Source organism: Ictalurus punctatus, chromosome 9, assembly GCF_001660625.3.
Source record: "Ictalurus punctatus breed USDA103 chromosome 9, Coco_2.0, whole genome shotgun sequence".
NCBI classification, from domain to species: Eukaryota; Metazoa; Chordata; class Actinopteri; order Siluriformes; family Ictaluridae; genus Ictalurus; species Ictalurus punctatus.
This window is the reverse complement of record NC_030424.2, coordinates 21076494-21198389: the sequence shown is the minus strand read 5'-3', so window position 1 is coordinate 21198389 and position 121896 is coordinate 21076494. Positions and strand designations below refer to the sequence as shown.

At 38.5% G+C, this 121896-nt stretch overlaps 10 protein-coding genes and 1 long non-coding RNA gene across 17 annotated transcripts; 5 read left to right on the top strand and 6 right to left on the bottom strand.

Moving 5' to 3' along the window:
- The first annotated feature begins 200 nt into the window (after window positions 1-200).
- On the top strand, window positions 201-2403 carry LOC108270467 (protein FAM181A). Its single transcript, XM_017477203.3, has 2 exons — window positions 201-572; window positions 967-2403. Exon 2 carries the CDS (start codon window positions 975-977, stop codon window positions 1848-1850), a length of 876 nt encoding a protein of 291 aa, XP_017332692.1. The 5' UTR covers window positions 201-572; window positions 967-974; the 3' UTR covers window positions 1851-2403.
- Window positions 2365-10925, bottom strand: asb2b (ankyrin repeat and SOCS box containing 2b). Of its 2 annotated transcripts, XM_017477199.3 has the most exons (9): window positions 10850-10925; window positions 8679-8759; window positions 8251-8414; window positions 7478-7633; window positions 6510-6755; window positions 5347-5518; window positions 4222-4822; window positions 3379-3526; window positions 2365-3210 (listed from the first exon to the last, which is right to left on the bottom strand). In XM_017477199.3, exons 1-9 carry the CDS (start codon window positions 10867-10869, stop codon window positions 3032-3034), a joined length of 1767 nt encoding a protein of 588 aa, XP_017332688.1. In that variant the 5' UTR covers window positions 10870-10925; the 3' UTR covers window positions 2365-3031. The 2 variants fall into 2 exon arrangements, with proteins under 2 accessions (XP_017332688.1, XP_017332686.1); XM_017477197.2 differs by lacking the exon at window positions 10850-10925 and having other exon boundaries at window positions 8679-8812.
- On the top strand, window positions 8777-15322 carry si:ch1073-416d2.4 (coiled-coil domain-containing protein 42 homolog). 3 transcript variants are annotated; one of them, XM_017477202.3, is made up of 9 exons: window positions 8777-8900; window positions 12417-12474; window positions 13009-13185; window positions 13423-13580; window positions 13686-13768; window positions 13899-14071; window positions 14174-14284; window positions 14450-14566; window positions 14719-15322. In XM_017477202.3, the coding sequence occupies exons 1-9, from the start codon at window positions 8875-8877 to the stop codon at window positions 14914-14916; spliced, it is 1101 nt and encodes a 366-aa protein (XP_017332691.2). In that variant the 5' UTR covers window positions 8777-8874; the 3' UTR covers window positions 14917-15322. The 3 variants fall into 3 exon arrangements, with proteins under 3 accessions (XP_017332691.2, XP_017332690.2, XP_017332689.2); XM_017477200.3 differs by lacking the exon at window positions 8777-8900 and adding an exon at window positions 11997-12251 and having other exon boundaries at window positions 14719-15321; XM_017477201.3 differs by lacking the exon at window positions 12417-12474 and having other exon boundaries at window positions 8805-8900.
- A 493-nt stretch (window positions 15323-15815) lies between these two features.
- Window positions 15816-17600, top strand: LOC108270004 (ubiquitin thioesterase OTUB2). Its single transcript, XM_017476232.3, has 6 exons — window positions 15816-16041; window positions 16214-16294; window positions 16399-16517; window positions 16605-16689; window positions 16829-17020; window positions 17098-17600. Exons 2-6 carry the CDS (start codon window positions 16214-16216, stop codon window positions 17308-17310), a joined length of 690 nt encoding a protein of 229 aa, XP_017331721.1. The 5' UTR covers window positions 15816-16041; the 3' UTR covers window positions 17311-17600.
- ddx24 (DEAD (Asp-Glu-Ala-Asp) box helicase 24) lies at window positions 17396-22548 on the bottom strand. The gene is made up of 9 exons (XM_017476228.3): window positions 22399-22548; window positions 21159-21961; window positions 20257-20832; window positions 20021-20174; window positions 19282-19794; window positions 18962-19037; window positions 18271-18459; window positions 17932-18061; window positions 17396-17825 (listed from the first exon to the last, which is right to left on the bottom strand). The coding sequence occupies exons 2-9, from the start codon at window positions 21949-21951 to the stop codon at window positions 17584-17586; spliced, it is 2673 nt and encodes an 890-aa protein (XP_017331717.1). The 5' UTR covers window positions 21952-21961; window positions 22399-22548; the 3' UTR covers window positions 17396-17583.
- Window positions 22549-23454: 906 nt separating this feature from the next.
- Window positions 23455-27382, bottom strand: serpina10b (serpin peptidase inhibitor, clade A (alpha-1 antiproteinase, antitrypsin), member 10b). 2 transcript variants are annotated; one of them, XM_017476229.3, is made up of 5 exons: window positions 27226-27382; window positions 26256-26869; window positions 25885-26158; window positions 25591-25738; window positions 23455-24455 (listed from the first exon to the last, which is right to left on the bottom strand). In XM_017476229.3, the coding sequence occupies exons 2-5, from the start codon at window positions 26845-26847 to the stop codon at window positions 24264-24266; spliced, it is 1206 nt and encodes a 401-aa protein (XP_017331718.1). In that variant the 5' UTR covers window positions 26848-26869; window positions 27226-27382; the 3' UTR covers window positions 23455-24263. The 2 variants fall into 2 exon arrangements, with proteins under 2 accessions (XP_017331718.1, XP_047013734.1); XM_047157778.2 differs by having other exon boundaries at window positions 27230-27322.
- A 165-nt stretch (window positions 27383-27547) lies between these two features.
- atxn3 (ataxin 3) lies at window positions 27548-36937 on the bottom strand. Its single transcript, XM_017476230.3, has 11 exons — window positions 36830-36937; window positions 36091-36255; window positions 34501-34545; window positions 33184-33269; window positions 33015-33081; window positions 32678-32765; window positions 32449-32581; window positions 31977-32140; window positions 30925-31069; window positions 30765-30823; window positions 27548-29562 (listed from the first exon to the last, which is right to left on the bottom strand). Exons 1-11 carry the CDS (start codon window positions 36851-36853, stop codon window positions 29525-29527), a joined length of 1014 nt encoding a protein of 337 aa, XP_017331719.1. The 5' UTR covers window positions 36854-36937; the 3' UTR covers window positions 27548-29524.
- Window positions 36938-38484: 1547 nt separating this feature from the next.
- LOC128633607 (uncharacterized) lies at window positions 38485-42296 on the top strand. Its single transcript, XR_008397047.1, has 3 exons — window positions 38485-38622; window positions 38748-38903; window positions 42059-42296. It is a non-coding gene; the product is annotated as an uncharacterized LOC128633607 (long non-coding RNA).
- A 225-nt stretch (window positions 42297-42521) lies between these two features.
- LOC108270165 (gamma-aminobutyric acid receptor subunit rho-1) lies at window positions 42522-52608 on the top strand. The gene is made up of 8 exons (XM_047157777.2): window positions 42522-42628; window positions 44945-45012; window positions 46189-46412; window positions 47312-47394; window positions 49226-49366; window positions 49452-49604; window positions 50149-50345; window positions 50723-52608. The coding sequence occupies exons 1-8, from the start codon at window positions 42610-42612 to the stop codon at window positions 51017-51019; spliced, it is 1182 nt and encodes a 393-aa protein (XP_047013733.2). The 5' UTR covers window positions 42522-42609; the 3' UTR covers window positions 51020-52608.
- A 1089-nt stretch (window positions 52609-53697) lies between these two features.
- Window positions 53698-60318, bottom strand: fam98b (family with sequence similarity 98 member B). Of its 3 annotated transcripts, XM_053682832.1 has the most exons (9): window positions 60140-60317; window positions 59495-59658; window positions 59200-59313; window positions 58931-59109; window positions 58626-58706; window positions 57468-57584; window positions 55365-55532; window positions 54624-54762; window positions 53698-54581 (listed from the first exon to the last, which is right to left on the bottom strand). In XM_053682832.1, the coding sequence occupies exons 1-9, from the start codon at window positions 60175-60177 to the stop codon at window positions 54421-54423; spliced, it is 1161 nt and encodes a 386-aa protein (XP_053538807.1). In that variant the 5' UTR covers window positions 60178-60317; the 3' UTR covers window positions 53698-54420. The 3 variants fall into 3 exon arrangements, with proteins under 3 accessions (XP_053538807.1, XP_017332063.1, XP_017332064.1); XM_017476574.3 differs by having other exon boundaries at window positions 53698-54762; window positions 60140-60318; XM_017476575.3 differs by having other exon boundaries at window positions 53698-54762; window positions 59495-59637; window positions 60140-60316.
- A 1777-nt stretch (window positions 60319-62095) lies between these two features.
- spred1 (sprouty related EVH1 domain containing 1) lies at window positions 62096-90661 on the bottom strand. Its single transcript, XM_017476572.3, has 6 exons — window positions 89964-90661; window positions 75602-75782; window positions 73581-73749; window positions 71760-71806; window positions 66653-66808; window positions 62096-66562 (listed from the first exon to the last, which is right to left on the bottom strand). Exons 1-6 carry the CDS (start codon window positions 89993-89995, stop codon window positions 65909-65911), a joined length of 1239 nt encoding a protein of 412 aa, XP_017332061.1. The 5' UTR covers window positions 89996-90661; the 3' UTR covers window positions 62096-65908.
- Between the last annotated feature and the right edge of the window lie 31235 nt (window positions 90662-121896).

The following is a 121896-nucleotide window of genomic DNA, read 5'->3' as shown; positions in this document are numbered from 1 at the left end:
CAAACAGAAAGACAAGATTCTTGAGCGCTCAAGCCCCCTTTCCATGGTTATGCCCACCTTTTTTAGGGACCCCCCCCCCCAAAACTGCTTCTGACATCACCCTTAGGTGGAGAGGAGAGAGTGTTAGATCGGAACAGTTAAAAGTGACCCCGAAATCCTAAAAAGCGCGCTTTGTGCTTTTGCCCTGAAGCATGCCAGCACGGGCACCAAACGTTTGATGGTTGTAAGCTACCCATAAGACGTTGCGCACCGGGCGCAACTTTTTATTTTTTTATAAAACACTTTACATACCGTGTCTCGAAAGTATCCACCTAGAACACAACAAAGAAATATCGCAACTATTAGTCGCTTGATCTCCGGGGATCACCATGGCAACAGTATGCGCGGGGAAAGAATTCGCTGGCGGGGAGCGCGCGAGCTCATTGGGGGGTATTGAAGGGGGATTGAGGTCGCTGATTGGCTCAAAGGAAGCACCATAACTACACGAAGTTTATATTCATTCAGCTTGTTCAAGTGGTTAAACTACTGCAGTGAGAGGGCAGCCAAGCTGGACAGCGTTTCTGCACAAAACAGTGAGTTCTGCTGGAGATAGTTTGAGATTTTTGGTAAAGTTTATATCAATAAGTTGACATCTTTAAGAGCAAACATTTTCAATGAATACTGGGCGACGTTTGCTTAATTTTTGATGATTTCCTAAGGGACCAACCATATGCTGCAATCTGAGCATCATCGGCCCCAAATTAATTTTACCTGGACCTTAATAGGTTCCACTCGGATCTGTTATTACTAATATATTTACTTAGATCAATTTTCTTTTCAGGAACCATTTATGTTTCAGTTTCTTTGCGGAAGGGTTCCTCAAGACACTTAATGTGATGCAGCCCAAAGAACTCATGAAACATGGTTCAGGAACGTTTAGTTTTTAGATGGAGCGAAATTCATTTGTATTCCTTTTTTTCCATACAGAGTGACATATGTGGACGCGGAATGGCTTAAAAGACAAGCGCTGGTTAAAAATGGCAAGCTCTGATAGCGAAGTGAAAACCTTACTTAACTTCGTGAATTTGGCTTCAAGCGACATCAAGGCGGCCCTGGACAAATCAGCCCCCTGTAGACGCTCTGTGGACCACAGGAAGTACCTTCAGAAGCAGCTAAAGCGTTTCTCACAGAAGTGCCCGAGGACGCCTCGGTGCCACACACACAGAATCAGCGAGTCCAGTGCTGCTAAACTGACCGAGGACAAGCGTGTTATGTTTACGCACGAACGTGCTAAAAACGTGCTTTTGAACGAAACGCAAGCTACGCATACACGTGGAGAAGGGAACGTGGATGGAAATCCAAACAGTGAGAACCGGAGCGCACCGGGTCACATTCCCATGCGCAAACGCCAGCTTCCGGCTTCCTTCTGGGAAGAACCGCGCTCCTCTCACATCAGCTTTGAATACGCGTGGAAAAGCCACTCAGGCGGGACTGTAAGGTACGGATCTTCGGAGGCTGATGGAGAGAAAAGGACCACGATTGAAGATGAACTGAAAGCAAACTCGTGGCTGCGCGTTCGACGGGGATCTTCGGACCTGGAGCCTCTCAGGGTGGATCTGACTTCTACCAACGTGGCCGTGTGCGCGTACTGTCCTCTTCAGTGCCACGGACACCGACTCCTCCACAGCCACCTTATAACGCCTCATAGTGCATTTACCGGACCGGGGCTCAGGGCTAAAACACCCGCGACTGAACTGGACATGCAAAAAATCAAAGATGAACTGAAATACAGTTCAACGCACGTCGTGGTCAAGCCAATTCCAACCAAACCGGTTTCTTCCTCCATTTTCAGCGTGTTCGGTTTTATATAGGCGTCTGCGGATATGCCTGAACATTACTATCTTTAGTACAAATGACAAAGACTACGAACTGTAAATACTTGGTCATTCAGAGAGTTACGTCTGTATTCATTGTCTTGATATGTAAATATTGACGGCAGTTAGAAGCCCTTAGGCCTGCCAATGTCTTAATTAAGCACTTAAAGGGCCAATAAACATGTAGCATGCTCAGAAAAAAATAAGCTATAATCTCATGTTACTGAGGCTGGGTTTAGTCTAGTGTTTACCAAGACTGTTCTAGAAACTTTAACACTTAATAGGCTATTAACCTTTTGGAATAGTAAGTTGGAATATTATACTAGGCTTAAAGTATATATCATTATGGATTGCTAATGTTGTGTCTTCTGTACAGAGAATGGGACATTTCATAACAAAGGATAATTCTTTACAGAGTTTGGATAAAATTGGATAATACACGTAAACACTGATATAGTCATTATGATTAGAATGTGCTACCAGCTACCTCAAATATTACAGAGTCAACAAATCAACTTAAAAATATAACTTTAATACCAATATGCGTTCTTTTTCACAGTCCATTGTTTGGCTTCATGTATGTCCTTTTCACACATCTTATATTATATTCACCTTATGCCTGTGAATGCATAAATCATCCCAGATAACCTAAAACCCATCTACAAAAATATATCAAGTGAGCTTCTGAACAAGGATATTCTCATTAACATTTCAGTGCAAACCGGTTTCTTCATGTTTCACCTGTATAATTGATGCACTTCACTAAGAATGCACATTTTGACTTGATGTAGGGCCCATGATATGGTAAGGACTACCAACCCAAAAACACACACATCACATGATTAAAAATGTTCTCATTTTTCAGTGAGGAGACTTTACATTATATGTAAATGTTGTTTCCAGTCACAACACATGTGAAGCTTGTTCAGTCTCTGTGTTCCAGTGTAATAGTTACAATTACCAGTATGTAGATAATCATCATTTTGGCTATGTTGTGGATAATGGTTAATTGTAATTGTATACCGATTATAAGTATTCATCATAAATTTGAAGTACCTCAAATGTGATCTCTCATCTCTTCTTATAAATAGATAAAATTGTGTGCACAACCACAAAAAGCACAACTAACACAAACTGTCCAAACAAAGTTAGAATAGAAATCTCAAATAATTTGCAATTTATGTGTGAGTTGACGTGAGCTTTAGGACTGCATATTCTGTAGTGTTGTCCTGTGAACAACACAGATAGTGGAGCAGTCTGCCCGGTATTGGAAGAGTATTTAGAGATGTCAGTCTCTGGGCGCCAACTTGCTCTCGAACCTTCAGCCTGCACAGATGCATCAGTGGACGAGGTGATGCTGTGAAGAAGTTTTACACAGGTCAAAGCACAATAATGCATGTAATGCAGTGGTATAATATGCACTCCACTGCAGTCTATTCGGTCCTTGGAATTGATTATAAATGAAAGAGAATTACATATATATATTAAACTATTTTTTTTTTAAAAATCAGAAACCTCTACTTACATGCTTTTTCCTTAATGGCAGCCCATTCTTTTTTGCTTTTGAATAGTTCAATGACTCTGCAACACAGTTGGACATTTCCAACATAATCCAGTAGCAAGGTGATCAGAGGTGCGGCCATATGACTCACGGAGGAAATCCACTCACAAAACTGGAGATGGAGATTGGGCACAATAAAGAAGTCTAAGTATTTAGAGCTGTATCAGAAGCATGAAATATGTAGACTACTATGCAGTACTAATTTAAATGACATTTAGGAATATTAGTAAATTGTAATTTTCAAATAGGCATGCTTGCTTAATTTAAAATCACAGGTTTACATGGACATTAACTTGCATTTGAAACATACTTTCCTCTGTTCATTTCAGTATTATAAAAATGTTCCTTTGGAAATATAACAGTAATATAATATTAAGAATACTTCCTAAGAAATTTAAGGCATCTGCGAAGGTAAGATATAATGTTTTCAACAAAATCAAAGCTTGGTTTATTGGGTGCTAACCTTCTTTACAATGAATATACTAGTGGAATTAAAAAATCCATGGTAAAATATATTAAACATCTTATACAAAACTTTTTTTTAAAAGCTTTGAATTCATTACATAGAAAATTTAAGGAAACATTTTTAAATGGAATAGTTTCATTTAAAAATGAAAGTATGAAGAATTGCTTCCAACCTGGCAAATAGATATCTAATAAATTATCAGGAATAATACACTTCCAGTTCAAGTTGCACTGCCTCTTCTGTAGTTGAATTATGAATGTAGGGGAAATAATAAAAGTATATATAGCTATATTATAGAATAAAAAATAATAACTTTGAAGGCTAAGATACAGTTTTTGTACCTGTAGATTTCTGGTTGTTGATTCAGTACAGATTGTTTGTGATGGAAATGCATTTCCTGTCACTGAGTGCGTCGTCTGGTCTGTGTCCTCCATTCTGCTTTGGCTAGCAAGTTGCCTGCTGTCTGTATGGTCACACCTGAAACATTCCTGTGCCTCACATCCATTGTCCAACAGATACTGTAAAATTCCCATGCTATGCGTATATAACAGCACTCCTGGAAAATCAGTGGGATGAGCTGGTACATGAGCATTAACATCTGCTCCATGTTTCACTAGTGTAGTTATAGTCCTAAAACAGCCCTGGCGTAGTGCGACTAGCAGTGGGCTGAGGGGGTCCAGATTGGGGTTTGCACCAGCCTTGAGCAACAAGTCCACAACCTCTCTATTACCAGCTGTGACAGCGCAGTACAGAGCTGTGCTGCGATGGTCATGGAACATTGATGAGCGTTCGTGGGACAGACTTGCATTAACATCACAGCCTGACTTGATCAAGAAGCTGACAACTTTTTCTTGGTTGAACTCAGCTGCCAGATGAAGAGGAGTGATGCCACTTTGTCGTATTTTTGCACGACTAGTGACAGGCAGCAGTAATGATACAATCCTAGGAAAATAAAACAACAAAACAAATAGTTAGCATACACTGAATAGTTAGCATACACTGAACAGAAAACTAATAGTTAGCATACACCGAATCACTAGTTATTTATCCTATGTGTTGATATATAGACCTTGGCTTGATTTTAAAGATCATTTTAACAATTTGTACTCTGTAAACTTTAGCACACTTGAGCTGTAGGGTCATTCTTGACAGCTGCAACTGAAGGTCAATGTTTTGTTTGCATCACCTGTCAAGGCAGGCACTCTCGATATAATGCACTTTGTCACACCACCTGCTCTCCCACCCCACCCCCATCACCGAAATGACTTGCTCCTACTAAAAGGGAGCCATCACATGGAGTCACTGTTGGGTTACATCATCCCGGTGACATACACCTGTCATTGACAACAGCTTCTACTACAGCTGTCTAGAAGCTGCTATTTTAAAATCCATGGAATGGCACATTATTAGCAAACAACTTATGGATAATAGAAAGATATCTGTATTTGGCAGATGATTGCACTTACTCTTCATGGCCATGCTTGGCAGCAATGTGCAAAGGCAGAAGTCCAGTTTTGGAGCCTTTGTTGGCATCTGCATGATGTCTGAGCAAAAAGTCCACTGTGTCTCTATGACCATGTTTACAGGCTTCACTCAGAGCAGTAGTCCCTTCACATGACTGTAGGTTCACCCCAGCACCTTTGAAGATATAAAACAGCTGAGCTGTCATGAACTTTAATGTTCCAATCAACTTTATTTAGAAGAACAAATGCAAAACAAGGTAAAAAAAACAACAACAACCACACTTTAGAATACAGGAAAATGTTTTTTGTACAGCAAACGTAAATGACATGTCCACTTGGCTCTTTGAGTTATATTGATCTGCAATGTCAGTTCATGCTGCTATGACCCCTCTGTCTTTAGTTATCAAACTGAAACAGATATTACACCCACTATACTGTATTACATATCCTTACACTCAGCCAAAGAGTAGCCATGGCAATCAGAAAAACCTAATCCTTCTTAAGTAGTGACTGCTTATATATGTATGTGACTAATAAAATATTATGCTTATAATATAGTGAGTAACTGTGTAATATATATTTTAAACAAGTTGTCCCACAATTAATAAGGTAGTGAAAGACTTCAGAGGTAAGCAGAAAACTAGAACAGTGGTTTCACTTAAGGTAGGGCACTTAGTGCTCAATAAGGGGTGCTGTCACCTTACATGTGATAATTTTGCAAACACTGTTATGCAATGCAATTTACAATCCGGTAGCTGAAGGTTAAAAGTCTTGCTCAAGGGCACAGGAGTGTCTATCTGGCAAGTCTTTTGAGCACAACTTAAGAACCTTAACTTCAGAGTTATAACCATCCACTACTAGTCACCCGATATGAAATGTACTAATTAAATGTAATTAGGAACTCTTCAGTTAATGTGCTCTATCCATGTCTATTTCTGATTAGCTGATGCATGTTGTATTTATAGAGAAGGCTAGGAATCTTGCAGTGCCATGTTCACCCACCTCAGCTAATTAAATATTGTAAATAAGAATTGCCAAATTGATGGCATATTACACCTACACTACAAAGTTACTGAAATATCAGTTTGTCATCTCAGCCACTTGACTTCCTGTCAGCCTTCCAGTGATGATGAAATGGTATAGGTCCAGGGTTTATGCTGGCCTACCTTTACTAATGAGGTAGTTCACCATCTTTGTCCTGCCATGCCGAGCTGCCTCTATGAGTGGAGTGATACCGTAAGAGTTGGTGGCTTCAATGGCAGCTCCGGCCTGCAGGAGAGCCTCACAGAGCTGTGTGTTCCCCCGTCTCACTGCTTCATGGAGAGCTGTCCAGCCACTATGGCAGCGCTGGTTTACTGAACCTCCAAATGCTAGGATCAGCCTCACAATGTCAATGCTCTCTTTTTCACAAGCTGAAGGTACAGACAGGAAACAAGTTTTTAAAAATTGCTATGCTTTGGGAGACTTTTTACTGGTATGGTTTGGGTCCTCTTTTCTCCTTAGATGTAAGGGTCCCTGCATATCAATAAATATATTCTCACTGATCAAATGTATCTCATGATAAAAACTTTCTACATGTACATTATTTAGGAGACACCCTTATCCAAAGTGACTAACAAGTGCTTTGTAGTCTCTATCAAAATCACATCCTTATGCTAGTTTACTAGTCAGGGGCTAAAAATACCATCGGTCTAAAAACACTGTACAATATGAAAAGAAAACACAAGATGAATGTTTATTTTAAGTTTCTATCCAGCTGGGATTGGTCTTTCCACCGGGCTTTCTAAATGGTTTAATGAGTATAAAATTGATGTAAATTATATACTATGGCCTTCCTATTATTGATTTTGGACTGAAGCACCACCATCATCAAAACACCAACTGATGAAATATCATTGGGAAGACTTGTGTTCATACCTCCAGTACAGTTCCAGATACTGGTAAAATACACTAAGACACTTCTCCTTCTCACCCATTTGTATATAGTACATGTGTAGTGTAAAACAACCTTTTGTGCTGTGCAATAACTTTCCTCATATCATTCAACAATGCTCACACATCAAGCGCACACACATAAACGTGTAGTATAAACACACAAAAACACAATATGTTGATACTATAAAGCAGCATGTACCTTTATAAAGTGGTGTCTCTTTGTTTTTATTGCTGATATCTGGGTCTGCACCTGCCTCCAGAAGAAACTTTACACACTCCAGGTGCTTCCCATCAGTTGCAATTAGAAGAGCAGTCTGCTCCTGGAGAGTGCGCTTATCTACTGAAGTGGGTTTAACTGTGTTAAATGTGCACACACACACACACACACACACACACACACACACACACACACACACACACACACACATTTGTCAGACTGTGAGTACTGTGTCATAATACATAGCACTGTGTCATGCAGGTATGCAATGCTATGCTACACCTATGACTAACCCTAACCTTAACCTCAGTAAACAAAAGGAAACCTTTTGGCTTTTTATTTTTTTTATTTATTTTTTTTATTATTTATTATTTTTTTTAATGAAAGCTGCAGTTTTCCTCATGGGGACCAGTCAAATATCCCCACCAGGTCAAAATTTCCACATATTCTTATCAGTGTGAGGACATGCATAAAAACCTGACCCCCAACCCCCAGAACACTATTCTTAGCTTAAACTTATCTATTTTGTGTAGCAGATGATAAAGCCAAAAGCACAACAGTCGTTCAACTTGCTGAGCAAGTTTATTTTTCCATGTAAAATTCATCAGAAACAATTACAGCAATAAACTCTGTTCCGCTGCAATCTCAGTCTGCCTTTACTTCCTTGAGCTTTGTCCCAGAGGCAAAGAAAGACAAACTTTTCAGAGATTTCTGTACATTCTGTACAATCCTAAACATCCAACACACGGGTTTACCTTTAAGTAGAGCTTTTACACAGGCAGCCTGCCCATAATAAGCCGCTTCATGCAGGGCTGTCCAGTCTTCCACTGCATTATGGGTTTGGATGCATGATATTGATGTTGCTAGTTCAGTCACGGTCTGGACATCACCTCTCCTAACTGCCAGCATTATGGGCTCCCTGGAAATTTTTTGTCATTTGACTTTTGATGACATAATTACATTACAAGTGCAAATTACACAGGAAATCATTGCTTATTGCATTAAAGTCTTAAAAATATCCTGAATTAAGAAATCTAACTGGGAGCCACTGGAATGATCAGAAGTAAATTGCTGTATTTTAACCCAACTGTCATCACACGACTATATTGCACGTTATTTTTGTAAATAAGGCCAACTGGATGAACCATCTGTATTAGACAATAACGAGCAACAAAGGACTCACTGTGATGTGGCTGCGGTGACGTCACTGGGGTCCTCGCACCGCGCTCCGCTGTCAAAACCCTGCTGGTGACTCTTCACTCCACTGGAACGGAACAACGAGAGATATTCTGCATAACTAAACCGCGTCATGTTTAAAGCAAGCGACAGGGACAGAGAGTGCGGGAGAGAAGGAAGAGACAGAGACGGAGAGAAAGAGAATGCTGGAGCTCAGCTGTTGCCGGAGGTAATTTTAGGCATTGACATGGGGGGGGGGTTGGCCGCTGAGGTTTACCATGTATGAGCAGCTCACACTATCAAAATGACATCATGAAGTGGGCGTGCTATGTACTTCTGTTTTGATTTTCCTGTTGTGCCCGGCGCAGGCTTGCGGGTCGTGTGATCACCACGGTGCGGGTGATAAACCTTACTGGTAGTATTACACGATAAATACCCAGTGTGTTCCTTCTCCAGCTTGACTTCCTTTACCTCTGCAGTGATTCAACAGTGTAGTGAATGAATGGCATTAATGGCACGCATCTCACACCCAGGCTTCCAACGAATTCACTACAATAGTCGAAGTTAAATATGATCACCCAAAGCACTTGTTTTCCTACCAAAGAAATGAAAATAAGACAAAGACATTAAATAAGACATTTCTTTCTTTCTTTCTTCTTTATTTTTACACAATACACAATAGTAAAAATAAAGGTTCCAATTGGAAGCAAAAAAGGTTTTTCAGACTGATGCCATAGGACAACCCTTTTAAGTTGCACAAAGAACCTTCTGCTCTCAAGTTCTTTAGAGAACCATCTATTTACTGATGCTTTAAAGAACCCAGAAATGGTTCTTTGCAGCAGTGCCACAAGGAACCATGTTATCATAAGTTCTTTAAAAACCCTTAGTCAATGCTTTAAGGAACCAAAGTAAGGTTCTTAAGAGTGATGCCAGAAGAACCTTTTCCAGTCCCACTAAGAAGCTTATAAGGGTTCACTTTAACCTGTTAAAGGATGATACATTGAAGAACCAATACACTACTCTGAAGAATCTATAATGAACCATAAAGAACTCCTTTAATCTCCAAAGAACCATATACAAGTAGCTCTTCTCAAGAACCCTATACAATGTAAAATAGTTCTCGACAAGAAGAAGGTTCTTTGCAGAACCTAAGGTGCTGTACAGAACCATATTTTAATGAGTGAATGACAAGATTACATTTACACAACGAAAGGTAAAAAATTGTCTAGTTAGGTTATCTTAAATGCAGCAGGTTTGCTGTCAAGATGTTGATTTTTCCAAATTCTTTAATAAATTAAAAAGCTTGTATTTTTGTTCATTTTTCTATTATGACAAATAGTAGCCTGGTTAAGATGAGTGAATTGCTCTTAGCACTAGCACAAAGCTACACATGCAAAACAAACATGTTTTAGCCACTTGATTACATTTGAAGAAAGTAGAAAATCTGTGTAATTGGGCATTTCCCCAGTCTACTCCTTTAAGCAAGTTGAATGTCCTTTTAGGAAGTAGGCCAGCAGGCTGCGATAGGACTGATAACAGAATGGTCTTCCCATAATTAGACTCCTGAAGATAGAACGTAAATGTCAAGAGACAAAGTTCTGGCAATTTTCCATATACAGTGTAGCTGGTGTGCATTCAGAAATGCCGCCATAAAGCATAATACAGAATATGTTTTGTGTGCAGTAAAAGTGATATAACTGTGATATTGACAGAGCTTGGATCTTCTTGTAGAATAAAAAGCAATATCATTTTAAAAACCTTTCCATGCCATTAATAGTACCTCCAAGTTGATCTGATGGGGAAGCAGAGCTATTTAGAAATGCCACACACCTTCTTACGAACACTTTTAATGGATGTTCGTGTAGATAAATGAATGCAACCACTAATCTTGATCAGGAAATCCTGTAGGCTAATGCAGCATTGTATTGTATTATCTCTCATAAATCATTTGTAGTATTTGTGGTTTGGTTTAGTCAATCACTTATTTTGCACTGCATGCATACAAGACAGTATGTAGCCGACTCTTTAGCTGATAAATATGAGAAATAATAGCAAACCAATGCACACAGAATTGTGTGTGTTAAAGCAGGAAACAAGTAGCAGCACTTATAGCACTTAAAGCCTGAAGCACAATACTTTAGCATAAGAAAGATAACTTTTAGGAATCACTGTACTCACATTGGCCTCATCCAGTGCATCTGTCTGAGTCTGCATCTGAGAAACCAGTTTCACTCCCTATTTGAGCTAAAAGGCCAAGCTGCCCTGCCTGAGCTACAAATACCTTTTAAGGACATGCTCAATGTTGCTTAGGCTCATTTGCCTCTGCACTACCATCCATGCACTTAACTGTGTAAAACTAAATAGAGAGGCAAAGCTAAACAATGTGGTTACTATTAGGTGAAGAGAAAAAGGCATGGCTCCTGGTGGGCCATTTGTTTGAAGAAGCATGTGACCTATCAAGAATCAAGCTAAAACATGCCAGTAGTCATAGTGGTTATGTTGAACTACTTCTAAGCATGAATGAGTGTGAAAATATACTGACTTCCTATACAGGTTGTATTCCATCCTTGCATCCTTGCATCTAAGGCTCTGGGTAAAGCAGTTACTGAAGATGACTGAATGTACGTCAGTGCTACTGTTGTATTGAGAAGTGGTTAAGATATTGGACTACTGATCAGAAGATCATGAGCCAACTGCTGGGCCCTTGAGCAAGGGCTTAACCCTCAACTGCTCAGCTGTAGAAGAAGAAGAAGAAGCCTTTTTTGTCACATATACATTACAGCACAGTGAAATCCTTTTCTTCGCATATCCCTGCTTTTTAAAAAGTTGGGGTCAGAGTGCAGGGTCAGCCAAGATACAGCACCCCTGGAGCAGATAGGGTTAAGGACCTTGCTCAAGTGCCCAACAGCAGAAATGCTTGGTGGTGCTGGGGCTTGAACCCCGACTTTCTGATCAGTAACCCAGTAACAGCTGAGCCTGCTCTTTTCTTCTTCCTTTTTAAAAAATTAGATGAATGTATGAGTTGCTCTGGATAAGGGCATCTGCCAAATGCCGTAAATGTATGAGAATAGTCCACAATCCAAACAATAGCCAGTGGTGGACCACTTGAGAGCATGAGATAAATGGTAGGTGAGTGACACATTACGAAAAGTTGAACTACAATGGGTAACAAACTGACTTACATGCTACATGTACTTGGGAAAATAGATGAGTGTATTTTGCATTTAAAAGTCACATTATAAAGACTTAAGTGTAGATGCCTGATGCAGGATTCCGCTATAGAGAAAAGGCCCCCGGGGCAGTTGCTGTGACAACAGGAAGAACGCTCCTCGTCTTTCCTATACCGCGGTCTCCTGGCAACAGCGCAACACAAGTTCAGACGGACACAGAACCCGGAAGGAACCGCTTTAAATTTAAATATCTGGAACTAGTATTTTTTCCCTGTTAAAAGCAGGCTAGTTAACTCACCCAAAATGGATGCACGCTCTCTCCCTTTGCTGAATAAGAACGACCAGCGTTTTCACCTGAAAGTGGAAAACAGGCTGAAAAATATTTTTGTAACGCAGTTAGAAGACCACGGGTATGATTTTATATGCATACATTCTTTAAACTAAAGGTATAATGAATCAAAGGAAACTACGGAATTGTTATTAAGTGATTTGTAACCACTGTGCTGCAGGAAATACGTCTAACAGCCACAGGCATGCATGTAGCTAATTTGCATAATAGTTTATTTCTTTCGCAGTCATTCTCATAGCAGAGAAGAGGGACAGAATGTCAAACACATCCCTGTCATAACAGAGGTATGCATGTTTACACCGCTTCTTCAGTAGAGGGTGAACTCCGGTAATGCGGGCCATTTAAGCACTTTGTTGTGTTTATGTGATATTGTAATACTATTGCTTACAGGCCTGCTATTATTTGTTATTCTATTACTATTACTAAGCCTTAGAAGTAACACCATGTGATCAATATTTCATGAGCTTATGGATATGATGTGGATTTATTTTTTTACATTACCAGATGTGGGCAAAAATATTTTGGCACAATGAACACTAATAGTTCATCATGCCTCCTTTGAGTATGCATCTCTTTCACTACTGATATGATTAGAGGGCATCTTTGAGATTTCAGAAATCCCTAATACATTCTTAGTATTCAGTTAATGACAAAATATTTAAGAAGTCAAAACGGCAAATATGGTCCCAGATCTTCTTGACCTCTTACCAGTTTCTGCATGGCAATTTCAAGTTAACACCAACATTTGCAGCACTCTCATGACAGTAGATGTTGATAACATACTTCTACACACGCTAACCTTGTGTGCTAATGTGCAGTCATCTGACAGAATCCTGAAAACGGGTATCAACACTCTTCAAAAGACGCTTGTGCTGAAGACGCAGGTGCAACTGGACGATGTAAATAGGCAGTTACTGCAGAAACGGCTCGAGTTCAAAGATCGCATGCAAGCTCTGGAACAGAGAAGGGCAGCACTTCTGGAAAAACAGGAGGAAGTAAGTTAGATTGAAGTAATGTACCAAGGAAATTCAGGCTTTTTCATACTTCGATGCACCTAATTGTTTGGTTCATCTGATCACATTTCTGATGTCACATGAGGTTAATGAGTGCAAATCAGTAAATTATATGGTACTTGAGTCTTTAAAATATCAGTAGTCAAACACATCTTAAAACCTACATCAGCTGAACCTTGGAAAGCAATAATTAGATCAGGAATTGTGTCTGTTCTACAGACGAAAGAGAGGGCAACGAAGTTTGAAAAGTTTGTGGAAGAAAATGAGGTAAAGCGACGCCGTGCTCTGAAGAAATACCAACTAGAGAAAAAAGAGAATGAACTGAGGGAGGAGGAGAAATCCAAACTATATGAAGAACTTGAGCAGCTTCAGCTCAGGTAAAGAATTTTTGAAAAGACAAATCATCTCGGGCCACTATAAGTACATTTCAGTACTTATTTATACAACATATTATTAAATGTGTTTTTACTTTTTGTCCACAGGCATCAGCAACTAAAAGAACGAGTTGATAAATATAAGATTTATGAAGAGTATATGATGAAGATTCTAGATTTACTACCAGAGGGTAAAATATATATATATGCTATAATACATAACCAACAGATTTATATTTTTATCCAAATGTGACTTGAACATTGAATCTGATGAAGCCATTCTTGCTCATGAGGATTTGCATTGCATGTCCTTATGTGCAGCTTATTTAGAATATGGCTCAGATTCTTTGGTGATGCCCATCATCAGACGCCATGAGACCTTGTCCATCACTCAGCAGGACTTGTTGCAACGTCTCACCAGTCTGGCAGAGGAACTAGACCAGGGCCGATGCAACCTGGACTCACTTAAACTGGAGCACAGCACAAGCAGACTTGTATGTGCTTATCAAAGTATCACAACTGTAATGTGTGATTATGTTGACTTTCTTTAGTGTGGTATACCACAGAGTTTGAATATATTTTATTTTTGGAGATAGATGTCCAATAAGGAGTTGTCAGAACTGCGGACCCAGTGGGATCAAATCAGAGAGAAGAATAAACAACTGGAGATGACCCTGTATATTCAACATGACCAGTCCGTAGACCAGGTCTGATATCTGATGTATAATGTCATAATTTCTGCAGTGCTGTATTAAAGCTTGTTAATGGATTGTAACACAGTCTTATAAAAATACAGATCAAGATTTTTACATTTTCCCTCAAATAACATCTTATCTAGCTAGTTTAAAGCTTTGTTTCTTGTGTGTGGATAGATTGAGGAGATTGGGTGTCTTTTGCTAGCGGTCAAAAATCTTGCACAGCAATGCCACCTGCAACACTATGGACCTTTACAAAAAATGGACTCGCTGACCATGATGGACATGATAAAGGTATCAAAAATGTCACAAATAGTCAGATTATTTGCGTCACTTAGAACACAATGAACACGCGAGTCTTAGTCCGTTATCCACCTGGACAATTAAATGTCTGTTTTATTGTGGGGAAACCCAAAAATTAAGTCTGCTCATATCTATTTCTTCAGGAGTTCATTCTGGAGACTGTGGATACAGAAAGGAGAGCACTGCAGATAACAGACTCCAGTTCAGAACCGATGAAGAGGAGCAGACACAGAGGAAGTAAAGGACCAGCCCTGACTGTAAACAGCTCCAGTAAAGTTAACCTAAAGAGCAGTAGCAAAACAAGCGAAAGTGAACTTCTGAGCTCCTCTAAGATGATGTAATAAAACACATTTCTGACTGATAATAAGAGTCTTAAATAAAATAATCAGTTTTTCTTAGCCCACCGTTGAGGGGGAAAAAAAGAGCAATATTTGCCATTTCCTACCTTGAGTGCACTATACACAAAACTTATTGCAAGATGGTACACAAATGCAGCACCTCTGTGTGTGTGTGTGTGTGTGTGTGTGTGTGTGTGTGTGTGTGTGTGTGTGTGTGTGTGTGTGTTCAAAGAATACATTTGGCATTTTTCTAGCAAACGTGATAACTATGCTAGCATGCATGTCTTCCTTGGAAGAGACAGGACTAGAGCAAAGGTAAAAAATATTGGCTTTATGTTGGCCTTAACCCAAAACATTGCCAACCCTGGATTTAAATACTAAATTGTAAACTGTAAATTGTGTTTGTTGCTAGTTTAAATAAAAGGAAAAAAATAATAATTAACTGGTAGGAAATAGAACTGTGTTCTACACAGTTTTGATTTTCATCATTTGGAGAGGCAGTTTGATTTATATATATATATATATATATATATATATATATATATATATATATATATATATATATATATATATATATATATATAAACATATTTCCTAATCAGTGTCTTTTTTCTCCTTCAGTGGTAATATTCTTCAAATATAAATTAAAAATTTATATGAATCGAGATGTTCGGTGGCTATATTTGCACTGTGTCCAAGCACCGGACTGGGTTATGGCGCCTCCTGTCGTTAGATAGAGTAACATCAACATAACAAGATAAAAAAAAGAAAAAGAAAGAAAACACTGTATTCCCTTTAAACGTACTGTGTACGTCCTTTTCCGACAGTTGACTCGTAAAACAATCATCTCTGTCGTAATCATGTTGAATCACTTTCTCTTTTAAAATCGTTCTGTCCCTTTAAGAAATACACGCGCTCGTGCATCCGGTATTGGCAAAACATTGCAAAATACTGTCTTTTAAAACGTCGCTCGTGTCCAGTTGAGAGAAGCGCTGGGCAGAGCGTGTGTAAGTGTCTGCGTCATCATGGAAGCTACCGTTTGTTCTCTGTTGAGATTTAGATAGAGACTTCCGTCCTGTGGTATTGGGAACTAGTCGTCATCACACCTGGGACTGAAAACTGTATAATGTAAGTGTTTAGACGCGAGTGTGTGGTAGATTACACGGAAATTAAATCAAGGAACGAATTGCGTTCCTTGGACAAATCCGACGTGCGAATCAACAATAGTCAGAATCTCTGTAAATATCTCGCGCCCATGTATGACGTAAATTAACAGCTCGTGCAACCCCTGCTGTTTCAGATGGACGAGTCCACATTAGTCTCCATCAAGGAGGCAACGTCTGCTCAGACACTGGAAGAGACAAAAGCGGAAAAATACCAGGTATAATCTGTCCTTAATGATCTTAAAATGATGATTCTATATAACGCCTGGCTCTACACGAAACACCCAACCACTCGTGTCACACTTTTTCTTGTTTTGTGTAGGACATCTGCCACCAGTTTGGGTTCATCCGCAGAGTAAAGGGAGACGGGAATTGTTTTTACAGGGCTCTCTGCTTTACACTTGTAGAAAGCTTGCTACACAATGAAAGCGCTATACAACGGTACATTCACTTAATTACTACAGTTAATTTTCTGGAACTAGGCTTAACCCAATACCTCACAAAGGGTCTGTCAATTGTGTTCCTCAGATTTAGGGACATGCTGGTAAGAAGTCACCAAGTACTGCTTGCAGCTGGCTTTGATGAAAGTGCTTTTAAAGATTTATTTAACACTGTAAGTACATATGATCCGGAAGCTCAAACCACTAGATCATCTATATTATCATCCTGGATGATCAACCACACACCCTGCTAAAAAATACAAAACAAAAAACAAAACCTGTCTGTGCTTTTTTTTTATTTATTTTTTTAAGTTTAACAGGGTACTGGAGCGAATTGAAACAGATGCCTGTGAAGAGACCCTGTTAAACCTTTTTAATCACCAGGCTACCTCAGACAGCATGGTGCAGTACCTGAGGCTGCTCACTTCAGCACACCTACAGAGCAATGCTGATTTCTTCCAGCACTTTGTGGAGGCTCCAAATTTAAAAGCTTACTGCACTCAGGTGAGCTCTATCACTATCACCTCTCCCACACTTATCAGATGAAATTGATAACCTCTTGTTATCTTGTGGTGTCTTAGGAAGTAGAAGCCATGGCGATGGAATGTGATCATGTGGAGATCCTGGCTTTATCTGAGGAGTTGGACATTAGTCTGTGTATTATATCCATGGATGGCAGTGATGGCCACCTTACATACCACACCATTCCAGAGGGATCTCAACCTTCCCTGTATCTTCTTTACAAGACATCTCATTATGACATTCTTTACAAACACAGAGGGCATTGGAAATAATGCTTGAACCAAACAGTCTGGAACCGAATGTTGGACAGCCATCTTCTGCAAGTGAATATTTCCTTAAAATCATGCAAATGGCCAATAACAATCTTCGAACATTTTTATACAATTTTCCCAACTGACCATAAACAAGTAACTGTACTGTTATGGTGGCAATGTCCTAATACAAAAATGCATAAAGACAGTTCATGTATCACTAATGGTACAAAGGGTCTTGTTCTTTTGTATAAAACTTTGAATTATATCACCAACATCTAGTATAAATATAAACTACATTTGCTGCCGTTTCCCTTTCTGCTTCTTTTGTTTCTGTTTTTGGTTGGTCACACTAACGAGAGCTGTTTCATTGGTGAAAGATAGCTCAGGCAGCTGAAGTCTGCCCATCTGAGTAGGGTATTTGGTCTTCATGTGGGCTTTGAAGACTGGCTGGGAGAGCAGGTGCTTCAGGTGTTTCTTTAAGCCTTTCACATGTTTCTGTTGCACTCTTTCAGTCTCTTCATTCCTGTCTCCTCCTACAAGAAATAAAATCATATTATTACCTGGTAACAGTGACCTATTTAAAGAACAATCAACATAGCACTAACACTGCAGTATACTTTACAGCTCAACAATACTAACCCAAAAGCAAGTCATCGTCAAGGTCTATGTCCATTTCCTCTGCCGCCTGCCTGAACCAAGAATTGTGCTGCTTCTGTCGGCTGTTGTAGTATTCAATCTTTTCTATTTTTCTTGCCACATCGACACGTTCCTGTAGAATTGATCAGCGGTTACATACCAATTAAGTACATTTTATTGCCACAGACGTTTCCTAGTCAGATTCTATAAAGCTGTATCCTGAAATAGCATCCCAATAAATTCCATAACATGTAATTAACTCACTTCACAGATAGACAAGGAAATTGAGATTTGATGATACCATTTTCCCTTTTAAGAGTCCTATGAAGTTAGTCTTGATACCTTAATGGCAGTCATGCATTTGTTCTGAACAGGAAACACTGGAAGATCCTCATCCTTGCCCAGCGTCCTATAAATTTTCTTATAATTCATCATATCATCTGGACCAATCAGGAGCAAGCTGAGACCCTCTTTTGCAGCACGAGCTGTACGTCCACTCCGATGGACATATGTCTCAGATGTTCGTGGGACCTTTTCAAGAATGACACAAATGGTTAAGATAGATAGATAGATAGAGAGAGAGAGAGAGAGAGAGAGAGAGAGAGAGAGAGAGAGAACTTTGAGCCCCAAGGGGGAATTTGGTGTCACAACACAAGACCAACAGGGAGGACTAAGAATGTATGGATGAACAGTTCCCAAGAATTTAAAAATGCACAGTAAACTCACAATATACCACAAATACGAGGGAATAAAAATATACATATGAATAGCTCTCAAAGTTATTTTCCTGAACAAATTTACTGTATGAAATATATGAAATACAGGTTGGCAGATTTGAAACCGAATATTAGACGTGTGATGAGCAGGTGTGGTAGTGTATAAAAATGTACAATAGTCATAAGTAAAATCATAAGTGTAGGTGTAAGAAGGTGCAATGACCGTATGTAAAATTGGTTGTGCATTAAACTGTGCAGTAATCCACGAATGTACATTTTCAAAAGATAATAAACATCTATTGCAAGTGATGGGTTACCTGATAGTGGATGACATGCTGGACATCAGGAATGTCAAGCCCTCGAGCAGCAACATCCGTCGTGAGGAGGACACAGCTATTTTAAAATATAAAGAATTATAATTCCATAATTAAAACGTTTCACCTCGGAATATTAATCACAATAATCCTATTTACTTGTCCAGGGTACTGTAAGGAAGTACACAACATTTAAACAGCTATTAAAACAGGTCAAGTGATGATCAAAAACCCAGGGCATCCTACCCAAAGCTAACCATGAAATCAGCTGTAAGTATTAAAAATAGAACATATAAATACAGAGAGAAGTGACTGTCTCTCACCTCTCCCTCTCTGCAAATCTTTCCAGGTTTTTCAACCGCTGTTTCTGGTGCATATTAGCATGAAGTTGCAGTGGGGTGCAATCCAAAATAGTAAGTAGTGAATTAAGCCTCTTGATGCAGTCAATGCTGTTGGCAAACACCATGCTGCGCCCAGGGTACTGCAGCAGGAAGTAGTACAGATAATAATCTTTCTCCTCCTTGTCACAGTGGATCCTGGTTTCAGTCAGCGTCTCCACTGTGGCCTCTTTCCGAGTGATGTCGATCACTTTAGGCTTGCCTTTGATCCCTACTTTCTCCATGAGCAGCTCCAGCTTGCTGCGCTGCTCCAACTTCTTTCCTTTCTTGTGCAGCACTCGGGCAGGGAGGCTGTGGATCATGGTCAGCGTAGCGGAGAACACAAAGGTCTGTCTCTTCGGGTTGAACTGGGACGTGTTGAGCATCTCCAGCAAGTTCTCAAGCTCAGCAAAATGACCTTTTTCAACCATGCGGTCAGCTTCATCAATGACCAGGCACCTGAGGAGATCATTTTGTGTATGTTATACCGCTATCCACTTGTTTGTAATAGTTTCATAGTTTAATGAGTATCACTTTCTTGACCGTTTGAATGAGCAGTTAGAGAGCAGTAATAACATTATTAAGACAGTAACAATAATAGAGTAATACACTATATGGTGATGTTGCTCAGGCAAATCAATACGTGAAGGGAGTAGTGAAATACATTAGCACCTCACAGCATTACCTGAGGTGCCTTAGGTTGCGCAGATGAGGATGTTTATCCTGAATCATCTCCCACAGGCGCCCAGGTGTTGCGATGACAATCTCTGGCCTGCGCTTCAACATCCGATCTTGTTTCTGTGGTGCCATCCCACCCACCAGAAGAGCAGTTCTAATATCTGTTTAAAGATAACACAAATCAGTACAGTTCCTACACATGAAGCAAAACATTGTAACAACTTGCACTTTAAAATCACAGACCTGTAAACTGTGCTACAGCATCAATATGATGCTTGACTTGCACTGCTAGTTCTCTGGTCGGTGTAAGAACAAGTCCAAGTAAAGGCTGTTTTCCATCATCTTGTTCTTCTCTCTTTGTATTAAAGCTCATGCTCTGGATTGCACCTTCCTCATCAGCTGGTACACCATCATCATCATCATCTTGAATTTGATGTTCATCAACAGAACCCCAATCTTCATCCTCAACTTGACCATCCGCATTACCATCAACCTCAGTAGGATTCTCTTCCTCATGTTCATCGTCTGTATTGTCATTCTGTGAACCAGAGGCTTTGTCTGTGCTTGTTGTTGCTTTGTCTCCACCTGTCTTGTTTGACTGCTGCCCGTCAGCCTCTCCAGAATTAGTGCACTTCTCTATGGACATATCTTTCTCAGAGTCATATTTTGAGTCTCTCACTGAAGGCAAGTAAATGCTCTCCACTTCTGCCACAGAATCAGATTTCCCATCTGCACCTGCATTTTTACTGTCAATGGTTTTCTTCCACTCTAATATACGGTGGATCATCGGAATTCCAAAAGACAAAGTCTTTCCACTTCCTGCAGAGCAATGAGAGAAGACTACAGTGTAAGTTCATGGTGAACAGCACTAAAAGGTGACATTTTTAATGCTGGCTCAGTCATATAAGGTTCCAATCTCAAGACTGTTAAGAAACACTGTAGCCTACATCACAGAGTCTGATACATTTTAGCTGCTCTAATGTCTAAACATTGTTCTGAATTGAAAATTACAGTGCGTCATGCTCAACACCAGAAAAAGCTCCATTTATCAAACTCTCAAAAATCTCTTTCCTGTTAAAACGACAACAAAAAAAGGAATGAAAGCTAGAAAGTGCAGAGTTTCTCACATGCACACGTCACATTACCTGTCTCTGCTGCACCCAGAATATCCAGGTGATCTCGAATGGCAGGAGGAAGTGCAAGAGCTTGAATCGGTGTAGGTGCAGAAAATCCAAGTTTGCTCAGTGCCTTTAGCACAGGTTCAGGTACAAACAGCTCGTTCCATGCCGATACATCGGTGTCCTGCCCTGCTGTTTTTGAGAGAGCTGCATCTGCCCAGTTCTTGACTTTTCTTTTAGATGGAGCCTGGACCTCATCAGCAGTGTCTACTTGGGCATCAGTCTCTTTTTGTTCTGCAGTTTTCTGTTTCTTTTTCTTCTTATTCTTCTTCTTCTTGGTCTTTTGTGTTGTCTCTGTTGTAAGCTCAGTATAATCATCAGAGTCTTGTGGTGTCTTGCCCTCTCCTTCTTCAGCCAAACCCTCTATGTCATCGTAATCATCATCTGTGAACACATCACTCTCACGTTTCTTCTTTTTCTTTTTCCGCTTCTTAGCCGGACTCTCTTCAGATGACAGCTGTAGGACTTTACCCTGATCTCCCTCTAACTTATGTTCTTCAGTTTCAATTTCACTGGCTTTTCTCGTATTTTTCCGCTTCGTTCTGGCAGTTGTGTCCTGTAACAGCCCAATCATGGCTGCAGCCTTTTCAGAATCAACCAGGGAATAATCTGTGAGTTCTTCAAAACACACCACTTCTCCCATGGCCTCATTAGCAAAAATGCTGGGCTCGAGCTCCACAGGCTTCCATTTGCCCTTTACAAGGATCCCTCTTTTGGAAGGTCCAAAGCGCTTCTTCGCCTTCATATTTTTGGTATTCATTTTTCTTTATCTAAATAAAGAAAGAAAAAGAACTAACACTTAGGAAAATTACTTACCAAACCTAACTACTGCTGGCGTTGATGTTTGTACTTCAGTCATAACTATAGTCTACAACACTACACTGATGTGTTTTGCTTCCAAACTAGTCTGAGTCTTAACAGTTTTCACTAGGACTCTTATGCACCTCCGTCCAGGAAAAAAACCCGCTAAATAAAAATAATTAGCTCCAACACATTATCTGTACGACTGTTATTTATATACATATATAGGTTACTAAACACAATAGACTTGTTTTCAGGTGGTGTCCAAATCATTAGCTCTTATGCTAACGCAATTTTTATACAGTATATAATCACGTGCTTTAACTAGTGAACAGAAGCTAAATGCTTTACCCAAGGCAGGATTCCTAAATTACTTATGGCTTGAAGAAAGACAAATAATACTCACTGAACGTTCAACCTTTGTAAGAAGTTGAAACTCGTAAAAACTGTTCCTCATGCACATGCACTACACGAGGGCGCTGCCATTACTGTAGCGATGACGACGGATAGGGTTGCCAGATCTTTATAATAAACTTCCCCTAGCCGACTTGTAAAATTCGTACATCCGTGCGGTGTACAGCAGAGAAGAGCTCACAGTAAACCAGTCAACCAAACACTGGTGCCTCTCACAACACGTCACATTTATCTCATTCGCACATTTATTTACCTACCATTCGAAAATAATACACAAAAATACCCTCCTACGTGCATGTCGACTTTCCAGGGGTCATAGCTGGATTTCAATAAACTATCTGCGGACATTTATTCTTAAATTAAAATAAAAATTTTTAAATAAACAACGCACATTTTTGCATATAAATACCATTAACACGCATACTAATAATATTAAGAATTCAATTAAAATAAATTAAATCGACATATATATATGTCATTAATAACAAACTGTCAGTGGGCGGGGCTATGCGGAGTACGTCAGCAACACAGTCCTGTCCAAAATGGCGCGCTGAACCCTGCAGTCCTCCTCCAAGTCCGCACTTTGGTGACATAGAGGTTCCCAAGTATGTTCCTCTGTAGACCAGCTAGTAAGAGGGACTTACACTAGCGAATGGCTGGATACCAGCAAGTGGTGGGGTTAGGGTAAGGTTTAGGTAAGATAGCCAAAATAATCAAGCTGTACCAACCATTTGTAGCTGACGCAAATGTTTACGGACACACTTGACCAGAACACCCATATGTGGGTTTTCCCCAAATAGTTGCCACAAATTTGAAAGCACACAATTTTCTAGGATGTCTTTGTATGCTGTAGCATTAAGAATTCGTTTCATCGGAACTTGTTCCAGAATGACAATGCCCCTGTGCACAAAGCAAGATCCATTAAGACATGGTTTGCCAAGGTTGCCGTGTAAGAACTCAAGTGGACTGCACTGGGCCCTGACATCAACCGCACTGAACACCTTTTGGATAAATTGAAACACTGACTGTGCACCAGGCCTCCCCTCAATTCAATTAAATAAAATTTTATTTGTATAGCACTTTTAACAATGGACATTGTCTCAAAGCAACTTCACAGAAACATATAAACTCAGGATATAGATTTTAAGTGTGTGAATTTATCCCTAATGAGCAAGCCAGTGGTGACAGTGGCAAGGAAAAACTCCCTAAGATGATATGAGGAAGAAACCTTGAGAGGAACCAGACTCAGAAGGGAACCCATCCTCATATGGGTAACAATGGATAGTGTGAAAGCAAAGGGAAGTTCATTATGGTTTTGTTGAACTAGTCCACTTTTCACTAAAGGAGACAATCAGTGCATGACCTCGCTGATACTCTTGTGGATGAACGAGCCAGTCCCCACAGCCCTGCTCCAAAATACAGTGAAAAGCCTTTGCAGAAGAGTGGAGGTTATTATAACAGCAAAAGGAGAGGATTAAATCTGGAATGGGATGTACAAAAAGTACATATGGGTGTGAAGATTATCTGTCCACAAACTTTTGATCAAGTTTTATTGATACGTTTTATGAGCATATATATTTGTAACACTCAGTTTGTGGATTTTATTTTAAATAAACGATAATATGGTACTAAAGGTTTGGCCCCTCCATCTGATTAATCGAAAAACATAATCGGCCGATGAATCGATTATCAAAATAATTGTTAGTTGCAGCCCTAATTACATGTAAAATAATTAATGTGCTAGTGCTGGTTTTATGAAAGTGACAGTGATATACAGAAAATAACATGTTATAATACAGTACAATTTCATGAGCATATCTGAAAAAAGCACTTCATTTCTCTGACTGTACAAATGATTTATTTCTTAGTGGGGTCAATAACCCTGCCCATAAACAACAGACTGTTGGTTGCCTCATGGTAAATAAAAAAGAAGAAAGGCCTGTTCACGATGAAGGTTTCTGGCAGTGAGTATGGTGTGATGCCCACGCTTGTAGCTGCTGCTGCTTTGGTGCCTTTTTCATCCACCTCAATCACAGCTTTGTGCAGAACCTGAACACAAATCAAGAGGAAATGCCTGACTTTTTAAAAAATTTTTTTAAATCAGTGCATTTTTACTACAAAATGAGAAAAAATTATGGAAGCCTCCATGAAAGCATGTTTTGTGAGGAACAAGCTAGCCAGCTAACATTAGTGAACATGAGTTTATTCTTAAAACAGTGTTTATTCTCAAATCAGTGAAATATATGGTCTGTGTTTATGTGTCTGTGTTGATCGATCAAAAGTAAATACTACTATAAACTCATCTATAGTAGTGTAGTAATATTTTATTTACTACTGATAGTGTGAGCAGCCATTTTGATATGCTCAGCTTGGAGTTGAGGAGATTTTCCTGACTTTCCAAGTAGGATTTCCAAATTTGCTTTTTCCTAATCAGAGTTCAGAAAGTCTGAATTGAGGCTTAGTCAAACATAGCAATACTCTACCAAAAAAAAGAGCATTGCAGCAGTGCTTTAGTCCTTTAGTCTATTCAGCTCCCTCACCCTGCTCAGATAGGTTAAGATAGATACGTTTACAAAGCTTCAACTTTCATACTAATACAATCGTGCTTGACATCTCATACACTTCATTGCCAACTAATCAAGCCAAGTCTCTGCCATAACCCAACGCAACTGCACTATATAGTTGTATTGCATTCTGGAGACCATCATTTGCTATCTCTACTATTTCTATGTTCAATTTCTCATCAATATGATACTGAATGTCCCTGGAAAATGGTAAGTGAGAAAAGGAACTCTTTTGTAGTCTGGAAATAACAGTACAACCTAATGGTTATTCCTTATGAAGTTTCAAACTGTTGAATTTTTTTGTCCCCTGTGATAAGCACTAACTTTGGATAATGAAAATACAGGAGCAATCATGAAATTAAAACCAGCACTAAGCATGTCACAAATATTAAAATCTAAACACATTAAAAAGTTACTGTAAATATAAACATATTTAAATATATTTAAAGGGAATGGTTCTTTATGATCTCCTTGGTAGGAATTTCATATTCTGGTTGTAGTTTTAAATCTCAAACTGATTGCAAAAATAAATAAATAAATAAATAAATAAAATGTTAATATTTTATTAAGCTTCTAAGTTATAGAAAGATCCTATGTTAAAATGAGAATTGCTCACTGACCTGGGAGACTTTCAGACCAGGCTCTTGACTCATGCCTTTGAAGTTAGCAGTATCCCTGAAGATATCTTGAATGCCCATTGCTGGGAGAATGGTGTGTAGTGCATAGGATTGCTCCATTGTAAATTTTGGCAGAGAGACATCCAGTTTCCTTGGAATGAAACCATGGGATATTAAACTATTGTTCTGACTTAAACATCTCATACATCTCAGTATATTTAACAGAAAAGCTCATGTGCAGTTGTATTTCTGAAGCACAAATTACAACAAACATGTAAGTTTTGGCACGAAACTTACTTCCGCTTCAAATTCTTGATCCAGCTAAGAAATCTTTCTGCATTTATTTCATCATCTATAGTAGTGTAATCAGTATTGAGATTAGGTAGGACAATGAGCATAGCTGCACCACCCAAATAAGGGAGACGCAACACCTTTGCCTTAAGCTCATCATCACTGGCAACAAAGAATTTGTCCACACAGAACATCATGGGAACCTGGACAATGTTGTACTTGTCTACATAAAAGCGACCGCTTTCAGTGCTGTTTGGATTAAAAGGATACTTCCAGGCACCTGTATATAGACAAGAGTTGTCTTATTTAAATATATGCATTCAGAATATATGTAGCAGAATAAATAGCATCAATGATATTTAGTAGTTGTAACCCACCCTGAAAGAAGATAGTATTTATCAGCATAATTCTGGTCAAGGGATCAATGCTAGTCACCATCTCCTTCACTTTACCACCGGTTTTCTCCCTCACATGCTTATTAATGATCTCCTTACTGATTTCAGATTTTTTAAAGTCCACATTCTCAACATCAGCATTGAAGAATAATTTGATCTGATCACCAAAAGCCTTCTCTATTTGAAAAGTCAGGTCCACGAAGAGTGCTGTTCCCTGTTCCAACTTCAGTGCTCCATCTTGGCTGATGTTCCCCTGCAGGTGCTGGAAGAGCTGTGGGATGAAATCCAGCTGCCCGGCCTGATCCAACATGTCCAGATTCAGCCCTGACAGGATTTCACTACGAGTGGAGTTCCTGGCTGCCAAAGTAAGTGCTGCAAATGCTGTAGAAACACTCAGTGGTGAGAAGAAAATGTTGTCATCATGGCGGCTGGCAATCTTAAGATAAAGGTTCATGGCAAAATCAATGTTTTTAAACGTGAGATCAGTGATGTTAGGAGCATGGGGTTCTGGAGATTGGAGGGAAGGCATGAATGAGGAAGCACAGATCAGAAGGGAAAACACAGCAAGCTCCATGATGTCGTCTTGGTTGATGTATCTTAAGAGATAAAATGAAAGTTCTATAAATCAGCATAAACTAATTTCTCACATCAGTCATCTGATTGTAGGGTTGCGGTCATGTCAAAGTTAATATTCGGATTAAATACACTAACAAACTAAACTGTTACTATTTCATGACTCTTTAAAATATTAATATAGAAATTACAAGGTACAGAAACATAATACTAGATAGAAACAGATTTCTTTTTTCCCCAAAAAATTCAATAGCGTACTGAATTAAAAAAAAATATATTAAAATATAGACAGCTCCGAAAAATTAAAATACAGAAGTAATATGTTTAGTTATCAGAATGTAAAAACTATTATATAAAGGAATCTCATTTTTTAACTTACTGACAGATGTCAGAGTCCGGCTGGTCTGTTCTTTGTGTTTGGGGAAACAAAGTGCAAGTGTACACTCAGGATTATCTATTAACAATTGGATGTTCAAACTTGTGGACTCCAGAAAAGAAATGTAATCCATAACAAACCTAAGGCTTCATTGGCAATAAAAAAAAAAAAAAAAAAATCGTGTGTGTCCGAGTGTGATGGCACTGTCAACATTTTATATTACACCAAACATTGTCTTATTTAAAGAAAAGATCAGTATCTCTTAATCCACTAATAATACAACACTGTAATCACAACAGGCTCAAGAATCAACTGTAACAGACAATTCATGGGAAAAGAACATTTAATTTTAAGGTTAAAAAAAGGAATAGTGATAAATGAATCTGACAGTACTGGTACATGAGTACAAAGAACACAGTCTGAGAGTAAGAGTATGTTCTAAGACAAAAAGCCTTGAATGTCTAATAATGTCTACTTTTTAAAGGTGCAAAAAAAAAAAAAAAAAAAAAAAAAAAAAAAATTCATGTAGTAGCCTATTTATATACACTACCACCATACACACATTAGCATCACACATGTGACTGCTCGCACAACACTCAGCATCATCCCTAGATAATTGCTCCACTGGACAATCCAGTGTGAGGTACCTGTAAACACACTCAGTAAAGCTTCATTACTTTACTGCATTGGAAGTGCAGTGAATAAAAAGTAGCATCTTAGCATAATGGCCCTGGTAATAGTGGGTTTTCCAATAAGTCCTGGAATACACATTGGAAACAAAGAATTTGTCCCAACAAGATAGTCTTTGATTTATATTACATGACGTGTAGCATTTTTCTGTTTCTCTAAAGATGTTCTGGAAATTGTAATGTTTGAAACTCAAAAGGACAAAAAAAAAAAAAACCCTAAATAGATGGAAGGTCAATCTGTATATCTTGTCAAACAGGTGATTCAAAAGGTTCGTTTGGACATTTTTCCACTATTACAACCTTAGTCTTGTTCCCCGATGATGACCAATTCCTCTACTTTATGAATGAGCTCAAGAACTTTTCCTTCAGTGATTGAGCTCAAACAATGGTATGCTAATTTATTCAACGCTAAACTGGCCAATTTCCTCATGTATGGAATACAATAAAAGGTCATTGATATGGAGGGAAAATAGATTCGTGCCTTTTGTGATCTTGCGTTTGAGAGAAAACAAAATTCCATTTGAAAACATTAGAACATATAGGACGACCGATTACATTGTATACTTACATTCCAGTGACTAATGCAGATTATCCTTTAACAGGTGTGCTCTCTATGGGAGCTTGGTGCATACACAAACACACACAAGCAAACACAAAACTAACAAAAGGCTGAATGAAGAATGAACAGCAGTATCTGTTACATTACTGAGGGTTGCATGTCCATACAGTACAGACACTGTCCCTTCCTGTAGCCTCTTATAGACATGAAGCATCATTGTGGAAGGCCAGAGTTCAACTTCAGGTATATACATAATCTGACGTGTTAACTTTTCAGATATAATCGGAAAGTTGAAACTACACCTTTCACTGAACCCAAAACAAAGAATTGTGTATAACTGAGAATTAAGCATCAACCCTCTTGAACAGCCCTTGAATACAAGCCCACCTAAGACAGGTAGCGCATGAGAATTTATACAGAAAAGGTCCCTCAATATATGCCTGGCAAAAAAAAGCTACGACCAGATGTAGTCCACCAAGTAAACACAAATGGGTCTAGCGGTCCTGTGTAGCTCCCGCACCCTAAAGAAAGGTTTTAGTTCCCCTCCTCCCCCCCCCAGGTTCACATTGTCTTTTCAGTCACCAGATTAAAACACTGATCCACCATAGTTCTTCAGATTCATGAAAGAGCAGGTGTGGCCAATGTTATCTGAGTTATAATTCAAATAACATTGGAGTTATATTAAATTAAATGGCTACATTTATAGATGCTGTGATAGAAATGCTATACCATAGTTAAGCAGGAAATAAGTATACTGGGCTGCTAAGCCCTCCCCTTTTCCCCATCATAATTAAAGTAACAACTGTAAAGTAACAACTGTAAAGAATGAACAGGCATATTTTTCCATGTGCATGTTAGTTATGTCCATGTGATACTCTCAACGAGTGGACCAAAAGAGCGGTGTGTTAATGGTGAATGGCCATCTGCTCCTTCTTGTCATTCACAATCTGAAACCGTTTATAGAGGGAAGAGGCTGCGCTTTAAAACAGATGGACGGGCAGCCAGTAGTTGGTTGCAAGAGAGCTCTGGAAATAGATCCCCATAGTCACGGTGCTCACTGGCTGCGTTTACTCCCAGTGTCCTGTTCTTCACCTGAGGATGTAAATGCAAAGAGCAAAAAACAAACAAACAAACAAACAAACAAAAAAAACAAACACCACATTACATCATTTGCTACTTTACATTCAAAAAACAAGAAGTGGTTCAGTTGCTAATATGGCTTGGAAATCCATTTCATTTTCCACCAATATGAGGAACAGCTACAGTGCTACAGCATCATTACAGTGTGAAACAATGGCACTGTTAAACCCAAAATGGAGGAAGGTTTAACATTGTTCCTTTGTCTGATGATCATTTGGTTAACCATCTTACACTAGCCAGAAAAAAAATAAAAAATAAAAAAACAAAATAAGGAAGATCTCACAGGTTTTTTTCTTCTTTTTCTTAACATTTTTGACATATTTCAACTAGATGAGAAATCAATGCTGTGACAAATTTGATTCTAGACAAAAATATGAAATGAAAGGAAAAGGACATTCAAATAACATTAGCACCACAATACAGACCTCAGAAAATCAGCACATTTTTCAGGTTGGTCTGTGTGAGAAATTTACGGATTTGTGCAGGATAAAAAAATAAACTGGCAAAATGCTCCTTTTAACTGCACAAAACCAGATTTTTTAAATTCAGTGGTTATTTATGGCTGCGTCCAAATCACATACTACGATAGTACCTACTGCATTCGATTCAGTACCTATGGCTCGGCCATTGATGCAGTACGTACTGATCAGTGCAAGTGGTAAGTATGAATAACAATCCGGACATACTATGCGAATTCTAACGGCTCTTTCGCACCAGTATCCACAACTTCCAGTGGTTCCATACTGCAGAATCGAGGTGGAAGAAGTAGGTCATCCAGGTATTTCTCACGTACTGTTTTATGAATACTGAGAAATCAGACATGCTTCTCCTTTGGCACACTGCTTTTCACCTACTGTGGATTAGGGTAGTGAGGATATTCAGACGCAGATTGTGTGATTGGTACTACATGTTGTCTGATGTGGTACATGGGAATAATCATCCCAGCACCCACCCAGGAACTAATGGTACCTGGATGGGTGCTGGGGTGATTATTCACATGTACCATTAGTTCTTGCTCTTCCTTAGGTTACTCTGCCTAACCTAAACATTTATAAACTTTTGTCTTTTTATTTAGCAGGCAATACATACTGTGTATATGACCTCTCAGATTAGAAATTTTCAAAATTTTACAAAATTTAATTTCCAATCCTTACCAGATATTTGTGTGTCCTGCTGATGTGGAGAGGTGGCTTGAGCTTGTTGCTGGGACTGCCTACATGGTTGAGCAAAACACAGGAACCCAATAAAATCTAACACAATATGCGCATATGTATTACATAGCACGGGAGGAAAGAAGTCTCAAAATTGTCTAACCTGTCAAAGTAGGCTTGTCTTCTCCTGCGGAGCTCTTCTGCTGTTAGGCTTTCTGTCTGTCCACCTGTAGTGCTTTCTGTGGAACCTGGAGCTACTGCAGCACTACTTTCTTTGGGAACTATAGGGTTGCTGCTCCCTGAAGCTCCTGCAGGATGGGGAAAATATCCATGTGAGTATAGCAAAAGCACAAAATTCTAATATGCTTGCATATGGATGGTCTAAGCACATTTTCCAACATGTACATATAAAGAGCTAGACTACTAGCTTTCGATAGTGTTGAAACAAATGTGTCCAAGAGCTGTTACTTTTTATACAGAACTTACTGTAAATGCCAAGTATAAGTTATTAGATGCTTTGTGAGTTATAGGTGGAGTGTCTGAGGCTAAGAATCTTGTACTGACCACTTGACAAATTGGTCATTCACTTCCAAAGATATAAATATATCAATATATAAATATAAAAGCTCTTGAAAAAAAAAAGATCATTTAAATGAATATCAGCTTTCACTAAAACAACAGGAGATTTAAATGCTCTGCACAGAATTCAGTAAATCTTCACACAAATCTCCTTAAGACAATTACATGCCAAACCTTGCTGATTAGATCAGGACATAAGCCTGCCCACTGCACATGTCCAAAATCTGATAAGGTTCCAAAAGTGTTTGTGACTTGTGTGTCTGCCTCAGGGAGGCCACATCCACTGCAATGCTACTGGAGTTTAATGATCATTGACAAATGTCCACATTTTGATCATTATTAAAGCCAAAACAAACAGCTGTGACTCAACACAGCCTTGAAATAGTTACACAGTGCCTATACTGAATGTTGTTAAAAGCTAAGGAATATTACAAAAATATCTCTGTAAAGAACTTATTTTCAGGCGTCTAAACATATTATCACAACAGAACACTAAAAAAGGAGAAAAATATAATTGGTTAAAAAGGCAGAAATATGTGTATGTATTGTGTGCATATAGAATGGAGTATGCATGTCCCATTTTAAATTCTGAATAGGACAAAAGTTAAAATTCCACTAGATTAGGTGCTCTCTTACCCTGCATACTGAGCTGTATAGCTCTGCGCAGATCAGCCTCCTCATCCTCCACTTCTATGTCCTGTCTACTAAGAGCCAATGCTTTTCTCAGCTCCTCGTCATCCTCATCTACTACACCCTGTTCCATATCATGCTGTGTCTCCACACCATGCTGCACAGTGGGCCTGAAGAATGAGAAATTAATCATTTAAACTAAAGTACATCAACAATCTGGGGTTTCTGTTCGTTGATTAAAGCATGTGCAGCTCAAAACCCTAACTTAACTAACCACATCATACTCTACAGATTTCACAATCAACACTCAGCCATAGCATACTATAAATGGAACATTTCCTATTCAATACAAATATATGTTACAAAGAGATTTAAATCAGTTATTGATATTGCAACCTGGTGCATTCAACTTAAAGTAAATAATCTGTATTGGGTAGGTTTCTGTTGAGAACACAGTGCCAGGCTTGTGACTCCCCACCCCTGCCCGCTTGTCTGAGCCTCGTCCTCTCCTATGAGTTTTGGTCGATGCTGTTGTTCCACCCTCATTATCTGCAAAAGTTGGTCTGCTTCGCATTCAGGCAAATTCCCTCGAATGACAAAGATGGAATAGCCTAAAGACAGAAAAGGATAATACACATATACCAAGTGTCTTCTTTAACCACAGTCATTGAAAGTCTTTCAACATTGGAAATGTAAAGCATGCTGACCTTCTTGCTGTAATTGTGCTAGGAAAAGTGCAAGGTAAGTATCTGATATCAGCTCTGGTCCCGTTAACAATGAGTTCAAATTAAACCACTGCAAAAAAAAAAAAAAAGTGCAAAAACAGACAATATAGTATAAAATATCATTGCTTTGCAAAGATAAGTATGACAAAGAAAAAGATTTTGTTTTATATTCACCCAAATTTTGGAAGTCACATCAGTGACACCTTCGGGTACTTCACTTAAAACCAATTAAAGTTTTTCCCCTATTTTTAGAATTAGCTTGGAAAATTTGTCTTTGTGATTTGTCTTGATAAAATGTATTATTGTTCAGACATCATACCTGATGTCCCAGTTTTCGTACTGTAAACCAATGCTCTTTGTAGTTACATATAAAGGCTTTTTCATTTCTGAAACCACAGACGACAGTCTAGTTAATATGAATTATATCAATCACAGGAAGAATATTAGTAGGAGAAATATGAGTCACGGAAAGGCGCAGGAAAACTTACACTGGGTCCATCGTTAGTCGCTGGTACTCGCGGCTGTTGAAGAGGATCAGCTCCAAACCCCAAACACTTAGAGCGTTACTTATCACCTGCCATGATGACAGAACACCAAAGCAGTCAGTTTCCTGCAGTCCATCCCAATAGTAAACAAACTAACATCACTAAACAGCCACATCACTTCAAACATCAGAACGTTTATGGTTTCTTGTCATTATCAAAAGATTTTCATCTCCATCATTCAGTTTCACTTGTCATCAGCTTAAATTGTGATAGTGATACCACCTGGATCCAGATGAGGGCAGTGTTAAGCCTTGCTATCAGGCAAAATCCGCATAAATTCAAATGTTAAAATATCTCTGGGATTCAGAAACAATCATCTCACATATTTAACATAATCCATCTATAAGTGTTGAATTTGAGAAATTGAAACATACCTCATACTACAGCACACATTCATCATATCACAAGATTTACAACAGATTACTACACAAATTAGTACAACAAAAACAGTAGCACTGTGTATGGAACTAGATAAGAATAATACAATACTAATTAATAATAAGAAAATATTTTGTCTGTTGCGTGGTGTTATATAACCGGTCCTCCCATTCTGCACAGGAATAAATATAAAGAGAAGTCATAGTGTTTAGAATTTTTGGGGCTGAAATTTTATTTCCAAGTTCTTCTTGGTGCTTGGACATTTTAACGGTACAGAAAGCAAACACCTCGGAAGCTGCATGGCTTATCCGACATGACAACACACATACAAACCAGCCACTTTAATAGGAACACCTGTAGCTCTATTCATTCATGCAATTATCCAGTTAACCAACCATTTCACTGCAGCACACAAAACCATGCACTAATCACTCTTTACCACCGTGGTGAGCAGAAAAAGTATCTTAGAATGCACAACATGCCAAAACTTAAGACAGATGTGCTACAACAATGGAAGACCACAACGGGTTCCACGAACAGCAATCTGAAGGCACAGTGGGCTCGGGTTTGCCTAAACTACACAGCTGAAGACTGGAAAAACTTCACCTGGTCTTTTTCCAATCTTCATGTGGCCAACATGTTTTCCTGCCTGAGTGATTTGTGCATGATTTTTTGGATTGTACTGCAAACACAAGATTTGCTGATTGTATAAATGCATGTGAGAGCAGGTGTACAGGTGTTCCTAATAAAGTGATACAGAGTGTACATACATACATAGACAGGCAAGACACATGGATGAACACACACACACAATTTTTATGTATTACAAAAGCCCCAGTGACTTGACATGAACCAATACTGAAATTACAGAAAGTTTCTCACTTGAATAGAAAAGAAGCCGCTGTCGTCCATGTTTCCGGACGGTTGCTAAAACAAACACGGAACACACACACACACACACACACACACACACACACACACGACATTGTTAAGTTACTTTACACTACAGAAGTTTTTTTTGTTTTCTCCTGATCTTGACATAACAAAATAGTCATTTTCTCATGATCACGATGTGTACTCAACATAACTGTGTACTTGACATAACATCTGCGTAGACAGAATTTTTTTTTTGTCCTTTTTTGAATTTTGTTCGGGTGCGTAGAAAACAAACACAACACCATACATATTAACCACCAAACCATTCACAGACATAGAGGGGAGAAGAAATAAACAAGAAAAAAAAACAATAGAAAACATCAGAATCATACAACAAATGCCAAAGCATAAGATGGCATAACAATGGCTGATTGCCTATGTGTTTAACGCTTGTATAACCATAGGAACAAAACTCCTACCATAGCTGGCCTTTCTGCATATGGGTAATATATACCTACGGCCAGAAGGAAGGGGGTTGAAATACTGATAAAGTGGGTGGTCTGGATCATTTAAAATTTTATGTGCCTTCTGGAGCGTATATGAAATGACACAGTCCAATAAATTAGGGGTGGGAATCCCAATAATTTTTCGCACATCTGTGTACTCGACATAACATCTGTGTACACAACATCTGTGTACTCGACGCAACATCTGTGTACACAACATCTGTGTACTCGACGCAACATCTGTGTACACAACATCTGTGTACTCGACATAACATCTGTGTACACATCTGTGTACTCGACATAACATCTGTGTACACATCTGTGTACTCGACATAACATCTGTGTACACATCTGTGTACTCGACATAACATCTGTGTACACATCTGTGTACTCGACATAACATCTGTGTACACATCTGTGTACTCGACATAACATCTGTGTACACATCTGTGTACTCGACATAACATCTGTGTACACATCTGTGTACTCGACATAACATCTGTGTACACATCTGTGTACTCGACATAACATCTGTGTACACATCTGTGTACTCGACATAACATCTGTGTACACATCTGTGTACTCGACATAACATCTGTGTACTCGACATAACATCTGTGTACTCGACATAACATCTGTGTACTCGACATAACATCACATTGTTTTTAATAGTCTTGGAGGCAGCAAAAGCTTAGTGCAATCCCACAGCATCATGGATGAACAAATCCATTTTTACTTCCATCAGAATCTCACTCAAGCTGAGACAGATCTCCATCTGTCAGTGATTGATAACGTCCACATTAGTGTCCGAAACTTGAGAAGGAGGCCGTCAGGTCTAAAACTATCATCGAAGACAACACAGAGACCTTGAACATGTAGTCAGTTTCATTGCCAGACAACCTGAAAGACTTGGACGTCTGCATGGCTACAGAATGATGTTTGAAAGATGATGTTTAAATGCATTTAAGTCGTGATCATGAGAAAACAAGAAAGAAATAGAGTAATAATGCATGGCCTCTTAGGGCTTTCATATTATACAAATCCAACAGCAGTAAAGAATACCCACAGCCAGATCAACTCGTTTTCATACCTGTAGAAAAATCCTGTACTCCTCACTCAGCAAACCACCTTCAGCCATTCTCATCCTCTCCTCTTCATCCAACTGATGTGCGATAGAGGACAGATCAACAGGCGTGAAGTATTCTCCCTGCAGCAGGTTGTTCAGGCAGTGCTGAGCACACAGAGAGCCTTCTTGCTGTAAGAGAAGGACATTTTCATACAACACTTTACTGACACTGGACAAAGTAAAACTACGCAGACAATCTTTAAAACAGTTGACAGAAAAAAACCCAGAACCGCCAGTTACCAACCAACATCTTCAGACTGGGAAAAACGGAAAATATCACAATGAGCCTAAAGTGTAAACTGTAAAAGATCTCTCTCTTGAGCTAGCTAAGCAACGAGCTAACGCTAGCCAGTCCGTAAAAGCTAGTTCCTCGAGCTAATATATCTATCCACTTAGCATGTAAGAACGACTGAAACTCATCTACATCGCAATTAAAATAAGCGCATCATAAACACGTATATGTAAACAATAAACAAGCATGACAGAAGTACCGTCACTCTCACGAGACTGCCTGTGTTGTGTGTTTGTAGCCTGTTAGCAAGCTAGGCTAACTAGCAAGTTATAAACCTGGCGAGCTACAAGCACAAACCTCCGAGACGCGTCTTTTTGATAACACTCCTTTCTTTACAACTACACCGCGCAGTCAGCTGAAATTACTGGACATTAGTTTCGTACAATAAAGAAAACAACGAACAGAACTCACTTTTTCGTGGAAGATAGACTCCATGTTTAACTGGTCTGTGGAGAATCATAGCTACCGCCGACCTTTGACCCCTGAAGCTGTCAGCCTATCGTGAATGGACAGTCACTCACCTCAAATACACGCCATATTAGGGTTTTGTTGTTGTTGTTGTGTTTATTTTATAATATGTATAAATTATGTTAACAGTAAGAAAAGTTATGTCTTTATTAAACAACTAGGGCTAATCAGTATATTAAATACTCTTGTTATCGTTAAGTTCTTAAGATTTCTTTTTGTGAAATAAACTATTATTTAATTATATACTCATGTATGTATGTATGTATGTATGTATGTATGTATGTATGTATTTTTGTTACTTTTATTTGTTTCCTGCCTTGTGTGTATTTTGAAAGTATTCTCATTTGCACTGAATACTTTGCATCAACAAATGTCCAGTTATTCCTAGGGTCATTCCATAATTGCGAGTACATCTCATGTCCGTGGGATTTATCTTTAACATATTTTCATCAACATGTATCACCAATGCTTTATTTTCCTAATACAAAATAATATTTTCCCAAATCCCACCACTACATGTGGGAAAAGCCATGTCTTTTTTTTTCTTCAAAAAGGTGTATTTCACATAAAACCCTGGTATTCAGTTCATTCAACTCAATTAAGCATGAAAATGACCTCAAATATAAATTCATTTCAAAATTTTGCCTTTAGAAAGATTAGATAATCTAGACATTTGGGTGTGTACTACAAAAATAAAAACTGTTTGTTGCAATATACGTTATTTTATGTGTCTGAAAAACCGTTCTCTACTAAATTACAAAAATCCCCTTCAAAGAGGAATGCTTTTTGCTCAAATCAGAGAATTTTCATAGCATTATGTCAATTCCTCAAGAAGCACATGAATGAAGGACTAGAAGGTATGCCCTCTCTCTTTTCCTAAATATTTGTTAAAATGGCACCCTGTGTCAAGAGTAGATTAATTGACAGTCAACAGTGTTCAGAAAATTCAGAAAATTCAGAAAATGTCAGCTAAGTTACCCATCAACTGTTTTACCCAGTAAAGGTAACCTAGTGGACAATAGGTAACATAGATGACATGTTGTTGTTACTGTTGTTGTTGTTGTTGTTGTTGTCGTCATATTTATTGTTCAACATGTTGATGTTTTTAAACAAATGTATCTATTAATTTATTTGCAGTGTTTCAGACTTTAAGTCTGTTAGTGAACTGGAAATCGGAATAAACGTCAGCCATGCCCAGCTAATGAATTATAGCATTTCATTCAACATTATGGAACGATCTTGGCCAAGATAACAATTTAAATCACAATTTTTGGATCAATAAAAGTAAAATCATAACCATTGTCAGTATTAATTTCTTTGAAAAATGCCATTATTATCTTTCCACTTATTAAAATCAGGTCACCAAAGTCACAAATCCCAGCATAGCATACACAAAATATCATGATCATCAAATTCAAGAGAAGAAATAATTCACCTCATAGTCATATCATTTGTGTTTTGATTTTTTTTTCAGTCCTCCTGATTACCAGAAGATTGGATGAGCTGAGTAAACTAAGAAAGGGGGGGGGGGGGGGGGGGGGGGGGGGGGGGGGGGTGTAATGTCTCCTGGTCAGCACAGCTGTTCATGATCTCTTCCATCCTCGTGACTGACCTCACTGTTAAATGCAGAACACTGGATCATTAGGAGAATTGGTTCGGGGCGGTGCAGAGTAAGCGCAACACATCCACTACTGGAGGGATCAAATCTGTGCCATCTGACGCTCAGGGATTTATGGGTTAGTGCAAATTGCTTTTCCCAGTGGGGAGATTAAGAACTGAGTGGTGTTTACAGTGAGGGCTGAGCTGTGTGTTCTTCCTTGGCTCCTATGCTAAAAGAGAATGTTCTTGGCTGTGTGTTCAGGACCTGTGTGTAGAATCTGACTGGATGTGATTGGAGGACTATGTGCACTATGCAGATAGATGCTGTAATTGTGCTGATCTCTATCTGTTTAATGGGTGCTGCTGGGAAGTCAGTCTACCAGAGGGGTTATAAACCCGAGGCCTACAAGCAAAGCAGGTAAAGAGGCCGTTTGCTCAGTAAAATTCTCTGTGTGTGTGTGTGTGTGTGTGTGTGTGTGTGTGTGTGTGTGTGTGTGTGTGTGTGTGTGTGTGTGTAAAAGTCTCTTTTTCGTTTGCAGTAACTTTAATGACTGGTTTAGTGTCCATTGTATAAAATGTAAAAAAATGTTTCCTATAATCTAGATGTTAAGTGTTAAAGTGAGATTTTATTGTTTTGAAATTGGCAATTGTACTGACATCTGACACAACATTCATATTTAGTTCATAGTTTGTCTTGTACTTTAGCCTTCTCCATTTTATAAAGGATATTATATTGGCTAGATTCATCCATCCATCCATCCATCTTCTACCGCTTACTCCTTTTCAGGTTCACGGGGAACCTGGAGCCTATCCCAAGGAGTATCGGGCACAAGGCGGGGTACACCCTGGACAGGGTGCCAGTCCATCGCAGGGCTTGGCTAGATTCAGTTTGCTTAAATTTTATGTTAACTGAAACAATTAAAGGGAGCAACCAAAAATATGGAAAGCGATTTTGATTGTACATTTTTTGTTTGTTTTTACAAAGCAAGTTTGATAGAAATATGTTTGATAGAACATCAGAGTGGGTAGTTTTTCCATCTCAGGTCCATGGTCTCTGAGCTCAGGCTCAGGTTACTGTCTTTCAGTGCATGTTCTCCCCAGGTTTTGCCTGGATTTCCTATGGGTTCTCTGTTTTCTTACTATCACCTAAAAACATGCGGGTAGATGGAGTAATTTTGTTCAAATTTCCCCTAGATACCCTGTGATGGGTTGGTCCAGTGTTCCTGGGATAGGCTCCAGAACCACTGTAATCTGCTTCAAGTGTTTACTAAAGATGAATGAATGTTCATGAACTGTTATGGGTTGATTTTTATGTAATGTGTTAATATTTAATTGCTCCAAGCAACCAAGTTAATGACTTGAAGTGGGAATTTGTCTCTATGGAAAGCATTCAGAAACCTGATACATACTGCCTACAATGTAATGCTTTAAAACACTTGACATAGGACACTAAAAGAGAAGGCTGGATTGGATACTCATCTTCTAAAGTGCAAAAAAAGACAACAACAACAACAACCTTGAATATAGTTCAACATATCTAATATTTCTTATTGTATGTTTATGATTAGAAGGTTATAGAAGCATAAATTATCAAGCTTGAAAGGAGTGACAAATGTCTATAAAAAGGCTTAATAATCTTATATTTGCTTTATCTTAATCTCCTAATGAGAAATATTAGATACATTTACCTATAGTCAAAATATTTTCACTTGTTAAGATTTTTCAGTGTACATAGAATATAATGGCATAGTATGGTGTCCTAGAGTATGACCAACAAAATTCTGACAGGGCTGTAAATTGCAATATCCAGAAAGAAAATTTTTGTTCCACCAATTTCCATTCATTAGTAACACATTAGTTTACTCTTTATCATGGCTAAACATGATTGCAACAATATTTAACTGACTTGTAGAATTTCATCATTTACTTCACCTTTCTTGTCAATTTTAACATGAAATTGTCATATGCAGTATATATTGATATATAAAGGTTATATGTGATAGATATCTTAATAGTAATACTCTCAGACCCATGCACCTAAAGTGCACTTCAGGCTGAGCTATATGATTCACTTTGACTCAGCTTGTTGAAAATAGTTAGCCTTATATATACAGCTTATATAACTTTAAAAAGGTATATATAAAATAAAAAAAGGTATATGCAGATTTATTTCAAACTGAGTATTCCAGGTAAAGACATAATTAAAAATGTGCACCCTTGTGTATAAGGCAGTGCACACCCTGAAGTGAGTAGACCTGCAGTTTTGTTCACTGAAGTAGGCAGGAGTGGATTGGACAGACCTCTGAGTCAAGAGGATTAGTAACCAGCTGCTGAGTGACACAGAATGGGAAAGCATCCGTTACCACAGCACTCGCACTTTCTCTCAAACAGCAACACCCTGCCTTCGTCATGACAAATTACATCAAATATCATTTTACACCTTGGCATTCCGCTGCCTGATAGTCTGTGAGATAGTACACGTTTTGCTTTTGTTCCTTCAGTAATCTATTTTAGGCATTCAAATTCATTTACTGTGACCTATTTAATATTACGCATGCAAGGCTTACTGTGCATAAACAGCACAACCAAAAAGCTAAAATGGATATATATATATATATATATATATATATATATATATATATATATATATATATATATATATATATAAAGTTAAAAATCTTCCCAGTACTGGGAAATCCTTGAGCAGTGGTATTTAGCATAACAAACTGTCAAGAAGGCATTGCAGTTCAATCTGCTGTGGTTTATTAGTACTTATATCATAATGCTGTTGAATTCCTGATTATGATTGGTAAGAAAGTGTTAATGAATTTTCTGTAACAGCATCTCTGACAGTAGTTCAGGCTACACAGCAAATCACAGGTTTATATTACAGTGCTCATACTAATACATGATCAATTGTATATAGTTAACAAATTACACAAGGACTTGCAAAGTGGATACTTTATGTAAACATATATATATATATATATATATATATATATATATATATATATATATATATATATATATATATATATATATATATATATATATAAACGTGTAATCATTGATATTTTAACATTTTCTGTGAGGGTGTTTACTTAGAATTTTTGGAAGGAGTCTCTAGTGTCAGTACTTTATGACAAGCAGAGGTAGAGCTATTCATTTAAGTTTTCTGACATGGGAAAGTTTTCATGACAGAGGTCTTTGCGGTATGTCTGTAAAATGACAAGCTACTTATATGACTTATTAAGTTCAAGAGAGAGGCTGCTGAGAGAATGACTATTTATACCTTAAGTGATAACAGGAAATTGTTTTGTGGATACAACATTATATGTAATTAAATATGAATAAAAAAAAGTATTATAGGTGGTTCTTTAATTAATTAAAAAAAAAACAACAACAAATTGCTGTGGTATAAGATAAAGGTATAATTAAACTCTTCAGGATGTGCTGTTATTGGAAAATAAACTTCATAATTTATTGTTTTCCTCTAACAGCATGCACAGTCATATTTTACAATGTGTTATCAATGTGTTTTTGAAACAATGTGACCCGATCCTTCTTGTGTAGATCCCGGAGGGAGCTAGAAGTGGTAGACGGAGGAACTCGCAAGTCTGGCAGGTCTGAAGATTTTGCTTCATTTGATTTAAGTTGCACTTCCAGTGTATCAATCTAGCTAGAAACAGAGCTGCCTGAATTATTTATGTTTTTGTTTAAACCAAATATGATCTGTATTAGAACTTTACAGTTTTATCAGTGTTATCATAGTGAGTCATTCAATTTATGTAGACATAAATATCTAGGGGAGAGTTTCACATCTGTTACATCGATTGCTATAGCTTCCACACCAAAATCGCTAAGCATTTAAGGGAAGAACTGTTATGTTTAATGTTAATTGTTAAGCTGTGGTTGCAGAAGAATACTTTTAACGGTAAACAAGATTTTAGATTATTTTAGCTTAAATTATTTTACAATTGCTGATTTAATTTAGCTAAATTAAGAATTATTAAATTACCTGTAATCACTGAAACAGTCCAATCTTCAGAAGAAGTCCGGATCTAACAAAATCTCCTGTGACAAAATCGGAACAATTATTAAGGATAGAGGACCATGACTTTACAATGAGACCAGCATTTGGAGGTAAGTCTCCAATATTCTTATCAGCTAATATCTTTTTCTGAATTCTATGTCAAATAGTAAGTAAGTAAGTAAGTAAAATTTATTTGTATAGCACATTTCACACAGCAACACTGACCAAAGTGCCGAACAGAGTACAGCAAGTAAAATAGAAACAGAATTAGACCAAATAAAAGCAGACAATAGACAATAGAAAAAATCAATAAAAACATTTTTTTAAACAATTAAAAATGACATCAAAAAGCCTGGTAGAAGAGATATGTTTCAAGCCTATTTTTAAAAGTAGTAATAGAAGGTGCAAGGCGGATGTCCAGTGGCAGTTGATTCCATAGACGGGGGGCAGCAACAGCAAAATCTCTATCCCCCTTTGTTTTTAACCGGGAACGAGGGACATGCAAAGAAACCTATCATAAGATCTTAGACATCTGTTTGATGAAGGTAGATTAAGAAGATCCACAAGATACGAAGGAGCTTGATTATTAAGAGTTTTAAAAACAAACATCAGAACCTTAAACTGAATCCTAAAATGGACTAGGAGCCAGTGAAGTGATGCTAAAATTGGGGTGACACGATCAAACTTCTTTGCCCTGGTCAACAGCCTTGCAGCTGCATTCTGAACCATCTGAAGACGAGCCAGAGATGACTGAGGAAGACCCAAGTATAATGAATTACAGTAATCTAAGCGAGAAGTAATAAAAGCATGAATAACTTTCTCCAAATCCTGGAAAGACAAAAATGTTTTGAGTTTTGAAATAATCCGTAGTTGATAAAAACTAGTCTTAATGACCAAATTTATCTGCTTGGTTAAGCATAATTTTGAGTCCAGAATGAAGCCAAGGTTCCGAACCTGGGAAGAAATTGAGGGAAAGTGTTTATGGAGCTCGTTAATGAGACCATCTCTCAATCTCAGGGGGCCAAAAACAATTATTTCAGTTTTGTCTTCATAAGTCTTAGGAAATTATTTGTCAACCATTTTTTAATGTCATCCAGACAGTCCAACAATGGCTGAATGGAGTCACCAGCTTTCAAAGGAATGTACAACTGGGTATCATCAGCATATAAATGAAAAGAGACATTGTGAGCCCTAATAATATTCCCCAACGGCTGCAAATATAAATTAAAAAAGAAGTGGGCCCAAAATGGAGCCTTGAGGAACACCATTAATAATAGGACTAGAAGAAGAGCAGAAATTACCCAACGCTACCGAGAAAGACCTGTCCTTAAGATATGAGCTGAGCCATTGTAAGGCAGTGCCCTTGATACCAAACAGATGCTCTAAGCGCCAGAGAAGTATGTAATGATCTACAGTATCAAAGGCAGCTGTAAGATCTAGTAGCATCATGATTAGTGTAAGTAGGCAATACAAAAAAATAAAAACAGAGCTAAGACCTACTAAGGGGACTCAAGTTCAAATTCCAGGTACATACTGTACTGCATGTAGAAGGTAACTACCATGCATTCATGTGAAATATCTGCAAACATGCAAGCAAATTACCAATGACATTTCAACAAGATGTATCTGGAGAACTCATAGCAGTGACTATTGTCTGAGAATGTGAAACTAAATGATCATGCTAACCTGCTTAATCCTCAAGGAGAGCTGCTGTGTTAGGTCACATGACCAGACTCTCTGAATACACTGATACAAGGCCAATATCCTGTGGTAATATTTGAATATGCTCAAGCTGAACATGACTGCATGATTTGTTTGTGGTTGAATGGTCAGTTTACAGGGATTTAGTGTGATGTCATGGCAAACAGGATTATAAAACCTTTGTATGCATAGACACGCTCAGTATTTTGCAATGAAAGCAGAAACCGTAAGATTTTAACATAATCTAAAAAAATATATATCATACCAGGATCAACACAACAATGATCATAAATGGCAGTGACATTACTCATGTTCAAAAAATACAAGCTACATGTGCTTAATGTGAAGAGGACAGTGACAGTCATCTTCTCTTCACACTGTAAATGATCTGCTTTGCCAGGTTTTGCAACTGCTATGTAATGACAGCTGATGACGGCTTTAAAATGACCTAGTGAAGGCAAAACAGAGGTCTAGTCAGATGTGGGAACTTTGATCCATTGTGACCTAAATATAGTTTTTTTTTTATTGTGGGAAATTATTTTGAGCTAAAAACTAGCACCATCAAATACTCATGGATTGATGAAACCCTTTTAGTCAAGTGTGTAACATTTATAAGCCTGGAGTGAATACAAATATATTAAAATATATTATAATGAATAATGGAGCCTCTGAAAGAGAGAATGTAATCCTTGCTGTGCTTATTTACTATAATTATGCATTTGCAGGACCGCCTATACCAGTCGGGGTAGATGTTCAGGTTGAGAGCCTTGACACTATCTCTGAGGTTGATATGGTATGTATTTATCTATAAATTAAATTAGTTATACGAGTGCGTGAAATTGACGTGGCAAACATACGGTAAGCTTCTGTACTTGTTTGGTAATAGCTGGGGTGATCTGGGTGTGATTTGTTTTGCTTTTTGATTCATTTACCTGCAGACAAGGACATAAAACATGGATAATTAAACCTGACTTCCAAAGTCCCACTTAAAATACTCTCAAGCGAACCATAACCACTGTTGATTCTAATTTACAAAAAACAACTAAAATCACATAGGAGCATCTCCACACTTCTCCACATATCTTAACACTCATATAAATGCCAGTACCTATGAATATACATGAATATGCTAATAAACTACTCAGAAAGATGTGGAAATTTCAGAGTTGGTTTACATCTTGAGTCTCGATTCTTGAGTCTTGACTTACAGTAAATCATTATGTTCTCAGCTAAACCTGTCAAAAATGTCACAAGTTAGGGACAGTTGATTGTCCGTGGTTACCCCAAGATTGTGTGCAGTAACCGAATTTCTCTGGGATGCATGAAATAAATAGTAGTTATTAATAGTTTCTTAGTAGTTCTCTGGGAGTCATGAAAGAAATAGTTAATGATAAGCTAATAGTGAACTACGCATTCATCTGTGTGCTATTACTTACTAATTCGTTAATCAGAGTTTCTTGTTAGTTAATAGTAGTTACTAGAAAGCTAATATTGCATTATTCATTTCTTCCTGTGTAGTTAATCATTAATAATGGATCCGTATTCTAAAGTGTTACCCTTACTTTAACTGAATTTGTAATGAAAAGCTCCACCAAAAGCAGATAAACAGATGATTGACATTAGTTAAACTGCAGTGATTTCTCAGTACTGTATATGCTCATAGAAACCTGCATCATACAGACCTATAGAATGGTCTCTACTTTCATGAGACTATAGTCTACAGGAAAAGTTGGACAGACATAATGAGTGTGCAGCATGGAAGAAAATATACAATCGAAAATGGAATAAGCATTTAAAAATCCTTGTTTATGAGTGGTTCAATTAGTCAAATCATTTACCAGAGTGGCATAATGTAAAAAATTATTGTATGTAAATGTGATGAATGTAATTACCTGTCATACATGTAAGTTGTAGCTCAAATCCCAAATCACCAAACTGTGGTGCAGAAAGCTGTATTTTTATGTTCCAGGACTTCACTATGACTCTTTATCTGAGACATTATTGGAAGGATGAGCGCCTATCCTTTCCAAGCACCAACAACCAGAGCATGACCTTTGACAGTAGGCTGGTGAAGAAGATTTGGGTGCCTGACATGTTCTTTGTTCACTCGAAAAGATCTTTCATCCACGACACTACCACGGACAACGTGATGCTGCGAGTTTATCCTGATGGAAACGTGCTCTACAGTCTACGGTACAAAACATGTCTAAGACAAATGTATTATTATTATTATTATTATTATTATTATTATTATTATTATTAATATTAATATCATAACGAATGTCTTTGTTTGACAAAGTTTGTTTAGATTTATATTAGCCAGCATAGAGAGTTGCTGTGGCAGTTTTGAGGGTTTTTTTGCCTTGCTCAGGGCAGAGCAGCAGGAGGAAGGGATCAGCTGGAGAGCAAACAACTATGTCCAAATGTTCCTGCCTCCAGGCTACTGCCGTCCACAATACACCACTTTTAGTTAAATTTAGAACATTCCACTCAATATTGAACTCATGGACCTCAGATCATGCTGCAAGGGACAACATCTCTAAGCGATTGCCTCTCTTCTCCTCTCCTCATGTTCACACTCAGTTTAGTGTAACCTAGGGGTATACTACACTTATGTGACATTTCAGGATTTCAGTTAGTTGCTTAAAGCCTGCAGCAAAGAGGACACATGGCCTGCATAATGTGGTAATCATGAGAAACACTACACATTTATATCTTCCATATGCCTCTCACATGGATTATTAAATTAATAAAACTAATTACTATGAATAGGCACAACAATCTAGCTGATATTACAAACTAAACTAAATGTAATTAATTTCATGCTAACATGTAGTACCCCATTCATAGGATGAAAATGTGAACACAATTAAAAAAATAACTTTTAGTGACATTTAGTGTGTTTGATATTCAACAGTGTACTCTCTAAAAGCATTGTAAATCGTTTACTAATCATAAGATGACACTGTGGGTAATAGTGAATATTACCTATGAATATAACCACCAGAAAACTTTTGCAAGACTGTACCATATTAATTGGATGAAACTGTCAAGGTATTGGGATTAAATTATTATGTCATTGTGTTTTGCAGAGTAACAGTCACTGCCATGTGCAATATGGACCTCAGTCGTTTCCCCCTGGACACACAAACCTGCTCACTCGAGATAGAGAGCTGTATGTAGATTTGATTTTTTAAAAAAAAATTATTACTGTGAAATATTATATAGACAACTTATAAGTTTCTCTGAAAGCACTGCATTACAGCTATCAGTACTGACTGGTGAACATACTATAACATTTAAACAATTAATACATTGCCTGATTGAGCACTACAATGGTCTGAACCAGTGACTTTGAATTTATCACTAGGCACTAACAAAATCCAGGTTAGTGTGACCATCTACCAGCTGGTCAAACTGGTAGAATATATTTGCCAGCTGGTAAATACTGGTAGAAAGAAAAATAATTAATGAATTATTGTTAGAAATGCTTCATTGTAATAACACAACAGTAGAGCAATTAGAAAATCTCTAACATTTGTTGATCAATTTAGTGTAACCTACCACCTATAAAAATAACCTAGGAAAATAGGAAAATAGGAAAATAACCTACCACCTATAAAAGATGTTCTATCAGCTTGACAAGTTTGGCCTGTATTTTGACAGCTGGTGGCTGCACAGACTAAGATAGATTTTTCAGCAGGATTGCCAATTCTAGCATCTAACAGACTGGCTACAACTGGGGAAACCACATCCAAATTCAACACTCATCTGTAGAATGTCATGTTAAGAGCCATCAATTATTTGTCTTGAATATGCTACAGTATATATATATATATATATATATATATATATATATATATATATATATATATATATATATCAGTATATATAAGAATATATCAGGTGCCATTGTTGCTAGCATTGACCAAAGGAACCTTACAGTTTGAAGAAGCTTACAGTTCAATCATGTTGCTGAAGGGCTCAATATTTTGTGCAACATGAGTCCATGAGATCATCAATGTGTGAGTGCAGGCCAGTGGCATTGATGGTGTGGGGAATATTTTACTGCCACACATCAATTCCTATGATACACACTAAAAAATATCTAAATGACAGAGTATCAAAACATTATTGCTGATCAAGTTCAGTTAAATTTTATTTGTACAGTGCTTTTAACAATGTACACTGTCACAAAGCAGATTTACAGAAAGATATAAATTCAGGATATACATTATAAATGTATAAATGTACCCCTAATGAGCAAGCCAGAGGCGACAGTTGCAAGGAAAAACTCCCTGAGACGATATGAGGAAGAAACCTTGAGAGGAACCGGACTTAAAAGGGAATCCATCCTGACCTGGGTGACACCAGATAGTGCAATTATAAATAATTCCCTTTTATAACTGTGTACTACATGGTCAAAACATGCAATTGTGTAACCAGGAAATGGATTATAATTTTCACATAAAGTCTATTTTGTTGATGTTATCAGTTGTTCACTGATGGAGACTTCAGTGCAAAATGGTTTGTGGCAATTGGAGTCCTAAAGTTATCATAGCAATTGGAGTCCTAGCCATCATAGCAAAACTGTTCATATCAATTGCAGTCCAAAGCCATCTTCATGGTTTTTAAGTGGTACAGCTTCAGTAATCTCAATAATCTTTACATATTTACAAGTACAGTATTTTCATGCCTACAGACCATCCACACTTCCAGCATGGTATTGTATGTACCATTAATGAAATGAACTCAACAAGTTGTCATTTCTACAATGGTCTGCACAGTACCTGAATCTCAACTTTATCAAATACCTTTGGGATGAGCTGGAAAGAGCAACTTGCAGCAAACCTATTATTCATGCTATATGCTACTAGATATGTGTACCTAATAAACTGGCAACTCACTGGACAAGCAAATCAAAAAAGTCAAGAAAAGTAGTGGCCGAGAAATCTTCTATAGAATGACTGTCATGTATTGCAAAATATGCTGTATTACCATTGTAGATGCATACACTGATGATGACCTCATGTTGTACTGGAAGAAAGGGAATGAGTCATTAAACACAGATGACAGGATCTCTCTGTCCCAGTTTCTCATCCAAAAGTTTCACACAACTACAAAGCTGGCTTTCTACAGCAGCACGGGTAATCCATCATATTGTGTTACTAATACAATACTACTTTAAAAACTGGCACACTCTATGTTACTAAACTTTTTTTTTTTTTACAGGCTGGTACAATAGGCTGTACATCCACTTCACCCTCCGGCGCCACATCTTCTTCTTTCTGCTGCAGACATATTTCCCTGCCACGCTCATGGTCATGCTGTCCTGGGTGTCGTTCTGGATCGATCGCAGGGCCGTGCCTGCTCGAGTACCTTTAGGTTAGTTCACAAAGTCATGTTCCTACCTAAACCTAACAGTGTACAGTAAAACAGCTTACTCATATGCATTTCCAAAAATGGTTTTCATTTGGAGTATTTATTGATGCTCATTATGTAACTTTTTTTTTATTATTTAAAAAAGAAGTAGCATTATTGAATTAACTGGGGAAAAAATACACTACAACAATATGTATTTGTACTGAAAAGCAAAAAAAAAAAAAAAAAATCCTGACAGACAATTTTGTACCTTTACTTGAACAACTACATTCGTCATGAATGTGTATTGACTTGTCAGTTGCAGCCATCAGTACAGACTTTCCAAATACCTAAATGTTATGTACTGCTGCTTTAATGGTGCAAATTTTAATGGTTCCAGACATACATTAATGATATATTGTATTACCACAAAGTGGATTGGGTTAGTTTCTTCATTTGAGGCTGTTTACATTTTTTTCTGTGAGAAATCTATCACATCTATGATATAGGTTAAAAAAAAGATGTGTACGATCATTCTGCCCTCACACGGCTGTTGACTGTTAATCAGGTATCACTACAGTCCTTACAATGTCCACTATCATCACTGGTGTCAATGCCTCCATGCCACGTGTGTCCTACATCAAAGCAGTGGACATCTACCTTTGGGTCAGCTTTGTGTTCGTGTTCCTCTCTGTTATTGAGTATGCAGCTGTCAACTACCTGACCACCGTGCAGGAGCGCACAGAGAGGAAGCTCCGAGAGCAAGTGAGTGTTTCCCAACCCTGGAATATATCTGAAATTTGTTGCATGTAAACACCTTATTCAGAAAATCCACTGAAAGGAGATATAGGTGCATGCTCAGTCCACAAGGAATTGTGGGTGCTAACAGATGCTTAGCTGTAGGCTAGGTATTTAGGAATAGCAACTCGGGCATACTTATAACAAGCATGTATACAGGAATTTTCCGATGCCTGTATGCATATAAACATCGTGTTTGGAATATGTCTGCAACCCGAATATAGACTTTAAATGGAATTTGATGTGCATGTAAACGTAGTCAAAGATGCTCTTATAATTAAAAGGTTTTGATTTGACTCCACTTACCAATTACTGTTCATCCTGTTAATGCTCTGACTCTTTAGTTACCCTGCACATGTGGTATAGCACACCCAAATGAGCACATGATGGTGACTACTGCCTATAGTGATGTGGATCAAAGCACAACAGGGAACTATGGGATGCCAGACAACGAAGTGAGACAAGAGAGGATCTTTGCTCAGTTCACATTAGCAGACAATCAGACCACCAGTCACGTGAGGAGCTTAAGAAGCTACGTCAACATCTGGATAGACACCCACGCCATAGACAAGTACTCAAGGGTGATTTTTCCTGGAGCATATACCCTCTTCAACATCATCTACTGGTCCATCTACTCCTAACACACCGGTGAGCTACAGCACTGGAGTGGTCTGAACTATCAAAGGCTGGGATAGACGTTGTGGAGGTGCAATGAAAGTTCACAAGAAGAACAAGAAGCTAACAACAGGGATGAAAAAGGTATCATTTAATCCATATGCACTTTTTTCAAAATGCAGTTTTCTCATTGGAATTTTACAACAGTTATGAAACCTTTTAAATAAGGATGTTAAAAAGCAACATTTTGACAAAGTATTTTTTAGTTCTTTAATTCATTTGGTTTATGGTGCTGTAGGCAACCTTTGTATGAGAATTTCAAGAAAACTGTTGAAAACACCTAAACCTGTAAGCATAATAATTTCCAGATAATGACAATCAGGAGTTCTTAAACATTTTATAGCCCGGGACCCCTTTAACTATACAAATAATTCCATATACTTCATCAGTACATATTGATTTTATGAACATTAATAAATAGACAAAATATAATTGTATTGTATTTAAATAGATTCACAGAACTGTCCACTAACAGAACACATTGCATCCAGGTATAGTTACAGACTACGTGTTTCTCAGTTATTGAAGTTTGGATTAAACCTATTCAATTATAGTTACCAGTCAAACAGGCTAATAACTATAAGAACTCAGCAATTAATGATAATGTGATTTTCTCCACTGTACCTAAATAAAGATAATTTAAAAAAATAATAATTTGTTCCCCTGGGGTCCATTTTGAGAACCGCTGCTGTAGATTACAGAATATCTAAAGGCAATGGACTGGGTATAGAAAACATTACATTCATGTAGACATCACATTCATTGTATTTAATTATATATTTCTTCTAATATTCCTTTGAATGCTTTAGATTCTTAATCCACTGCAGCTTAGATTTATCTTCCAATTCAAACACTATCAACACCATGTTCAACAAAGGTTAAAGTTTCGTGGTTTATTTCTGATTGCCAGACGGTTCAGAAACAGAAAGAAACCCTGAAAGGCCACGAGGTTGTCAACAATACATGTTAATATCATGAACACTGAACACAGCATGTTTTGATGTATGCACCACTGTAAATTCTTTAAATTGTTGGAGCTGGAAGGACTTTTAAATATGCTCAGTTAATGTTTGTGTAAATAACATGACTTGGTGGTCTTGGCAAATGTGAATTCATCCAAGACTTAATTTTGTTGAAATACCGTTTTGTGAGGTCTAGCATAACTGTTTCTAAATTGAAGTAAGTTAAGTAGGTTGCATGATTTTATACTGAATATAAATATGAAAAAGTAGCTTGTTATTTGTGCATTTAGCCATTTTGTTATTATTCTGTACCAAGCAAAATGTCATGGGCTGGTCAGGTGGAATAATTTAACCAAAATTTTTCCCACTTGAGATCAGTTTATTATTGCAAATTTAGGATATATTTCTTGTGTGTTGTCTTAATTTTTTTTTAAATAATTTCTTTGGTTAAAAATTGTTGCTCTCACACAAAAAATTAACTGATTCAAATTGCTGTGATGTTTACACTAATTGTGAATACTGACATGATTTATGAGAAATGTAATAAACTTGTACATACTGCAGATAAAACCATTAAGCTATGAATGCTTTAATTTATGATTCCTCCATACAGAACGTATAGCAGGAATCTGAACAACACAGAACATTAACCACTGAGCCACTGCTGTCCACATGGAGATAACTCAGTAATCAGGAGATATGGACATTACTGTAACAGTGGATGGTCCCAGTGAATGATCATCAACAAATCTGGGCTATTACTCAAAATGAGCACTTCATAATTTCACTTTCTACTTTAAGATAACAAACTAGTCTCTTAGGTTTTACCAAAAGTCATGTTAAACCTGTTTTGTAAAAATAAAGAAAAGACAAACACAAATTTTGTAGAAATGAGAGAGGCTCCCACTGAAATGGTAAAAGTAATTTGTTATTGGCAGCACTGTTATGCTTCAATTAAAAATATGCATTATGCAATATATGCATTATTATTTATACATCCCATTAATCATATCTCAATGTAGGCTATGATTTTCACAATGACTAAAGACCATTGCAAATATGAAATACATCATGAAATAAGACAAAAAACATTTACTGCCTTTTACTGTGAACAACTGCTGAAAACATTCAATTATTGCCTATTGTCTTTATTTTAGCGGACTTACCTAGCAGCTTGTTTTCTCTGCTTCACATTTGAGTTAAAAAGGTTCTCAGATTAGTGGAAGAATATTAGTCTTTATACTGCCCATGCTTTAGGCATCATGGATATCAGCATTAATGATGTTGATGGTATTACATTGTGATGTTGATGGTATTACCTCCGACCTGCTCTTTAGATCTCCAAATACTGTACATAAAGAAGCGTTTCTGGACACTTGCATAAAATAAATGCAGATAGAATTTTTCTGCTCACCACACTCTTTAAATCTGACATTTGATGCCATAATCATAAAGACAGGGCATTCAGACAGTATTTCAACAGTTTGAGTTGAACTAATTGAGAGCAGTCAGTGATGTCATACTCGTACCTGCTAGAGACGGTTTTGTTGGAGCCCTTGCACATATGAAATAAAAGAAAACTATTGATTATTTTGACTGCTTGTCCATATAAATCTTCTTCCAAAACCAGCAGACTTTGGGCCACATTTTCATTCTTAAAAGTAAACCAAAACAATACAAAGTAAAGCAAACAACATAAAGGTTTATTCATTTGATTTTCTGCTAAAGTTGTTTCTTGACAGTGCAGTATCTGATATGCAGGGGTTCATATCCTCACTTTTAATTACAATCACATTTTTCGTTGCCAGTAGTGTATTTCAGATACATGAGAAATAATTCATACCACTGAATAAACTTAATAGTAATGTAAAATAAAAAGGCAGCAGCACCATTCATGTATACCAAAAAAAAGTCACTTCCAGAGGTGCCAGATTATAGCAGCTTTATTTTGAGGAAGTGTTGCACTGTTACTGCTGTCATGTCTTTATTATTCTAATCTACTATAATAGAATGCTAATCCCTAGGATCAATCACACAAATCTGGTTATCAAACAAAATAAAAAGTTCACACAAATAATAAAAGGTGATTTAAAAAGTGAATGTGCACCTGAAAACTAACACTATAGTACTACAGGCATGTTCCGCATTGTTCCTTTTTTCATAACCATGTTTAAAAAAAAAAAAAAAAAACCCATGGTAGATCATTACCTTTCTTCTATGAACTACTTGCCCCTGCATCCAAGTCAATGCATCATATCTGAGTGATTTAAATATGTTTATGATTCCTGATTCAGTCTCTGAGCACAATTTCAAGATAATAAAAAAAAAAAAAAATGCAACTTAACACATTTAAATCTTTCATTTCAATACTGTAATACTGTGCTTCTAACACAACGTGAATAACGCTAACGCTGATAATAACCCCCCTTAAAACCCCTTCCCCCTTGGTTTCGTCCTCCACCTCCATCTCGGCCCCATCCACCTTGTCCACTGCTTCCGTGTCCACCACTTCTATGTCCGCCTCCTCCATATCCACCTCTATGTCCACCTCCTCCATATCCACCACCTCCTCCTCCATATCCACCACCTCCTCCACCACGTCCTCCACCTCCTCCATATCCACCACCTCTGTATCCACCTCCTCCTCCTCCTCGGTCCTGTCGCTTCTGCCATGGTGGCATCTCAGGAGGAGGGGCTTCAATCTCTGAGGGTCTTCCTCCTCGATCAGGAACCCTTCCCATCAGTACCTTGGGATTAATTGGCAAACAGAAAATTCCTGAGCTGAGGAACGGTTAGGTTTATAGTATTTAATGCTAAAATGGGACATGTGGATTTCACTGAACAAAATAATGGTTCACAGAACTTGGCTCAAATAGTAGACACCAACTACAATTCATTTATGTCATTTAATATTTAGATATAATATTACAAAACACTATTGAATGTTTATAAAGATGGCATGAGAATTCATTGAGAACTGTAAGAATTGAACTGTATACAAAACTGTGTAGCGACGGGGCATGGTTGAGCGCTAGTTTGTGAATGGAGGGTGTTGTCATGAGAATGAGTGGTAAGGATGAGCATGCACCTGTAGGTGATTTACTAACAAGTGCTTTGTGTTTAAGTGAGTGGTGGAGAGGAGATTAATGGGGGTGACGAGAGAGACCCGTCAATGACGCTGAAAAGCATGTGCAGAAGATGAAAACATTAATAAAGTAATAAAGTAAGAACAAGTGCAAGCCTGCCTCCTGTTTCCTCATTTCCATCCGAACCTGTAAGTGTCACAATATATTATATGTGCACAAACATATCAAGAACCTGGAACTGCCATGATCTACTTTGCACTCACCTTGTTCACAGCGCAGGCAGTCCGCTCCCTGCAGGACTCACTGCTGGTCTTCACCATGTGGCAGATATCTTCTCGTGCTGCCAACAGGTGAGCAAGGCTTATTGATGACTTTAATGTCAGTGAGTGTCTCTTTGGCTGATATGCCCTGGCCATCGTGTCAGTTTTTGCCTGATGATAAAGAATGAAAAAGAATTTATTTACTTGATATATACTCACCGACCAATTTATTAAGAACAGATTAACACCTATACATTTATGCAATTATCCAATCAGCCAATCTGTGGCAGCAGTACCATGCATAAGATCATGTAGATAGAGGATACAAGAGCTTCAGTTTATGTTCACATCAAACATTAGAATGGGGAAAAAGTAATGTCAGTGACTTTCACCATTGCATTATTAGTAGTTCCAGATGGGCTAGTTTGAATATTTCAGAAAAATACTGATCTGCTGGGGCTTTCATGCTCAACATGAAAACGTCTCTAGAGTTTACACAGAATGGTGCGAAAACCCACACAGTGAGCAAAAGTTCTCTGTGCTGAAACACCTTGATGAGAGAAGTCAGAGAAGAATGGCTCAAGCTGACGGGAAGACTACAGCAACTCCAATAACCACACTTTACAACCACTGTGAGGAGAAAAGCATCTCCAGAATGCATATGTCGATCTGTGAGGCAAACGAATTATGTTAGCAGGAAACCACATCAAGTTTGTTCTGATGAATCTCAATTTCTGCTGTGACATGCAGATGGTAGGGTCAGAATTTAGCATCAGCAGCATGAATATGCGTTCTTATGCGATCTTGCATCCTTGTGAACTCGTTCTATGTCATCACCCACTGCCAAAGTTCAATGGCAGTGTGTTGAGTTATTTTGAGGGGACAGCAAATTTACACTGTACACTCACTACTTTATATTGTAGCAAACTGTCATTTCTTCAGTGTTGTCACATGAAAAGATATAATCAAATATTTACAAAATTGTGAGGGGTGTACTCACTTTTGTGAGATACTGTATTATATATATATATATATATATATATATATATATATATATATATATATATATATATATATATATATAAAAATAATAATATATGAGGCTGTTGAAAAGTCAACTTTATCCTTCTGAAGTATTTTAATTAAACTACACAAGCTTCCATCCTTAGGTAACGGTAAGTTCGTTAGCATGGTTTTTAGTTAACGTGAGGTCGCAGTTGAAAACAGAGAGCTTACTACATTAAAACATGCTTAATTAACTTTTGGTTAATCAGCCATTAACAGTAAATCTATTAACCAGCTAAAACATATTACTTATGGAGCAATGAAGAGATGAGGACCCTGTCCCATTACAAGAAATGGTCCATTGCTCAACAGGAAGCTCACAATACATCGATGTCCTCCTGTCCGTCCGAGATCATTCTTTCACGGTAGCCTGGCGAGACCGGTCTTCACGAGAACACAAGCTTGTTCTTTGCATTCTTAGAGTTGAGAAACAGCTCATGAACCCAACCCGACTTGTGTCGACAGTTCAGGTTGATTTTGATGGCCTAATTGTGTGGGGAGTGTTTTGTTGGCACACACTTAGTCTAGAAAACCAAGCAAGCATTATTTGAATTCCACAGCCTATCTGAGTGTTGTTGTTGACTACATTCCATCTCATAATCACTACTCCAGCCTGATAATGCCTCAGGTCACAAAGACACTGTCTCAAACTAGTTCCATGAACATGACAAAAAGTTCAGTGTATTACAATAGCCCATTGAGAATATTTGGGATGTTTCAGGAGTTACACAGCATGAATGTGCAGCTGAGAAAACTGCAGCAATTATGTGATGCAAAAAATGTTTCTCACACTTTGTGGAATCCATGCAACAAAGAACTGACGCTGCTCTAAGACCAAAGGGCTATCTTACCCAGTATTAGCATGGTGTTCCTAATAAAGTGGCCTGTGAATGTATACTTGATTTGCATTTCCACTGACCCTTACATACTTAAGGGAAAACTTTAACAATTTTGTACTACATGAGTGAGTAAAGCTAAAACACCAAATCATGACACACAGAAACATGACACAGAATGGCAGAAAGCTGCAGCCTAACGTGCCTTGGCTCTGTCTGACCAGCTGAAAGACTGCACAGTCACATCCAACCGCTTGATCAGCATGCGCCGACGACACTCATAGTCTGCCAAAAGAACACCATTTATCTTCTCCAGCTGTCTCTGAGGATACAAAACAAGTCAATTATTAGAAATAACAATCCATGAAGTGTAACCACTTACACTAGACATGTTCAAATGACTGAAACCCACTCACTCCTGTGATCTGAGTAATCTTGCCAGTTCCTGCAGTTTATTAGTTTTACTTACATCTGCTGACATCACTTTCTAATGAATTTAGTTGGCTCTATCGCCAAACAATATACAAATTAGTCATTTAAACAGGAGCCATGCTAAGCAGGATAAAGCATTTACTAAAGATGAATGAATATGGTAAACGCCTCATGTAGCCCCTTGCAAGCTATTTTCCGTGTTCAATATACTCCCATGTTAATAAATATCATCTTTCTTGCTCCTTCAAGCTTCATATCTGACCACCTGCTAATGTAACTTTTTTGTGGGGTTCCACAGGACCTTAGTCTCAATGCACGTCTCTAAGTTACACCATTATGATTCTGCAAAATATCCACTATTCACGCACATCTACATTCTCTCAGAGACAACACAATGTGCATCTTGATAAATACAGTCCGTCGAGCATTTCACGGTTTTGTGATTGCAGAAATTAACGCAAAATCAAGCAAACTCTGCAATATTCTGAGAAACGTACAATTTTTCCAAAATTACCGCAGATTTTGGCCAAGACACGTCATATAACGTCGTCATCACAGCATGCATTGAATCAAAGCCTTCTTCGATTCATGTGCGTGGAACATGAGTACAGCTATAAGGTCTCATTTACCAACAAACATCACTGTGAAAGGCCGTGCAAAACAATTTAGCGCAACTGCAATTTCACCAATTCAATTAATTTACCGCAAAAAAGCACAAACCTCTGCAAACTGCCTTGCATTGGAGGGGAGCAGCAAAATCAAGCATTTTCAGCCACAACAATCACAAGAACACTCCGCAAAATCCTGTACAGACTGAGTATACGTCTCACTGGTGTATTATTCTGAATTGATCTGCTTGTTGTAGCATACAAGCCATTCACACAGACCACATACATTTCTGTGATACTAAAGTTCGGTGTGAAATACTTACCCACTGCTCACTATTAAGGGACTCCTTTAACACTGGCTTTCCAGTGTGCTTCTCTGGAACTTTCTTCAGCAAAACCTTTACCTGAATCAACAATTAAGGCAAGTCATCAACATTTAACAAACTAAAAAAAAAATTGATTACAACTGCAAAATGCAAGTTTTCACAACCAAAACATAGATGTTGCCAGCTCTGTGTACATTCTGAAGGTGATTTAATGGATTTAAAAAAAATTGAGACACTGTGAAATATTTCATGAGACAAAAGTACATTATTCTTTAAATGTGAGACATTTGCAGTAAAATTACCTCATTTTCTATAGAAGAAAACAAGTCTGTTGTTTGCTGTTGGTCTGGCTCTGGGAGTTTCAGCACTTTGCAAATTGCTTGGAGGTCTTGAAGAGGCGAGATCTTTTTCTCAATCTTTGTGTCTTTAACTGTTTTGCTTGTTATAATCTGCATGGCCTGAAGTTCTGATACTAAAAACACTGCAAAAACAACACTGTTCAGTCACAACTGTAACTCATTTTGATTTAAAAATCATGGCCTTACAGTGACATACGAGTGATGAAACTTACAAAGGATTTTCAGATGCTCCTTTTTGGTCTTCAGTTCCCCATCAAGTCCCTTGTATGGACAAAACAGCTCTTTTAACAGTTTGCTTAATTCATGTTTTGCCTTTTCAGGATCATCTGTAAAAACACATCATGGATAGATAGGCCTTAAGGTTATAAAGTTAGAACAAAAGCAAAAGACAAGTGCTATGGACTATACCTTACTGTACTAAATGCCTAAATGTACTAAAAGCATTATATAACAAACAGTTTAGCCAAAAGCCTAAATAACCCAAAAAAAACCCCAAAACAAACAAACCTGGTATTTCTGATTTCTGATCCTTGGTATCGCAGTGTTGAAGTTTTGATGATAACCATGTACACACATGTGCAAACTCCTGAGAGTTAAACCCTTGCTCACATGCTGCAGAAAGTGTCTTTTCATCAAGGGAACCACTGTAGCTGTGAAATAAACAGTATGGCCTAAAACTCAACAACAACAATTATTAAGACTCAAATAGTGAAAAAGACAATGCTGTTTCAGTCATCATAAAACAAATTTCCCTCAGCAATGTTTTATGTAAGACAGATGACGGTTCCCAGTGTGCATTCCCCAGGGATCTGTCATGTAAAGCCAACATCACTATCAGGTATTGTCCTTAAAGGGTTTTTTTTTTTTTTTTGGACTTCTAAGCCTAAGTAGTAATCACTAGGCGTGTTTCTAATAGGATTTTTATTTCCCGACTCCACTTTCTAACTCTTTAAACAATATTTTGATGGTCTTAAAAGGCATTAACACCTGTTATTTTATTTTATTAATTTATTTTTTGATTATCATTATTGCCCATTCTCCCTTCTCATGAGCTCCTCGCACAGCACAGGTTAACGTTCCTAGCTAACGGTGCTTAGCTACCGTTCCAGCTACTCTAAATTAAAGGTATGTAAATGTATTTATTTTACTTACCCGACTTGATCAAGTCCATCAAGTATGTCGCATTCCATTGCACAAAATCAAAACCAAATAATAAACTTAAACAACCATAAAGGTAAGTGAGAGATTGCGCAGTTTAGATTCAAGCGCGCAGCACATGTGTGCATCAATAATACTTCCGTAATGCAACAAGATCCAGGTTCGACAGTTCCGTACTCCGCTAGTTACATTGAGCTTTATACAATTTAATATCACTATTTTATTCTTTATTATTATTATTATTATTATTATTATTATTATTATTATTATTATTATTATTATTATTATTATCTCTGACATTTATCCATCAAGCTGAATCAAGTTATTTCAAGCTCTCCAATCTGAACGTCACACAGTATGACACAAAATGTATCTTGTGTGGTGGGTTGAGTGAGAGAGAGAGAGAGAGAGAGAGAGAGAGATCATGCCAACACGTAGAAATAATATAATGCATTATATTTTAAAGAATATTATATCAGGTAAACTGGGACCGTTTAACTTGGTGACATTTATCTCGCCCAATAAGTGAAAGTCTTGAGCTACCAAGAACTGCTTGGTAGAAATAATATAACTTAATCCATGTAACTTCATAAACGGGATGTGGTAAGCAATAAACACAAAGCATACACCAAAAATCTTGAAGTAGAAAAACTAAAATATGTTTTAGATAGTCTGAACCCCCCCCCCCCCCCCCCCCCCCCGAATCCCCCTAGGTTATAAAATTGTCATGACTCATACAGTCTACATATTTATGACATACATAAGCATAAAGCTAGTTAAAAGCCATGCTTCTTTAGAATATGATAGAAATGTTTTCCCTCACGTGTTTCCCTCAACATTTTAAGGATTTCAGAAATGTATTATGTATTTTGTTTTATTAATGGCAAGAACATTTAGACAATGTGGAAATTTCAAAACTCAGCAAATTGAATTTTACTCATAGGCTATAGAAGCCAATATGAGTGACTCTATTCATGTGAGAAGTATTATTACATTTATATAATGTCTCCCAGAAACATAAAATCATAAAGATCATTAAATGATGAATTACTGAATTATTTAATAATTAATTTTAACGTAATGTACAGTGAGTGCCAGTCGAAACGTCTTGCTGAATGGCCAGACTGATTCGAGCTGAGAGGAAGGCTATGGTTGTTAATAAGCACACTTTACAACTGTGTTGAGCAGAAAAGCATCTCAGAAACCACAACACAACGTGCATTAAGGCAGATGGGATACAATAGCAGAAGGCCACTGCCTGGTCTTTTTCCAATCTTCAACTTTCCAGTTTGCTGTGTCAGTTGTAACCTCAGGTTTCTGTTCTTACTTGACGCCTGTGGTTTTCTGTTGTTGTAACCTATTCGAGAACAAGATTTGTTGTGCATTCTGAGATGCTTTTCTGCTCACCACAGTTGTAAAGAGTTGAACTAATCTGACAATTCTCCTCTGACATCTCTCATCAACAAGGTGCTTCAGCTTGCAGAACTGCAGCTCAATGAATGTTTTTTTGCACCCTTCTGAGTAAAGTCTAGAGACTGCTGTGCAAGAGAATTCCAGGAGATCAGCAGTTTCTGAAATACTCTAACCAGCCCACCTAGCACCAACCACCATGCCACGGTTAAAGTCACCGTGATCACATATTTTACCCCATTCTGATGTTGGATATGAACATTATCTGTGTATTTTCAGTGTACACCAAGTTAATTTAAACATCAGTATGCTTATTATCAGTGACTTCATAGTACACTTACATTTTATAACCACTCGAAGACATAATTTTTATTCGATAAACAATTTAGTCCTTATTAACATAGTTGGCCTATACCTACCTCTGTTTCCCATTTGTGAAATTCAGTCCTACATCAAACAACTTCTTAGCAGGTACACAGGGCAAAATATACTGAATACTGATACTGATGTACTACACACACACATGCACACAGCTGAGAATACATTAAAACTCACCTTTTATTATGGTAATGTTATTTTATATGTCAAATTACAAGTGTATGATGTAACAAAAACAGTTACAAACATTTGTATGCATATTTACATTATATATTTATGAAACGTAACAAGCTACATCTGTATAAAGAAAATAACAACTATGACATGAGTTACTGAACTATAAATATTACATCATATACTTGGTATTTTTCAAACCATGATACAAATACCTAGACGTGTATAAACCAATACAACCATAGCAAGAGCGGTTAAGTTTGGGATGGAACTTCTGATGGACGTGAGGCACTTTTTCGAGGTTGTCAGTGGGTGAAGCAGATGGCACTAAAACTCAGAGATGCAGATAAAGAACCAGGCAGTGTTCATAGTGGAATCATCAGAGTACCATTTATACTGCAATTACCATAACACAAATGTCTTCACAACTTCAAACTTATCACGTGAGCTTTACATCATCAAGCGCTATGAAAAGGGGTGGGGGGGAAAGCCTAGCTACATGTCAGTGCACCAAAGCGTCGAAGAATTCCAAAGAAACCACTAAACTGCTGTGAACATAGCTGTTGTTTTTTTTTTTTTGTTTGTTTACATCACACTGAAATGACAGATTTACATAAGCATTTCTCTAAACAGTAAAGAATGTTCATCTTTTATGCATTCCAGAGTTATACACAAAGTCCAAGAGTTCAAAAATAAAAGACTAGCAGCAAGTGGTTAAAAACTGAAGACGGATAAATGCTAAGTTAACGGCAAAGTGGAAAGGAAGCAAAGAAAGCAGACAGGTTGCATATTAAATACAGCACATTACATGTGGCTTCACCGTGCTGCTTAATGCAGAATGAAACTAGGCATTACAGTATCTGTCTACAATATAATTGTATGGATGTGGCCTATTCTACATGTCTTCTCAGCCAGCAAGTTTTGTTAAGGTTCATCAAACCTTGGTTCAGCTTGCGACATAAAAACAAACACGCAATCCCAAACAGTATGGGATGGATAGACTTTAAAAAAACAAACAAAAATAAAACCTGGAAACTCAAAAATGGGTGTGCTTAACGAAAAAGACAAACATAAGAAAACATTTGTGATCATCAAATCCAAAGAACGATTTTAGTTTTAACAGTCATTCATAGCTGAATTTTATTCCTCTCAGCGCATAATTAGTGATTGTTTCTAGCAGCTTCATATGACTAAACCTTTGAGAAGTGGACTGCCACTACTGTACCTTCTCTAGCCTTCTTTCTGCAATACAAGACTAGAGAGAATCTCTAGTAAAAGCTCGATCATTTTCATCATGTACGCCCTCTACTTTCAATGTGAAATAATACTAAAAAGGTGACCTATGTACATAATGCTGTCAACTCAAGCTATAGTATATACTGACAGCAGTGATAAATACAACTCTCTCTTTAAAAATTTGAATGGGATTATTATTGTTGCTTAAATATAGTGTTACATATTTACATAAGGTTTTTGAGTTTGGTACCAAGATTAACATCTACAATATTAAAGTGTCACATCACCGACTTTTACGAAGAGATCTAAGTGTTTCTCATGGAAATATTTGCATAGAAAGTAAAGTGTGTTGATGTAAAATGAACAGGGAGATCAGAGAACTGGAGTATGGAACGCCTCGTACTGGCCTTTTCGAAATTGGGAGCAACTTTCCTGCTAACAGGAAAAAACAACAACTTAATTTGGCTAACATATACACAGTATCGTGCAAAAGTCTGGGGCACATGCAAAGAAATACTGTAAAGCAAAGGTGCCTTCAAAAAAATTATTAAATTATATGTTTCTCCATAAAAAAAAAAAAATACTATAAAGAGCGATAAACAGTAATAAATGAAACAGAGGCAATATTTGGTGTGATGACTATTTGTTAAAAAAAAATAATAAAAAAAAATAAATAAAATAGTCTCAGGTAGAATTAGTGCAGTTTTATAAGGAAATGAGCTGTAAGTTTTACTGAGTATTTTGCAGAACCAGCCACGGTTCTTCTGGAGACTTTGACTGTCGCTTCTTATTTTTGCAGCAAAATCCAGCAGCCATCATGATGTTTTTTTGTCTGAAAGTTTCTCTTCATTTAATACGCTGCTTTCGTTACTGACATACCAACATTTTTCTGTAACATTTCATTTTGTGCTGGAAAACTAATGTTTGGAAATCTAAAATGTTTTTGTACTGACTCGATAATGTAGAAGTCATAAAATAAAAATCTATAACAAAGAACAAAGTTTGTACTAAAAGATAGGTTGCCTAAGACTTTTGCACAGTACTATATTTTATATATATAATGTATATGCATGTGTGGGTAGGAAATTTTCAAAAATGCAGTGTCTAGAAAATTTTGTCTCATAATTCCTGATAATGCCTTGCTTGACATGGGGTTTGTGAGTCTGCAGACCTTCCTTAAACAAGGAAGTGATTTATAGTGTTGAGAGAAATATTTGCATGTTACAGCAAGTCTCAAATGATATTAAATCAGGTCAGTTTGTGTTTTTTTTGTTTCATTTGTGTGCATTGAGAAATGGGGAAAAGTAACTCTCTAAACTATGACAAAGACTACATACTAGACGGAATATAAAACGTGGACATGAAGCTGTAACCAAAGCTTGGAAGTGAGTGCTTTTATAAGGGGCATTTGAATGAAGAAACTCAAATACAGGGATATCCCATTTTAAATCGATACAAGTGCCTTGTTCGAGAATAGAAATTGGACACCCTCTGAACCATGATCATTAAAATACCAAAATGGGTGGTCATGTCGTCTAAGAAAAAAAAACTTGCTGGTTGAGCACAATTTCAGCTTGAAAATAAGTAAAAAGCTGAAAAGAACCCAGTTTCGCTCTGATAAACATGAGATGAAATTGAAAGTCAAATGTACATTTCCTGACTAATTGGTCTCTCAATCTCTTGCTGACATGGAAATGAACCAGGGATAAACGTGGACAGCTGTATTACGTCATCAATCACTCTATGCTGGAATGCACCTGTGTGGTCCAAATAGTCTTGCCAATTAGAGAAGGATGCATTTTAAACATTAGCACGATTAATAACAAAGGCTATATGTCATACTACCATTTCAAAAGAAATGACGTTACTGTCTCTTACAAACAAAGAAAAGAAAAGCAGGAAACACACACACACACACACACACACACACACACACACACACACCCATTACAGAAATTGAAATTTGCACTGCTAAAACTTGCCCAAAGTGTTTTAGTGTATGTACCATTATTCATGAGGGTTACCTTTCACGGGACTAGTGCATGTTTTCTTTTGTCTAATAATTACACAGTCAGCGAAGGCTCCAGTCGAAAGAGAAGGCCACTTTAACCCTACTGCAAATTCACAAAAAGCAAGAAAATATCCCTTTTAGCATACCCATACAGCAGATCCTCTGTATGCACAACCAGTTTTGATTTCTTTGTTATAGTTTTGATCTCTGTACAAAAGACAACATTCCTTCACAAAGGTTACACGCGATTCGTAATGAAAGTCTGACATCTGTATGTCAAGTGATTTTGTCTCTTTTTTTATTTTTGCTCATTTCGTGATTCGCGTTCATTCCATAAACGCCTTCCCTTCCGTAACGAGCTCCGTGACGTGAGCTCGAGAGCCCAAGAAGATCCGGTCATTGGCTTCTGCTGCTCTCGGCCAAATCAAATCTCCAAAGCCTCCAAAGTGGCGGGTGGAGCACCTCACCCGCCTCAAGGGGTGAATGAAAAAAGAAAAGCGACGGCGGCGGTTGTTTCTTCACGTGGCCGTGTATTTCTCCCCCGTCGGCTCGGCTCAGCCGGCGGCCTTGTGCTTGCCACCGCAGCAGTGGCAGGCCTCTCCACAGTGGTGACAGGCCCGCAGTGGTGGGTAGCAGCACATGCAGGGTGCGATTATGGATAGGCCGAGCAGAGCCAGCCAGCGCACACAGAACTGCTCTTCGCTGGAATCGCATGAGCATGGGTCCGAGAAGTCCCCCTCCGAGTCAGACATGCAGTGGTAGAGCATGCTCTCTGCGCACAGCATGCAGCTCACCTTGTAGATGCACTGCTTGATGGGGTCAGGCGCGTCCTGGCACTCCCCACGTCGGTTCTCCTCATGGTTGAACATCTCACGGCAATATATGCAGCGCGAGCGCTCGCCGTCCTCCCGCCTCCTCCGAGACTTCTTGGACTTTAGTAGAGGCGAAGGCTGCTGAGTTTTGATCGAGTCCTTGGTGCCCGTGCGATGCTCGGAGCCTTCCAAAAATGAGTACTCACTTTTCTTGCTGTCCAGTTTGGTAAATGTGGTAGAGAAATCAGCGTCGTCACGCTCTGTGTCCTGCTTCCACATGACCGGGTGCCTGTAGTCCTCATACCCGCGGATGAGGACATCCTTGCGGGGGTTGATCCGAACAACCTCTTCGTCATCCATGTGAAAGCTCACGTGGCGTGTCGAGGAGAAAGAGACCTAAAACGATAAAGAGCACAGAAAATTAGAAGGATTGGGTCAGGTAACAGTAACGTCAAGAAATGCAGTTTGTCGAAGGCTTGAACTGACCTGCGGGGGCAGATAGCGATGGCTGGGGCTGGAGAACTCCTCAAACGGCTGAGCACGCACATAACAGCTACGGAAAGGCTCCGTGGACACCACTCGGCTGTGCGGAGAGAACGGCTCTCTAATGGGCGTGCAGATAGAGGGAGGCTCCTGATTAACCTGAAAAATGAAGAATCGATATTTACAGCCTCTGATTACATGCACCTGCCCTCACAAAGATCAACCGGTAGTGCAATAGCTGATAAAATAAATCAAATAAAACAAAAAAAAAAACAAAACTATCAAGTGTTCTCTTTCCTTCCACCAGGTGGAGTCTGATATCCAGCAACAACATTGGCATGGGAACATTTTCATGAGTACTTAGTTTCTGTTGTCCTTGCAAACGTTCCCAGACACATTTTTATAGGTGCAGATTCTGCAAGTATGCCCTTATCAAACACAGACACCTCCAATATGCCAGATAAAGTAGCTCAGAGAACAGGAATGGATTCTACATACCCAAAACCCTAACCTGATGCTTTTGTTGTAAATACATATTGTGTCCAGTGTTCAAAATAAAAGAACAACAACAAAATTATAATATATATTATATTTATATATATATATATATATATATATATATATATATATATATATATATATATATATATATATATATATACACACACACACACACACACACACACACATACATACACACCCTCCCTTTTTTTTCCTGGCAATATACCTTGTTGGTCAACCTTGTAGGTTTTTTTCTTTTTGTATTATTATGTTCACAGTTTGGGACTATTGATCTTCAAACTTTCATCATCATCCAAGCACACACACACACACACACACACACACACACACACACACACACACACACACACACACACACACACACACACCCCCAATGAAATGTCCATATCGCTGCTGCATTAACATCTGATCAGCAGTGGTTCTGGGGTGGTCCCTTTCCAGTGGTGGATGGAGTCAGGGGAGCTGACAAATTGTGCATAGCAACAGATGTACTACAGTGAGTAATTATATACCTACAAAAGGAAACTATTTGGTAGGTGTAGAAGATAAAATTGGTGTAGCTAGAAAGTAGGTGTACCTCATAAACAGGAAAAGGGATTGTATACATATTCAGAAATGTATGCTGTCTAACAGATGGTCATTCATCCACCGGATACTAGAGGAATGTTGCTGAGATGCAGCATGTAAACAAGAAAGAGGCGAGCAGCTTTGAGAGTCTGGTGCGAGTTAAACCTGACCACCTCCACCGCAACACAGGAGGAGGAAGTTCCCAAAAAGCTCATGGAAGTGGGGAGCTATCATGAGGCTGGAAAATTGATATCTAAATTACAGCGTGCGCATCGGAGAAGCCGCATGAGCTTGCAGCTTTTAGGGCAGGCATCTTTCTCTCTCTCTTTTTCTCACACACACACGCCCACACCCACCTACATCCAGGTTTTTCTGCTCTCTGCATGTGGGGGAGGCTGCTGGCACTGGTTAGTCAGTGCTGTGTGTAAAGTAGCCCACGCCAGTGTTTTAACACACAGCGGAAATCTGGTTTGCTCCCAGCTGCTGCTACAGTAATTACTGTCCTGTGGTTGCTAAGAGATGCTTCCTTTGACTCCCCCCTCACCCCCCACCCCTTTTTCTTTTTCTTTTAACGTAAAAGCACACATACAAACACAGTATGAAGAAGGGCAAAAAGGGAGTGAAGTGAAAAATGGAGTGGAGAAAATGGTGCATGCATTTGTATGTTTGATAGAGAGAGAGAGAGAGAGAGAGAGAGAGAGAGAGAGAGAGAGAGAGAGAGAGAGAGAGAGAGAGAGATAGAGAGAGAGAATGCACGGCCAATGGGTCTGCCGGGGGAATGTCATAAACCAGCTCCAGCTGGAGAAACGCAGTCCAGAACTTAAAAAGCCAGATGACAGCTGTGTGTGCGCGTGTGTGTGTGCGGTGGGAGGAAGGGAGGAGAGTTAGGCAGTTGAAATGAGAACCAGACTTGGAGTTCCTTTTAAAGCCCTTGCTGCAGAGTGGCCTGAGCCCGAGCATATGCAGGGGCAAATCTGGTTGTGATCTACCCACTGAGCACTGTGGGAGATAAGAACTGAGGCCTGGCAGCGCACCAGCAGGAGTAGAACGCACATTCGCTTGCTCTCTCTCCCTTTCTTTTTCCTCCGCTTTGCAGAATTGCTCTCTATTCATGGCATGTGTGCACAGGTCTGCTTATCAAATACAAAGTCACACGTAATAGCTCTTTTTCACATGCTCTCAAGGACTTGCAACAGTTTGAAGGTTTTTACACTGAACTTTTGTCTTTAGGATCAAACCACTTGAAGGAAAAGATTAAAAGCTGATGCAGAGCGATCACGCTATTTACGTTATGTACCCAAGAAATCTCAAATGTGCCGCTCTACAAAAATATACTTAACAACATTGCCAATTAACATAAAAGACAACTTTTATGGATGGGAAAGTCTGCTTAATGCCAGATTTGGCAAGACTTGTTCTCCTTTTCCGAGTTTACTGCCTCCCCACAAGATGATTTTCCTGTACACAACTTCCTTACTTAGGGAGGGAGAGGAGACGGCAAACAAATTCTTGGCTCAAACTAAGATGGCTGCAATCACACCAGGAAAGCACACACTCGGCTCCCAGAGGCCAAATCTTCAGGCATTTCTATCTATTCAAGACAAGGGAGCAATTCATCTTATCTGTGCACTCTTTTTTTTCTGAAAGAGCACACCAAGAGTTTGCATTTATTTATCCTAATTCTTCTAAGCACCCACAAGACCGAGAAGTCTGCAGTTAATGGACAGATCATGATTTGTAACTTGGAGGCAAAAAAAAAAAAAATACAGCTAATAAGCCTCAAGAATGGCTTAAAAAGTAGAGGTGCACCGATGTATAAAGGCTATGGGCTTTTCACGCTATGGGCTATCGGCTGATAGTTCATAAACATCCGATGATCAGGGCCGATTATATCCTGTTAATCAAAAGAGGGCGGGAAAACACATAGATCACGTGCTGTGTGTAAAGATGTCTCGTGTGGAATGATGACAAAACTGCAGTTTGTAATCTCTGTAAGCTCTGCACTGCTAAAATTTTACACCGGAAGTGAGCAGAAGTGAAGTGGGAGTTTCGGCGTAGAGTCTATTTATTTATTTATTTTTTGCTGCTCTGCTCGTGCTGAATTAAAGTGCCAATACACCATTGAAAGATTTAAATGAAGATGAGTTGACAAAAAAGTAGTGTGTGTATGTGTATATATATATATATATATATATATATATATATAGAGCACAGAAAAATATATTTGTAGAGTAGAATATTTCATATCCAGTTAATGTTAATATATAATAAAGTTTATATTGTATATTACCAGCTTGAGGTCAATGATGACGTAGAAATGCTTTTGTTTGTGGTGAGTGAATGTGAAGCCTAACAGGAGGGTTTCAGTCAGTGTTAATATGAATTAATAATATTCAATAAATTAAGAAATCTTACTTTAATCTTTATTTAGTTAATGTGTTAATATTCATTAGAGTAATGTGTTTTCTGCTTATGAGACCAGTTACTGTAAAACAACTTGTTGAAATGGAGAGAATAAAGTTTTTATTTGCATTTCCTTCAGAATTGTTGAATTAATTATAATTAATTTAAAAGAAGGCATAAAAGGCAGAACTATCGGTGTCGGCCGATATCACTCTGAATAATCGGTTATCGGTATCGGCTGAGAAATTTAGTATCGGTGCATGTCTACTTAAAAGCATTTCTCATTTTCAGGAATACCACATAACATCCCTTGAGTCAGAAGCCCATTTTGCTAGTCACAGTGGATCGGTGCAGGATGGTGCTTTGGCGAATGTGTAATTGTTTTGTCCGCGCCGTTCTGGAGGCTGAGGCGTGTGAATGACTAAGTGTTGTGCTGCGTCCTGGCTCTGTAACCCCAGCGCTGTGCTGGTGAATCACCATGGCTACATCCTCAGTGGCTCCCCGCATCCCTCCTCCACTCTCTTGCCGCCTAGCAACAGCAGCGCCATTGGAGCTGACGCATCACTGATCCCAGGTAATCTCCACAGCCCTTTTCTCTATGAATGAAGTCAAATTCCAGCATGGTTGAGGACTAGGACACTAAAAAAAAGACCATAATCTGCCTTAACATATTATCTCTGCTTGAATATGTTTAAACACTGTAGCAAGGTGATAAAGCTACACGTTGACAGAGTTCAGGATTTAGAACTTTGTGGTTAAAAAAAAGCAAAAAAACAAACTGATTTCTATCCAAAATGAGGAAATATCATGGCAGAAGATCAGTCCTCTCCTCGCTGGTAAGAGAACTATTTTTCTACAAAAAATAATAATATATCAATTTATGATTTTATGAAGTATACTTTGACATAAAAGACAGTCACACCTCTCCGGAAGTGCAAAATTAGGAATACTTAGGAAGAAATATATGGGGAAAATAGTAATAAATGTGTCATAAAAGAGAAAGAATTGTACTATTAAAAGTATTCTCCTATTCCCACATTGCATCGTATTTGTGATAGTTGTGATAACTATGAAATGTGCAGAACCTGAAAGCTGAAGAAAAAAAAATCCAGATCAGATCTTTAAAAAAAAAAAAAACTGTTCTAAAATGAATACATCCACATGGCAGACTTCTGGACTCCTCCAAAAAGCAGTTATATGAAGTCGAAAAGCTGTTCCATGCAGTCACTTTTTGGAACCGAGTGCAGATACGACAGAACAAAAACTTTTTGTTTTCTTCAACACATTGTACTGACCCATATCTATGTAGCCCATAAGGAGCAATGCACTTGAGACAGAAGATTAGGCCTGTCCAAGGGGAAAATTTCATCACCACCCGTTTGCGAAAATGAGTCACGATATCTGTTGACTGCTACACGCTTCTGCTATACCAGGTGCCGATATCATTTCACACAACATTTGGTAATGGAGGCTGGAGTGTTCTTTGATTTTTTTTTTTTCAGATACCGACCACTCAAAATGGGTGCCAAATGACTAAGGGGCATTAGGCAGGCATGTTCACCACATCTCGGTCTGCTAAGCCTTGGCCACTTCGCATTAAACCTTGTGGTTGACTCACCTGTAATCCATCTTCAGGAACCTCTGAGTCACTGTACACCGGACAGCCTGGAAAGTGAAAAGAGAATAAATGAGTGAGATGCTTGTGGACAGAGCAGTACTGGGAACATATATTCTGCAATTCTGAACGTATAGGGTAAATGTGAGTTGTACTATTGTAAATTCATCAATGAATGCACTTTACTGATCCACAAGTGGACATTTGCGTAAGAAGGTGTTTGGAATATGGATTATCAAACTGATATCTAAAATCAGTCTGCAAACAGGAAAAAGACGGTATGAAATTCAGGGGAAAAGACTTTTCCAAGTATTAGTTAGTACGAACTAATATCTCCCACCATATCTACACAGAATCACCCTAAATCTTGTGATTTTGTGATTATCCGACGAATTATAGGTATCATGACCTGCCTAGGTCTGCACCAGCACGGCGAGATCTAGAGGAGAAAACCATGAGGGCAAGTGAAGGAAAGACAGAGAGGTGGCGCGCAGCTTGGATGGGAACGGCTTTGAGTTTCCTGCAGCACGACTCTGCCGGTGCCAGGCCACTGTGCTGGATGAGCCATGTGCCTGGTTGCTATAGCAACAGCGCCCTGCAAAGCTGCCACGCTGCAGTGCGGGCAGTGGAGCAATGCAACAGGAATACAGAGGAACCTGAGCGAGGCATTACACAACACAACCGGGCCTGAAATACATGAGAGCAGCCCACCCCATCTGCTGAGTGTGCTCCGAACCGCAGCCTCCAGAATATTCCACCAGAACCAAAGAACAGCTCAGACATTACGAGAACTAGAGACAGACTGGACTAACGCTTACGTTAGTTCAGTGTGGTCTGCCAAAATAGAGGGGATTCTTTAGTATAGCCTACATTAGCCATTTTCTGCCAAAAACCCAAGTCCGGTGAATATAAACAGGATAGAAGTGTGTACAGCAGTGATGTTTACAGGAAAAGAATATTGCTTCTCCCTCCATCATATCCAGTTCAACACTTATTTATATGCTATGTCTAGTGTTTTTACTCATAGCAAGTGTCATTTGGTGCCTAAAAAAAAGCATTATATAAATGAAATTAATTATTCATACTGCTTCCCTGCTAGCTATAACTGCCATCTCTGACATTTGGTAAGGAACACGCTCAGCATCAAAAGCTGCCAGACCAAATCAACCCCTCCTCCAGTCAAACTGGTGCTCCCCTGTCCGCTCCACAGATTCTGTTCATCCCCCAGGTGACCACGCCTTCTTTACCTGCCAGCTACCCTTCCCTTCACGGTTACCTGCTCTTGGCTTACTTATATCTGATTTAAGATAACACTGCACTAATCAGGTTCCCGAAAGTTGCGTCATGCTCTGGAGGCATTTTAAAGTTAATTAGGCAAATTCTGTAATCTAGGGTTCCGATCTGGTCTAGGGTTGGGCAATGATGTCTCCTACCCTGCTGCTGGACTGTGACACACATTCATATAGAACAAGTGTACACACGCGCGCACACACACACACACACACACACACAACTGTTTTATTTGCAGGTAATTGTCTGGGTTGAAGTAAAACAGCTGGAGGGATGAGTCTGGCTAAAATAATAAACAACCTAGCTGATTCCAGAAGGAAGAGAAGAGACATCTCGACATTTCGATCAAATTAAACAGTGGTTCATCATACCTGTTCTCATTTGAGCTCACCGATTCTGAAATCTTATACAACTTGAGAGCATGAGGTGATGAAACAGAAAGTATTTCAGAAAGAGGAAGGACACAATGCCGCATATAAGTCTACACACGTATTAGCTGTTGCCAAGAGATCATAAAGGAGTGAGGAGTCAAACCTTGCTTTATGTCCTCCAGGGCTCGCCGTATCCCTCGGTCAAAAGCTCTGGCATCAGCTGGACTCTGGAAAGTCAGGCCAAACTTCTTGTTGTCGATTCGCCAATGGTGGAAGATAGGGTTGACTTTGTTGTAGACCAGCTCCCTCTTTATGATGCACTCCAGCACAACCTGATCAGAGATAATGTCAGATTTATAAATAAACCAGAGGCAGAACAACTTGTTACATACTGTAAATTACATATAAGGTGTAATATAGTGGATTAATAAGATATAAGCATGCTTTGTAAGTAACAAAGTTTCTAGTGGCTCCAAGCAATTCTCCAAACCAGAGACAGAACACATGCAGTCAAAGTGTGAATGCACAAAAGATTATTAATAATAAGGGCTTTTGAACAGGGTTTAGCCCTTCCCCTGAGCAGATTTAATGAAATGAGAAACACCCATTAGTCTCCAGGGTTTGAGTGCCAGTGGGGGAGTCAGAGAGAGAGAGAGAGAGAGAGAGAGAGAGAGAGAGAGAGAGAGAGAGAGAGAGAGAGAGAGAGAGAGAGAGAGAGAGAGAGAGAGAGAGAGAGAGAGAGAGAGAGAGAGAGAGAGAGAGAGAGTGAGGGGGAGAGAGAGAGAGAGAGAGAGAGAGAGAGACTCTATACAAGAGCAACAGAAAAGACATGAGAAAACAAGCAGTAACATCTGTAACTCAATTCTTTTCTTAGTTCTCCTTCTACAAACCTAAGGAAAAGGTCCATGTTCAAATTTGGCTATGGCAGGACCGGGTCAAGTGTCAAGGTGAGACTGAGTGTAACCGCTGTCAGGTAAAGGTATGCAAAGTGAGCAGAGATGGAAGTATTGCTGTTACAGGAGAAGACGCCATTCAAACAGTGCACTCCAGCAGGCAAAGAATGGCACGAGAAGACAGCAAGGTGAGCAAATGCAGATAAACAAACAGTGGGGGAGGGTCAGCGGAAGAACAGCAGACAGAAAAGGATGAAAGGCAGAAAGAGATGAAAGGAAGAACAGTTAAAACAGAGATATGAATGGAATTCCAGTTGGTGTGTGGAGGACTCGTTTTAGAGCCACCGAACGAGACACTGATATCAGTCTCTTTGCTTGATTGACATGGTGAAAGAAGAGTCAGATGATGATGATGTGAAACACACACACACACACACACACACACACACACACACACACACACACACAAAAATCCCAAAACTGGTACTGCACCCTACATGAATCCCAACCCGCTTTCCCCTACTTTCCGAATGATGGTGTAATTCAGTGGCAGATTAAAGCTTGTCTGAATAGAGAGAGCGCAGAAGCCCATTGGTGGGCTATATTCGGCCTGTGCTGACTCATCAGGACACTCTGTGCCGCATCGCTACACTTGTAGGCAGATTCTCTCCAACATCACAGTTATTGCCATCTCTCTCTCAGTGCCTTTCAGACAAAATGCAGATCAAATCTAAAGCCCCAATCCCCCCACCCCACTCTCCTCCTCACTCAGCTAGAACACGCCAAGCATCTCACTCTCCAAATAACAGGCAGGTCAATTAAAACTGCTTAATAAACAGTATTACTTTGCCACAGAAGATAACCCACTATTTAATAATAATTGGTTTATCTGAGCAATAATTCTGTGTTGATGGCACTGGTATTTGTGGAAAAAAATATTTTGTTTATTGACTACAGGATTAAATCTAGTTGCTCTTACTGATTTTAAAGGCCAAAAGCCTACAATGTGTAGACGAAAAGAGACTTCTCCAATCAACGCTGTGGGAATACACAGCACTCCTACATTTTCTCTCTCTAAACAGCTTGTCTCTATTACTGATGACATCAGCCGGCGTCATGCGGTGCGCTCCTATTTTGAGCTACCTGCCCTGTGGATGAGTGCTAAGCAGCCACTTCCTGTGAGCGCTGAGCATGATGATCTCATCTCCCAGCCCGTTTTCAGGAGGATGTGCGTCACTCAGACATACAAGTCCATGAAGGGCCAGGCTGGGTTCCAAGAGCGGATGCTTACCAACTTGTCTTTGAGTCGCTCCCCCTGGATGAGATAATCCACGCCGCTGGGGCTGTCAGAGTCCGGCCGGCTAACTTTGTGGACCGACACGCAGCTGAGGCCTCCGCCTCCCAGAGGTAGCCATCCGCCGCTGGAGTCATCGCGAGTCATGACCACTGCTCTCACACGCGCATAACTGTCACTGCAAAGGCAAACACATAATTAGTGAAACCTTCAGACTGCGCTGGAATCAAGATGGAGAACAAAATGGCTGTTCGATGCATGCACTATGTTTGTAATCATGATAATCACTGTTTCTGTTTTTGAATACACTTTATGACTAAAAAGAGGGAGACGGTTAAATGTTTACGTGTGTTCAGTGAAAACCTGGTAAATTATCCACAGATCAACTGTTTTTTTTTTTCTTCCTTTCTTCAGCTTTCACCTAACACGTGTGGGAAGCAGTTGTTCTCTCTCTCTCTCTCTCTCTCTCTCTCGTCTATTGCTCCTTCGATTAGATAATAACGATGCGAGTCCGGAAATGACAAAGGTCACCGTTTGACAAACGCAGCTCTTTATGGATCCTAGTAATAGATTAAAAGACGTCTTTTTTTAAATATTTTTTTTAATAGCTCTGTAACATTTATACTTTCTCCAGTTAAAGTAAGTTCTCTGGTGGGGCATACAAATGATTTGAAAACAAATCGTAAAATCTGTCTTTTTCTCATTTTGGACGCTACATTTGCCACTTCTCCTTTCCTGGTAACAGAATCCATGCTTTAACCACTGAATGATGATCAGCATTTTGAGAAACCTGACCAGAGTACAAAATACAGAAGGTCATACACATCATCAGTATAAAATATACCCACAGCACCAAATCCTGATCAGAACTAGTACGTTACTAATGTCAAGTGAATTTGCAGTATGCTGAATGTATGCCTGTTTTCTGCTTAACAAGCTAGTTGGTATAATCCTCCACACACAAGCAGTGGTTCACCGTTAAACATATTAAAGTCAAAGAGGTTATTATTTATCAGGATCAATTCCTTAAAAAAGAGAGGTTAAATAAAGATAAAGCTATACACACACACACATACACATACACACACACACTGATATTGGAAATTTCTTTTCTAAAGCGAGTCAGTAGACGAATAACAGCTGTGGTAAAAGACGGAAAAGGGGGGAAAGCTCTAGACGAGGAAGAAATGGTAGTTTCAGCATCAAGCATGGCTTTCATTTGAAACATTTCCACTCGGACAACGCTTTATTTGCACAGGTACAGAGATGACTATGACCTACAATGATTCAGAAGTGTATTTGTATTTGAAAAATCCTACTACAGTGTTTTTAAAAGCACTTGAAGGAAAAGAAGTCAAGCGTGATCAAACACAAAGAGCAGAAAAAAAGGACTGACTTAACCTAATGAGACACACTTCCTTTCAAATCCGCCCAGCCTCACCCCACCTATCTCATGAGAGCAATCTCTTTGCATTGCACCACGCACACACACACACACACACGCACACACACACACACACACAAAATCTGAATCATTTGCACACAATGATCAACACACAGACAAAAGGTTGGCTTTTTTCCCCTCTGTATTGAGAGGGCAGAGTTCAGGCGGAAGAGGATCAGCCAAGACACAAATTCCCAAAGATTCCAAGTTCGTCTGCTGGAAGAATGACTACATTTCCGAGAAAAAAGGAAGCGACTATTATGAACTGGAATATGGGTTTCTGAGAAGTCTGAAAATATTTTACACCCTTGTTCAAGGTCCAGATCCTTAAAATGTCCATAGAGATCATTCAAATATGTTTATGCGTAATATGTTTCAAACCCTCAAACTATATTAATGTAGATTGTTTTAAGAAGACTTCCTTTAAAAAAAAAAAAAAAAAAAAAAAAAAAAAAAAAAAAAAGCCAAAACAGCAGTATGAAAAAAACCCCAAAACAATGAGTGTAGTTCATCATAACATTAAAATAAAGAATACATGCTCTGAAAAGAGACTTTTGGTTACAGAGTAACTTTACAGGTCACGCACTACCCTGTTTTGTCTTGCCCTAAGAAGATATTTTTCACATTCTGAGAGTTTCAACTTCCCTAAAGAGCACATGTGAAATGCAGTTGAAAAAGGGAGACTACAGACTCAGCAAGAAGTGGCACAAGCCTTCTATAAAAACATTCATAAAGGAAATATGCTGGAGGTTTCATGTGTTCTATCTGCCATTTTTTGGCCATTGATTGTGTTTGAAAGAGACTGATCAAAACACGGCGTGTTTCTGCGACTGCTACCTTTAATCAGCTCGAACACTCAACTTGGCGAGGTACATGTTCATCTTTAACACCTAGAACTTACAGGGCAAAAGAAATCACACCACCACTGTGTGGGCGGCTTGTGTGACGCACTCAGGCATTGGTGTACGTGTTCCCCACCACGTGAGTGAGAAAGAAATGACTTCTGTATTCTTTATACAGCAAATTAAACAAGGAAAACAAATGCTGTAACGGTTTTTGGTTTACCTAGATGCAGAGAGCACTCGGTCTCAGGATTTACAATCATGTGCAAAATCTCCCAGCGTGTGAAGCACTGCTTGAGTGCATGTGTGTGAGGCCTGACCCGGGAGGTAGGGGGATCCAGGGCCAGCCGTTTCCTGGCCCGATTTAAAGAGGAGGAGGTGGTGGAGGAGGAGAGCAGTAGGATGTGGCCTGAGCCCTGGGCTCCTGCCAAGTCAACCCCAGCCTCTCCCCCTCCCACTCCACATCGCACAATGGCTGCTTCTCTGCTGAAATTTCACGTTATTGGATACCAGGCCTGGATTTTTGTGCTCGCACAATGTCCAGGCAGTGGAGCATGCTGCAGGAGAGACACGCTCTGCAAGCTAAAGCTGGAAAAGCTCCTCTTTTCATTAGCATCAGAAAGGGGAAAAAAAATGTCACCCCTCTTTCCTGCACCAAACCAAAGAAGGCCTGTTCAGCTCCGCTGGCCTATTTCCTTTATGGAAAAAAGGGGAGAATAAGAAAACGCATTGAATAAATCACCGTGAGAGTAAATAAAAGGTATTTTCAAACTCATCGCCAACACTTGTGAACTTGATTTCCGAAGAACAAACTTAACGACAGCACATTTGATTCAAAGGCATCTTAGTAAACTTACACTGCACTTTAGACTGTGCCTGTTGAGACGCTAATCAAAGATTTCATCTTTGAAATGACAGGACTGGAAGTGTATAAGCTATCACTAAAGCGATGTTACTGAAGGTGAGGATTAGGAAGTTTCTCACTGGGTCTATTTAAACAGACATTGCTGGAAACAAACAAAAAACTTTACAGAAAGGTTCCAAGAAGAACCCTTTTAGAAAGCTAGAACCGTTAACCATCAGAAAAACCCTTGAGGTACCATTTTCTTCCATTTTGTAGGGAACACATACACCAGGGCATCGGAGCATAAACTGCTGGTGTCACACAAGCTCCCAGCGGTGGTGTGGCTGTGCTCTGTAAGTTCTAGGTGTTTAAAGATGAACATGTACCTCGAGCTGTGCTTTAGAGCTGGTTAAGGTGAAACCCGTGCATATGCACACTGTGGTCTGACTGACTGGTTTCAAATGCAAAAACGGCAGTGTTGGTTTTTTTTCTTCATGGTTTCTCAACAAGCACTAATTTCCCGCAATTCTCCAAGCTCAGGGACTTTCACAGAGAATTTGTGCTGCTTCTTGTTGAACCTGTAGCCTCTATTTGTGAACTACATTACATGTGTGGTTTAGGGAAGTTTCCGAAAAATAGAAGAAAAATGTCTTCTTAGTATACGATTGGATATACAGCATATTCATCACATAAGACTACGCAGGGTCATGTGACCCACAACCACAAAAAGATTCATAAACCATTTTACTAGTGAGGAATCAGACTGGACCGTGACGCATAGTCGAGTCATGGAGAACATCCGGCCTGCCTATAAATGCTGGTTTATTCTTCTGTGTTGAAGTGCATCTGCATATTTGTGTTGTGACACAGTGAGAGGCATGGTTTGTGTGTAAGTGTGGTAAACAGAGGTGCACTAATGGGCTGATGTGCAGCCCTCCAAAATCCTAAAACAGTGGATAGTGCATCAACAAGCCTTCAGCTGAACACCGATTGGTTCAGATGGGAAGTGTGTAACACTGTCTGGGTTTTATGAAGGGTTTCGACGTAACGTTGGCAATATAATTCTTTAATCTGACTGGTAACCTGCCTCGAATGTAATGCTATAATGAGCGCAAAGCATCTGAAAAGTTCTTATGTGCAGTGAGATAAGAGTGAGAGAAGGGTCAGGTTTCTGCAGGCATGAAAAGTATGCTTGCACAACTTCATTATAGTTAAAGTTATGTAACTATATTGTAACTATATAAAACTAAAAAGTGTTTCACGTCAGGTTAATTAGCTAGCTAAAGTGCTATGGTAGGCAACATGAAAGTTTGCCGAGTTCATGAGTAAAAGAAATAAACTGAGCATTTTAAAGGCATTATGCAGTCCATATTTATTAAATACTTCCTGTAAATATGCGGAATTCAAACTTCTCTTTAACACGCAAGTAGTAAACTTCAACATCAACACATCCACTACTTTGCTTCTTCTACACTCATTCTCCCTAGTGGACACATTCACGCCGTGTGTACATATGAATGCAAGCACCCGTGCCATGAGCCCTCACATGTTCACAAATACACGGGCGAAGAAGTATAAATAAGGCACAAGTCATGAGTTGCTATCCAGTGGAATTTGTTTATTATCCAGCATGATCATATTTCTTCTGCAGACCCTGTCCTTTACTCTAACGATCATGTTAATGCATTATTCAAAACAACTTCTTAATGCCAACAAAAATAAATGCAATACATCGAAATGAAGTTGTAGTAATTGTACATGCAGTAAGATTTTTAACGCACCTGAACATATACCACTACATTTAGCTTTGAATGAAACAAATGTCATATAACTGCATCTTCGTTGTGAACTGTGTCTTATTTTACTTCTAATAAGCTAAGAATAACTTGTTAATCAAATGACCGGAAGTAGTAATGTTTAAAAAAAAAAGTGCTAGCAATTTTTGAGCATTGCTGCTTTAAGCTTGGCCAATACTTAACTTACTAACTATGGTTTAACATACCCAAATAATAATAATAAAAAAAGAATCTTACTAAAAGGTTCAAGTAGATTTTTTTTGGATTGTAAATTGGACTGTATCAGTTTAATGTTTGTGTATGTATGGTTTTATAATATACCCAAAGATTAAGTTAGGCAAACACAAGCAAACTTTTGTTCTTTTGTCCATGATCCTTTTCAGCAAAGAAACGACCTTAAATCTTTTCTTACCCGTCATCTTTATATACACACACTCCAATCAGCCATAACATTAAAACCATCTGCCTAATACTGTGTAGGTCCCTCTTGTGCCGCCAAAACAGCTCTGACCTGTCGAGGCATGGACTCCATGAGACCTCTGAAGGTGTGCTGTGGTATCTGGCACCAAGATGTTAACAACAGGTCTGTAAGTGGCGAGGTGGGGCCTCAGTGGATTGGACTTGTTTGTCCAGCACATCCCACAGATACTCAATCGGATTGAGATCTGGGGAATGTGGAGGCCAAGTCAACACCTTGAACTCTTTCATGTTCCTTCAATGTTCCTCCATGTTCCTCAAACTATTCGTGAACCATTTTTGCAGTGTAGCGGAGCACACTATCTTGCTGAAAGAGGCCACTGACATTAGGGAATACCTTTGCCATGAAGGGGTGAACTTGGTCTGCAACAATGATTAGGTAGGTGGTATGTAACAGATTAACATCCACATGAATGCCAGGACACAAGATTTCCCAGCAGAACATTGCCCAGAGCATCACACTTCCTCCACTAGCTTGCCTTCTTCCCGTAGTGCATCCTGGTGCCATCTTTTCCCATGTTAGCAACACACAGGCACCCGGCCGTCCACATGATGTAAAAGAAAACATGATTCATCAGACCAGGCCACCTTCGTCCATTGCTCCATGGTCCAGTTCTGATGCTCATGTGCCCATATACATACACACGCTTTGTAAAAATTTCACTTAAGCTGATTTTATGTATTTAAAATGTTATACGTTTCTCAATCATGATTATTTCATTAAATATCAAAAAAAAAATTCTATGATTTTGTGGCACATTTCAACATCGGATGTCTTGTGAAATCTGTATATGAAAAGTGCAAAGTAAACAAAGAAAAAGCCCACATATTTCCTAATGAGCAGTAACCAGACCATAAATCATCCATGAAAATCATTTTATTCTTCAGTAATGCTCCTGAAATAAAAACCCTTCTCTTTATTCTCCTGTGGTGCAGGTCTTAAATTTTGAGAAAAGAAACTATAGAAATTAAGACCCTATAGTCCCATCTGTATTAAATTAGTATTAAATATATGATAAAATACATTATTCATCTTGGCCCATTGAACCTTACTACACGTTACCTAACTAGCTAATTTAGACCTATGATGCAGCTTAAATGCATTAAAAAGTTGAAATGAGTACAAGTTTAAGATGGCTACATGAATTACAACAAGGCTTTCCACATGAAGCTATAACAAACAGCAAAACAACTGCCAAAAGGATAGTATACCCAGGGGGTCCGCCAGATTTGGCGCCATCGATTTTCTGCCTCACTCTGATACGATCCCATATTTTGGGAACACAATCCCGACAACAATGCTTTAGTGCCCAAGCGCTGTGGTATCGCAATAAATCAAGGCCCAGGGTTTGTGTATCGAAAGCAGAAACTTCTTCTCAACATCAATCAAGCCACATATTGAGATGATCTTAATTTAACCGCAAACATTTTGAAAATTAAAACCTTGCACTACATTTACAGAAAAAGCAGAACCGCAAGTTTGGACTGCAGCAGCGTGGCTGTGAGCTTTGATGTTCAAGTGCTCTCCAGGGATGCAGCTCTAATCGACAGAGTAAATGCAATGAGGAACCAGGTTCTTCCACCATCATACACATGAGATGAAACTTCCCTCAAAATCCCTCTTACTCAGTTTGTGGATTTAATTAGCATGACTCAGCAAACGCCAAACTTTTCCTATTGCATTTTCTCTGTTACTAATGTTAATCATTTATAAGCTCCTGTATCATCACATCATGCTTGTATTAGCTCTACTGTGAATCTACAGTTAGATCTTCCAAAACCACAAGCCAGGGTTGAGATATATATATATATATATATATATATATATATATATATATATATATATATATATATATATAAAATCAATCTGTATGGTACAAAAATATCTGCATCTGTATTTACATTTAAACTCAAAGTGGTCATGGCCTAACCCAGGAGGTTTTTTTTTTTTTTTTTTTTTAATGAATCATACCACTATGTCCACTGGAAAACACTTGAATAAACCACAGAGGTAGAAATGCCAGCAACATCATTGTGGTCTGTGAATTCAGGCTCTGACAGTTCCTTTACTTTAGTTATATCACTCATGAGTTCATAATCGGTCTCAACTAGAGATGTGCACTGCAACTTTTTTTTTTTTTAACCTCCTAGTGATATTTTCTAACAAACTGAGTTGGTTCTATTTCTCAAAATATAAACAAACTAGTAGCCCAATTTAAACCACTGCTACCCTGATCAGGCAGTTACTAAGGCTGAATGAAGGCACAATGTAAATCCATAGCACAACACTGTATGTTCATGATCCTTGTTTGTCCTGCAAGTTTCATATCTGACTACTTCTGATTGTGTGACTTTTTGTCCGGCAAGCTTCGTATTTGACCTCTCCCACTCACGTGAGCTTTTTTTTTTTTTTTTTTGCAGCTTCCTACAGGATCACACTCTTGTCGCACATCTCTAGTCTCAACCAAATACCCTGTGAATGTTTCTGGAAAGCTTTCTAAGGAAAAGAAAATAATAAATAATAAACTGTGTTTAGAACACATTATTGCTTCATTCAGAATAATGCATTCATATTCGGTTACATTCCTAATAGGACACTATATTCAATAAGCAGACAGATTTTGTACATGCGACTACATACCAGAGGTGCCTTGAGTAAAGAGCATAGCCTCGGTTGATTAATTATATGCTGGGCAATTAAATGCTCATGGAATAACTTGGCAGTGATGCACAATTCATGATCTTCCAACAAACGCAAGACTAACACTGTTACATGCAACACGCTGAAGTACACTTATGCAGGCTGGACTGGCAGCAAGCTCTCTCACTGGCACTGATCTCATGACATTTTATGAGTCCAAGATGAATGATGATGCTAATGATATACAGGATGATTAATTACAGGACAGCTGTATCTACGCATTTCCCACTGAGCTTCTTTGAACATCTAGTGAGCACATCATAATGTAGTTTGTTCTACATAAAATATACACATTATTATGAGTGTAAGGGTAAAATGTGAAATAACTCCACTTATTGTTGTTTGATAGAATAACGCCAACTACGTACATGTGAGCAAACACTTCAAGGCACTATACACCCAGGCAGGCGCACAGATTTACCCTCCTTATTTTCAAAGAGTTTGGGGAGCTGATGAACAGCACAAGGCTTTAGATTTACATCTGTAGCCCGTTATGCCTGTGGCCTCCTAGACAAGAACACAGGCTTAGCGCAGCTGCAGCCTAATCAAGCTCAACGCGCACACACACACACACACACACACACACACACACACACACACACACACACACACACACACACCCCTCAAGGAATTTACACACAGTTCAGAAAGCTGGAAGACACTATGAGAGACAACAAAACAGGACTTCTTGTATATAAGTAAATATGAAGTGCAATCAATACTCAAGTAGTCACTCAGTTATTTATCCCTTTCATAAAAAGGGGGAAGACAGTGTATGGCTAAATCAAATCAGAACTGAGCCACGTCATTGTACAAAATGATATTACAGGCATGTGACATTCATGCTCGTTGCTTGCTCTGTTCCTTAAATATAAAAAGGAAATGAGAGCAACTTGAGGGAACTGGTTCAGCTCTTACTCAGTATTTGAGTTTGACCATGGAAGCAACCACACTCAAAACTCAGGATTAAACTAACACAAGTCTCACAATAATATTTTTCAGGATTAAAACTAACATATCTGCTTTGATTCTTTATAAACCATAAACGTTCATGTCACTTTAATAAAAGGAGCCACCAGTCACGCAGCATTATCAAGCTTCAGGGAAAATGCTGCTAATCATTCACTTCCTACACAGACATCATGTAGATATGTCAGTCCAAAAACCAACCTTTCTCCCACGGGATTTCTTCTAAACACCACTTCTTTCACCAGCTCCACTTATTTCACTTTATGTGTGTTTGATTTATGTTTAACTATAAAATAGAACTACTAAAAATCATCAAACAGCAGGAAACGTAAGCAAAACTGGATCCTTCCCATTTTAATCCGGCCACACAACTGACAAAACCACCGTCACAGGAAGTACACAAGTTACCATTTTAAACCATGGCATCAACAAAACTGAGCTGTGAAATGTGCCCTGAGGAAAGACTTGTGCGCAGAGACATGCCTCGTCGTCTCGTCTAGATGAGAATGTCACTGAACTTAAAAATTAAACAAAACCGAGCTGAAATGACAGAATTAAATGCAAAGTGACGGAAGCTGGAAGTCTGTTGAGGAGAATCAAAAAACTCTTAACATTATACACTTTCATTATCAGTTCTTTCGCAGATTTCTGGCGCTCTTTCAGAATTTTCAAGTCGACACAAGACCGAGGCAGTGAGGCTTTGAATAGTTAATAGCTTGGCCTAAATAATTAGCCTTATGTACTTTGGCCAAGTCATCATTAAACATGAGAGTCATATTCAGATGACTACGCATCATTTGTAAAAGTGTTCTGGGGGAGGGGGGAGGGGGAGAAAAGCATTATAAGAACATTGTTTTGAATTCATCAGTACTAATCAAATTTCTTTTTGACCCTGAACACCACATTGCTCTTCATAAAGTAAAAAAACAAACAAACAAAAAAATTAAAGAACATAAATGTCTATAAAGCTCAGGCACAATCATTTGGCTATCTGATCTGTGTGTATAAGTTAGGAATGAATCCTTGTTTTTGCTTAGCAGGTTGTCGTCACAATAAGCACATCAATGTTATTTTGACATTTATTTCATATAAATGTATATACTTTTTTACATATATTTATTTTTCAGTCTAAACAAAACAAACTAAGCATAGCCTGTACTAATGCTAGGGGCATGTTAAAAAAACAAAACAAAAAAAACAGCAACGTTTCCGTCACTCATCAGCAATATGAATGAACGGCTGATTTTAGCTTGACCACAGACTGACAACATAAATGTCATGTCATCAGTCATCAGCTTACAGACTCTGTTTATTTAGGTCATACACATTTGTCGTTTCAAAACGTTCAAGGTATCTATTTAAAGTATCTATAAGGAAAACCTTTATAATTTTTTTATAATCCAACAAAATGGTGGTTTCTAAAGCAAACAAAAAATCGTTTTGACAGGAAACTAGAAGTGTGCTATGCTGAATTGGTCACACCACTACAACTGACTAACCTTGGTTTATAAAATTGTTATATGGTACTGTAAATGTAAAAACATATATACACTACATTAATACCAAATAATTTGCAGAGTGCATCAGGGGACAGGTCTGGGTTCAGTTTTTGTGAAACCTTCGTGTATATCTGAACAGAATAATGGGATTGTGCTCACCAAAACGAATATGTATGCAACCTTCAAATTTGGGGTGGGAAACACACACACACACCATAAGACACCATAAAAAAAAACACCATAAAAGGCACCTTCCAAAACAAATGCAGAGGTAATAATGATATTTGTGCCCACAAACAAAACCTAGCCATTCATGTGTGTGCATGTGTAATTTGGTTGATCTGCATGTGGGGCCCTGTGGGATCCCATTTTCACAGAATTTCAATGTAAATTTGCATGGAACAGCAAAGACAGCAGTGTGTCCTGACGAAAAGTTCAGGCTTAGCTAGTAGCTAGTATGTAATTCGATCAGCCAAGGCTGCTAATCAGACATCAAAGTTGTAAACAGGAAGTAATGCATGCGTTTGAACATCGTTAGCTACACTAGCTCAGTGTAAACACACCGTGGATCATTTTTCTTGCGATAGCTAGAACGTAGTTTAGACTCGCCATTAGTATTATAGCACCACATGTTCTTCTTTATTTGTTATCTTCTTTAGGCCAGATGGAAGTGAGTGCAACTGTCACCAATATCAACAAACAAATTTCAACTGTTGCTCCAGATTATTTATTAAATACAGACATATTTGATACATATTTGGTTTGTTCATGGGGCTGTAAGTAGCTATATTTGCTGCTGCAACAATATTTCATTATTGTCCAAGATGTAACTATTACTATGGCAAGTGCTAATTTTGCAGCACTGGTCCAGTCAGAGTTATAGGCAAATGTGACAGCTCTATTTCTTTTCTGTGAGTTTAGAAAGCCTCTAATAATCCCATCAAAGAAACTAATTAGTGTTACCTTCATTTAGGACTGAGCTACAACCTATATCACTTAGATTGCCAGTCACTCAGTAAGGATCATTAAACATCAAAAAATGGCGCTGCCAGGACATGTACAGTGAGTAAGGTTAGTCTGACCTAGAATCAGACTACACAACAGCGTTGCCAAGTAAGCAGCATGCCCCTGTAGCAAAACTGACTTTAAATTCAATCCACACCACACTACTGGTACAACAGCACGTTTGGGTTTTATCAGGAAAACAAATGCCAAGATATACGACAGTGTCAGTGGAACATGAGACATGGGTGTAGTCAAATTTGGGCCAAACATATTTACAATACAGTGCACTTAAAAAAAAAACGTAACAGAAGACGTGGAAAAGTGAATAAACAGCATGTTTATCCTGGTTCTCCATGTGGGTGTAATGGCTTTAATTAGTGTACAAACACTTTGTATGGCACACATTGGATTAAATTATGATTTTAAATTATGAAATGTGAAAAGTGTGTGCCTTGAATCATAAATTAATCTGAAAATAGAAAAAAAAAATCATTTGGAAAAACAATAAAACAAAGCCCACAGGATGCTAGGCATGACACTTTCATTTCTGGATGATAATGGTTGTTGATATGTGACCCGTAGAATACTTTCAAAACAGTGATATGAGTAATAAAACTTGTGTTTTATCATGTTACCTATTCATTTCCTGTTATTTTTTAGCCTTAGGCCTACAGTTTAGATTAGCCTCCTGTGTCAGTAGACTTCATGAAACATCATGGGTCTCCATGCACACACAAACACAGGGCAAATCTTACATGTGTCTCTGATCTATTCACCAACATCTGAATATCAAAATAAAATGTCATTTTAAAACTCACAGGCAGTGCAGGTTATTTTAACTGTTACCTAACAGCTTATTACACAGCTGACTTCAGTAATACGCCCCAAAAGATATGCAAATACATACACAAAACTGCGCCATAATAAAGACAAAAATGCAGGATGTTAAGGTTTTGGAAACTATACTGCATATGTACTCTAGGTTTGGAGTGAAAATTAACACTGCGTCACGGACGAGACACGTCCTAACACATGCAGAACACACAGATGTATCCTCTTGCATTTGTCAACACCACTCAAATTGCACAGGAGTTGGAAAAGAATCATTTTGTTGAGAAGAACGATGAGTGATTTTTTTGCTAAACTGTCCCATCATTTTGTTTATCGTGCTGTCTTTCTCCTGACCACATCGGCAGCATCTGCTAATCCTCAGCATTGCGCCAAAAAAAAAAAAAACCTTCCTCGACCAGGGACAAAAAAGAAAAAAAAAATCTTCAAAAAAAAAAAAAAAAAAAATTTATAATAATTGTGCAAAATGGTGACTTGAATACATAACCATCACAAGATGACCTATACATTATCAGTTGGAAATGAAAGAACAAAAATAAAGTGATTTTAACATTGCATGTGCTTGGACATGAGTAGTTTCAAGGACACAGAGTCTGATGATACATGGATCTGATACATGGGGAAAAAATGGCGAGAGAACATGGGCGCTCCACTGACATGAGGCAGGCAGAGAGAGAGAGAGAGAGAGAGAGAGAGAGAGAGAAAGAGAGAAATCTGCAGTGTGCATGTAGTGCGACCATCAAAACTTGAGCTGAACAGCAAAGGCCATTTGAAATGTACGAGATGTGCCAAGGAAATAATCAGCTCAACAGCATGCTAGCTGTGATCTTTGTGTGAGCCTCCGGTCTTTACAGTAGAGCGGAGTGTGAATGAGCAGCCAGGTAGTTTATGAATGGAGGCGGTCACGTGACCGCAGCGCCTCCCGACCAGCTTTTCCTCACTGACTGTCAACAAGCGAACAGCCCATTAAAAAAAAAACCCACACGGATTATACGTGGAGAAAAAGCGCAAATACTCAAAGAATACCACATCATTTTACACTACATTACAAATCTCTTTATCTGTAGTTTTCATAAACACCGGTTTGAGGGTCAAAAACGGTCATTTTCGCGTTTTTTATGAATGAGGACTGCGATATGCAAATGAGTGTGATTGAGAAAAATATGGCGTCCACAGCCTGTCTGAGCCCGACATTGCGGTAATAATCCCGCACTCTGAATTAAACACCTCACATCGCGCAAATGACTCCTTTTTAAAGTCTTTCCAATTATATATATCTACAAGTACACATTTTCGACCTGTTTCGACATCAGTTCGTGGCCACTTTTACCAACGAAAACAAAAAACGCTCAACAAAATTGACGAATAGCACAAAACAGTGGGCTCCATTTACACCGTCTTCTTTAAACGCGATCATGTTTACATTTTCCCCAGCTGCCATGTAATGCTAATATTTCATCACACAGACCATTACATTGGCACGGCTAACCAATATTATCCTAAATACGATCTTATTTCCTACTGGGTGAAGTGAAATAATTCACTGGCTTTATGAGAAGCTTATAACAAGCACGGTAATGCAAAATATGAGACGGACAGCCTATAATACAGATCTTTAACACACAGACAGTCCTGATGAAATGAAACGGGCCTTCAAAACAACATGGCAAACAAGTATCATAAACTACAAGTGAGAAAACAGATGAGGAAAAATGACCTGTGAAGGGTTTAAACCCACATCACAGTAATCATAGTGAAAATGATCACCTTATAGACTATAAATTAAAACATATCTCCTGTCACTCTGCCGCAGTAGTCTAGACTTAGTACAATATAAAACAGGAGAAAAATAAACAACCCAAGAAGACATGTTTAATCAGTGGAAATAGGTTAGATTTTGAGTAGGTCCAACAAATGTTTAAAGTTAACTCACTCGTTATTTGGATTTGCCGGTTCTTCGCTCATTTTTTCCTCACGGGGATCCAAAGCCTGCAAATAGCATCGACGACGCAGTCAAGGCGGGGAAATAAATCGCAAAAATCACCATTTTGGTTCGCATCGAAACGCAGTTATTCACAAAACAGCGACAGTCCGGTGTGACTGCGGTGCATATTGCTGCTGAGCTCCGCAGCTCCCACCAGCCAATTCAGAAGAAGGACTGGAGCCGCGGCCGCTGATTCGGATCTTCCCAATGAATAAAATCCATCTGCAACCGAGTGATCATCCTCAACGTCCTCAACTGCGATCAGTCACAAATTCCACGAGTGTCTCAAACTTAATAAGTGCACACACAAACACATAAAAACCCCCCACTCTGTTTGGTTGGATTTTGTGACCGGGCAGCTAGCGACCGAGCTACTCCCTCTCTGCAAGTTTGAGCCAACACACTGGGAAAACACAAACCAGCAGCGCCTCACTGTGCAGCTCTCTACAGCATGGACAGACTCGAAAAAAGATCCGACGCAAAGATTAATACACGGATTTGAATCGGACTATTTAAAAAAAAAATACACGCGAAAGAATATGTGGAGAGAGAAAAAAAGAGTGGTGTGGAAGTTCAGAGGATCTGCTTTCTCTGCACGAACTCCATTTTCAACTCGGCCGACGCGCATCGGAAAACTGGGCGGAAGCTTTGGCCGCACCGCGCCTCTGAAATCCTTCCGCCTGAAAGTATGAATAAGACATAATTAACCAAAGAGCAAACTGCTTTCGATTAGCTGGTATCGTTTGTCATTTAAACCGTAAACACACTGTTTGTCAGTGTGGTCGCTGTCATGCGTATTTTGTCGCAGGGGAATGATAGGGTTTCTTTTTGAGAACTTGTTGCAAATAGTCCCCGTTCCCAAAAGAAGTTTAGGCGTGCAGGCAGGCGCGAGGAGGAAACTGCAGAAGGATCTCTTACTTCCATCATGCACGCGCGCATGGCGACTCCACTGCATACTCTTACTTTTAATCCTCCTGGACAGTCTATGGTTACCTTTTAAACTGTTAAGTAAATAGTTCGTCGGTGATAACTCTGGTCATTGCATTTTCGTTTTGGTAGAAAGGCGAATCTTTCTACAGTTTTAAATGCACGTGCAACACTTCCAGTCTTTTTGAATTTGTTAATAAGTTTGGCAACAGTGTCATATGTGATGTGTTTGCCATGTTTCCTGTTAAAGTCAATCTCAACCTTCAAACAGCTTCCTGATCCAGCCATGAGAATGATTTCAATACGTTCTTCTTTTGGCAAAGGCTTAATAAAATGGTTATAGCTTAAAGGCTATCTGAAAATAAAAAAAGAATATATATATATATATATATATATATATATATATATATATATATATATATATATATATATATATATATATATATATATTAACATTAACTAAGTATGAAAAAGTTTGGAAGACACTTAGCTAAAAAGTAATTCCCCTATGTATGGAAACCTTTGGGACACCATGTATGTGATACGTAGCTTACAACTAGCAAGACAATTATGACCAATTATGAAGGTTTGTTTGCAGTTCTTTTCTGTAATAAATCAAGCTGAAATGTTCAGCCTGGTTGTCATAGTGACAGTACCTTATATGAGGTTAGATTGCTTTTTAAAAAAATCTGGTTTAATATGCTACAGTTTAAGCCACAAACCCTAATTTGTGTGTTTGTTAATACTAAGCATGTTATAAGGTACTATTTAGTTATTTGAATGACTATTCAGTTTAATTACTATTTACTATTTAAATTACTATTGAGAAATTTTAGTTTTGTTATTTGAAGAGACATGTAGCCTTATAATATATTTATCTTGGAAAATAAATGTGCAAAATTTTATTATGTTAAAACAGAGAACAGTGCTTTTCTCCGAATTCTGTTTCCCATCATGATCTGAAATGAAGTAGCTCTTGTCTCCTCTTAACAGAACTACAATGATCATCTTTGACATATCTAAACACCATGCTTCTATCCTTAGGACTATTCAGAGTTCAGGAAGTCAGTCTGCTTTCTCATACCACAAATATGGATGTTCATGCATTTCCTGTGTTGCTCACATAGCACCATGTACTAAACAGAACATAGTGGTCTGTTTAGCTCAGAGATTTGCAGCAGAGATGCTGCTGCTTTGACATTCTTTGCACTTGAAACAATATTCTTGCTGGATTTTAACATACATAATCTGTTTTTAAAACAGGATGTATGTTACTTAAGTTGTATTCTTTTGTATCTTTATTATTTTATTTTTTTTAAAAACAAATCACACTATCTGAATCATTTCATGCGCAGGGCACTATGACACTGTCTGCTTTGTCCCCCCTGTTAAATGTTCACTTCCTACCAAAATCATTAAATAGATTTTCTATGTTTGAAATTTTGCCTTAAGAGATGTCAGGTCTCATTTAACAACAGGAAGAAATCCAATCAGTTTATCTTATTAAGTGCAAAGAGTCAGCCTACAGGCAAGTCCCATTCATGAGAAGTGTAGGGTTTGTCACCTGATCACAACATACCTGCTATTAGTGTGAGTCTGGTTTATGAGGAGTGCCCTTTGTCAGGTATGCTAATTGTAGGTTGGCAAGAAAAATGTGTTGAAGCCTGGAAGTAGGGGGTGTGGTCTTTGGTGTGTTATATTGATACAAACTGTTATTTACCTCAAAAAGCAGCAAATGTCTATAAGGATGTGCATATCAGGTCACAGGATGTGCATATCAGAATTAACTATAAGAAATATAGAAATCATTCAATTTTGCTGTTGTTTCAACCTCAGGTCTGTAATTTTAAGGGTATTTGAAGGAAATATGTCATTACTATGGAATAAATAATTAATGCTTGGGATAAGTGGGTGCATGTGAAATCATCTGTAATTTAAGTGAATGAGAAGAATTAGTGTTTATGAATGTGTCTTGATATATTTATCATTTGTTAACTCTTAAGGCTAAAACAATATTTGTTTGATTTGAGGATTAAAATAGTTGGAAACTCCCATATAATAATAATTTGGCAAGACAGTAAAATGGGTGGGGAGCTGAAGCACGAAAAACTTCAAGAGGAAGTGAAATTGACCTCAGTGACACTGGAAGGAAAATACATGTGATTCCTTATAGGTCTTTAAAAGATGTTGGGTAGTTTCCCAGTACTTCAAGTCTTCCTGTTTGATTCTGTGTTCCACTTAAAAGATATCAACTCTGGTGTTATACAATATGTTATTCCCTCTCCACACATTCAGCTGTGCACACCCCCCCCCCCCCCCCCCCCCCCAATCTCCCAAGATTCTTCTGGGAGCAACCGCCAGTCCTTCATAAAGAGTAGCATTGTGTCCAGATTATTTGATTGTGATCAGATGTTGGAACATCCTGAAAAAAATAGGATGGCACAGGATGGTTCAGATTATCAAGACTATGTTGTATGGGAAAGAAAAAGAGATCTAGTAAGGCACTGGGGAAAAAGAGGATATGCAGCTAATGCAGTCACCCCTCCAGTGCTAGATTATGAACAATGTGCTCTCTCAACTTCTGTAGCCTTGGAATATACCACTTGCGAGCCAGCTAAAGGGGTGTTAAGGATGATCAGTGCTTCCCTTCCACATCGATTTTAAAGAGGGAAATGGCTGGAAGTTAAGTGCTGAAAGGCCATATGGAAAAGGGGAGCGAAGGAGGGAGGGAGGGTTTCGCCTGCTCTTCTTGCACACATGAGTGAGGTTGGGGGACTGTGGGAGAGCTTGGAGGCAGCCGGAGCGTGAAGGGAAGGAACAGTCCAGCACGCTGGAAATAATGGGCCTGATTCAAGCCTTTCAAGCATATAGTCCCATGCCTGTCAAATAGCATGTACAAGTAGACTGTGTGTGTGTGTGTGTGTGTGTGTGAGTGAGTGTGTTGCTGGGGCTGAGTGTGCACAAGCACGATACTGGAGTAGTGTGGAGGGGAAGCAGCTCCACACGCTGAATGGTGCTTTTGTTCTGGGAGCGGCTGTGGCTTTTTTACATTCGGCAATCCCTGCAGATACAACTGCCTCCGCATGAGAGGAGCATTGAAATGAGTTTCCTCCACCCTCCTCCCCTTTCTCACCTCTCCCCAGTCCCCAGCTCTCCTCCTCCCACTTGAGAGTCACTTATCCCCTCCAAGTGGTGCTTGCATGTTTGTGTTTGTGTGTGTGTGTATGTGTATGTTTGGAGTTGATGAAGGTATACCAAGCCACAGTAAGAAGGCTTTTGCATTTGCTGTGCTTTGTGAGTGATGAGCCTCTCCAAAGACCCGGATGTTCTACCCACTGCTCCCTTCTTGCCCTCCGTCTCCCCACAAGGGTGCATCTCACTCTGCTCTCTCTCTCTCTCTCTCTCTCTCTCTCTCTCTCTCTCTCTCTCTGTGTGTGTGTGTGTGTGTGTGTGTGTGTGTAAGAGAACACACTGTGTGCAGTATGCACCTGGTCTGACGGGCAGGTAGAGGAATGCTGCAGGTCTGTTGGCCGCCCAAGAAGACAAGATGGAATGTGCCTGGCTTTACTTGTCTTTCTTCTTCCTCTCCAGATGCAGTTTTCGGCTTCTTTCTCAATGAATATAAAGAGTGCATGAAGTTCTAAAGTACATCCTGAGAGCAATTCATTTTTCCCTTTGCCCAGAGGCTTTTTTTAATTCATTTTTTTTATTGATTCATGAATTGTTATTAAGTCGTTTTATAATGGTAAGCATTCCAGCCTAGGACAATAGGACTATCATTTTAAAGATAGTTTTGACAAATTTGTGGTTTGTTTGTATTTGCCAGATTAAAAAAAATCTCTTTGGTTAAACAATCATCATATTAACATTTTATTAGCTGAAATAACACCAGGGTCCTAGAGAGTGCTGTGGGAAACTGCAGCAGAGGTTGGTGTACATTTTCTGGTTATTTTTGACAGAATTTCACTGTTTTGTATTTAAAGTTAAAGCTTGCTTGTATTAGACTTTGCTTATGATGACTAAGGCCAGGAAAGCTTATTTAGAGCACTTTCACATTTCCTTCCTCAAACTGAAGGAGAGAAAAAAAAAAGATGTTGTCTCAGTAATCAAGTCTCTTAGGCACAACCTGTGAATTATATGACTGGAGGTTTGGATGGATCCCATTCCCTCTTCAGCCAAACTGTACTATGTAAAACAGGGCCAGAAAGAAGTTGGCCCTGTTCTAAATGATAAAACACAGGACATGTGTAATTTATTAAAACTTATTTCAGTCTTTCTTCTGCAGAAAACAAAAACAAGCTTTGTATGCAACTGTATTTCAGGGGCAATTTGCTAAATGCCAATCTTGAGACTTTGTAGAACTAATTGATTTTTGCATTGTGGTTTTGATCTCCAGAACTGCACCGGGATTTCAGAATTTGTTTTCTCGATCGAGCAAATAAACACAGCCTGCCAGTTTGTTTGGGTTGAGAGCGAAACTAACCGGGACTTGAATGGATGGCTGCATAAAGGACCACACCAGAACAGGCCCATGGACTTTACTGCCAAACCTAGGAACCCCACATGCTACTGCTTTTTGTTTCATCCTTTCTCCCATCACGCACATTTGGATCTTGACTCATTAGATATTGAGTGTGCACTTTGAGAGCTCAGGTAAGTGTGATAGAGAAAGGAAAGCATAAGTCTTGAGGACTGGAACAACTATAATCACCACTCATGTCGACGCATGTCGGGGTGGTGGGGGATGGGGGTGGGTGGGGGTATGCATTTGGGATTCAAAGCAGCATTAAATTATAAGACACAGATTTTACAAGTTCAATGATAAATCTGCAAGAATGATAAAACCTCATATATTTAAAAAGTATGGATTTAAGTCTAACAAAGTTTGATTTCTACCACACCTCACCTGTGTGGTTTTGTTTGGATTATTTAATAGAAATAGTTTTATGCACAGCACTTCCAACACCAGAAAACCCCCTGACAGTGTCAGTCTATTTCTTTGAAAACGCCTTAAAATTATGTATAAAATTATGTATATCACGTGTAATTAAATATTCACTTTATATCTGTACTTAATATATCAGTCATTCTGCGTAAAAGATAAAACAAATCAAGGGCTGAGGTGAAATTTGATATGGTGGTGTATTGCGCCACCTGCTGGCTGAATGAGTGAACTGATGCACAATATCAAGAAATAGTATGGACGAACTGATATGTGGTAAACCAAGAAAACTGCTCCTGTGTTTTAGTCTAGACAATGTTTCATCACCCATCTGAGGGGTTTTCTTCAGAACTGAAGACGGAGAAGTAGATCCTGAGACAATGTTATTCCTTCCTACAAACGATTTATATATTGAGGTATTTAAAGATAGTTCATAATTGTAAATGTGCAGATTAGAGTTTGTGATATGTTGCTTGATCAACAATATGCAGCCCAGCATTTCATAAAATAAGAACCAAGTAAAAGTTTAATCAATTTAGCCCTGGAATTATGATAGCATCTCTCTTATGAGTATACACCGATCGGCCATAACATTAAAACCAATGACAGGTGAAGTGAATAATAGACAATTGATTATCTGGTTACAGTGGCACCTGTCAACGGGTGGGATATAGTAGGCAGTAAGTTCTCGAAGTTGATGTGTTGTAAGCAAGAAAAATGGGCAAGGATCTGAGCAACTTTGACAAGAACCAAACTGTGATGACTAGATGACTGGGACACAACATCTCCAAAACAGCAGGATAATGCACCCTGCCACATGTCAAATTGTTTAGGAATGGTTTGAGGAACATGACAAAGAGTTCAAGGTGTTGACTTGGACTCCAATTTCCCCAAATCTGAATCCAATCGAGCATCTGTGGGATGTACTGGAGAAAAAAGTCCGATCCATTGAGGCCTTGCAGCTTACAGGACTTAAAGGATCTGCTACTAATGTCTTAGTGCCAGATACAACAGCACACCTTCAGAGGTCTTGTGAAGTCAAAGTTGTTTTGCGCGACACAAGGGGGACCTAGACAATATTAGGCAGGTGGTTCTAATGTTATGGCTGATCGGCGTACAGCCATCTTGATATGGATAACCGCCCTCTGCTGGCCCATCTATGTAAATACAGTGTCACCAACAGACTGCAAAAATACTTAAATACAGTGCGAGTATACATACGGTACTGGACCACTTTATTAGGAACACCTGTACATCTGCACCGTGGAATTATCTGAACAGTCAGTCATGTGGCAACAGCATAACATTTAAGATCATGCAGATACAGGTCAAGAGCTTCAGTTAATGCTCAAATCAAACATCAGAATGGGGGAAAATGTGATTTCAGTCACTTTGACTGTAGCATGTTTGTCGGTGTCAGATGGGCTAGTTTCAGAAACTGATGATATGCTGACATTTTCTCACATACACCCCCCCCCCCCCCCCCCCCCGCCTCAAAAAAAGAATTAGAGGAGAATGGCCAGGTGAGTGTTGACAGGAAGGCTATGCTAACTTCATCAAAGGCATAGCAGGCTAGACTAACTGGCTAATATTAAGCTTGGTTATTCACTGTAGTCTCAAAGAACCCTTGCAACAGGACTAATTTCGCAAGATAGTCATCTCTACTCAGACAAAATTTCCCTTTAAGAACATAATACTTTTTTGGAGAGACCGATTATAGAAAAGTAATCTTTACTGTAAATCTTTACATATGAATAATAAAGATTCTCATGTGAAACTTAGACTCTTCTGTTGTTTAACACATTTTCACATGTGGACTTTTCACATGCAGTATAGTGCATGTGTATGTCTTTTTTCCAAATGCAATTTTTTGCCCATGACTGTCAATGTTTCATATATTATTCATGTAATCACTTGTTAAAAACTTAAGATCATGTATGTGATTTTCCATAAGGGACAAAACAATGAAAACTATAGGATTCTAGCAGAACACAAACCAGTTTTAAATAAAGACTGATTAGTCCTGATTAATTAAGCTTTTTAGTGCTTAACTTTCCAAAGACAGAACGCATCAGGTCCAAGCTGGCATTATTTAAAACAACATTTATGGCATTTTTCAGATGCCCTTATCCAGAGCGTCTTACAGTGATCTAATTTATTATTATTATTATTACTATTATTATTACTATTATTATTATTATTATTATTATTTATACAACTGAACAATTGAGGATTAAGGGCCTTGTTCAGGAGCCCAGTAATGGCAGCTTGGCGTTGCTGGGATTTGAACTCATGATCATGAACTCATGCGCAGAAGTTTTCAGAGCTACCACTTCTCCATTATTGGGGAAGATTTTAAGTTATTGAGGTTTGAATGGTAACTATAAGAAGTCAATAATACATATAAACACTATAATAACCACTGTATACACACACACACATACACAAAACAGTCTCTAGAGTTTTCATTGAGTGAGGGACAATTCTGTGGAAATGCCTTGTTGATATGAGAGGTCAGAGGAAAATGGTCAGCTTGGTTCAAGCTGCCAGGTAGGATATAATAACTCAAATAATCAGTCTTTAGAACCATAGTGTGCAGAAAAGCATCTCAGCATGCACAAAACATTTAACCTTGTGGTGCATGGGCTACAACAGCAGAAGACCACTTTGGGTTCCACTCTTGTCAGCCAAGAACAGGGATTTGAAGCTATCCTGGACACAGACTCACCAGCCATAACCAGCTGCCTAATATTGTGTAGGTCCCTCTTGTGCCACCAAAACAGCTCTGACGTGTCGAGGCATGGACTCCACAAGACCTACTCTGAAGGTGCGCTGCAGTAACTGGCACCAAAATGTTAGAAGCGAATGCTCAAATTTTAAAAGTGTTAATATTTGTATTGTTACTGGTGATTTACTGAAAGGATTGCAAACAGAATCCTGCTTTTTGCGTTCTCCGTACAATTGTAGCAGGTTTTCTTTTTCTAGTCTGCAATATTTTGAGGTTTACATGGTAATATTTTGTTAGAACCACAAAGTGGCACCATTGTCTTTTTATTGCAACTTCTGCAGTTAGAGAGAAATAATATTCCTTAGTTCATACAGAGATATAAAAATCTACAAATTGAGTCTCACTTATTGGTCCTGCAGAGACTTCAAAAAGTTTGTATGCCAGTGTACAAGGATAGTATGCGAAGCCATAAAAAGCAAGTTAGTCTTGTATAAGACAGAATATAGAAACCTATGTGGCATTAATATAGCTATACATCAATGAAGTAGCTTTGCTTCCATGACCTATTCAAATGAGTTTAAAATTGTATTTTAATTGTATACAGTTGTTGTTCATCTATGGCAGTGCATAGGTCCACATTTTTTGTCAGTGTTTACAGCATGTTTAATCCAGAGAATTTTCCCCAGGAAAGCCAAAAGGGAATGGGCCACTGTCACTCCACATGCTTAATCTAGTTCTCTCTAAAAACATGAAAGGTGATCAACCAGAGAACCAGACGCCATTGACCCCCTGAGCCCTCATTAAAAGCAATGCTGAGGGACTGAAAGATGCTCTGTCAAGGAACTGCTGAGTGCCACCGTGCCTCCTGCTCTACAGCTCTGTGAACTCTCAGGCTCACCCAAAGCAGCAGCAGAAGAAAAGCTCAGAAAAGTGTCGCTCTTATGATAAACACATAGCTGCACATCCCACCGGACTCCACGTGTGAACTGCACTGCTAAAACGCGCACTTGTCTGAGCATGAGACTACAAGGGAAGACACGATTCTCAATTCATGTTTTGTCCCTAGGTTGTGCGTTTGAGTGCATAAGAGATTTTAGAGCTTTCTTGTACCTTCGCTGTTTTCATTAAAAGACTCTCAAGACGCAAAGCTTGGCTTCACAGAAGGCACACAAAACATTGGAGGGAGTGAAAACAGAACGAATATGTAAAGCAACATACACATATGGCACCAGATATTGTTCCCTTTCATGCATATTCTTTTGGGTGTATTCATTTTGTTTTTGCTTTTTTTCACACAAAAGACAAAGCCTTTCAAAGGCTTCTGCAATCCCACACAGAAAAACCCCATTTCTTAGAAACTATTGGCAGAACACTGCTTCCTCAAGACTTGTTTTATCTTATTATTATCGCCCCAGTAATCTCTTCACACTTTATCTACCTTAATAATAAAATAAAATAAAAAAAACTAAATCCCTCTCAGGAATATCATTAACTTCAGAGGACAACAGGAGGTGAGTTTCACTTTGATTAAATAAGAAGTGAAGTAATATTCTACAAGATGGCTTACTTTTATAATCAGCAGGGGTTCAATTTAATTGAGGAACAATTACAATGATATCGATTTGGCATTTTTGGTATTGTTTTTCATTTTAAAACATGCTAAAATTTATAATTCAGGCACTTTAGAAGTAGATTGAAAAACAGGGCAATGTACACAGACACAACTACATCACACACATACATGTTGGCACTACATACCAGCATCACATCATACATCAGTTTGACAGTTTGTAGTGTGCACTGTCTCTGACTATCTGAAGAGAGGAAATGGATGGCTTCTTTACTAAGCTTAAGAATGAAACAGTGCTGTTTTGGAATCCTCTGTTGATCGTCTCAAGAGCTCAGGAGCAAGCTGAAATGACAAGCGGACAGATTCCGACTTGGTCACACTTGAGCCTGTCTCAGTGGGATGCGTTGCTGAGGGCTAAAACCACACAACACTGACCTTTGACCTTTCTATCAGTGCTTCTATGTTGCAATAGGCCCACAGTCACAAATGTGCAGGCTGCTACAATGGCCCCAGGCCTGCAATCCTGCTCTCTTATTATCCTCCTTTTCTCAAATTCTCAGAAAGAATCCATGAATTCTGAGAGGAACTTTAAAAAGGTGAGTCTTGTGTTGCACTATTTGATGACCACCTCCCTTTCTGAAGCTGTGAAGTATTATTAGCAGAGGCAGCAGTGGGGAACTTTCATTACCTAGTGTTTTGTGGAGGCTGTGCTTGGACAAGTTGCAGATCTCTAGCAGACACACAAGGTGTGTACATACTCACTTTTCATTTCATTTGATGATAGAATATATGCAGTGAGTGGAAAACATACAGTAATATATTATATTGGAACTTTAAAAAGGATAACTGCATAACTGCTGATGCAGCAGTGTGATTGTATCCAAACAGCAACACACTCACATACACATACACACACTAAGGACGGTGTGCATAAATAAAACCCTGTACACGTCATTATCTAGGTCAGCTGTGCCTTCTCTAGTCACAGTACTGCTGCAGCTCTGCCACCAGCTGACCTGATTCAGAGTGTCTTGTGTGAAAAGCCCTGTCCATACACACATACACACAGACCAGACAAAGACTATGGTAGTAAAGTTCACAAAGACTGCTGACTATAGTTCTAATATTCCATTGACTATGGGAGTAAAACTCACAATACGAGTGACTTTTGGTAGTAAAATTCACAAAAATTACTGACAGTGGTAGTAAAATCCACAAAGACTACTGACTATATTAGTAAATTTGACAAATATTGCTGACCATAGTAATAAAATTGACAAATATTACTGATGATAGCGGTACAATTCCCAAATACCACTAAAATTCACAAATATTACTGGTGATTATACTAAAATTCACAAAGACTGCTGACTATGGTGCTAATGTTCAAAAATATTACAGGTACTGGTTCTAAAATCCACAAAGGCTGCTGACTATAGTTCTAATATTCACAAAGACCATTGGCTATGGGAGTAAAATTTACAAGACTATTGACTTTTGATCAAAAACTACTAACTATGGTAGTAAAATTCATAAATACTACAAGTGTCTATGGTAGTAACAGTCACAAATACTACTAGTGTCTATGGTAGTAACAGTCACAAATACTACTAGTGTCTATGGTAGTAACATTCACAAATACTACCGACTACGATCAAGTTTCCCCAAAATGCATCACAAAATTAATTGTTAAATGGTAGAGCGAGCATCACACTGAACACACCCTCTCTCTCCCAGTTAAGATGCTCTTAACTATGTGATGTTTTGGGGGAACTTAGCCTATGGTGGTAAATTTCTCAATGACCACTGGCTCCAGTAGAAATATTTACAAAACTACTGACTATAGTAGCAATTTACTGAAACTTTTCTGTCTCTCATAGTGACTTACTAGAACTTGCAGATTGAGCATAATGGATTATGATTCAAATTTCATCAGAGTGAATGCTGAAGAAATGTTTAAGCTAATATGTGTGTGTGTGTGTGTGTATTTCAAATTCATCTTGGTATATTAATAAATTCCCTTTTGCCCCAGGAATATTTCGATAATAGAATTTATATTGATCAAAATATCTACAAAATAAAAAAAAAAAAAAAATACTTCCTTAGAATGCTAAAGGAAACACTTGAGTTTTGTAGTAGATCTATTTTTTTTTATTTGAATAGCAGACTACAAGCTTTCTAAATGAGATTATTTCTCTTGCAGCAGTTTCTGAATAAACCATTGGATGGCACTGTCTGGTTGCTGTTCTTCTCCTTGCTTCTCTATCTAATTAGAGCCTCGTTCAGGGCTCCTCCAACACCATCCTATAAATGTCAACACCAATACAGCAGGGGACAGTCCGCCTGCATGTAACAAACACAGACGCCATGAAAGTCCACTCTGTGTGTCAAATCAATCACACACTGGGCCTTGCAAAGTTTCACACCTTGGATGAGAATTACGTCCACTGTTCTGCACTTGGACATGTACACACACCAACATAGCAGCTTGCAGATGAATATTCACAACCATATGGAAATAGTGTCTGTTTTACAACGTAAAAATATACCATGTTCCATAATAATGTTCCTAACTGTATTGCCAGGACAGTCTTTAAAAATATGTGACACAAATATATAAATAAGTTCCTATTCATGGTGGTTGAGATTCACATTTGCATTTATTTCCTCCCTGATCAGTCCCTACAGTCCTATCCTTCCTATTCTTTCTACCTCTCTCAGTCCTATTATCAAGGCTTGCACACGGGTCCTTTTCCATTCCCATCCAATCGGCCGGCTGGAGCAGGTGGATGCGAGATAACTTGCGCCACGCTTTGTTTTTGCCCTGACACTGTCATTAATCATTCCTGAAGCTGCACTTCAACTTATAATAATAAGGACTGGCTGCTGTGTGGGGGCTGCCGTCCAATTGCCTTTCTTCGTGCGCCTGCCAAATTGGAGGTGAACGGCCATAGCCAGACACTGCTCCCACGTCCCCAGACTGTCTCATCATTTAGGTATTTATCCATCTCAGCCTTGTCCGCCGCGCTCTCCCTGCTCTCCCAGGAGGCCACAGATTGTGCAGAGGGGAAAGATGAGATTTGTTGCTCGGGCTTTTTGGCTTTGATTGTGTGCCTATAACTTTGGGATTAGAGGCAAATTTCCCACAGGGCAGTGCAGGATTTGCTGGCGTTTAACTGTTTAACCTGGCTTATTCTTGTGTGGCAGTGGGGGAGAAGAGGCTGGTCAACGGGCCCTAGGAGACCCAGCCAGGCTAAACCAGAGCCGGCCCGGTGTCAATAAGAGCCGGCCGCCTGGGCCCTCAGATCAACACTGCTGCAATCCTACCTCACACCTCTCTCTGTGTTTTAAGAGTTTGTGTGTGTCTATAAACAGTACCTCACCCTTGAGACCTGTGTGTTATATTTTTAATATTACACTGGAAGTGCTGAATTTTTGCACGTTACTAAAATAGAGCACACAAACAATATTCAAGTTTTTTTTTGAGCACTACATTATGCATATGCACTCACTTAAACATTTCATACTGGGTGACAAATTCCAACTTCAGTGGTGCTGATTCTTGATCACATGACTGAGTGGTCAAACATTACTTAAACACAATTAACAGACTTCATTTGCTAGGCCAAATGAGTTTCCATTTTGGAAAGCTACATAGCGCCAAGGCTAGGACACAAGCACCCTTTGTTAGCCATGCTCTGGAATAAATGAGGCTTTGGAAACAGAAGGAGGATCCCTGTCCTGTCAAACACAATCTGAGTGGATTAGTGAGATCTAAGGGGAATTTAGCAGCCTGGAGTCTGAAGGTGTGTTTTGTGCCTGCTATCTCCTGTACTAAAAACAAGGGCCCAAGGTGTGTTTCCACAGAGTGGCCTGGGTTCTTTGATCAATCCGCGATGCTCCACCTGGCTCTCCCTAGTGCACAGATACCCAATATGTCTGTTCAGGAAGTAGGCATGCCATAAGGCAGACAACAGCTGTACTTGGTGAAGCACAGCTTAACATACTGCCCAACAAACTCCTGTCCTTAGCTGAATCTGGTGTCAGTTTTCTTATTACGCAAAATAATGTCATTTATATCAAGCAACAAAAGTCCAACAGATGTTGGAGTTTTCTTCAGCTAAGCATCTTGTTGAAACCGGTGCAGTCAGCAAAACCAAGTTCAGCTGCTTTATTCCAGCTTCCTTACTTTCAGTCCAAGAAATTGTCTTCCAAGTACGAGTCTGCAGCGGACCATCACAGCACTTCCTCTTTGCCAGTCCCAGTCCATCACTCATGCCTGCCTGCTTGCCTGCCTGTGAAGATGAGCACCCCCGTCTCCTTCAGCACAGGCAAAATATATGGCAAAACAGTATTGATCTTTAATTAAAGAAGCTCTTAACCTCAGCTGAGAGGAAGCCCCCAGGCTAGAGAGTTAATTCATGTACTAGAAGTCATAATATTTGTGCTCTGCATGAGGAGGTACATAAAAAGTTATCTATTGTCTGGGCAGTTTATCAGCACAACGATGTCTCGATGTTCCTTGCCATGCATGGGCCTCGTGCTCACTCATAATTCAATGTTATGGGCCAATTTGCAACTGGGGCAGTGATGTCGGTTTTACATACATTGCCAGTACGTAGAGTATATTACATGTCCTATCCAGGTACATCTAGTCATGAGGATCCTTTTACCTTTTTTTTTTGCTTTTACCAGATAAACTTGAGTATCTTCATCAAAGGCTTCACCTAAATGTACTCTCTGTTGTATAATATTGGCTTGAAGACCCGAGCAGGCACTATCAGCAAACTGACCCTCTCAACAACCTAAGCATCCGCCATAAAAAAAAAACCCTCACAGTTTCTTTTATAAAACACCTTCCCCCAAGGAATATGAGGAAAGAGTCCTAGAGAAAGAGAAACAGAGAGAGTGAGTGAGAGAGAGAGAGAGAGAGAGAGAGAGAGAGAGAGAGAGAGAGAGAGCAGAAATGGTGGAGGGCTTCTATTCTAGACACTGTGATATCACATTTTATAGGATTATTGATTTCTTCTCAGGATGCAACTATTAACATTGAGCTGTGTTCCAGAGGAGCTTGCGGCAGGTAGCCATGCTCACACCCCATCTCCTCTCAAGGGGAGCAGGGGTTCGCGGGTGCCATACTTTTATAATTAAGGTCAGCTGGGATGCATTAAAGCATTTGGAGGTGTTAAAATCTGCCCTCCTCAGAGAGCAAGTTGGCATCACTTGTGCTCGTAAATTAGCCATGCACTCCCACAGCTAGGAATAGGGGTGGGATTGAAAGGGGAAAAGGGGGGTGTTGGGTGGATTTGAAGCATGGGTGGACTCTCTGATGTCTTTTATTTTTTATTGCAAGCCAAAACAGTCCACTATGCACACCTGAACCCTGGTGTGGCATTGAGCAACATGATGCAACGCTGTGTTGTTTAAAGACCTCCTGTAGGAGGTCATCACAGTGGTTCTGGATCTTATGCATGTTGAGTAGAAATCATGAGAATGATTTCAATACAAATATATATCTATATATATCTATATATCTGTATCTATACATACTATATATATATATATATATATATATATATATATATATATATATATATATATATATATAGTTTGCATACCTCTTGCAGAATCTGAAAAATCTTAATTCTGTGAACAAAATAAGAGGGATCATGAAAATCCCATGTTGTTTTTTATTTAGTATTGTCCTGAATAAGCTGTTTCACATAACATATAGCACACATTTCACATTACATATACTCCACAAGACAAGATAATAGCTGATTTGATAAAAATTACTCCGTTCAAAAGTTTACATACACTTTATTCTTAATACTGTGTGTCATTACCTGGATGATCCACGACTGGTTTTTTGTTTTGTGATAGTTGTTCATGAGTCCCTTGTTTGTCCTGAGCAGTTAAACTCCCTATTGTTCTTCAGAAAAATCCTCCAGGTCTTGCACATTCTTTACTTTTCCAGCATATTCTGCATATTTGACCCGTCTCCAACCGTGGCTATATGATGTTGAGATCCATATTTTCACACTGAGGACATCTGAGGGACAACTATTATAAAAGGTGCAAACATTCACTGATGCTCAAGAAGGTAACACGATACACTAAGAGCCAGGGGGATGCAAACTTTTGAACAGGATGATCGGTGTAAATTGTTATTATTTTGTTTCAAGATGGATTTTTTTTTTCATTTAGTACTGCCCTCCAGATGCTAAACAAAATAGTTACATGTCTCCCAGAAGACAAAAATGGTAACAAGTTTACATATACATATACTAAGTATGAAAGATTTTGGAAGACATTTTGCTAAAAAGTGTTAATTTTCCCTATATATGGAGACTTTTGGGTCACCCTGTAGTTGGAGATTTATAGGGAGTCTGTTATATTCAGTGGACTATCTAAAGTTATCCAGTTTTTTGGACAAGAGACTTTTAATGACATCCACAACACATTTAGCATAAATGTTTAATTTAAACAAGAACTAAAAATTGCTCAGTGCTCACAGCTTGGAGAGAGTAGATGAGGAAATAAAAGCATCTAGATAAGCCTGCAGCTCTACATACAATGTCCCCACTGAAGCATGCAGAGCAAAGCCTTGAGCCGGTGTGGAAGCAGGAGACAAGCATCCAAAGGGGAACAAACATGGCAGGGGAGGTTCACAAACAACCACCTGTCAAAAGACATTCAGTGGACAGTTCACTTTAAAAGAAAAAAAAAGGAAAGGGAGACACATAAATAATGAAGTTTAACAACTTTGAAAATGAATTTTGAATCGTAAAGAATTCAATTACACTAACATATTGTGCGTATGCAGGATTCCCTTGACTTGAGGAATATGTCTGAGCTGTAATTAAAAAGTTGAAATAAGGTGTGCTGATTGCAGTGATTTACCTGAATAAAAAAAATGTTTCCTAGTAACAACTGTGGGACAACATAATTTATTTCAGAGACTTATTTGTATTTGGAAATTATTATTACTGTCAAAGAGGCTAATACAATAGAGTAAGATTAACCTTACTCTTTTATCTGTCCAATTAATAAATTGGTTTGTGGTATGACTGCTAAATCAATGGCAACTGTTTTAAAGTCTTGGCCGGAGCAGTGTGACAGCTTGCTAAGAACAAGACAGCCTGCTGACCCTGAGGACAAACCCCTGACAGAATGCCCAAGGGCCAAACAAAGCAAGAACACCATTCCTTCAGCAAACACCTTCCAGCTCTTGACCTGAATGTGATTTGTGCTGAGTGCAAAACAAAGTTTGGTATGTGGTTACCTGAAACAATTTTGTTTACCCACATTTATCCAAGTGTTAAGGTGGCCTTTCTTTATAAAGGCCTCTTTTGAAGCACTCCAGGAGTTCCCCTTTCTTTCTTGAGTTGATTCAGCAAAGGAACAAAACACCCATTTATGCACATAAGGCAGAGTAACATCCTTATGTACATTACCTTAACCTGCTAAATATCACAGATAGTGTGGAATGGGGAATTTAAATCTGAACTACATGTCACCTCAAGTGCTTATGTAGGATATGGTTACGTACAAGAGGTATAATGCATTTCACTGACTTTATTAACAATCATGATACATTTAGCGATTCCTCAGAATGGTGTGAAATATGAGTGGAACGGAATTGTAAACAAATTTTGTACAGTTTTAATGTATATTAATTCAAAATCAACAGATTATGCCAGATGAAACAACTTGTACATGCATTTAAAAGAAATGCAGTGAAATCTATAGTAAATGTCACTCAAAAAAATGGTAATGGTCTTAGTGTTGCAGCAGCTGCTCACGGGTGTTTTTTAACACCAGCATTTATTTGACCATTATGTTAAATTGTCCCCATAAAGCTCCACTTGGCACCTCCATCTCTCCTGCCTCTCTCTCTGTGAAGCATTTAAGTGGACCAGAGGGGGCTTGTGTATTCCACAGTCTCAATATGCCTGCTTTACTTTTCAAATAATTCTCATCTAGGCCTGACCCAGTCTGACTTGTGGAACAGGATGAAGTTTTCACTGTTGCACACAGTGCATTTGCATATGGTGGTAGCAGGAGGAAAGCCAAAGATGTGGTGTAGTACTGACACTTTAAACAACGTGATTTCCACAGCTTTCCTGCCATGTGCATTCTCATCTGCCACTGGTGGTTGAAAATGCAGAGCAAATTGTGTCAGCTTGTATACCGCCAACTTTCCTCACAAAGGCATCTCTGTCATCTAGAGTGCTTGAACTGAAACTAAACTGAATGTGACTTCTTTCTTTCTTTAAGTAAAAATTCCTTTAGACAGCAAGGATCTGTATATAGTTTCACAGGAGTTATAAGGGACCAATTTGATAGAGTATGGTACTATAACTGAACTTCACAACCATAGCAGTTATTTGGAGTTTAGTATACACGATAAAATCCCAGGGGTAAGATGCTAATGATAAGGTTGGGGTCCTCAGTAATCCGGTAAAGCTGAGAAGGTGCAGGACCTGAGTGAGGAGGCCGTCTGTGTTCAGACCACCTCTATTCAGCAGCCCTCAGCCCCCGGTGGTAAATGGCAGCCGGAAAATCACGGCAGCAGGATCACGCATGGTGCATTAGCTGCTCTGCTCCAGCTCATCCTACAGAAGCGACCTGGTCCAGAGCTCAAAAAACTCCCACAAAAGCCAGTTCCTCTCAGCGCCACTCTGTTCTTCTTTATAATGGCCAAACATCCTATGACTGATCAGAAACATGACACAATGCACAGGAATTCAGATATAATTCTGCAACATGTGTTATTAGTATTATTAGAATTTTTGAACAAATATGTATCAAATATTGCAAATATGTTCTTCTTTTGCTTAAGTTGAGAAGGATTTTTTAAATTCTCTCTGTTCTCTCTGTTCATTTTTAATCTTTATTTTAATCCTGTTGATAAACCTACTCAGTAGCTCAGTTACTAAGCTTAAATATCTAATTAGTTTTGACATCATATTATTACTTGTCATATGCGACATTATTTTTTCTGCAGTCATTATTTCTTGTTATTTCTCTTCCTTTTGGACATTTTTAAGATAAGCCATTTTACTGCAATTTACACCCACAGAATTACACAGTTCTAGTGAAGATATAGTGTCAGTCCTTCCTATTTAACAGAGTTCCCCTTTGCCCTTTGAGACACAGGCAAAAAGTGTGTTTCCTGATTAATGGTGAGGAGAGCCACATCTTCCAACCCTGCCAGAGAAAATGTACACTCTTCTCAGGCTTTTTATAGAAATTAACTGCAAAACACGACTAATTAGAAGTGTGTTATTTAGAGCGACTTTCCCCCTTATTTTCCCCCATCTGAAAAATAACATGGCATGATAGCTAATGATTCTATGGCAAATTAATATGCTATTGGACCTTAGCCAACTAGAAGAACTCTGTTAACCGATAGGGGAAAGTTATACACATTCATTGCTTTGTGTCAGCCTGTGACAACCAGAGTACAGGCAGTATATCCAGTCAAGAAAAAGCTAGGTAAAAATACAACATCGACTTTGATTAATTACCAAAAAAAAAAAAAAAAAAGCTTTTAGTGCTTCTAAATATTGCAGCCAATTAAAAAGGCACAGTCAGGTGTATAAAAATACAAACAACAATGTCAGAGTTATTAATAATGTTAACTGGAAGATAAAAATCCAGAGAACTTGTTGTCCCTGAACGATAGTAACTTTAGATAAACTGACAGAAGTTTTTAAACTCCTTTATTGTCTTTTATTGCAGGTTAAGCAATAGTGCCTCTGAAATAACCGAACAATGTACAAAATGGCAATTAAGGAAAATTATTAAACAGATTTTACACAAAAGACCAATATTTTGTATTTAAGAACTGATTAACAAGCTGCTTAGAGCCTAATTGGACTCTAAATGAGTGCTTTATTAAAGGAAGATGTGTTTGGAGCTTAGTGGGTAAACCAGTTAAGCCTATACATAGACTCATATACAGTGCTAGTATTAATTATAAGCCTAATTAGTGTGATTTAATTACATTGTTTCACAATAGAAGTCACAAACATTTCTCAGTTTAATCATTTTAGACAGTTTTATAGCATGCTGTTTTAAGTTAAACTTAAAATATATTGTATTCAAAAACATTTGAACCATTGACTATTAGTGTACTTCAGCATAAAGGCTTATTCCTTTATACCAAATTAAAAACAGTGTGAACATTCCACCACTAAAACATTTTTAAATGCATGAAAACAGTCGGGAATTAGGCATCTGTAAAAAGGTTCCTTTTCTGAACTGACCTTAGCGTGATACGCTGTCTTAATTTCTCTTTCTGTGGTTGGTGGTGAAATAGAAGCGGGGTGCCGCTGCATTACAGCAAAGGAGAGCTCTGATTCTATAGGCAAGAATACACTGGGGAAGTTGCAAAGGGCAGAGTCTCTAGGAAATCTACTCTTTCTTTGAAAAAATGTCACAGGAGAGATAGGAGATTGGCACCACAAAGGACCTAAAATAGCACAGGCTGCTACGCATTGTCAAATGAGATTTGGACTTAGACGCTGACTTTTGTTCTACAAAGTGTTGGGCTCTGAAAGGGAGATAGGAGCTGGAAGAATTGGAATTTTTTCCCCCCTCTTTTCCTAGTTGTGCTATATATGTGCTTTATAATGATGGCCGAGTAGTAATGTTACAATTATTCCATGTTTGACAGTAAACTCTCTTTATTCATATTTGGCTAAGACAATAGTTTATTTAGCTTATTCCTGGTTCGAGTGACCAGAGTGGCATTTACAATGTAGGGAAATGACATTCTTTAAAGGTGTATGACCAGGTCGAGAGATTAGAGTCTTTCTGCTGGGGTGTCTCCATTCCCATGTTTCCAAATGACCTTGCATTCAGTAGTCCCCCTACTGACCCTCTCTTTCCTAACAAAAGCCTTATATATTTGATACAGGTTTCTTTTCCCCCTCATAGGCCATATAATAGGATTAGGAATATTTTCTGCAAATTTACAAAAACAAATCACATGGCAAGGCTTAGAAATTGCTAATAATTTCTCCATAGCTGATAGATCAAAGGCAGGCCAGGCGATAATGTGACCCTGGTCAAGCATTTTTAATGAAAGGGTTAATCTTCTCAAAGGTGACTATTCAGGAGCAGGAGGTGTGACCAAATGAAGAAGTTGGAGAAAAATCATCTTAGAGTAACTTGGAGCTTTGCAAGAAATTTCATTGTTTGGAGCAGGACAGATCTCTCTATAGGAAAATGCAAGAAGAATTTTGACATTGACTCTTGGACACATCTCTGAAGGCACACCTCTGTGCTAATGTGGCAATTTTGGAAAATTGGCTTACTCGACTGTTATAGTCGGCAGAGGATGCGATAGGGAGGAAAAAAATCACACAAATTCACCATTTCTGGCCTTGAGTAATATATGTTGTTCCACTAAACTTAAATAATGTGTTACAGCTCATAATTCATGTTGGGGTTTGCACATAAAACTTTGTTGAGCAAGCTTTAGTTGTGCTACTTTAAGCACACATGTCTGTTCAGGGCTAATGGGACTTGAACACCTTCCAAAACCAGAAGGAGAGGAGAGAGGGGAGGGAGATGGCTTCATACAGTAAATGCATTAGCCCTGACTGGTTAAGTAGGTTTGGAAGTCTAATCATGACTGCAAGAAAATGGGGCTTTCAGTAATTAAGAATAAATGAAATTGCTTATCAATTAGTAAGTTACAGCGTACACCATTTGGCTGTGTTCTTAGGGATTAATCATGGAACTATTGACATTACATTGTTCCTTAATTATCATTCATACATTTTATGGTAATTGTTGAATTTTTCACAGAGGAATTACAATGTCTTGGAAATACCAAGCCATATCAACGCTCTCAAATATAAACATTAATTAATTTCTAAGGAAAATGGGGAGGGGGATAGATCATTGGTGTGGCACCAGAAAATAACTGACTCCAACAAGGGCTGTAAACAATGTTAATGTTTTTCTTCTCTTAATGAACTGAATCAGTAATGAGAGAAAATCCATCACACTCATAATAAGGCACAGAAAAGACAATACAACTAAAAGTGAGGTGGATCTCACATAGAAGCTGAAAAGACCAGCACATATACTGTAAACCCTAATCATGTTCATAGTTAACAATCTAATAAATAATGACTGTGAAACAATTATACTCACCACTACAAGGTTGTGTATACTGTTAATAAACTGGACATAATTATAGCTAGAGATTATATTTTGTACATCCAAAATGAGACATTGTGAATTATGTTGTATTAGTTAAAAACATACAACACAATGCTTATATCTTATGTTAAAGAACTGCATCTAAACATTTTTCCAATTTCCATTCTCTACAGAGTGCTGCAGACAATGTGGGAACCAAAATCAAAACCATGTGTAATCTTAGGACTGTGTTTTGCTGTTTTAAGATTGACCTTTGTGCTCTGTGTCCAGTGCTGGATCACACGGTCATTCTGAGCCCCTCCTCTCCCCACTTCCCCACAATGCAACAGGCCAAGGTCCCAGCTACAGGCAGGGTGTATTGGAGTGAGACTTAATGAGGTAATTAGTCAAAGGGCTAGACTGACCCTGGGAGGCTAATACCTGTGAACTTTTTACCCTCGACTCCTGACACATGTCTCCAGAGATGGCGGAGGACGGGACGCTCCCTGCGCAGACCCGAGGGCTGAGCCACCAACTGTCACAACCTTTACATGCAAGTGTGACATCCTGATCACAGGTACCATTCACTGGACAATCACCCTCCTGTCTTTTGATAACACCTACTGTTCTGCAGTGGCCTGTTGGGTCATTAGTAACACTACAGCTCAAGGCTTCAGCAGTCAGCCAAATGCTTATTTCCTTGGAAGCCACTTTAAGTTTAAAGAGATGAAAAGAAAGGACAAAGAGAGGCAAAACAGATTGATATTTTTTTTAATCTCTGTCTGGTTTTTATCACAGTGCCGTGACTGGCTGCCTCATTAATCATAGGCTCTGCTGCCTCCAGTACAGAAGTAACTGCATTTGGCTCAATTAAGACGTACAAAGACAATAGAAAATGTAGAAGTTGGGCCGGCGAAGCGGCAGCAGCGTTCATCTCCCTGTCATTACTGAGAGAAAAGGAAAAATTAACCCTAACAGCTTCCCTGCTCTCCTCCATTGATCCGAAGCTTTTGTGATGTCCCCAGAGTGTGGCAGACAATTACAGATATTATTACATCTGCATTGATTTTTTTTAGGAGAGCCCAGCGTCTCAAAGCAATTAAAAAAAATTACAGTTCAGAAGTAGGCCAATTAAAATGCCCATGGGTCCTGCTGGGGGATGCTTGCCGTGACTGTCAGAGTGTCACAATGTTCTCACTTGGCGGTTTTTAGACAAGTCAGGGCACACACATACTCAGACACACTCACACACGCGCATCCATGTACACCCCAACCACACAGACACACACACACACACACACACACACACACACACACACACACACACACACACACACACACAAGTAGTATAGAGCTAGCCCTAATTTGCAGGCAGAACTAGGATGGGTGCTTTCACTGAGGTGGGCATCACCATGGAAAAAAAAATTCTACTAAATTTGGGAAGGAATGACTGCAAGCAGAAATGGCAGTGCATTTTAAACAAATATATACACTGATCAGTCATTAAAACCACTGACAGGTGAAGTGAATAACATTGATTATCTCGTTACAGTGACACCTGTCAAGGGGTGGGATATATTAGGCAGCAAGTGAACAGTCAGTTCTCAAAGTTGATGTGTTGGAAACAGGAAAAATGGGCAAGTGTAATGACTTGAGTGAATTTGACAAGGGCCAAGTTGTGATGGTTAGATAACTGGGTCAGAGCATCTCCAAAAATGACAGGTTTTGTGGGGTGTTCCAACAAAAAAAGGTGTTAGGTATACAGTGGTTAGTACCTACCAAAAGTTGTCCAAGGAAGTACAACCAGTGAACTGGTGACAGGGTCATGGGTGCCCAAGGCTCACTGATGAGTGCTGGGAGCAAAGGCTAGTCCATCTAATTTGATCCCACACATGAGCTACTGTAGCACAAATTGCTTAAAAAGTTAATGCTGGCTATGATAGAAAGGTGTCAGGACATACAGTGCATTGCAGTTTGCTGCATATGAGTCCATGCCTCAACAGGTCAGAGCTCTTTTGGCCGCAAAAAGGGGATCTACACGATATTAGGCAGATGGATTTAATGTTATGACTGACCAATGTACGTTAAAGCATGACAGATATATTACATATAAATATTACAAACTTTGGCAATATAATGTAGCCCTTTTATAATTGAGAATGAGTTTAAAAAGTCTGAATGTGCTGCTTATGGTTGTGTTTTGATCTTTGCAGTGTTTATACAGGCAGCATCCTTCTTCAGCTAGCAGGATCAGAAAGGAAAAGTAATGACAATCTACTGTGCATTTGTGTATTGTCTAATATCTATACCCGTCTATACCTACAGGTGCATCTCACAAAATTAGAATATCGTGGAAAAGTCCCTTTTTTCCGTAATGTAATTAAAAAAGTGGAACTTAATAAATTCTAGATTCATTACAAATAAAGTGAATTATTTCAAGCCTTTATTTGTTTTAAACTTGATGATTACGGCTTATGGCTCATGGAAATCAAAACTCCAGTATCTCAAAATATTAGAATAAAGAATTTATAATACAGAAATGTCGACCTTCTGAAAAGTATGTTAATTTATGCATTCAATACTTGGTCGGGGCCCCTTTTGCATGAATTACTGCATCAATGCGGCGTGGCATGGAGGCAATCATCCTGTGGCACCGCTGAAGTGTTCTGGAAGCCCAGGTTGCTTTGATAGCGGCCTTCAGCTTGTGTGTATCGTTGGATCTGATGTCTATCATAGATTCTCTATGGGGTTCAGGTCAGGCGAGTCGGCTGGCCAATCAAGCACAGTATTACCATGGTCAGCAAACCAGTTACTAGTAGTTTTGGCACTGTGGGCAGGTGCCGAGTCCTGCTGGAAAAGGAAATCAGCATCTCCATAAAGCTCGTCAGCAGATTGAAGAATGAAGTGCTCTAAAATCTCCTGATAGATGCTGCACTGACTCTCAACTTGAGAAAACACAGTGGACCAACACCAGCAGATGACATGGCACCCCAAATCATCACTGACTGTGGAAACTTCACACTGGACTTCAAGCAGCTTGGCTTCTGTGCCTCTCCACTCTTCCTCCAGACTCTGGGACCTGGATTTCCTAATGAAATGCATCATTTACTTTCGTCTTCCCCCCCGATTATGGTTGTGTGTACTGAGCCAGACTGAGAGATTAAAGACTCAGGAAAACTTTGCAGGTGTTTTGAGTTAATTAGTTGATTAGAGCTCTTCTCAGGTCGACATTTCTGTATTATAAATTCTTTATTCTAGTATTTTGAGATACTGAATTTTTTATTTCCATGAGCTGTAAGCCGTAATCATCAAGATTAAAACAAACAAAGAAAAAAAAGGTTTGAAATATTTCACTTTATGTGTAATGAATCTAGAATCTATGAAAGTTCCACTTTTTGAATTAAATTATGAAAAAATTAACTTTTTCCACGATATTCAAATTTTTTAAAATGTACCTGTATATTTAAAATAGTATTTCAGAGGACTCGGTTATTTTCTCAATAGACAATATAAATTAACTCAATGATATGCATATTTAATTCACAAGCTAAAACCTGGCCATGCACGCAACACAACCCAGACACCTTCCTCTGTTACAGTCTCTTTCCTGCACTCAGACTATGGTTGTGTTTCCTCCTGGGAGAAGTGGCCTCTCTGCTGGTCACTCTGCCAGCCTTCCTGAGTTCCAGGGAAGAGAAGGAAGGGAATACTAATTACCGTTGTGGAGCAGTATAGGAATGAGAGCAGATAAGGAATGAATGTGATGTTACTGTGGGACTGTGCCCATTAACTATTCAGATCTGCTCCAGGTCCTTGTTTCCTACGAACGGTATCAGCTGCAGGCAGGAACACACCGCTTCATTGTTAACAACAGCACAAATATGTGGTGCCTTTGCTTCTGCTCAGTGCACTGCCGTTGTTTTTATCCATTATTCATATAAGCCAGCATTTTGATTTCTAGGCTTAAATTTGTCTCAACCACAGCCGTACAATATTAAAGCACCAAAAAAAGAAAACCGGAATACATTGCATAAACTGCCATTGCTTGGGGAATAAACAACAAAACCATTTTTTTAATCATTGTTCATGTGCCTCTGTTTGATGTTTGGGAAAAAGGCAATGTTTCTTTAATCCACAAAGCATCCACATATTTATTTATTCTAGGATTAAACACCTACAATACAGAACTTTCTTACACATACAAGCCTAAACTAATAGCAAAGCTAAAGCATAAGCTGAAAACATTTCATTAGCTCAAATAGCTGAAAGGTGTTTCTGTTTATCTATTAGTATTCTGATAAATGTCCTCATCTTGGATTACAGAGTTATAGGGTTTCAACGGGAAAACATAATCCATGGAATTCACTGAGAGCCAGTGACAACCCCCGGAAAAGAGGGGGAAAAATGAGTTTTCAACACAGGAACCCAATGCAATGCATGATTAGAGAGGAGCACATTGTGAAAATCATCAAAGGGAACATGGTTAGAGTTCTCGTACAACATTCGGTTTCAGTTTTCTGTGAGGAAATGACCGTGTTAGGAACCTCCAACTACAGCCAGGGCAAATGAGCCTAATTAGAAAAACAGGCCATTTTTTAAAAATCGATAATTATCACTTGATATTTTATAGCCATGTGCTATAAATCTTCCCTCTTTCAGAAAAATTATAATATTGCTTGAAATCTGAACAGGAACTTTGTGTACCACATTTTAACCATATGGACAAACATTGATTTAGAATGTAGAATGTACACAACAAACATGGATATTCATGAAAGGATATTTGTGTGAAATGTATGAAATAAACAAACATAATTAATTAAATATTCAGTATATTGAAAAACTGGTATGCATACGGTGGGGTCCAAAAGTCTGAGATTACAGTATGTTGAAAATCCTGGATTTTATTTTTCATTTAAAATTGGAAATAAGCAGAAAGTTTTAGAATTTTTTAATATTTAAAACAAAAACAATAAATGTTCAATATCCTGAATATTATATATATGTAATATGTGTGATAATGACCATGTTAAATGATTAGTATAAAAGCTCAGATTTTCCTCATGCCTGAGCTCTTCTATTGAAGCACGTATTCATATATACACGGATGGATTTGATCTAAAATGGATCATGAGGTTTTGCACAAACTTGTGGAGACCATTCCAGCTTTAATAAACAAAACATTGCTAGTGTTGGCAAATCATAAATCTCAGTATGTTTGTTATGGGAAAATAATCCTAAACTGTGACATATTACAAACAACTATATGATAAATTAATAAAAAAAATTAATTGATCAAATAAACCAATAAATACATTTTCAAATACTTGGTAGGGTTGCTTAGTGGTTAGGCCTTGCACCTCCTGTGTTGGGAGTTTGATTCTCACCTCCAGTGTGGGTGAGTGGAGTTTTCATGTTCTCCCTGGGCTTTGGGGGTTTCCTCCAGGTAATATGGTTTCCTCCTCCAGTCCAACGACATGCATTGTAAGCTGTTTGGCATCTATAAATTGTCCATAGTGTGTGTGTGTGTGTGTGTGTGTGTGTGTGTGTGTGTGTGTGTGTGTGTGTGTGTGTGTGTGTGTGTGTCATGAGTTCCCTGGGATAGGCTCCAGGCTCCCCATGACCCTGTGTAAGATAAGCAATACAGAAAATGGAATGATGGAAATACTTTTACTAAAAAAATTGTGATTAGCGAGGCAATGGAGTTTAGCATGTGTTCTGTTACAAATGTGAGTCTTGTTTCTCATTAAGCCCCATGTTTAGTCATCATTTATTCCATTGTTAATATGCAAGTCAGCTTAATAAGGGTGTAACTCACATTTGTGCAATATAATGTCATAATCATCTATAATTGTATTGACATTTTTGTTGCATTTTAGCCTGCCTTGTTTATCATTTGGCATAGGTAACCTGTTATAGTCTGCTGTAATTCCTTGTTTGAACATTTTTTCAACATCTTTGAAACAAAGAAAATTATTTTTCAGTTCTCCCTTTTGCTCTCCAGAGCTAATTTTATTATAAGCTAATAAATGTTTAGAAATTATCTACCATTCAAAACAAATGAGAAAAAAGCTACAAGTAGACAAGATTATGTCTAGGTTCATTGCCAGCTCAGATTTTAACATGTCTGAAGGAACTGAAAGTGAAATGCCTGGGTATATGGGAAGCAGAAACGGGAAGCCAAATTCTGCATGGGTCAGGGAGTGAAGGATAAGAAGCACATCTAAAGAAGGACAATATGGGAAATTGTCATGCAAATCATTTACTCATGGACACACCATGCCACTTGCATTAAGAGGACTGTTGCATCAAGAGGCAGTGCAAGGGGGTCTGCATTTTCCCCAGGCTGCCCAGGACTTTTTGTGCTTTCTAAATCCCGTGAGAAGAAAGCCGCATGGTCTGGGATAGAACTGCTAACTCTAGTTATGGAATCAGTGGTTTGATTGGTGCAGAATAGCAAAACAAATTGCTGAGCCATTCAGTTAGGGTGGATAATAAACAAGAGATGTGAAGATTCAGATTTACAGCATTGACTGTAATAATAATAATAATAATAATAATAATAATAATAATAATACATACATACATACATACATACATACATACATACATGCATACATACATACTACTGATATTCAGTGCTGTTTTGCTTTTGAGCCAGAGAGTAGTACCATAACAGGTGTGGTGAGGTTTGTTACTATGCCGGCAATGAAATAAGCACAACAAGTAAGGAGTAAAACATGACAGGTGTGCTTCACAGAAAAATAATCAATGTGGGTGGTGTGATTATTTTTGTTTTTAAAACAGCAAGTGCTTTATTTCTCTTGTACCACAATAGGACAGGCAATAATAATAATAATAATAATAATAATAATAATAATAATAATAATAATAATAATTCCATGCATTAATGAACATCATGTTATACTTTTTAACCAAATCATAATTACATTTAATGTTGTGAAACATCTGCAAAGACAAGTCAGTTCATGGTTTCTCTTATGTTATAGCAGTTATCAATTGTTTCCTCACCAGCTTTTGTTTCTTGTCTTTAGTTGACAAGACAAAAAGCCACAGCTTGACAAAAAGCACAGGTTCCTCTCTTCTGTAGACTTTCCCGTGTTAGAAAACATACAAAGTGTTGACACTGGAGACTCCTTCCAAAAATGCTAAATAAATGTCTCCTCACAGAAAACTTTACATCCCCTGTATTACCTGCATTTTTAATCTGTTTATATGTCACTCATTCAAGTCCATGTGTACACTGTTAATATAATAATTAAACATATTAGTAAGAGTGGAATTAATATAAACCTGTGACATGGTATTCACATATTGGCACTGGTATTTTCTGTTTCTGTTTGTTTCTGGTGTTGTTTGTTGTATTAAATTATACATATATTGTACATATTTCCCTTTTCCAGAATAGCATGTGTTGATATACAGCAGTGACAAGTTTGAAAGCTAAGGACACACTGCATAGTCTCCATGTACTAGAAGACAGTGAATTTGACCAACGTGTGGTTGTTGTTACTATGGAAACATTGTATTAGAATAACTGCATTATTATATACCTTGCAGCCAGAACTACAGTCCAAGCTGCTTTTATAGAAATGAATCAGGACCTTCTGACCAATCGTAATTGAGCATTCAATAGCACTGTAGTGTAAATAAAATTTTATGCTTATCCATAAAATGCTGTGAAAATAAATGCCTAAAACAATTTAAGAAAAGATTGTGTTGGTAATGTACAGTTTTGAACAGATGGGCAGACAAATCGGTCTTGTGAGGAATTCTGGGTTTTCAGGTACACAGATGCACTTTTACCTCACAGTGAAAGAAATTAGTCATCAGATGAGTGGAAACACACCAGATATTTCAAATGGGCTTTTGCCAAAAGAAAAAAACAGACACCCATACGCTTTGATCATGCATTGCTTTTTACAGACTACATATACATTAATAGCTAACTATAACAATGCTGTTCTGTTTATGGTTTTCCCCAACGAATTCTATTTTTCTTTCTAAAAATCAGACAACATGCAACAGCAGATTTATGCAGTGCTCATAAATGTACTGTATAATAATGTACAATAATGTTCAAATTACAATGCCAATACCACATTGCACTATTTAGCTCATATGTCCATATGCAATATTTGGAAACATATTATTTGAATGGTATCTACACTGGCCCTTCATAAGACATTCGTGAGATTTTATAAAGCAGTGCTGTTGGATTTATATAATGCTTATGTTAAATACCACAAAGTTTTTATGAAGTACATTGCTTTGTCATTACAAGAAATAGAGAAAAGAAACTACTAAGTATTTTCAACACTACCTTTGAAGCTATTATTATGTCTTTACTAACAGCACCTTAATGAAATACCGTAAGTGTCTATAAAGTGTTCACACGTAATCTTGACTTTTAGAAGGTGTATTTACTGTCTATTTTGTATAGAACCATAGAATTGAAACACTGTCTGCTGAAGTGCTTGTTGTCCATTTGCATTCAAAATTACTATTCCAATACACCTTCACTTATTTATTGAACACATGCGCCAGCAAAATGAATGATTTTAAAGCCCTCAAACTAAAGTGGCAATCACATTTGCATTTACAACAGTATTATAAAAAGAACTATACTTACCTTCTTCAGCTATTTTAAAGTAATATGAATGTCTTGTTGGTAAAGATGAACGAATAACTAATACGTATAAAAAAAAATTAAAGTAACAATCATGACCAACATGTCATCTCACATTCTGACATATATCTTTCATAAATTCTTCAGCATTACTTTATAAAAGAGTAATACAATGCTTATAAATGTGTTATAAAGGCCCTATGTAGGTAAACTTCAATTAAAGTAAGTAAGGTCAATTACGTGTTCTTTTATACCTCTTTTCCATTATATTTCTTTATGCTATTCACTTTAGGTCCCTCACTTATATATTTTTTTTTTACCTCTTTTATAATCATGTTACATTCATTAAGACAAATTCCTAAGATCAAACCGTGCCAAAAAAGATAAATCCCTGAGCCTGTGGATCATGATGTGCATTTGATTAGAGGACTAAAGGCAAGTAATTACAGACTGATCAAGGCAAAAGAGGTCACTCAGTTTCTAACCACAGTCCCTCTCCTCCCTGTGAAATCTCAGAGGCTTAGTTTAGTTTAAAATGGACTGGCTAAATTTATGCTTCCCAGAAAAAGGTGTTCTTCCTTCAAATTCAGTCAGGATGTTGCCTTGTTACTTTTTAATGTCCAAGCTTAGCACAGAGTTTGTATATGCATTGTGTACTGGATCGCATGCTGCGCTACCTAAAATGCACAAATAAACCTGACTAGAGACAATTTATGTTTCTCTCGATCAACCATACCTTTCTGCTTTATTTCACGCTCATTTATTTCAGAGAGAGATGCAGGAAAAAGTGCCTCTAAAAGCAAGGCTGACTTTGGAGACTGTGGAGGAAAAATAGCACCCTGCTGACCTGGACCAGCATCCTCGCTGACAAGACACCATGACGAGCCTCACTCAGGCGCTGTG

What these genes read in the sequence shown, in the direction of transcription:
- LOC108270467 (XM_017477203.3), top strand. Translation starts at nt 975, where the DNA reads ATGTGGACGCGGAATGGCTTAAAAGACAAGCGCTGGTTAAAAATGGCA.
- asb2b (XM_017477197.2), bottom strand. Translation starts at nt 8,806, where the DNA reads ATGACGCGGTTTAGTTATGCAGAATATCTCTCGTTGTTCCGTTCCAGT. An exon ending in GTCACCGCAGCCACATCACA is followed by an intron (nt 8,415 to 8,678) that starts GTGAGTCCTTTG and finishes AAAAATTTCCAG; the next exon opens with GGAGCCCATAATGCTGGCAG. An exon ending in GAACTACCTCATTAGTAAAG is followed by an intron (nt 5,519 to 6,509) that starts GTAGGCCAGCAT and finishes ATATCTTCAAAG; the next exon opens with GTGCTGGGGTGAACCTACAG.
- si:ch1073-416d2.4 (XM_017477200.3), top strand. Translation starts at nt 12,145, where the DNA reads ATGGATGCACGCTCTCTCCCTTTGCTGAATAAGAACGACCAGCGTTTT. An exon ending in TTCTGGAAAAACAGGAGGAA is followed by an intron (nt 13,186 to 13,422) that starts GTAAGTTAGATT and finishes TCTGTTCTACAG; the next exon opens with ACGAAAGAGAGGGCAACGAA. An exon ending in TCTAGATTTACTACCAGAGG is followed by an intron (nt 13,769 to 13,898) that starts GTAAAATATATA and finishes CCTTATGTGCAG; the next exon opens with CTTATTTAGAATATGGCTCA.
- LOC108270004 (XM_017476232.3), top strand. Translation starts at nt 16,214, where the DNA reads ATGGACGAGTCCACATTAGTCTCCATCAAGGAGGCAACGTCTGCTCAG. An exon ending in AATGAAAGCGCTATACAACG is followed by an intron (nt 16,518 to 16,604) that starts GTACATTCACTT and finishes TGTGTTCCTCAG; the next exon opens with ATTTAGGGACATGCTGGTAA. An exon ending in TAAAAGCTTACTGCACTCAG is followed by an intron (nt 17,021 to 17,097) that starts GTGAGCTCTATC and finishes GTGGTGTCTTAG; the next exon opens with GAAGTAGAAGCCATGGCGAT.
- ddx24 (XM_017476228.3), bottom strand. Translation starts at nt 21,951, where the DNA reads ATGAATACCAAAAATATGAAGGCGAAGAAGCGCTTTGGACCTTCCAAA. An exon ending in AGCATGTCATCCACTATCAG is followed by an intron (nt 18,460 to 18,961) that starts GTAACCCATCAC and finishes ATTCTTGAAAAG; the next exon opens with GTCCCACGAACATCTGAGAC. An exon ending in TGACGATGACTTGCTTTTGG is followed by an intron (nt 17,826 to 17,931) that starts GTTAGTATTGTT and finishes TATTTCTTGTAG; the next exon opens with GAGGAGACAGGAATGAAGAG.
- serpina10b (XM_017476229.3), bottom strand. Translation starts at nt 26,847, where the DNA reads ATGGAGCTTGCTGTGTTTTCCCTTCTGATCTGTGCTTCCTCATTCATG. An exon ending in AAATACTATCTTCTTTCAGG is followed by an intron (nt 26,159 to 26,255) that starts GTGGGTTACAAC and finishes GTCTATATACAG; the next exon opens with GTGCCTGGAAGTATCCTTTT. An exon ending in CTGGTCTGAAAGTCTCCCAG is followed by an intron (nt 24,456 to 25,590) that starts GTCAGTGAGCAA and finishes ATTTGTGTTCAG; the next exon opens with GTTCTGCACAAAGCTGTGAT.
- atxn3 (XM_017476230.3), bottom strand. Translation starts at nt 36,853, where the DNA reads ATGGAGTCTATCTTCCACGAAAAA. An exon ending in AGTACAGGATTTTTCTACAG is followed by an intron (nt 34,546 to 36,090) that starts GTATGAAAACGA and finishes TGTTTGTTTTAG; the next exon opens with CAACCGTCCGGAAACATGGA. An exon ending in AGACAAGCCTACTTTGACAG is followed by an intron (nt 30,824 to 30,924) that starts GTTAGACAATTT and finishes TCAACCATGTAG; the next exon opens with GCAGTCCCAGCAACAAGCTC.
- LOC108270165 (XM_047157777.2), top strand. An exon ending in CTATCTCTGAGGTTGATATG is followed by an intron (nt 45,013 to 46,188) that starts GTATGTATTTAT and finishes TTTATGTTCCAG; the next exon opens with GACTTCACTATGACTCTTTA. An exon ending in GGCTTTCTACAGCAGCACGG is followed by an intron (nt 49,367 to 49,451) that starts GTAATCCATCAT and finishes TTTTTTTTACAG; the next exon opens with GCTGGTACAATAGGCTGTAC.
- fam98b (XM_017476574.3), bottom strand. Translation starts at nt 60,177, where the DNA reads ATGGAATGCGACATACTTGATGGACTTGATCAAGTCGG. An exon ending in CCCTTAATAGTGAGCAGTGG is followed by an intron (nt 57,585 to 58,625) that starts GTAAGTATTTCA and finishes TTGTATCCTCAG; the next exon opens with AGACAGCTGGAGAAGATAAA. An exon ending in GCTGGTCAGACAGAGCCAAG is followed by an intron (nt 55,533 to 57,467) that starts GCACGTTAGGCT and finishes CTTTATCATCAG; the next exon opens with GCAAAAACTGACACGATGGC.
- spred1 (XM_017476572.3), bottom strand. Translation starts at nt 89,995, where the DNA reads ATGAGCGAAGAACCGGCAAATCCAAATAACGA. An exon ending in AGCGACTCAAAGACAAGTTG is followed by an intron (nt 73,750 to 75,601) that starts GTAAGCATCCGC and finishes ATCTCTGATCAG; the next exon opens with GTTGTGCTGGAGTGCATCAT. An exon ending in CCTGGAGGACATAAAGCAAG is followed by an intron (nt 71,807 to 73,580) that starts GTTTGACTCCTC and finishes TTCACTTTCCAG; the next exon opens with GCTGTCCGGTGTACAGTGAC.